Raw genomic sequence first — 144179 nt, forward strand, 5'->3', positions numbered from 1 at the left:
TTGTTATGTCTTTAATTACCATTCCTTTGATATTATTATAATTTTTTTCAAATTCACTCAAAAGTAAATTTAGTATTTCCATTTAATATACTTTTAAGTACTCCCATTTCAACAGCTTCATCTTCAAGAAAAAAACTGTTGTATCCGTATGAAGTGATACATAGATACTTTTCCCAATTTTTTGTTGTAGATTAAAACTGAGCAATAAAATATAAATTCCATTAGCAGATTTTATGTTAAAATTATATCTGAAATGTTTGGATTATTCAGTAATGAAGAAGAAAAATCTTCAAATGATACAATTTTGTCCTTTCTCAAAAATTAATTAAAAATATGTTTACCCATATTGGCTCTTTTTTCGTCCCTGCTTATCCTCTGAAGTGTTGAATTTGCCAATAAGTATTTTGAACAATCAGAAAAAAGCATGGATAAGCATCTTTTTTAATTTAGGATGCCCTGTACAAACTTGAATAACAGTACCTTTTTTTTTTTTTTTTTTTGGTAAATAATGAATCATTGAATGATATCTTCTCGAAAATGTTTCTTTCACACAACACTGCGATCACTTGAAATTTTTAATGTATTTTTGGAAATTTGAATATCAATACTCGTTTGTGCCATAGTACTTGGATTTGCAGGCAAGATGAAGACTTAACATATTTTAGCAGTACATAGAAGTCAATCATTATATTTTTTAACAAATACTAAACAAGTAAGTAAACTTAACTATCGATCTAAAGTTAGAAACGAACAGGTCTCCAAATACACATTTTATGTAATGATTTATAACTTAAGCCAGCATACACAGATCCCTGCAGGAGATTTATTGTGATCAGAGAAAATGCTCACTGGTCACAATCTTATCTAATTTGTCTGGGAGTTTGGTGAGGCAGGACTATGTTGTTGGGATAAATAATCATCCTGTTCTACTGTGGTAACAATGGATGTCCATGATCAAGCTTATTAAATTTTCACTGCATTAGAGTCTTTACTAGATTCTCGATATTATCCTGCACTGGAAGGGCCCACCAGCGGGCGAACGGTAAAGTCGCTGAACACTGGTAGTTCGGTCCGAGGTTCAAATCTCGCGAACGGGCTGGCTGCATGGGCGTTTTCGTGGTTTTCCCCATGTGTAACGTGCCAGTTTCCCTTAGAAAGTCCTCCACGAAGGCATCTCTTCCCATAGGCAGATAGCCCTAGTCTGCTTTGCCATAATTAAATACACACCACACCACCTGTACTGGATGTTCTGTTCCCTAGATACTACTTCTCATCATACGAGTTGTTTACAGTCATCTTTGACTTCATCAGTATGGATTTGAGCCATTGCATAAAGCACAAGAAACTACAAAAGATTTTTTTTTTTTTTTTTCACTGCTGAGATATACCTGCCTAAAAGTAATTTCTTTCTACTCACTTCCATTCATCTAACCCCATCACCAACATTTACATAGGAGATACACTTGTAAATAAACAATGTAAAATGGTATTTAGCAAGGTCAGAAAGTGTAGTTCACCATTTTTATGGAACCCCCATTACTCTTAAATTTTTTCCCACGAATATAGTAAAACATATTTAACAGATCATATTTCATTTGTGCAGATGCTTCAGCACTACTAAAAAATGGTTAGAATTAATGCATCATATTAATCATACCAATAAAATAAATTTATATATAAGCCTAAAAGTTTTTGTTCAAATTCAAAATTAACTCAAAATCTTGCAGGCAGGTGAATAATTGTGTTGTTTTTTATTGCTTCTTCTTAAGTTATTAAAATGTGTAACGTGTATACGAGCCAGTTTTCCTTAGAAAGTCCTACACAAAGGCATCCCTCCCTTTAGGCAGATAGCCCTCATGTGCTTTGCCATAATTGAATAACCCAACCCTAAGTTATTAAACAAAAATTAGTGGCGCTTTTGTTTGCAATAAAATATGAAAATCCACTCAACTTCAGCAATATACATTCATTTTGGTTCCCCCTTTAGTTAAAATTTTTTGAAAAAAATTAATTTTTTCAGTGTTTAACCTTATATAGAGGATTAAATATGTATTTCATGTAACGTGTATAAAAATTTTTACTAATATATAAAGTTATATGAATAGAGCAAGTATTGATCAAAAGAATATTGACTGACATTAAAAACAAAGCACTCAAAGAATTGTAGTAATGGATAGCTTTAAATGAATCTTTTTAAAATTGTAGTTTTGCAGAATTTTATATAATTATGTGTGAAGCATTTTCTAGCATCCTGCTGTAAAATTCGTACAGGATCTGCCAATTCATTTAGAAACTGAAACATTTTTTTTTTTTTTTTCAAACATGTTCTGAATTTCTAAATTTATCTTCAACCCCTTTCAATATTATGCAAAGAAATGTTCACATTTTAAAATGTACATATATGGATAATTATAAGAAATATAAGAGAAAGCGGTAATAAATGATACTGCTCTTTCATTTAAGCCTTAACAACAAAGTCTGCATTTTTCTTCAATCAGTATCTTTAGCCTGTTATATAGATTTCTATTAATAACATATAACTGTAGATTCAGTATGTAATCTTGAAGAAAACTGTAACATAAGTGTACCAATTGCAGGATGCTGACCCTGTAGTGAAGTACATAACTAAATTTAAATCCCTTCCAAGTTTTTAAAATTAATATATGGGTCATGGTAGTTTTCCATGCTTCAAATCCCATTAGTTTTAAGATGTTTGAAAAGCCTTCATTCTTAGCTTTAGTTGCTTCAGTTTTGAAATGCATTGCAGATCAGCATGTATTGTAGGTATACTGCGCAAAAATAAATAAATAAATAATGGGACAGTTCCTATATCTCCCCTTTTACTGGGCCGATTGACGAAATTCAAATTGCGTTTTTCATGTCTCGAAGGCGCGACTTAGGATATATATTAGATTTATATATGGCATTTATCTAACATAGCTATTTTGACACAAAATCGGACTTTTTCTGAAATAACATACCAATTGTTTTCCATATTTCAATTATGCCTAGATATTAAATTTTGTAAAATTTGGTGCGAAATTTGCGGAGAAATTCAAAAATTTATCTTGGCGGAATTTTTTCAGTTTGCGCCAAGAATAATTCACTTGGCGAACTTATTATATGACAACCAATTTTCCTTTCTCTTTATGCTGGAGCGGAAAAAAGGCACCTCGTTCCTACCTTTTTACATTGTGCATGAGCGGAAAAAAAGTTCCATCGTTCTTACTTGTAAATAATTTTAGCAAAATGTCTAAGCCACATTTGATGTTTTATCGCTTTCAACAAATATTCCAAATTTCAAAACTTGCCAATATATAAAATCACGTATATCTTCGGAAATTTTGAATAAAAAACTAATTTTTTGCAGGTATGCTTAGAAATACGTCTACTTTAAGATGACGATAAAAATTTTATAGATTTATAATTCAATTTTTTTTGAAAAATTTATAAAAATTATTTAAAAATAAATCATATAAAAAATGGGTGAATTTTATTTGGAATGAACCTGAATTTTGAAATGTGAAAAGTAGAATCAAATAAGTTTAATAAAATAAAGAGAGATTAATAAATATATACCAAACTCAATTAACATTGAGGAGCTAAAATTTCGAGTGCTAATTTTTAAAAACTACTCGTGCAATTTTTACAAAAACTTGCTAGTTTTTTCATAATTTGAGTTGTAGAACTGAAATATGGGAAAAAATTTGTATGTATTTCAGAAAATGTCTTATTTTATACCTATATTAGAACAATGCTATATATAAATCTAATACATATTCTAAATTGCGCTTTCAAGACATGAAAAACGCAAGTTGAATTTCGTCAATTGGCCCAGTAGAACGAGAAATATAGAACTGTCGTCCCCTTTTTCTGTGCAGTGTACATTTATATATTTTGTGTTTGCATTTTTAAATATGATAAATCTGTCTTAAAATTTTTTTCACCATTTTCCCTTTCTTCATTCAGATGCTATCTATTTACAATATAAAATTATTTAAAAGTTATGTACAGTAATACTTCCTGTAAAGGACAATTGTGTTGGTCCCAGTCCCTTTGAATAGGGACCTCAATGTATTTACCTCTTATTAAGGAACACCAACAAAAATGTTAAGAACAAGCAAAATAAATAAAAATACTCTTTGTTAGAAATTTTTTTAGGTTTCAAAAGCAAGTCTGTGCTCAATGAAAGATAGTTTTGCAACAAGGGAATAATAAAATGAAAACTGAATCCCTCTCTTTTGAAAACTGCTTTTCAGTAGGGAAAGAGGGAACATTGGGAAAAAGCAAGCTGCAATCATCAAAATCCAGTTATTTTTGCCACAGCTGTCAGTAAGGGGGGAGGGGAACAGTGCAAGCAAGTTGTAAGGCAATCCAATAAGAAAAGAAAAAGAGGTAAGATGATGGGACCATCTGCCAAGGCACAGGCATATCAAAATGTGGGTAGATGCAAAATTTCTATTATTCTTAGTCCTTGCTAGGACTGGGGAGCAATAGTGTTGTCTTGTGCTTGTGTTTTATTTTTACATATATTATCTAGCATGGCTTTAAAAAGGGAAAGATTAACACTAAAACAAAACATTGATTTAATTCATGAAGCAGAAATTTGGAATAAGTAAAAACCAAGTTACGTCATGTGCTAAAGTACAGAGAAATAAAAATATTATGTATTACTAATTCAAATGAACATTCCAAGATTTTAAAATCTAGAAAAACTTTGAAGCAGTAGAGTTCAACTGGTTTTTTCTGTAAGAGTAAACAATATGCCTCTAGATGGAGTATTATTGCAAGAAAAGGCAAAAGAAGTTTTGGAAAGTCTGAGACTACAGAACTCCAAAGCATTGAATGGTTGGTTAGACAGAGTTGAGAAAAGGCATTACTTATGACTTCGTGGTGAAGAAAAATCAGTATATACGCAATGTGTAACAGACTGGATAAAAAAGCTAAATTAAATTTTTGAAGGCTATTAGGCTAAAAACATCGAGAATGCAGATGAAATTCCATTCTTTTTTTTTCTAAACTTTGCTTCAAAGGAGAAAAGTGTTTTGGTGATAAAGGTTCCAAGTAATGTCTCACTGTGCTAACTTTGATGTAACACGTAAGGGGTGTTTGAACAGCCACAATTGGAGAAGCTAAAAAACTAAGATGCTTCAAAGACATCGATCGAAAAGTTTCATCAGTCCATTGGCATCGGAATAAAAAGTAATGGATGATGCAATGTATAATATCAGAATGGTTGTTTGCTTTTGATGAAACAATATCTAAAAAATATTAAGATTCTGCTATTTCTTTATAATTTGCCAGTCCACCCACCAAATCTAAAACTGAGTGAAATCAAGTGTGTTCGCCCTCTAATGCAACATCAGTATTACAGCTTTTAAACCAAGGTGTAATTAGAAGCTTTTAAGATACAGGTTTTTATGACATATTCTTTGTCAAGCTGCTTGTAGAAAGTGATCAACTTGCAAAATGTGTCAGTTTATTGAATCACATTGAGTGGATAATAAAATATGTTAAATTTGTACCACAAAGTTGTGTTCGGCACTGTTTTAAGACAGGTAAGAGCAAGTTTTGAAATTCTAGTTTCGAGTGCTCTCATTAAAAATGAATTGTTTGAACTTCTAAAAAATCAGTGGTAGTGGCTAAATGCAAGAATATTTAAGGGATTATCACATCTAGTGACACTCCCTGCTAAATGGGAATTTTCTGAGAAACAAGATTCTGGTAGCATTGGTTTAAACGTGAGGATTCCTGGAAGAAAAAGCTCCGCTGGAAGCAAAGTCCCTCCTAGCTACGGAAACCATGTCCCGGCTACGCGGGATATTTCTTCTTAGAATCTCTTTTGTGTAGAGGAAACATTATGTGGTAGGGACATTATAAATCAATGAAAACTTGTGTAATGAAGCCACTAGTAATGACAAAATATTTTATTTTAATACCTTGGAAAGCAGTGAACCAGACGGAAAGTGTGAACTATACAGATACCTTAAAATATACCATCCAATTCAAAAAATTCATTAATTTTGGTGACAATGAAGGATTTAAGATCATCAGTGACTTAAGTATACATGAGAAAAAAGTGCTTGCAATGCACAAACTTTCAAACAAACCTATGCAATAGATTATTTTCACTAAATTTTTGTAAATACAAAACTCTATTATTTGTTTCATGCATCTTTGCAATAATTAAACTTAAATAAGAATTTTCATTTCTCATTAACTGAATTTCTAATTATATTTTTTTAGTATGTACCCTGTGAAGAAGGGACAAAATACCTAGTTTGACTGCTGTCCTTTATTGGAAGGTACTGCTTCCAATGAAGTACTGCATTTCAAATTTATACCTAGCTGCACTTCATGAATTATGTGTACGTACAAGGTCTGTCCCAAAAGTAATGCACCTTTTATTTATTGAACCGATATGTATAATGACTAAATATTATTCGAAATACATCCCTCCTGCTTTAAAACACTTGTTCCAGTGTGATTTTCATGCTTAATTTGCATCCTGGAAATCTATGACAAGGATGTCCTTTAGTAACCTCGTCGTAGCTGCCTTGATGTTCTCCAGGGTCCCCAAATGCTATCCTTTGAGAATTTTTTAATCTTGGATAATCAAATATCTTTTTTTTAATCTCAAATCAAAAGTCTCCGACAGTGTTTTCTAAAGTTTGAAACAAAACTTTTCACGTATCGCTGCTTGAGATTTTTTTCCATCGATTTCAACCGAGCACTGACACAAGGGTTCACTTAAACAGGCACTGTGACTCTCCAGGAACTCTGAGCCGGCTAGCGCTGGTTGAGCTGTGTTCCCAAGATTCCACCCACCTTTTTTGTGCAAGCAGCAACAGATAGTCGCAGCAGAAAAAAATGAGGTGCAATACATTCGAAACAGACTTTATATATATATATATATATGTATGTGTGTGTTCTATACAGCACCTGAAAATGAAAGCCTGTAATTTTATTTCCTCTTAGTCTTTTAATTTTTAGAAATTTACAAAGTGGCACTTGCTGGTATCTTAAAAATTTATGCGTGCATATTAAAATTACATTTTTAATGAAGAGTAACATGATAAAAAAATATTTTTTAATGAAAAACATTGTTTATGAAAAAATTACCACCATCACATTTATTACAAACTTTAAGGTATTTTAATAAGTAATTTAAATAACTATATATTTCAAACTGAAATATTTAATCGACATGTACATTACTGATTATAACTTAATCCATAATTTGTAAGAATTGAATTAAATTCAAGATTATCTGTTTGTAACATTATGAAATTTTGCAGCACAGTTTCATAAAATGTAATAATATAGTTTCTAAACTTTATAAAGTACCTATACAAACTACAGCATTCAATTTTACTGTCAAATAAAATATTAAATACTGAAAATTTGTAAAACATAAAAGTATTAAGATTGTATTAAAAACTTTTAAAATATAATTTAACAGGCATTTCATTATTAATCATATGGGTTTAGTTTATTTGATTATATCAGTATATCTGCTGTGGAGGAATGTCATCATTTAGGACTTCCTGGCTTGTATTCATGGGCTCATGCCTATCATAAGGGGCAAACACATATACAAGCCAGCCTGTTATTAATAATATTGAATCTTACAGCTAACACCATTACTATAATTAAAGAAAATTTTAATATATTTCATATACTAAAATGTTTGTGACCCATTATTTCAAATTAACACACATCATTTAAAATAGAAAGATATACATTTATCTACATTCTGGCCCTTTTTCAAATTTCACTTTTCTAATATTTTCTGAAATGCAGGAAACTGAGTACCAGTAAAAATATATGAAGCTGAAAAAAACAAAATTAGTTAACAACTAAAAGGGCAAACATGAAATTAAGTAAGACAATGACACAAAATTTCATAAGCAAAAATATGTATTATTCAAAGTTTTTTTACATTCTTCTAATTTGAAAAGTGTTAACTGCAGGCTGTGCACTGAAGCTTATAAGCATCTTCCATTACATTGAATGTATTAAATAATGTCAACTTCCTACCTCCTAAAAAAATACGAGTTTATATTTTTCTGACAACAATGACAGAATTTCAAAATAAATTAGATATTTATTCAAGATCACTGATTTCATTTTTGTTTAATTTATATACATATGGGTATTTTTATGCATATTATAACAAAAGCAATTAACAACAATCGTACGTAAATGAAAAATTCTTACAAGCAGTTTTTTACATGTTTTCAACACAAGTATAAAGAATTATGTAACTTATCATAGCTAAATACATAATTATTATGTGAAACAACTCTGATAAGAGATACATGCTGCATAAAAACTTTAGTTCAAAAAGTAAAATAAACCAGTTCTTTTTTATAACTAAAGATAATTCACTGTAAATATTAAACAGCAGAATAAAACACTTCTAAATCTCAAATATTTTGAACCACAGCCTCAACACTGATGTATTAAATCTTCATATTCTGGTTTTTATACGGTAAAAACAAAAAATTTAATAATTAAAAAATGTTAATATATTACAATATAAATTAAACTATTCTTCTTTGCTTAGAATATGCATTAGATATGTTTCTTAATGCTTACTAAGCCATGTGAAAATTCATAAATACATGTAAATGAAATTTTTATGATGCAGATGGATAAATATACAGCTATGAAATATTTTAGAACTTAATGTAACGACAAAGCAAGATGAATATCACAATGTTACATTTATTTTCAGTACAGTGTTTTGTTCCTGGTATACATGTTTTATATATATATACACACAAATAAATCAAAGTATAGTATAACTATACCATAATTTGTTTTTAACTTCATATTTTTTAAAATTTGATCTCAGAAACAAAAATATTCAAATGGACATTCATACATGAAAACAATGCTATAAAACAAACCTATTTTACAGTAAACATAATAACAAATAAAGTGTTATTTATATGCATTGTCAATAAACTAGTTCAGCACTTCTCAAACTAAACATTAAAAATGGATTAATAACTTAAAAAAATTGTAATATAAGAAATGCCATCCTTTGTACAGTTACTAGTATTTTTTAAACAACACAGTTACATAAATAAGTGAAAAAGATCAAGTGTATCACATTTCTGACATACAAGCTGAAAATTGCATACGTAAATGATATTAAACTGTCACAGAAGCAACTGACAAATATGAATGATGAATACTCTAATGACGCTGAAAGTATTTCATGTTTGTGATTAAGAAACAATATTTTTAGTTAAAAATATTAATTCATTACAAATCATAGAGAAAAAGTATTAAAATGTTTCAAAATACGAAAAGGAGATTTAACATTTTGTTATACTTGGTTATTAGAAATCTTCCTACATTAAAAAGCTGAAAGATAATTTATACAGATTAGTTCACATCAAAATGAAATGACAGCATGATTAAAATCCAATGCGTTATGTTACTTGATACTTTTAAAATAATACAATAATTAATGTCTGGTTCGCATAACCATGAGAAATGTATGCCTTCTTTGTAACGTTATTTAATATGAACATGTATTTCCTGCATTTTTCAGCATAGATATACCTGAAACCAAACACTATTATTAAAACTTTCTTGTTTAACAAAATATTTTATGAAGTACTGAGGAATAATCCTCTCAGTTCTGGCTTAATTTAAGAAAGACACTACAATATACTAGCATACACTGTATACCATATACCTTTAGAAATGACTTTTGACAGACTGAAGTCAAGAAGTAGCAGTGATAGTGATAGAGATAAACAGCTGAACGACCTTCCTAATGCAAAAATAATTTAAGTACTGCATTTTATTTCAAAATATTTTAGTCCATATACTTAATGACAATTTTACATTCTTATATACTCATAATAAAATAACAACTAATGCAGATAACACATCAGGGTAATAAATTGTAACCCTTTTGTTGCAAGCACCTCAGTTACCAAACCACTCTCTTGGAATGCTAACAGAATGTATTGTCTTGTTGTAATGGACAATTTGCACTCCTAACTTTGGGGGGGGGAAAAAAAAAAAATCAAATAAATTACGGTCCAACTGTTCCAATTTTTGAGGAACTCGTGTACTTGTCAGAATTAATTTGAAAACTTTATTATTGTTCCTTGTTATCTGAAGTTTTAAAAATGTTTCGCTAAATTATAAAATATTTGCCAAAGCTAGACAAACTCTTTGAGGAATGAATAAAACCTCTAAAATAATATGGCATATATCCCCCATTTTACTAAAAATAAAAACAAAAGTATTCAGAAACACTGTTTATATAAACTAAACAAGTAACTGTCAGCTGTTTATTTACACTACTCATAATTTTCGATTTGATTCCAAAACAAAACAAAAATATAAAATACTGCAACGGAATGACAGTCAACATTCTCCAGTCTCAATAAATTCCACTATAATATACATAGGTGGCAAAAAGAGATATTAGTTATAGGTTCTAACTAAAAATTTCTATATGCTACACCTGTCCTAAGATTCATATATAGCACACCCAGCTCTGAGATACAGTTGGCAGCTGATGCATATGTAACACACCCATCCTAAAAAGGTTAAAAATGCAAGCTAACAACTTGGCGAATTATAAACAAAAGAAACGCTTCACGCACCCAATGAAACTTAATTCAAAGAGATAATTTTTTTCAGAAAAATAATAATTTGCCCTAGCAAATTCATACTTTTAATGCTAAAAGGTCAAGCTTACAAAAATATGCTTTTAAGCACTTCACTATGAATTTCATACAATATAGATCTGAAAGCAAAATACAATTAATAGTAATACTTTTTAACCATAACACTGTAATTATAGCGATACATGAAATATTAATTTTTATACTGAATAATTATACCAAAATTTTATGCTGAATTAAAATACACAGTCAGAATTTTATTATCCTCCATGGCTTTTACACAATGATAGACTTTACACATTACTTTTCTAAATTTTAGATATTTTTTAAATAACTGACGTATATAAAACAATGGTTTAAATTATTAAAGAATTCATTCATTAATAATTGATGCCTATTTACATTTGTCAATATATTTATTAATATAAAATATATTAAACTGATTTAAAAACATCATGATTATACTTTACATGATCAAACACGAGATAAAAATTTCATTTAAACTAAAAATATATACGAAAATGTAGATTAAAAAATACTATATTTATTTCAGAATATGTTAAGAAAGTGTGAATAAGAATATGCCCAGGGAAAAATGTAAATTCACCAGTAACTTATGTGTGCAGTAATGACATTTAAAAATCATTGTAAAATTGATTTTTAAACTAACTCCAGCAGTTAAACATCTAATGTGAGCACCATGACTTCCTTCTAAGTACTATTAAATTATACACATTTTTTGCTGCACTTTATTTAAACTTATTTCTCAAATTATTCTAACTTAATTAACATACTTCTCAAGGCAAGTTGGAAAAGACATCAGAAACTACAAATTTGAAATTAAATATACCAATTGTTGTACAGAAATCAAACTTTTAATTTCATATTTTTATAACGAGTATATAAGTTTTCCAAATGGAAGTATATGAACCAGGATACTGCATTAAATGTTAGATTTTGTTACCTAACAGTTTTTTTAAATTTAACTTAATCATTAAACGAACACGAATATTTTTGCCAAAACACGAATAATTTTGCCATTTAAAAGCCTTCTGTAAATGGAAGTAAATGACTACAACCAACAACTGCAAAAATAAAGGCCAGGTAAGGTTGTGTGTGTGTATATAATTTTGGTTCTGCCAACTGCAATGAAAAAGGAGATGTTATAGCAGTCCCAAATATAAAATTTCAATGTTCTAGGGCTAATCATGTTTCAGTTATGTGAGATACATACAGAAGTCACAAAACGATCCCCTTTGAATCCACTTTATAATCTGTTATGGAGAAAGCAATCCTTTATTCCGTCCATACGTCACACAAAAGAATTGTCCAAATCAGGGCTTCTTAAACTGTGGGTCGCCAAAACTTTTAGCAGATTTGATATTTCTTTAACTTATTATAATATTTTTACACAATGTATCTGAAAATAGATAAAGATAAGACAATACAGTCAAAGAAAAAAAAAAAAAAAAAAACGTTTTGACGCATTCTTTTTATAATATAAACGTTCATTTTCCTTGCTTTACACGTGATGCTGCCATTCTGTCTGTTACTTATTTAAAATTTTCACATTGTTTGTTCTATGTCTGAAAATTAGAAATTAAAGTTAATGACCTAAAACTGCAATAGTATATTACAGCACAAGTGAAAAAATGGACAGTTTCGCTCATGCATGTGTTAGATTTAGGCAATACTTATGGGGTCTCACAAAATTTTTAAAAATATTATGGGGTCCTGGGGCTTGCGAAAAAATCTGAGTGATAGAAAGGGGTCACAACTGAAAAAAAGTTTAAGAAACCCTGGTCCAAATGAATTAGAGAAAGATCAAAATGGATATTTCTGTTGATATATAATACTCGAAATTTTTCATGATTACTTTACTTCTTAAAGGAAGTAGAAACTTACAAACTGTAATTTGACTGCAGAGTTGGAAATCAAGAAAAAGATCTCCAGTTCAATCTTTGGAAATGGCTAACAGTTTATGCAAAAGTTTCTTTGCACATGAGCTTTGTGATACCTATGGACCGTAGCATCAATCTCAGATTATTTCTGCATTGCAAAGATAGAAGGATTTATTTGTAAATTCAAACACACAGTAAAATATCTTTGTCACCTGCTGATATCAATTTCCACAGCAGAAACTTATCTCCGCCACATCCTTCTACATACCTAAAAGTAGAGAATAAATTGGAACATGAAGCACCTCTTAAAATTCAAAATCAGCAGCAAGATGATCTTTAAAGCAAACACCTCTTCTATGATCACATTTTATAATTCAGGCATAATAAGAACTCTGAAACTGTCCACAAATATATCACAATTTTGGCTTGGTATGTTTAATTCATGATAAAAAGTTGAGATTTTCAGAAAGACTCAGGAAAAAAAAATTGTTTTTTAAATTTATGGTAACCCTTAAAAAGAATTTTAAGATTTTTATTACAGAGAAAATAACTTACTGTATTGTAACAATATTTGCATTACAATAGCTATACTTTCTCAAAAACATAAAAATACAGAGTGCAGATTATTGACAAACTTTTGGAAAATTAGTTTAAAAGCTGAGCTTTTGAACATTGCAAATAAATTTTCTTTTGTATCAGTACTCATGTAACTAATATGAGGGAAATAAAGGTTAAGTCCCATTGGGATTAGACAAAATATAAGTATTGGTGGATAATTTGCAATTTAAGAATCATTGCATTGTTAATGGATTTCAGCTCGACTGCATTTAATATTATTGTTTCTTCTGCAAAATGGGGCAATGCCCCAGATCAAAAGGGAATGACCAACACGAGTCACACTTGGATAGAAAAGTGCTGTACATCTTCTGACTCATTATTCAACCTCCGTTTCATAAAATATTGGGGTTTCCAAAAACTTTATTAAAATATTGCTAGGTTACATTACTGCAATGAAAAATTCCCTTGTGATGTTAAAACCCAAGGAAGAATTTTTGGAACTGAGAGCTTTGAGTGAAGATGGAAAATCCAAAGTAAGTTGAATAATCAATGTAGATGTCACTGTAAACTGCTTTGTAAGATTTTTCAGATAACTGTAAAGCCATAAAACATTGCTAACTTTTGGGAAATCTGTTGACAGCCACATGAAGTGTAATATAGTCCATAAAATATACCTTAAACTCCCACACTGAATCCTTCTCCAAGAATTGTGGTACCACCAGAGAGAATCCTGGGCAGTTTATGACTAAGATAGCTCTACCATGGAAAAGATGTTTCAAGGAGGTCAGGGTGCTGGAATATCTGCTGACTGCTGGTGGATATTAAAGAAAGATGTTTCAGATGTCAAACACAGAAGGAAATCGACAACTTCAGTATTTTAAATAAACTGAATAGTGTCTTTAACACTTAAATTAAATAAAGTTAAAAAATAGATGATGGATAAAAATTATATGCATTTGAACTCAGAGTAGAGTTCTAGTAGGACCAAACATAGAAGGTATTTTTACTCATGTGTCTTCGAAAAGGACAAATCGTTTAACATTAGGCAAATTCTGGGAAAAAAACTAATGAATATGGCATTGCAATGTGTCACCTTTTTGTTGATTTTAAGACTACCTATGATTCAGTAAACAGAAAATATTTAATTGAAGCTCTGAGAGAATTTGTAATACCTGAAAAACTTATAAATTTGGTCACCATTACTCTTACTGAGACAAAACTTAAGGTTAAAATCCAGATTAGAACCTGTTGTTTCAAATGGGCTCAGACAGGGTGATGCACTGGCCTGCTTGCTTTTTAACCTTGCCCTCCAAAAAATCATAAAAGACTCCAACATTAATACTCGTGGAACTATCTTAAACAAGTCTGTTCAGATTTTTGCATTTGTTGACGATACTGACATAGCCGTACGCACGCCCGAGTCACTCAGGCTTTTACATCTCTAGAAACTGCAGCCAGCAAAATTCATCTAGCAATCAACGAAAATAAAAGTAAATACATGCCTAATAACAGCAGCTCTTATTTTGAAATTGGGAATTACAAATTTGAAATTGCTATCAAATTTTTAATGCCTGAGATCTGTAGTAGAGTCACAGATGCTAATCGATGTTTTTTCGGTCTAAAAAAAATACTTGAAGTCTAACTTCACTAGCAGAAAAATGAAGATTTCAATTTACAAAAGCTTAATCAGATCCACTCTTATATACTCTGCTGAGACCTGGGCAATGACAGAAAAAGCTAAAAAGTATCATTTCTGTCTTTGAAAGAAAAATTTTGAGAAGTATTTTTGGTGGCATAAAATGTAACAATATCTGGAGAATTAACTCTGAACTCTATAAATCTTTTAAAGAACTAGATATAGTAAAATATATAAGGATTCAGAGAATTAAATGGGCAGGACACCTGTGAACATGCTTGCTTGAAGTATTTTTGGTGGCATAAAATGTAACAATATCTGGAGAAGAAGAATTAACTCTGAACTCTATAAATCTTTTTAAGAACTAGATATAGTAAAATATATAAGGATTCAGAGAATTAAATGGGCAGGACACCTGTGCAGAATGGATGCAAATCGTGTAACTAAAAGGATCTTCTTGGCCAGACCATTTGGCGCCCCCCAAAAAAGGGAGACCTAAACTTAGTTGGCACGACTGTTTGGAAACAGACTTGAGAATCTTAAAAATAACCAAATGGATGTCCATGGCCAGGGATAGAAGAGCTTGGAATTCGAGTCTGAGAAAGGCAAGGACCCATCTTGAGCTGTTTGGTCGTAGAAGTCTTCTAAAAAATTTTGTTTCGGAATGTAATTTAGCATGAGTCAACTTTTCTGTATTTTATTAGGTTCATTTGTTTAAAAAATTATGGAAAAGATGCCAGATTTATCCAAGTAAGGAGCTACTTTTATAAATGACTACAACAGACTGGCTCATATTACATGAAACGAAAACCATAAAACAGCCAATGCAGCGAGCCTGCTCTGTTGCAGATTCAGACATTCAATATCACAATCCCTTAACTATTGGGAAAGGCTTGGGATATACATTACCAACATGCTTGCTTACCCTCAAGAAGAACTATCAGACGTGGGATGTGTTGTATTGTTATTTATTCTTGTATATTATAATGTATATACAGTTTATTTTTCTAACTAGATAAGTTAAAAATTTTTATTATTTCACATTGTAATGACAAAGCATATCCTTAATATGGATCAAAATTTTAAATATAGGAAACTACACATCACTACATTAATATATTCAACTACATATGTTCTAATGCATAGCCAGTAAATCCATTGATATTTAAATAAAGCTAATTTTCTAATTATCATCTATTTTAATAAAATTCACTACACTCTAATAAAGAAATGATACAGTCGGACAAAGAAAATGTTGGTCCATTATCTACAAGCTTTTTTAACGTTTTTGGAAAATTCAACATCTGCTTACAAAAATTTTGAAGCAGAAATTAAACATACCTATGTGAATTTTTCCATAAAACCAGTAATATAGATATATGCAGTTTAGTTTAAATCAAAATACAAGAAAAGAAAACCAATAGATATTTTACCAGGAACTGAATAAATAACTTTGTGGAGAACTTCATACAAAATGGTTACAAGCAGCATCACATACATATAGGAAACCATATAATATCCATAAAGTTCTAATATTAGGAAACCACCATAAAATATTAATAAAGCCAGCTAGCTCTGATATTAGGAATCAACCTGGACAAAATTTAACACTACTGATTGGTTTTATTCAATTAATCATTAAAACACACCAATACCCATGTCTTTATGGATATGCTGTTTTTATACTTCAGATACATATCCTAATCAGTATATTACACTTTGATGCACTAGTTTAAGTTGTACACACGCAGTGTAAGATAAAACTAAAGGGAGTTACATTTACAGAGTGATATACTTCTACTTCAGCTTAAATTCTGATGCAAAATGATACTGCCAAAAATATTACACAGACTTCTGTATACTGCACATTTTAATAAAAGAAGTCGACCAATATGAAACATTTCAAAGAATCACATGCATGAAACACACAAAAATGATCACATTTCTAGTCATAAAATTTTCAAAAACATCTTTCAACTGATTAAGATTTTGAAAAATACAATGCTCACAGGAAACAACACACAAAGGAAATAATAATATTAAATGACAGAAATATTAATCATTCATTATCAATGAAGAAGGCTGTCTATAAGAGGTACAAATGAACAATGAAAATCAAGAATTCTCATTAATAATTCAAACTGTAGTAATATTATGTAAAATGTTACAGCAATTTGCAATTGTAGTAACATTAGAAAGGATAAAGTACAAATTCGTAAATTTCCCAAATTCTCTTCTCAGCAATTGATTTTTTCAGCTTTCTCCTCAGTAATGAACCTTTAACAGTCTTTCTGTTGCTCCATGTGTGATTATAAGGATGCCAGAAAGGATATAAAAAAGCGTGGACTGAGTCTCACTTTTGTTTGGCATTAAAGCTAGTGGTGGTGATTAGAGTAGGACGATCTGCTCTGGAACTGAAACAAAGAAATTATTCACTTATGAAAGAATTTATTTAGATTCCAGAAAATAGAATACTAGCTTTTTTATAGTTCACAAAAAGTTCTTGCTGGAAGTGTGCCAGGAATAGAGAGCTGCTATTTATTCACTGCTTACACCCAACTGGTGAAAAAAGAACAAAGTTCTTGTAGTAGGAGTGCCAGGAAAGTTCGACTGCCATTTTAGGGAAGAAAAGGATGTTTATCCTCCCATGTTAAGAGAGAGTTTAATTTTTAACATTTCCCAGCTTTTTGAGAAATTTTATTCTATAATTTTATTGTTAGTTCTAAGTAGAAAGGACATTTTAGAGTATCTCAAAACCACAGATAAAAAAAATCTGTTCCATGAGTTAGCATTTGATTGATTTTAATTCTTTCGATCCAACACTTTTTTCCATTATTTCTGCTCTTCGCTTCAATAAGTGGCCCTCAATTGCACTGCTCATTTGATTCTTCCTGCTTTTTGCTCCATCCTTGATAACCGTTCCTGAATCCCCCATTGTTCTGGACCTTTTTCATTAAGTTTATTGTAAGTTAGCAGTGAGTCACAAAAAAGAATCGATTCATTTTAGTGAGCAACCATTCTGAGTCAATCCCATAAAACAGCAATTTCGCCTATCACTACTAGTGATAAACTGCAAATGCTCTTAATCAAGAAAACTGTTAGACCAGGGAATTTCAAATTATTAGTCTGTCAAATACTCAATTCTCTGTGAATGCACTCTGGATAAATGAAGATATTTTTTAAAACATAGTTCCACTCAGAATTTTGCATACGTGAAAAAACATTTAAAAAACCATTAAAATTTGCTAGAAAGGACTATACTGACTATTAAAAATGCTCCATGTCATACAGATGCTGCTATTATGAAATAAAAGCAATTTATCTGCCCACTAATATCATCTTTGCCATACCACTGAAAGATCAATGTGCATGTGAAGTTATGAAAGGATATTACAGGCAGATGGAAAAAAAATCCTAATTTTTTACATTCTAAGCAAAGATTATATTAGCAAAGCACTAAAACCCATTACAATGAAAAATATATGATAAAAAATTACATGTGTGTTCAAGACTATGGAATAGAGGACAGTCTCTCAATCTTTTGATAAAATTACAGAAAGGGAAATGATGTAGGCAACACTAACAGCCAGAATTTAAATAACAATGAATTTGTAGCCATATTTCAATGGATAAAAGGGTACAAAGACATTACTCAAAATGACATTTCAGAAAGGATAAACATAAAAAAGGAAGATCTAAATTTTCAAGTTTTGAGTGATGAAGAAATAATTTATATCATAGATTTGGAGAATCATAAAAACTGCTTGGATGTTCTGACAGTGACGACGAATAACAATGTGAAAATTGGGCAACGACTAATGAAATGGACAGTGTAAAAATATCCATGCTGAGGACTTTGAAATCTTAAGCAAAACTTCAAGATTTCAAGCAACATCGTGATGCTACTCTGTCACTGACCAAAATTATTTTGTTCATGCAGTAGCTGATGGAGTTGCAGGCTTGTGATAAAAAAAAAAGGGGGCAACAGATTTTTCAAAAAATTAAATATGTCATAAAAATGCACACATGAAGTTTGACAAAAATTTAAAATTTTCATAAATTTTGAAGGTGTTTGTTTAACTGAATTTTCTACGAATATCTTTTGTCACAAAATAAAATCTTGTATGGATTATTCATTTAATTGAAGGATACAATTTCTATCTACTAATAAAAGAGTTTAAGTGTTAATATTAGTACTTGGGTACTTATTTTTGGAATTAAAAAAAAGTACCAGCCTTGTTGAGAGAAAAGTTGGCATAATTTCAAATTTAGTCTCTGTTAATCAAATTTTTGATTATCCGAGGTGGTTGTGATTCCAGTTAGCTTGAACAATCAAGGCTCTACTGTATATCAATTAACAGCAATTTACAATACAAAGTTGTTAATAAAACATTAACAGTTATTTTCATACACCAAGTTGCTTCTTTAGTTAAAAAACACCTAAAAATACAAAAGTTTTTCACAAAACTAATTAATAAAGCCATTCAATTGAACTTTCCTTTACTTCAGCAAGCAATTAAATCTGTTTAGTAAAGGCATATCTTCTAAATGAGTGAACTAGTTTTAGTAATAATTGATTATCCTTAATGTGTCATACTGCTCTTCAATATTATGTCACAAAAATCTACATACCATGCAAAAATCCTGTACTGAAGCAACACTAAAAACAAAAACATGGTTCATAGGTAAAATGCATGCATCACTTAAAAAAAAAAAAAAAAAAACTATCCAATAATGAAAAACATTCAGTAGAAAAAATATCATATGTATATAGAGGGTAAGTAGGAAATTTAATTCTGAATAACATTTCTAAGCTATACAGTCAAAAGTCGTTAATTCGGACACCCATAATTCGGAATGATCTATAATCCGGACATCAAAACTAAAAACTTTCTGCGCATGCGCCACGTTGACACATGCGCAGAGGCGTTCACGCGTGCGCGTAAGACCTTTTACGACTGCGCATATGAGTGTGCGCAAGTGCAGAATACGTTTTCGCGTGCGCATTTTATGTATAATGGACGTATAAGCTAAAATTATCTAATTATCTATTTCAGTTAATGTTGATGATTGCGTTGTTCCTTAATTTTCGAAATGCATCCGGCTTATTATTTTTTGCAGACTGTAAGAGCAATTTTATAAAAGTAAGCTTAAACTTTCGATTATAACAAATAGAATTTCCGATATATATTTGTTAGTATGTAAAGGATCTAAAGCGAAAGTATGTTTTGAAATCCGAAATCTGTTTATCAATTTCACGTTGCTCGGTGGCGGGCGCCTAATGAATTGGAATTTGATTTGTCAGCACTATCCTTATCTTCAGCGCAGATGTTTTTATTTTATTTGGCTTATAATTCCTTACCAAACGTAGTATTTCATCTCGATATGCTCCGTCTTTGATATGATTTAAAACAAGTTCCTCGTCATTATAATTCGCTTCCGATAGCGAAGAAAAGTGACAGAGGTTATTGAAAACAAAAAAATTTCGATTGACAAATTAGTCGGTGTTCTTGACACAGCAATTATAGGACTTGAACGGCGGAACTTTGTAAATGAACAAGAAATTATGTCTGTTTAATAGAATTAAATAGAAAGTATAATCACATGAAACGAAGCAAAACTTAAACAACTTACATTGAAAGAAATGTTTAATAAAGTAAACAAATAAATATTAAGCTTTTTCTTTTTGCAAATTTTGATACCCTTTAGGTCATAATTGTTCTTTATTTCATAAATTACGGTTTCACATTTTTAATTTTAGAATTTCTGCATGCCATCTTACGAGATTTAAACTGATGATCTATAATCCGGAAAAATCGATAATCCGGAATCGCCGAAGTCCCGACGAGTCCGGATTAACGACTTTTGACTGTATTAGTATTTTGTAGAGCTAACTGATTTCAAACTTTGCTTCAAGTTTCATGTATGGAAAAAAATTGGATTTTAGCTAAATTCTCGAAAATTTTGTTCCACGACTTTTGAAAAGCATCTTTCAAGTTGGTTTGTCATGGTGAATTCCCTGATGACTTTAATCTTACACCTGCTCAAAAGGATTTAGGTTGAATGAGGTTAATTTGGAGCCTAAGTTTATTAGTGCTACATCTTTGTAATCCAAACAATATGTTAAATTACATTGTTCAGAAGTCCTAACCATCTCCATATTTAAAGTTTCCTATAGATAACTGCAAATAATTTTACAATACTCAAATACTGTAATGGATTTATATACTATCAATAAAACAATAAAAAAACATTAACGGAAGCTACCACTGACTCTCAATTTATTTTAAGGCCTCCTCTGTGCTTAATGACCAGCATAAAGTTTTCAATTCCTACTTTTTTGTTTTGCTTATTTTCCTAGTACACCAGAATAATATCTAGCAGATCCTAATGACCTATTTGTGGTCTGTAGATAAACATCTTTATTCATAGCTTATTTAAATTTGTTTAGACAATCTTGAGGCATTTACTTTTAAACAGACTTGGGAAATTTATGAAGCTACTGCTTGATATGCTTGGATGCCCCTAAACTGATTTTTTAATTATTTATGATTTTGTACATAATGCTTTCTTGGTTTCTTTTAGCTATGTGAGATTTTTATCTGCAGGTTTTTCTTCATTTTTAACAGGGTTGCCACTCAAAGAGGAGAATGAAATTCCCTGACTTTTCCAGTCTATCCCCATAGTGCCCGTTGGCTGCACTGAGAGATAAATTAATAATGGTACCACTTGAAAACACAATTTTTTTTTTTTTTTTTTTTTTTTTTTTTTTTTTTTGCCAATTGCATATGACTTATTATATATATAATCCTGAAAGCATTACTATTATAGCTATAATAGTTGTTTTCTCCACTGAAGATTGAGATTAGAATCTGCCCAATCTGGATTAAAAAATAAGTTTTTTTGCAGACATTTTGCAGCTAAACGAAAGAAAGAAATCTATTTAATGATATTTTTAAATAAATTCAGGTATTTTTATATTTATTTAGCAGCATACATGAGCAAAAATATGTGCATTAAATTTCGTGATAGTATGTCATCATACTGCTAGATTTAATTTCAGAATTATACCAGAGAAATTTGCCTGAAATTTGAAAGTATTATTAACTAATAATAAATAAATTTAGAGGAAAGAAAATTAAATGAAGAAATTATTAATCCTAGTCTTTGCAATGGCCTTGGTACAATTTTATAAAAAAATATGTATTGTTAAGATAAAAAAAAACTTCTTTGCAACAGGAATGGCTCAGTCCCAACGTAGAGGGAAACAGCTGCATATGCATGAAATATCTGTCGCCGAAGTTCGCGTAGTTCGAAGGTTAAGTTTATCAAATCAAGAGTACATAAAACGAATATTTTTTAAAATTTCTTTAAACTTTAAAGGAAAAGAAAATATTTTTTTGCACGAGTAAATTAATTAATAGATTAGTTATTTTCAGCAAAAAAAAGTATGAAACTCCAAGTATAAATTATCACAAAAAAAAAAAAAAAAAAAAAGTCAAAGAACGTTTCTTCTTAACACATGCTCCACAATTTCCTATACACATCGTCGCGAAGGGGGAAATTCTCGCTGTCAGGTTCCGTCGCCAAATCCCTTGGCAAGTTTTCCCCTCCGCTTTCTAGCGGCACTATAGCAAATTCATTTACATTACGTCTATGGAACCTTTCTTTCTTTACATAGACATTCTTACATTAGAACAGAGTACATGGGGACTATTCCAGCCTGCATGGTACCATATATTAGGATTAAACAGATTTTGTTGTATACGAGAATGGGAAGATATTTTCTTTAGTTCAACATGCACTGCACATACGAGTCTTAGGATTCTCGAGGTTCCTGAAAACCAAACTTGCCGGAAACGTGCTTTGCCTTTCTAAAAGTCAATCTGATTGGAGCTGCGAAAATTGGCTCTATGGCAGCCAAAGAACGTCTTTCCGCCAACTGCCCGAATGGCGCTCATCCAATACATAATTCGCCAGCAAAGTGATAGCTTCCAACGTTGGCGCAAAACTCGCTTTTTGGGGGATCGCCGTATGACATTCTCTGATTTTTCCAGATTTTGACTACAATATTTAAATTCCCTGACTTTTTTGGTCAATTTTCGAATTCCCTGACTTTTCCCGGTAGCGTGGTAACCCTGTTTTAAGTTTCATGATCAAATTTCAAATTCCTAGACCAATAAGTATGTTAAGGCTTTAATTTAATTATTGATAAAACTTCCTAACACATGTAAAACTTAATAATACAATTAATATTAATAGTAGCATTTAAATGCAGAGTTCCGCACTATTTTGAAAAACATCTTAGGTGTATATACAATTTTGTGTCATTTACTTTTAAAATATGTTTATTTCTTTGAAACTTATGACCAGTATTTATAATTAATCTTGCTGGTTTGGAAACATGTTTAGTTTTATTAACTCTTCTTGAGCCGCCCAACCGGTATAGTGGTTAGCGTTGCTGACTGCTGTGCCGAAGGACCCAGGTTCAAATTCCGGAGAAGGCATCGATGTTTGTAAATGTATAGTGTCCGTGCAGCACCAGGTCACTATAAGTATGTGGCGAGCCAAAAGTCATCTCTTGAGGTTGCTGGCAGGGGGGGGCAGAACTGAACTAAGTCGCACTGTCACCTGTAAGGCACTCATGGCTGTTTCCAACAACAGGCATAATCTTGTGCTTCTTGCCAAGGGAAAATTTCGTGGGTTAGGGCTCACTATAGGTCAGACAAGTGAGCATTAGTCAACAATAATTCTTTTCGAAAATTCAGATGGATATAACTTACTATGTATGTGTAGATTTTTGCGACTCAATGTATTACAGCTCTAAACATAAACTTGTTATTAATATTATATGATACTTCATGATAACAATGTTCAAGAATAATATTTTTCTACATTTAAAACTAAAGTGAGGCCAGATTACATTTCTTGGAAAAATGGAAGCTAATATAAATAATCTCAGCTAATGTGTTTTCCATAAAATATCTTTTTCTGCTTTTTACAAATTTTAGAAAACAAATATACCTACAAAACAACAAAGATATGGCAAAAATGTATTTTTTCTTCCTACAGTTGGTTTGCAAATTTTTATTTTAGCCATGATCTTTAGTAGAATCTCAGCAACCCCTCACAACCAAGAGAAACACTTAAATTACGAATTCCTGAAGTTGAAATGAAATTCTGATTGCCACTTGAAATTTCTTCTAAGTACGTTAACTAAAAGTAAATAAATATTAATAATAAATTTGCTAATGATGATGGAGATTACTTCAAGGGGCTGATCATTTCAGATACTTTAATCTATGGCCCCCAAAAAGGTAGTGAATTTCTGAATGTCAAAACTGAGAGAAATATTCTGAAAGTTTATAGAAATTAGTATTTTTTCATTCATAAATATACAACACACTTTTCATAAAAATGACATGAGTAATATTTTTCTGCACCAAAAACAACAGCATTTCTTGAAAGAAACTGCCTTTAAAAACACTTCAGATCATTAACACAGAATTTAATACATATAATTAGGGGGAAAACACAAAAAGGTAATTCTTCATACTATGGAACACTAAGTGACTTAAAAAGTCAGTAATTACATAAAGATTAATAATACAAGCAGATAATCACAGAGTTTATTACAGTTTGTGAACCTTTTCTTATCCATACTTCAAAATCAGAATGACAAGAATAAATAAATAGAAGATGAAGGGAAAAAAGATGCATGAATTATAAAAACTTAACTAAAAAGCTTATAAAATATCAATACAACATGGAAAGTACACACAAACAAAATACATTTTATGCATTCCAGGAACATATGATTTGTGCAATAAATATTGAAAAAGCAAATAGAAGATAAATATGACGAGCACATAAAATTTACATTTTTTTTCCTAAACATTATAAGTTAACAAGAAAAAAGTTATTCATCTTGAGTTCTGTGTACACATATAGCCCACCTTCAGTATTAATACTACTTTTCATTCTGAGCTCTTCAAAATTACTGAACAATAAACACATCCTTTTTTACTGTTAACAGATATAATGGTGTTTCATATAAATACACAAATACACAGAATTTTAAAGCTGTTAATTACAAAAAGAAAAAAAAGTCTAGAACACTTCAAGCAAATAAAATTTACAATTTACATTGATCCTTAAAGTCATGGTGAAATCCTTGATAATCAAATAAACCAGCATATACCGTACACCACAATCATAAAATTTGGGATAATTTTAATAAAGCACATAGAAAAAACATTTTTTGATAAATTATTGCTTAAAATTACGTTCTGATATGAATTATAAAATGCAAGAACAGAAATCATGGCCAGGAAAAGTCATCACTTGAAAAACTTGCATTCTTAACTCAAACTTGCACACAAATATACAGACAATTCTGAAATTCATTCCTAACCTTCAACCAAAGAAAACACTGCTCCTTTTGGGAGAAGGCTAATTAATATATCATTCAAATTGTCACAATAAAATATGATTTCATAAGTTATTCAAAAATACTATTTAATCTGGACGATGAATAGGCATTTTTGGAATGAATTCAATAAGTAGTACCTATAAAAGAAAATACTGATTTAGTACTAGCAAAGAAATTACCTGTCATATTTAAATCACAATATACTAACAAAAAGGTATATGAAAATAAAAAAAATATTTTATGCAAAATTCTCAATTGAAAAATGTTTTAAAATAATTTGATAGAAAATAAAGAAATCATAGCTCAGATTTTTAAAAAATTGTGAATTTCTTTTTTATAACTGTTAAAGCAGATTAGCATCAGAACAACTACTCACCATTCTGATAACAAACATGCTGTGTCCAGTTTTAAGAATTTCTTTAATCAATATACCTGAGAAACACAAAGCCAAAAGCATTACCCTGAAGGAATTCTAGAGTTAATTTAATTAGAATGTTCTTTAAGAACTCTTAAAACCAATAGCTTTTGTTCACTCACACAGTAAACAACCCAAAGTGGAAATGAACTCAACTTCTTACTACTACTCATAAATTTTTCCAAAGGACATTAGTCTAATTTACGTTTTGGCACCTACACATAGTACAATTACCTTGGCAAACTTGACTTCGTATTGCAATTTTTATGGTAGTACAATATGATGTACCAACAAAAAAATTATTCAGCCTTTACAGTGCTGTCTGTACACCTCCTGATATGAATGGTTGGACCCTTTATGGATTTTGTGTGGAACCAGATTACATAACAGATATTTGCTTAGAAAAGGATACTTTTGAGGATGATTTTCTGAAAGATAATGGCTTGTGTTTGTGTAACACATAAGGAAAGCCACAAAACTTAATGCTGACAGTCAGCTAAATCACTAAGAATAGAGCCTGGGCTTGGCTTCATGGCTTATTTCATCTACTTGAATAATACTAACAGCAGCAGCTTTTACGATCAGATATCAATTGCTACATCACTAAGGGTGATTTCGATCAACATTTTCCATAGTGAGCTTAAAATAGGATGAAAATAAGTTTTTAGCCCTTTCAAAAAGAAAATATAAACTCTTAAGAGATGTTTCAACACCAACAACACACACAATGATTGGAAAATTATTACTATTAAATGATGGATTCCTTACAGTAAATGTGGTCTGTTGTTAAGCAAGTAACTGCACTGATCACTGAAGATTTGCTTGATTGGTTTACCTCAAAGATTTATACCTTTACTTGCTCAGAAAAGATAGCCAATAAAATCATTAGTAATTTGTGAGCTGTTCTATCAGATTATCCAAATTCTTCTGGTTGATAGTTTCACTTGGATTCAGGTATACAAAGCAAACAGAACAAATAGTCATAATTTTTTTTTCGGACTGCAACAGCTTGAAAGTTTGTTGTTAAAGAACAACAGCTGATAGTCATGTGAGGTAATAACAATACACTCTTAATGAAAGAATTAACCAAAGCTATGCCAACAGATTTTTAACACCTGATGCAATCAAGATACCACTAATATTTTATTACACCCACATTATTAATTAATCTACTGCATCTTAAATTTCCATCCCCTCTCATTTTTACCCAAGTATAATAACTTCCTCATTATGGCACTAGACATTATCTTAAGATCTCTCATCAGAGAAGAGATACAAGGATGATGGTGAGGGAAAAAGGATAAAAACAAACAAAAAAAAGGGGCGACAGATTATTTGAGTAGTCTAGGAATATCCATATCTGTTACCCATACTCTGCCCACCCCCCAAAATGAGCTATTAAGGCCAAACAAAAAGCAACACACTACTCAGTTATATATACATACAAACCTTCTTTCTATGGAAATTCTACTCAGTTTTTGCTACTTTGATATCATCTATCCATGTTCGAATATAAGTGGAATGTAAGAGTCAATCAACCAGAAACACTTAATGCAGTTTTCTAAGGTATGGAATTTCTTGGATTTTGTAAAGCCCATACAAACTCAAATCTGCATTTGTCTGCCCTCTCCCCTCCAGTTAATTGTGCATGTAATCTGTCATAACTAATCCTAACATTTTCAGAAAAGCTGTCAAAAGCTAATCTGCACTTAGGATAAACTAACAAACACTTAAATCTCTGGTCATAATATTTCTATTTTTTTCTTCTTTGCCATCACTACCAGCCTAGCTTTCCTTCCTTTCCATTTCCATAAACACAAATAAGGACTGGCATATGACGTTTTGACTGTGTTCTTACTAACACAATTACATTATTTACACTTACCCTTCATACGATGATTCCACATTTGATCTTTTCTAAGTATCATATTTGAATAATTGCCAGATGTTTTTGCTAAAATAATGCATAGTTTTGTGGTTGTTTGTATTTTGCTGCGCAATGGTACTCGTCTGTTTGGTATTTTTACATATGCTTTTATTTATTTATAATATTTTTATTACAATTCAGGGTTCATACACATTTCTGCACATGGAAATTAAGTACTTTTAAGGACCATTACTGAAAAATATTAAGGACCTATCAGCAAATGCGAGCTGAATAAATTCAATTAAAATTCAATCAACTTATGTCTGAATTCCATTTTTGTAATAACCCTCTAAGAATAAAATAGATCTGTAAGTAGGATGCATTCTTATTAAACATAATTTAATAAACATAACTATAAAACAAATTTGAGAATAAAATCCACTTTATAAAGTTTATTATGTAGCATTAAATATTTTACACGTATAACAGTAGGACATAGTTTGAAGATAGTTTGATATAAGTAATAGTTTGAAAGAAGACTAGGGACTTTTTTTTTAATGTTTTACTAACAGTTAGCTTTACATTGTTTTCTTTTTCTTTTATGTCTCATTTTGCCACATACTTAGTAAATTTTATGTCAAATGCCATAGGTTAAAATAAGATGTAAAAGCACATTTAGCATGATTCAAAACAAAAGACTGGCTGTTGTCGCCGCTCCTGCTTGCCTACAGAGAGACCTGCTAATCAGAACAAACCTGAAAGGCCTGATATAAGCACGGTTGGCAAGTTTTGAAAGTTAGCTAAGCTCTGTCTGACGAGCTAGTGTCGTAGCTTCGTGTAGAGTTCCAGGGATTGTAACTGAGTTAATATACTTTAAGGTTCTAATAATCCACTAAAGCACCAGAGGTGATGAGTTGTTTTGCATTATTTTAAGTCTCACTAGATGCGAAGAATAAGTTTTACATGAATTTTTACAAATTTTGTGTTTTATCTTGTGACCACTGTAATGGTTAAAAGAAAGGCAATAACTCGCTTTAATATGCAGAGATAATTTTTAAAGATAAGCAGTTAGTTATAAGTAATTAAATTAGGTATTAGATAACCTTAGTCATTATGGATTTACTTGGTCACTATTAAATCTTATTTCTTTTTTAATAATATTTGTTAAAAAAGCCCTATTAAAATCACAATCTAATAAAATTTCACAGTTTAAAATACATGTAATTTATGACATTGATTTTTAAACGATATTAGATAATTACACATTAAAAGATACAAACTATTTATATTTTGTAACAACAGCACTCAACAAAATATTTATGCACCTTTTTAATTTGAAGCCTTCCGAGACATTTTGGCTAATTTATATAGATTTCCTTCCCTTTAAGCACATTTTCTAACAATAAGAAATTTGTTTGAGTATGGAAAACAATGTTCTCACTAGTTTAAGCGTGTTTTATCTAACCTATCAACCTCTCCACAATGTACCTATGAGGGTTTTACTTGAGTTGGTAAAAGTTAAATAGTCCAACCCTTCCCCCCAACAGATGTGAAGCAAATTATCGCTATGTCTTAAAGTAACTACAAAGTCAGACAGGTTTAAATGAGCTTCTTATTTAAAAAGAAGTTAGAACATAAAGGCATGTTCTTATGCTAACAAAGTCAATTACAGTTCATAGTGATGTAATTAAACAAGAAGAGTCAAATTCAAGCTAAAAATATAGACCAGTGGTCAAAGACTATACAATTTAATTTCATCTTAAGCTGGCTCAGTAACTCTATCATCATAACAAATTCAAAAGTCGGCAGCGGTTCTGCAAAGACGAGTATTTACGAATTATAAGAGCTGGCAGGAACTACTGCAAGGAACAAGTGGAGGTCAGAAACACATTCTTGTCTTACACCCCAAAAACCTCAATTTAAAAACTGTCTCAGTGATTAGTATTCTGGTGAGAAAATAGAAATGGGAAATTATAGTAAATGCTGAAGCAACAATGATTAAATGCCTTCTTACATAACAACCCCAATTAAAACTACTAACTAAAAACAGCAAATGAATTTCTCAAAATGTTGACTTTTCTAGTATGTTGTAAAGTAAGGTTTAAAACATTTTGGACGAGCTAGTCAGAAATTATGTGAAAGGAAGTGAATCCAGTTTTCATTTTTACAAACTTTTGTATAACGTATCAATTTATTTTAAGCCATTTTAACCAGTTATTACAACTTAATATTGTTTCAAATTAAAAATAATGAATGGAAGCATTCACAATGCTCGAACACAGCATATTTAAAACAGTACAAGACTTTGCTAGGAACCTTTATTAGGAGGAAGCAACTGATTGAAAGCATGTGTTCAAATTATCACATCTGACAGTTATGTTGTGAGAAAAGGTACGTCTTTTGTATGTGTATGTTTGAAAACTTGTTTTTCCGTTCCATAAGTAAAGCAGTTCCCCAGGGGTGTAATTACTCTTTTGCGACAAATCTGAACTACTGCACTTCTCCAAAACCGCGAACTGAATGTACCTACGATGACTTTACTGAATGATCAAAGCCATCCGTTATTGTGAACCATTTTAAGCTTTCCTTTAGAAATACAGAAGGTTACATGTACAGGTTTTTTACGTCTACAGCTACTCTTTTTTAATCACTGTCATTTAACATAAATGTAAAATCACTCAATATCTAGTCATTCCTTCATGTAGCATGTCAAAACAAATTTCTCTTAAGTCATATGTTCATGGTTGAAGTTGCTATGTGTATTTCTTTAATTTATGCTATGGAAGTTATAAACACAGCGATCATCTGCATATGTGAAAATAAAATTATGGTAAAATACTTGATCTCTAATACAAGAGATTAAATTTTAAAAGTCATGTTTTGTCTAAAATAATCATCTCTTGCAAAATCTTTTCCATAATATGTGATGATTTTCTCTAGAGTGACAAGATTTTTTTACTGCTTAGACATATGAATCTTGGGCATAAGGCTCAGATTTCATGATCAGTTCTTGCTGACTAAAGAATGTAGTACTTAGATAAAGAAATTATAATAAGGTTAGCTATTACAGTCAAAAGTCGTTAATCTGGACTCGTCGGGACTTCGGCGATTCCGGATTATCGAATTTTCTGGATTATAGATCATCAGTTTAAATCTGGTAAGATGGCATGCAGAAATTATAAAATTAAAAATATGAAACCATAATTTATGAAATAAAGAACAATTATTATCTAAAGAGTATCAAAATTTACAAAAAAAAAAAAAAAAAAAAAAAAAAAAAAAAAAGCTTAATATTTATTTGTTTACTTTATTAAACATTTCTTTCAATGTAAGTTGTTTAAGTTGCTTCATTTTTTATGTGATAATACTTTCTCTTTAATTCTATTAACAGACATAATTTCTTATTCACTTAAAAAGTTCCGCTGTTCAAGTCCTATAACTGCTGTGTCGAGAATACCGACTAATTTGTCAATCGAAATTTTTTCGTTTTCAATAACCTCTGTGTCACTTTCTTCGCTATTGGAAGCAAATTATAATGATGAGGAATTTGATTTAAATCATATCAAAGACGGAGTACATCGAGATGAAATACTACATTTAGTAAGGAATTATAAGCCAAATAAAATAAAAACAACTGCCCTGAAGATAAGGATAGTGCTGACAGATCAAATTCCAGTTCATTGCGCGCCGCAACGACCCCCCCCCACACGCACGCAGAGCAGCGTGAAATTGATAAACAGATTTCGGAATGGTTAGATAAACAAAGGATATGCCTTTATCCATTTTTTGCATCAATTCCACTTTTCTATTAATGGACTTCGAAATATAATTTCGCTTTGTAGATCCTTTACATATTAGTAAATATATATCAGAAATTCTATTTGACATAATCGAATATACATAATTGCTATTTACATAATTGCTTTCAAGCTTACTTTTATAAAATTGCTCTCACAGTCTGCAAAAAATAATAAGCCGGATCCAATTCGAAGATTAAGGAACAACGCAATCTGCAACATTAACTGAATTAGATAATTTTAGCTTAGCTTATACCGTCCGTTATACATTAAACGTGCATTTGTAAATGTATTTGGCATATGCGCACACGCATATTCGCAGCCGTAAAGGTCTTAAGCGCATGCGTCAACGCGATGCATGCACAGAAAGTTTGTAGCTTTGAGGTTCGGATTATGGGTGTCCGAATTAACAATTTTTGACTGTAAAAGCTTTTATGGTAAATTAAAAATTGGTTCATGAATGCATAACAACAAAACCAAGATATAACATTGTATCAAATATAAAATTGATAATTAACTATTTCAAAATGTGAATAACACGACAACTGGAATTTAAATGAAGGATTTTTTCCTACCAGAATAAATACTAGAACATACCTATAATCATAATACTAAGGTGATTCAAATGAAAAAAAAATATTTATTATGAGGTATAACTGAAGAAATACAGAAGATGTGCAATGCATGTGGGAAAAAAAAGTAAAAAGACATGGACACCTCTCGAGAATAACTGGTTAGGATTATCAAAGAAACTAAATATGAGAATTTTCACTGAAGTTCTTTGGTGACTTTGGTACACAATGGTTTTCAATACTTACGAAATGTTTGTCCTATATCCCCTTTTTTAGCCATCAGAGCACATGAAATTCACTAGGGATGATGTCTAGTGAATAAGATGAATGTGTGAGACATTCATGTTTTATATCTTAGCTTGCTGGAATCATTAAATAGGCAGGCAATATACTGTCCAGCATTGTTATGTGGTAACAATATGTTTGAAGTCAAAAGTTCATCCTTTATTTTTGACTACAAAAGAAATGCTGCTCAACATTACCAGAGCTGTGGAGCTGGTAGGGAAAATGACCGACTCCTGAAATTTTAAATTTAAAGACTCCGACTTCCTCATAAATATATAAACATATACACATGTGCTACAGCTTATTGTTTTTAAACATAAAAAGTAATAAATGCTACAGAAAAAATTGATGGTATAGCAGATTATTTATATTAATCAGTATTTATTATCAAACAGAAAAACTGGCGTTAGTAATTTATAAGAAACAGTATAGCTTTGGAAAGATCTTTGAACTTTCTTCTGTTTGTATATGCATGACTTACTAATGCTTTTAAGATTATAAACATATATTTTTATTATAAATGCTACATATTGAAACACTAGATATTTATGGATTTATTATTATGAAAGATGAAAAACATTTGTATATACATTCATTAACCCGTTCACGACGGGCGTGTCATATATGCATCAGCAGCAAACATTATCTCACGGCTAAGTGTGTCATATTTGAATCGCCATTTTATTCACTCTATTGGCTGGGCGTACCACATTTGACATTTTAGGTAGAATATTTAATTAGTATTTTTTGTTGCCGCTAAGATGTAGCTGTATGTCTGTTATGGTGTAATATATCAAAGGTTAAATATGCTTACCTTCATTCCTATACGATTTTTGTTTTGGGTATTTTGTTTCGGAATGAGAGCGAGATTCGTGGGTGGGTGTTGAACGATGTAATGTCTCTTTAACTGCATCATTTAATAAATATATAAACAAATGCAGGTGTTCTCGATGCTTTTAGGTACTTTTTATTTATATTTTTGTGATATAGTGGAATAGATGTTCTATCAGTAGAGATATTTTTATTGCTCTTAAGACTTTTTCCGGCATTGAGATGAATATTCTGTATCATCAGTGAAACGTATTTTTTTAATGGCAAAAGGAAAGCACTACATGACCATAAAAGAACATACACAAATGCTAAATGAATCAAATTTGCTGAGTAAAATAGCAGCAGATATTTTATTCCTGTGACGTATGCAACGTCGGACTTTGCGTACACCCATGTTTCAAAGAATATCATACACTGTCTCTTTTTTGAAATATTGCTTCCTTTTTGTTGTTTGCACGTTGAATTTTTATGAAAGATACTTTTAATATTTTTTAATTATGTGTTGCGTTACATAAAATCTGTGATTGTTTGGATGATTTTTCACATATATTTATTTGTGAGATAAGGGAAAAATTATATTTGTTGTATCATAAATTATAATACGACATTTAGCTTAAAAGCTTCTCCTGATGCATGCGCTATTCGCATTTATCCGCGCGGTGATGATGATGACGTAACTGTTTATTATGTATGTATGTATATGTATATCATTCTTATTTCTTCGCCCTTTTTCTCTGCTGTACGCAACTATGTTTAAGTTAATCTCTGTCATTAAAAATGTTCATTGATATTACAATCTATTTAGGCTCATTTATTTCTTCAATGGTTATGGGCCCAGGTAAGTCTCAACTGTGCCTAATTAGCAAAATACTTATTTTAAAATGAACATTTTGAAGTTTTCGAGCATTGAACTCTTAAGCCTAATTCAGTGCAAGAACTGTTACGTCTAATCAACGGTAAGAACTGATCAGCGTTCAGTTAAGCCTATTTTTATAGTGCTCAATCTTGTTTTTTTTTTGGGCTGTGAGAGACTGTATTACATTATGTCGCATTTGACTACTATAGAAAAGCTCGGAAAAGATAATTTTGACAGTTGGATATTACAAATAGAAGCAGTATTGATTAAAAACGACCACTGGGATTATGTGACAAGTAAAGCGCTAAAACCTGCTGAAGGAACTGAGGAAGAAAAGAAATGGCTCCAAGATGATCAAAACGCTCGCGCAGATATAATTCTTGCTATTAATCCTAGTGAACTGTGTCATATAAAGCATTGTGTGACATCAAATGCTGTGTGGAATAAACTCAAAGCTGTATATGAATTGAAAGGACCTGCGAGGAAGGCTACATTATTAAAACAGCTTTTATTTAGAAAAATGGTGGAAAACGAAACGATGTCTGAACATTTGAATAATTTCTTCGAAATAGTTGATAAGCTTAAACAAATGGAAATTGACATAGCTGATGATTTATTATCGATTCTTCTGCTCTATAGTATTCCAGAAAATTTTGAAAATTTTAGATGCGCCATCGAATCAAGAGATCAGTTACCTAGTCCCGAATTAGAAGAATGGGAAGCAAGAAAAGGGAAAACGTCTCAAGATTCACAGAATGCATACTATACTGATTATAAAAGACGAAATCAAGAACAGAAGAAAAAGGAAAAATGGAAGGTAACTTCAAAGAAAACTTTTCCTGCTGAAAGAATTTTTCGAAACTTGAAGTGTTCGAAAATTGGGCACAAGGCATCTGAATTCAGAAAGAAAATAGCTGATAGAAAATATGCGCAATCAAATAAGGGAAATTAAGGTTCTATGATGGCTTCTAATTATGAAGAGCAGATTAGTTTAGCAGTAAACAATGCTTATCAGAAGACCTCCTCATGGTGCTTAGATAGTGGCTGTACATCTCACCCGTGCAATGACAGTTTATTTTCAGAATTTCACCCTTGAATGAATTCAACCATAAAGTTAGCAGTTGATAAAACAGCAAAAATTACAGGAATTGGAACTGTCCTTATAACAGTACCTAACGGAAATAAGACAATTAAACTTACGCTCAAAAATGTGTTATGTGTTCCGGAATTAAAATGTAATTTGCTGTCAACATCTAAAGCTACTGCAAATAATCGTCCAGTGATTTTTACAGAACGACATGCTAGAATAATAGAACCAAATGGATCTATACTAGTGCAGGCTATTCGTCATAGTGACCTTTATTATATACATCCAAGCACTGAAACAGCTGCAATAGCACAGGTAAGTGATTTTGTAAAGTGGCATCTTAAATTAGGCCATTTAAATGAGTCTGATTTGAAAAGACTTAAGTCTGATAACATGGTTAGAAATTTAAATTTTAATAACACTGAATCTCTAAAAGACTGCAAAGTCTGTATCCAAGATAAACAAACTGTGCAACCTTTTCAAAAAGAATCAAAATTTCAAAGTGATGAATTACTGAACTTGATTCACTCAGATTTGTGTGGACCTATGAGAGTCCCATCCCATGCTGGTTCGCGTTATTTTGTTACTTTCATAGACGACAAATCACGTTATGTCAAAGTCAGTTTTCTTAAAACTAAAGATGAAATGAAAAGTGCATTCATTAAATACAAAGCTGCAGTCAAAAATCGTCTAGGAAAGAAAATAAAAATCCTTCGGACTGATAACGGTCTCGAATATCGCGGAGAAGAATTTAATAAATATATTCAAGAATGCGGGATTAAACGAGAATTCTCTTCACCAATGACTCCTCAACAGAATTCAAGAGCTGAACGCATGAACCACACTTTAACTGAAATGGCCAGATGTTTGTTACTACAAAGTAATCGCCCCCAATCCTTTTGGGCTGTTTATATTCGTAATCGTTGCCCGAATCAAAGCCTGGGAGTAAACAAAACACCGTATGAGTTATTTTTTGGCATCAAGCCAACTGTATCTCACTTCAAAGTATTCAGACAGAAATGTTTTGTACTTAATAAAAGGTCTAAAGGGAAATTCGATCCTCGATCTGAGGAACATATATTTGTAGGATACTCAAATGAATCAAAAGCATACAGGCTGTGGAATAAAAATTCCAGAAAAATCGTTATAAGCCGAGATGTTAGATTCATTGATGAATTTGAAAACTGTACTAATTATGATAAAGATTTAGAAGTTTTATTTCTCGAAAATATTCCTGATAAAAAGAAGAAAGAACCTCTGAATGTAAAGCAAATATCGGCTGATGAAATAACAGAAGACCCCTCAAATATGGCAGAAGCATCTGCTGAATCATCTGATAATGAAGATTCTGATTCCGAAGAAATACCTGAAATGCAGATTAAAAGGGGGCCAGGTCGTCCAAAGAAAGTCAAGACTGGGAAGCCAGGAAGACCAAAAAAAGAGTACCACAATATAAACATAGAAAAGGAAGAAGCACAAATTGCTGAAGAAGATACATATCCGACATTAGAAGAAGCATTAAATGGAAGTTATGCTGAAGAATGGCATAAGGCTATGCAAAGTGAGTATGAAGCACTTGTTAAAAATGGTGCATGGAAATTAGTAAAGCGACCACAGAACAAAAAGGTAATAGGATGTCGCTGGGTTCTTATAACGAAATATAATGCAGATGGAACAGTTCAAAAGATAAAAGCTCGATTGGTGGATAGAGGTTTTGCACAGGAACCTGGAATTGATTTTAATGAAACCTTTGCTCCAGTAGCCAGAGCAAGTTCTATAAGAACTGTGATTGCACAAGAAGAAATTTTCATGGAAAAAGCTAAAGGTTTTGAAGACCAAAATAATCCTGATTATGTTTATGCCTTGAAAAAGTCTGTTTATGGTTTGAAACAAAGTGGACGACAGTGGTATGAAAAATTAAGACAAAAAAACTCAAAAACTTTGGATTACAACCATTACAATCAGATAAGTGTGTATACAGGATGAAAACATCTCAAGGTGAGTTAATTCTAATTTTATATGTGGATGACTTAATAATAGCAACAAATTTATTGATTTATATGCTGAACTCATATGAATTTCATGTTAAAGATTTAGGCACACTTCATTATTGTCTTGGAATAGAATTTAATCAAGATGTAAATAATAATTCTATTAGTTAATCTCAGCAGAAATATGTTAATTCTATGAAGGTTTAATATGCAAGATGCAAAACCAGTAGCAACTCCTTTAGATCCTATATATGTAAAATTAAGTAAAGAAATGTGTCCTTTTGAAACTGAAAAGGAAGAAATGCACAATGCACCTTATCGCCGTCTAATTGGTTCGCTTACGTATCTTTCTGTGTTTACTAGGCCGGATATTACATATGCCATCAGTCACCTCAGCCAATTTAATAACAATCCTGGAAAATTACACTGGTTGGCTGCAAAGCGCATTCTTCGATACTTAAAAGGAGCAAAAAATTATTGTTTAAAATTTCGAAAGACTGGAAAAGCACTTATTGGATATACCGATGCCAACTGGGCGTCTGATGTTAATACTAGAAAATCGTATACAGGTTACCTATTCAAGTTTGCTGGACGAAAGCAACAAACTGTTGCATTATCAAGTACTGAAGCAGAGTACATCAGTCTTTCAGAAAGTGCCAAAGAAGCAGTTTATTTGCATCGTTTCCTTAAAGAATTAAATTTTACTGCTGATTATCCAACCATTATATATTGTGATAATCAAGGTGCACAGAAGCTTATGAAAAATGGTGTTTATCACTCACGCACTAAACACATAGATATTAGACATCATTTCATTCGTGAAATTTATGAAAGAAATGAAATAGATGTTAAATATGTGCCAACAGAGAAAATGCCTGCTGATGTACTGACAAAAACATTGACTGCTTCAAAACATTCTAAGTGCTGTAAATTAATTGGAATAACTGTAAATGATTAATGTTTATTTTTTTTTCAGCCGCCAAACGTCGAAAGGGGGATTGTTGTATCATAAATTATAATACGACGTTTAGCTTAAGAGAGCTTCTCCTGACGCATGATGATGATGACGTAACTGTTTATTACGTATGTATGTATATGTATATCATTCTTACTTCTTCGCCCTTTTTCTCTGCTGTACGCAACTATGTTTAAGTTAATCTCTGTCAATAAAAATGTTCATTGATATTACAATCTATTTAGGCTCATTTATTTCTTCAATATTATTCTAGAATGAGTATTTTATAAAAGTTTTAAGGAAAATATAATAATAAAGCTTTAAAATTAATTCTGACAATTACCTGAATGCTCTTCTCATAATGTACCAAAAATTAGAACAATTGGATGAAAAATTTAATTTATACGAATTTTTTTTCCAAAGTTAGGCTTAGCAGTGTGAATTGCCGTCCCCACATGACGACACATTAACTGGATAACTTAAAACTTCGGTAACAGAAGTGCCCATCATCGAGTTAATATAAATCTTATTCATTACATTAATACTAATAAACATACATCAACAACTTCTAAACTAACACATCTCTCTGTGTGTATGTAAATATACGACTTATTAGATGTATGTATTATATATGAATTATGTATGAATAAAAAATGAACACTGTCAAAAAGTTTATTTGAGGTTACTTCTAATTCACATAACGATCTTGTAATTAGCAGCAACTGTAGTCATCAGTTGTTGATTATACTACATTTAGTAAGGAATTATAAGCCAAATAAAATAAAAACATCTGCCCTGAAGATAAGGATAGTGCTGACAGATCAACTTCCAATTCATTGCGCACCGTGGCGTTAAAGATAAACAAAGGATATGCCTTTATCCATTTTTTGCAGCAATTCCACTTTTTGTTTAATGGACTTCGAAACATACTTTCGCTTTGTAGATCCTTTACATATTAGTAAATATATATCAGAAATTCTATTTGACATAATCGAAAGTTCAAGCTTACTTTTATAAAATTGCTCTAACAGTCTGCAAAAAATAATAAGCCGAATCCAATTCGAAGATTAAGGAACAATGTGTTGGAAAATATAACTTATTGTAAACCTTTTACTGCATCATCTCTCCTCCTTGCAATGTTTATTTAGTTTAGTTCTTATTTTAATGTAATATAGTAGTTACTTCTACTTCTTTTTCTTGCTGCCACTGTTTGCATTGAGAACGGACTGTTTCAACCTAACCGAGATGCAAAAACCAAACGTGATGTTACGTCATCTGAAAAATCGATTCGTGCCGATAGCTGATTGGTTGCCGTGAGATGACGTCATTCTTACTTCTGCTATAAGTATCTCGCGTCGCTCTGGCTCAACCCTTCTAGTTCCTGCTTTCCTGGCACTTGAGCGAGCGGTTTCCAGCCCCTTCAGAAGGATGCATGCAGTCCGGTGAATAAAGTGCCTTGGTTCCAGTTTGCGGGATGGCTGTTCCTGAATAAAGTTCCTTGGTGCCTGTCCGCGGGATGATTGTTTCGGAATGAGTTCCTTGGTTCATATCCATAAGATGGTTGTTCCAGAATAAAGTTCCTTGGTTCCAGAGGCTACCATGTGAGTGACTGCCGTGGGCGACATCCATGTCTTCAATGAAGGCGGCATTTAAAATACGTGAGCGGCGATTCCTCGTGCAAACAGAGTTAGGCCGGTTTTAAGTGCTTTCAAGAACTTCATTTAAATTTTCAAGCGTTTCATCAACCATTGATCATGGACGTTTTGAATGCGTAGCCAACTTCATTTCAACTTCATTAAAATGTTTAGGACATTTTTGTTTGTATTGAATGCCAGTGTTTTGGAGACCAGGTAAAAATATTATTTGATGAATGATGGTTATATTATATTTTTCCTAAGACTCTGATATTGTTGAAATTTATTTTCTGTGTTTTTATTCTTTATTATATTGTTAATAAATTGGTTAAGTTCAAAACCTTTTATTGTCTTCAATGTCTGCACAACATGATATCTCAGGGAGCTTTTATTGCTACTACTGCTAAATGTTTAATTTTTTTTTCAAACTTTAAACTTTGCTTTAGCATCATTTTGGTTATGGGCTCAGCCCCTGAGTTATTTTTAGTGCAGACTTTTGAAGTTTAAAGCTAATTTAGGACTTAAGAGATTGGGGGGCGGTTTTTGTTAAAATTCAAATATGGCTACTGTTAGTGTCATGCATAATATTGCTAAACTTGAGGCATGTAATTAATTACTTTACATGGTCCAAAGATATGAAATTTGTTTTAAATGAAAAAAATGCATGGCTTTTGGTTAAAGGTATTGAAAAATGTCCTGATTTAAATGATGTTAAGGGTATTACAAAAGAAATTATTGCCGACTATCTAAATAGAAGTCGATTGGCATTATCGTTAATTTATATGAATGTAAGCCCTGAATATAGAAGCTTGATAAATGAAATTGATGACCCGGTAGTTGCATGGAATACGCTTGCCAAATACTTCCAGCCAGATTATCGGTCAAGACATATGTCCCTGTTTTCAGAGTTCTTAAATTGTAAAATTAAGCCAAATGAAAGTATTTGTTTCTTTTCTTCTAGATTAAAAAGCGTAACTGAGCTGATATTAATCGGGCTGTAAGAGACATATATATATATGTTTCCAGTTTCTTAGGTTCCTTCCAGATAAATTTGATCAAGTAGTTCAGAATGTTTTGAGGTGGCCAGATGCAAAGTTCATATTTAAAAATGTTGAACTTGAAATACTAGCAGAGGAAACGCGTCTTGGTTTAAGAGAGATAGATAGGGAAAATTCTAATAAGACTATAGAAGTCCAAAGTACTAACTGTGAACACAAATTTAAGCAGATTAAAGGGCTCAAGTGTTATAAATGTGGCTGTCTAGGTCATATTAAAAAATACTGTAGAATGAGAGGTAATTTTTCCAGATCACCCTCACCTGCTTTTTCTGTTTCCTCCGCTGTATCTAGTAGTAATAAAACATCTCCTAAGTGTAAGAATAAACCCAAGTTGAGTAAAGGTAAAAATAATTTCCATGCTCAGTCCCATTTTATAGCTCAAGCTAATGTTAACAATTTGGAGGAAAATGATGATAGTTGGATATTTGATACTGCTGCATCTCATCATTTTTGTAAAAATCGTGAATTGTTTGATACTTTTTCTCCTGTGAAAAATGAGAATATGCTAGTAGCTATTGATGGGGTAACTTTTCCAATTCATGGGAAGGGTACTGTTAAAATGAAATTTGGGGATACGGTTATTTTGCTTAAAGATGTGTTATACTCACCTGAACTGAGACGAAATTTAATATCTGGACCTAGGGTGGATATCAATGGAGCAAAATTTTATGGTAAAATTGGGCAAATTAAAGTTACTGATGATGAAAATGAAACTTTGTACAAAGCTAAGTTGATAGGAAGTAACTATCATGTATTCCCGAAAATAGTGAAAAAGGGGGCAAATCTGTAAAATTTGAGGCATCCACAGTTCAGCATAACAATAGTGAATTATGGCATGGTCGGTTTGGTCATATAAATTATGGTGCTATTGTCAGGACTAGTAAGAGACATTCAGTTTGAGGTCTTCCTGTGTTAAAGCACTCACCTAATTTGTTTTGTGAACATTGCCAAATCAATAAACAAAGAAGAATCTCCTATAGACCCTTAGAAGGTATTCAAGTAAAGAGGCCGCTTGAAAGGGTTTTCTCTGATGTATGGGGACCTATTAACATTCCAGGTAGGAATAGTGAACGTTATTTTGTTTCCTTCATTGACGAATATTCTCGTTATGTGGTAACGTATCCCATTGTGGAGAAAAGTCAGGTGTTTGAAGTATTTGAAAGGCATATGGCCCGTGCGGAAAGATCTTTGAACCTTAAGTTGAAATACTTTAGGACTGACAATGGGCGAGAATATGATAATGATCAATTCAGGTCATATTGTAATAAAAATGGTGTAAAGCACGGATTTACAGATGTATACACTCCAGAACAGAATGGAGTTTGTGAGAGATTTAATCAGAGAGCTCTCAACAATGTACGTGCAATCTTACATGATAGTGGAATGAGTTCCGAATTTCGGTCAGATGCAGTAATGTATTTTGCATATTCATTTAATAGAATCTGTCATAAGGGCCAAGATAGAACCCCATTCGAATTGTACATGAAGCGGAAACCATCAGTATGTCACCTTAAGGCATTTGGAATGATTGCCTATGTGGGAATTCCAAAGGCTAAAAGGAATTCTAAGCTTGATCCAAAGGCAACGAAGGGCCGATTGATTGGGTAAAGTGTACGAACAAAAGGGTACAAGATTTGGTTGGAAAATGAGCAAAAGGTAGTAGAAACCCTAAATGCTACTTTTAAAGAGTCAATTGGAATGCAGAAAATTGGCAGCGGAGCTGCACTGGGCACCCTTCCTGATTTGGAATCTGAAGGAAGGGTAGAGTTCCAATCTACTCATACTCCAGTTGGCTATTTTCCTGAGATAGAGGAAAGAACCGATACCAATGTACCTTCTTCTACAATTGACACTGATACTCAATCTACATTGAGACAAGTAACTTGGCTTCGTAAACCTGTTCCAAGGCCAGATGGCACTCGTACGGATGTGTATTATTTTGAGAGGGGGTCTAATCAAAGACTATCTATGATCACCAAATGATGTAGAAAGGTATTGCACTGAACATAATATTCAGTATGATCCTACCTTGTTTGATTTCAAGGGAAGCAACATTTATAGTGGTGAAATCGACCCAACTTGTACTCCTTCAACGTCGTATACGCGAGATAGCTGACTAGATGTTTCAATTCCAAACACTTATAACCAGGCAATGAAATCCACAGAAAAGCTTAAATGGATAGAGGCAATGGAAGAGGAAATGGCCAATATGCAAAAGCATAAGGTATGGCATCTTGTTCCACTTCCTAAAGACAAGACTCCACTGGGTTGCAGGTGGATTTTCAACATTAAACGTGACGAATTTGGAAACATTGTTCGTTTTAAAGCTCGCTTAGTGGCTCAGGGTTATCGACAAATTAAATACGATACCTATGATGAAACCTACTCGCCTGTAGTCAACTTTTCAGAGATAAGGCTCTTTTTCTCCCTTTTAGTTGCACACCTTGGATGGGCAAATATACAATGCGACGTAAAAAGTGCCTATCTCTACGCTCCTTTATCAGAGGAAATTTACATGTCCCAACCTCAGGGTTTTGTAGAGTGAGATAAAGAAGCTTTTGTGTGTCGTTTAGATAGAGCCTTGTATGGTTTGCATCAGAGTGGGCGATTATGGTACTACGAGTTGGATAGAACACTATGTAACCTAGGGTTTATCAAGTTTGAGTGGTGCAATTGTGTCTATCGTTTTAAAGATTTTGTCATTCTGTTGGTTTATGTTTATGATATAGTAGTGTTTGGGAAAAGTGAAGTTCAGGCCAAAAGGATATTAAAAGTCCTGAGTTCCCATTTCGATTTGAAAATTTTGGGTAAAACAAGAAAGCTTCTGGGTGTGGAATTTGAATATGAGAACAATAGTGTTTTAATTCATCAGCAATTGTATATAGAAGACATAGTTGATCGATTCAAGTCTTTTAAAATACAAATTACTTCCCTTCCAATAGTTAAAGGTGTGAAATAGTCAAAGTCTCAAAGTCCCAGTACACAAGAAGAAACGACTAAAATGATGAATTATCCTTATAGAAATGTTTTGGGATGTCTCTCGTTTCTTTGCAATCGTACTCATCCGTATATAGCTTATGCTATTAATATATTTTCTCAGTTCCAAAGCAATCCTGGTAAGTTTCACTGGGAAGAATTACTTGAACTTTTAGGGTACGTTTCCAATACCAGACAGCACAAACTTAAACAGGTATGCAAGGAACTGAAGCTCAATATATATTCAGATTCGGATTTTGCTTCAAGCAGGGATGATATGGTGTCTATTGGTGGACAAATAGCTTTCTTGGGAGAATCACCTGTATCTTGGCATACATTTAAAGAAAGGAGAGTGAGTTTGTCTACTATGGAGGCTGAATTTATCTCCATGACTGAATCAGCAAAAGAATTAGTTTGGTTTAGAAATATTTTGGATGAATGCATTCAGTTTAAAATTGCAAGTAACTATGTTTCCAAACCAATATTGTTTGCTGATAACATGGCTGCTATATGTTTTACAAAATCACCTATTGAAAACTCAAGGACAAAACATATAGATGTGAAACTATTTTTCATTCGCGATCTATTGAACAGGGAAATTTTTTATTTAAAATATGTTCCAAGTAAAGATAATCTGGCTGATCCCATGACAAAACCGCTGACTAAGCATAACCTGATAAGATTTTGTGGAACAATTTTCTTATGAAATTTGTTTTTGTGTGTATTTAAATTAAGAGTTTTGTTTATTTGAAAATATGTTATAAGTCATATTATGATGGATATTAGGTAAATGTAAAACTGTATAGTGTAGAATGTTGTATGAGTGACTGGCCTTGGGTAAAAGTATTGAGTGTGTGATCATATATATGTCTTTGTATTGTTCTGTAACATGTTGGACTTTTTGTTATGGTAAATTTTTGAATAATGGGATAAGATGTTCCCAAAGGGAAAATTTTTTCTTAAAAATTTTTGAATTGAATGAAACTGTGATATTTATTTATTCTTGTTTTGAATTTTGTAAAGATACTGGCATTCAGTTTTTATTTCAGGTCGGAGATGATGATGTGGGGGGCATTTGTTGGAAAATATAACTTATTGTAAACCTTTTACTGCATCATCTCTCCTCCTTGAAATGTTTATTTAGTTTATTTCTTATTTTAATGTAATATAGTAATTACTTCTACTTCTTTTTCTTGCTGCCACTGTTTGCATTGAGAACGGACTGTTTCAACCTAATTGAGATGCAAAAACGAATTGTGATGTCATGTCATCTGAAAAACCGATTCGTGCCGATAGCTGATTGGTTGCCGTGAGATGACGTCATTCCTACTTCTGCTATAAGTATCTCGCGTTGCTCTGGCTCAACCCTTCTAGTTCCTGCTTTCCTGGCACTTGAGCGAGCGGTTTCCAGCCCCTTCAGAAGGATGCATGCAGTCCGGTGAATAAAGTGCCTTGGTTCCGGTTTGCGGGATGGCTGTTCCTGAATAAAGTTGCTTGGTGCCTGTCCGCAGGATGATTGTTTCGGAATGAGTTCCTTGGTTCATATCCATAAGATGGTTGTTCCAGAATAAAGTTCCTTGGTTCCAGAGGCTACCATGTGAGTGACTGCCGTGGGCGGCATCCATGTTCTTCAATGAAGGCGGCATTTAAAATACGTGAGCGGCGATTCCTCGTGCAAACGGAGTTAGGCCGGTTTTAAGTGCTTTCAAGAACTTCATTTAAATTTTCAAGTGTTTCATCAACCATTGATCATGGACGTTTTGAATGCGTAGCCAACTTCATTTCAACTTCATTAAAATGTTTAGGACATTTTTGTTTGTATTGAATGCCAGTGTTTTGGAGACCAGGTAAAAATATTATTTGATGAATGATGGTTATATTATATTTTTCCTAAGACTCTGATATTGTTGAAATTTATTTTCTGTGTTTTTATTCTTTATTATATTGTTAATAAATTGGTTAAGTTCAAAACCTTTTATTGTCTTCAATGTCTGCACAACATGATATCTCAGGGAGCTTTTATTGCTACTACTGCTAAATGTTTAATTTTTTTCAAACTTTAAGCTTTGCTTTAGCATCACAATGCAATCTACAACATTAACTGAATTAGATAATTTTAGCTTAGCTTATACCGTCCATTATACATTAAACGCACATTCGTAAACATATTTTGCCCACGCGCACACACGTATTCGTAGCCGTAAAGGTCTTATGCGCATGCGCAGAAAGTTTGTAGCTTTGAAGTCCGGATTATAGATTATTTCGGATTATGGATGTCCGAATTAACGACTTTTGACTGTATTATTTCGGTAATTCTAAATATTTTTAAAATTGGACTAATCCAAGTTTTATTCGAAATCATCTAATGATTCGAAAAGGTTCTTCAGATTGCTGACGAAGTTATTTAAAAGGAAACTGTATTTGATATATTAATCAAGCTAAAATATCATTGCAACTGTCTAGACAACATTCAGTCTAAGACTGATACTATTTTAGAGCAAATTTATATGCATTTTAAATAATAAATAATACAGATAATTTTTCTTTATTATATGTCATTTGCCAACAATATATATCCAAAAACAATTAAATAAACTAAACAAACATACAAAAACTTTCGTGCTTTTTTTCTTTTTAGTATTTTGTTTTTATTATGTAATTACTGCTATTTTTTTTTTTTTTATTCAAATTTGTAACTCCTAGAAAAGTTGTGGGTTACATTTCGGAAACTCAAGATGTTATGCTGTAGGGTATTTTAATAATTTATGTAACAAAATATGGAAGTTTTAACTCATCTCTTCGTTGCTGCTTATTTATTACATTGCATTGAGCAAAGTAATATATAATTATGTAAAGAATGAGCACACAAGAAAATCAAACTTATTAAAATTTTTTCTAATGAAAATCGCATTCATATCAGTATGCATTAAAAGCATTGGATTATTTAAAATGCATTCGAACAAAACTTCAGCAAACCAGTATAAGTGGCGAGTTATGTTCCAAAAAGTAATTAATTCACCATTAATATATTTACTATTAAATTAGTTTGTGTTTTATAAATCCGTATCAAGAATACGCTTATTATAACTTATTAACCGCTTCCCTTACAAATTTTTTTGAAAAAAATTGCAAAAAATCATCACATTTTTACTTCCTTGTACGAAGTAAAAAGGAAGTATTGTAATCACGAAAAGTTTCAGACAGCATATTTCAACGAAAATATCCATTTTGACCGCTATCGAATGCAATTTAATGATGTTTTTGTGTGATATCTGTACGCATGGACAGAATAAAATACTCTGTTCCTTAAAAAAAAAAAAAAAAAAAATTATAAAACTGCTTTAAAATTAATTCTGAAGAGAATTTTTCGTGGCGTCTGTACGAACGTATGTACATACGTGCGCGCGTGCGTATGTACGTATCTCGCATAACTCCAAAACGAGTAGCCTCAGAACGTTGAAATTTTGTATATAGGACTGCTATAACGTGCAGATGTGCACCTCGTATTTTGGTTGCAATCGGCCGCATCAAACGTATATAAATATATTTATATATATATCCACTCTATTACCCGGCTCAGTGATCTCAGTTTCTTTACTCTTATATGTTTGTAAATTGTACATTTTTTGCTTTAAAAATGATTGAATTATGTTGTTTTTATCTTCCGGTTAAGGATTTTATGCCCTTAGTAAATCTTTGTGCAATATTTTTAGAATTATCAGCAACTTTAAAGTTGTTTAATTGCCGCTAAGCCTGTTTTTAATGGCGGCCATTGATGTTTACATTTGAAACAGGAGACTAGTAGATTTGTTGCCAATCTAGAAAAACTTAGCTTCGCAATAACAAATATAATGCATTCATTTATTATTGCCAGTTAAATCATGCTTAATTCTTTCTCGAATTTTTTCGAGGAAATAAGCGTTTGAGATTTACTTCGTAATTTTTAATATAGATATTTTGAGTTTTTATGTATTTTTGCCTTCTCGCGAAGTGAGAACTGAATTAATTAAATGAGAAATACTCAATCGTCTGTGAAAAACTGTTTCTTTTTTGTTTTGTTTGTTTAATTTCTTTTATACACAGTTCTGGCTTTATTATAGTATTTGAATAGAACATGTGGCAACGATTAGATAATTCTTTAAATGATATACATTTTGTGCATTCTGAGTTATAATATGAATGAAATATAATACTGTTAAGTAAACCTAGCACCATAGTGTTGCTATGGTAAACAAAGTGAATTTTAAAGAATGCATTTATTCTATTGTGGTTTATGCGCTGTTGGCGAAGTAGGCGTACTTACGTATTAACGCAACCAGGCCAAAATTCGCATAAATCGCCAAATTTGGCGACCCTACTTACGACAACCCTACGTGTTATACGTAGTTTTTCGTAAAGAAATTATTTTTCTTACTGGTTAGATTGAATGCCCTGAAATACTTTAACTATGGGTATTTGGGATCTGCCTGCGAGTGAAAAAGATGCTGTTGAATTGTTGCAGGGATATGGAATTATACCGAACGAACGTACTTGTAAAAATTCTCATAAAATGAAACTGTATTTTGGAAAGCAAATCTTCTGGAAATGTAACGTGGAAGAGTGCAATCAACATTTGGGTGTGAGAACTGAAAATTGGTTTGAAGGTAGCCGAATTTCATTTGTGACAGTGGTGCGCTTCATTTATTGTTGGTGTAAAGAGTTCAATTAAATTTTGTGCAGAAGAAATGGGAATTGCTGATAAAACTGTTATAGCTTGGAATAATTACAATGGCGAAGACGGTTTCCAATCAGTGCTAAAAGCAATAGCCAAAAGATTTCTGTCGAAAATTAATTCTGCAACTTATTCAAATTCGAAATCGGAAGGGTTTAATTGCTATTTTATATTTTAAAACAAAATAATATAAAAAACTGTATTAAAAATTATCTGTAATTAATAAATGTACATTTTCTTTCTATTCATACTATTTTACTCAAACTTACAAATCGCGCCAACCTGGTTGCGATAATACGTAAGTATCGAAGTAGGTTTAATTCAATCTAATAAGTTTAAATAAAATGCAAGAAAAAATGCATACAATTTAATATTCCATGCAAGGAAGTCGTGGTGTACACATCAGATTTTATTTTATTATTAAATACAACAAAACGAAACAAATCAAAATATGTAGGTTTTAAGTTGAATTTTAAATTTTTTGAAGGTGTAAAAGCATTTATTTTTAATATTAGTTTACTATCCCGAGTTATCTCAGGCAAACGGAAAAAAGTTAAATATTAATCTTTGTATGATAGTTTTTGAAACAAGGGACAACTAAATCCGGTCATAACACTCAGAGGGTTAAAAGATTTCTTTAAGCTGTGTCAAAGAACTATTCAAATGTATACTGATATCTTTCTTCAAGCATCATCTGTATGAGCATTTGAATAAAAATTCACCTTCAAGCTTTTGAACCAGAGTTCTGATACTCTCCAGTTACTTACAAAGATTAGTTTCCCATAATGCTGCCCTCTTTTGAGGGATCTTTTCCTGTATGGAACAACAATCTGTGTGCAACAGGATTCATTTCTTTAAGGGTATATTTACTAAGCAACCATCCAGGAACAAAGAAAAACAGAGGGAAACAATTTCTTTAATATACATTAGGGATTCACTCCCACCAAAACAGATAATTACACTGCTACATAAAGAGGTGTGATACATGCCCCAGCTGTCTTTTCAAGCTACAGTTATTATGACCATTCCGATAACAAAGGATTAGGCTAGGCAGGTAGCCCTTCTTAATAAAGGTGGTTTCTTCTCAAGTGATGGGGGCCACAGCTTCATTTATCACCAAAAATAATCAAATTGTAAATTCAGTTCATTTTTAGATCGCAAATGCATGTCTAAAACAGTTTATTTCTGGAATGCAAGAGTTAAATTGCATACTTAATATATAAACACACGCCAAAGTTAACAAAAGCGCACCTTTAAATTTATAAAACACAATGAAGTAGGTTGAGAGATATAGGCTCCGACTATGAATATAAGGATTTGAAAAAGTAGGTTTTAAAAGATCAGGGGATGCTTGCATTAGGGATTGTTGAGATATTTGTAATCGCATTCTTACTGGTTAAAAGGAAGTATAGCTTTCTGTCACGTCCGAATTATTCTGAAACTTAATCCCATTCTTTATGTTATTTTTGATTGGTTATTTATTGTGTCTTGTTTATGATTTGTTAAACCATGATCTGTTGTAAAGTTATATATATGACCTCTGTAACCGCTTACCTCTGCTTGTACTTAACTCTGCTTGCTTGTATTTCTTTGCATGTAACTCTGCATATCTCAGTAATAAATATTTGTTTTGCGAACCACGGCATTTTCTATGTTTAACAGCAGAGTGTGGTTCTTCAAAAATTAGAATACAATGATAGTTCCCTAATTGAACCTTCTATTTCCAGTGTAATAATTTATCGTTCGCATGATTTTGTTTTGGTGTTCCGTGAATGATGGCTTTTTCCGGAGGTGAAAGGGAAGCTTTTGGTGTTGCGCCATTTGATGGTGTTAATAACTTTACTGTTTGGTGTCGAAGAGTTCAAGCAGTATTTACAGCAAGGGAATTGGATACATTTTTGGAAACAAGCAATTGCGGACACAGTTGCAGATGTTTTGAAATCAAAAAAGGCTTATGCCTTAATACTTGCACTTCTAAGTGATAATGTTATCGCTTCTCTTCAACGTGAAGACACGGCATGTAAAATATGGAAGAAACTACAAACTACGTATAGCGCTAAAGGTGCAGTGAGTCAAATTTTAATGTGTAAACGTCTAGCTACCATAAGGAAATCCAAAGATGTGTCAATGAGACAGCATATTGACAGCATAATGAACTTGGTGAGTAGTCTACGCGTCTCTGGCTCTGAAGTAAGCGACTTTAATATTATAATTTACATTTTAATGTCTTTGCCAAAGGAATATGAAAATGTTAAAGCATCTCTAGAAAATCAACCAAGTGATAATTTGAGTTTAGATTTTGTTACAAGCAGACTTTACAAATATCAAGATTACAAATATCAAAAATATGATTGTGAATCTCTTATGTTTGATTATAAAAGTGAAAATAAGTATTCTAAACCAAATACGGATAACTCTGTTTTTATTAGTGCTCGTAAAGAATTGTTTTGTACTTATTGTAAAAGAAAAGGACAGTCTGTTAAATTTTGTAGGAAAAAGAACTGCATCTGTCATAACTGTGGGAAAACTGGTCATTTCAAAAGTGAAAGTTTTGATAATTCTAAAAAGCAGGCAAATTTAAATAGTAATAAGTATGCATCCCCTGCAATATCTTTTATGGCTGGAAATCTTGTGCATGATCAATTTATTATTGATTCCGGTGCAACTTCTCATATGTCTTCTCACAAGGAATGGTTTACCTCAATTAAGCCTAAGACTGGAACTGTTAAGTGTGTGTCTAAGTCGGCGGTTTTAGAAGTGGAAAGAATTGGTGATATTTGCGGTAAAACTAAGAATGGTGTTGAAATAATGTTAAAAGATGTTCTTTACGTTCCAAAATTAAACGGACAATTAATTTCTGTCAAAAATATTGAAGCAGCAGGTTTGAGCATAATTTTTAAAAATGAAATAGTTTATATTGAAAAACAAAAACAAGCGTTTTAGATTTGGATATTTGGACAACTGCGAACAATATTTTAGTGATTTTTCACCAAACCTATTTACAGCTTTAGCAGTAAAGAATGATGATTTATGGCACAGAGGATTAGGACACTGCTGTGATCAAAAATTAAAACTAATGAATCTTCCTGCAAAAGAATCCTTTTGTGAAGTATGTGTTCATGCCAAACAAAGTGCTTTGCCTATAGGAAAGGGTCCTCGCATAAAAGAATCCAAAGCGCTTATAACTATACACACTGATATATGTAGTCCAATAGAACCTCAAACATTCCATGGGGAAAAGTATTTCATGACTATAATTGATGACTACTCGCGATTTATGGAAATCAGACTGTTTAAAAGAAAAAGTGACATTGCTGATGAACTCAAGCTTTTCTTTAAATTGAATCCAACTGTTACAAATCTACTGTGCTGTGACAATGCCAAAGAATATGCCAGTGGAGAATTGCATGATGTTGCTAAAAGAACAAGTGTAAAAATAGATTCTGCACCTCCCTATACACCTTTTCTAAATGGTGTTGCTGAACGAGCAAATAGAACTGTACTGGAAAAAGCTGGAGCAATGACACTTGAGGCAAAATTACCAAAATTTCTTTGGGGGTGAAGCAGTACGTACGGCTGCGTAAGTAATCGACTCGCAAATAGTTCAATTGACAATCATGTTCCTTATTTTCTGAAGTATGGTGAAAATCCTGATTTAACAAACATTCGTGTATTTGGCTGTGATGCTTATACTCTTGTTCCACAATCACAAAGAAAGAAACTAGATGAAAATCTGTCGGAATGATATTTGTAGGTTATTCCACAATGGGATATCGTTTAATAATTCCAGAAACAAGACGCATCATTGTTTCCAGAAATGTTAAATTTAATGAAGAAAAGAAGAAAGTAGAAAATCAAAAATATATTTCCGATAGTTCTGATTTGAGTGAAAATGACAATGATGACATTAAAAATGAAGACAAATCAATTTCAGATCCTGATAACGGCGAATTAAATGCCACAAATAAGAAGGAGGATCTTCAAGAGAAAGAAAATCTTCAAGAGAAAAGAAACAACCAGTTAGGGAACCTAATCCTGAGATTTACCAAGTAATGTTTGCACAAGACACTCTGACATTTGAAGATATTGTAAATCTACCACAAGTAGAACAAGAACTATGGAAAAGAGCTATGGATGAGGAAATGAAATCTATGGAAGATAACGACGTCTGGGACCTGTAAAGTTTACCCCCTGATAAAAGAGCTATTTCCTGCAAATGGGTTCTACGTAAAAAACGAGATGGAACTTACAAAGCCAGGCTTGTTGCTCGTGGCTTTATGCAAAAAGAAGGCATAAATTACACAGAAACGTTTTCTCCAGTAATTAGTATGTGCTCTTTACGTTTAATCCTGGTAATTATCAATAATGAAGGTTTGCAAACTTTTACTTTAGATGTCAAGACAGCTTTCTTGAACGGTAAGTTAGATGATATCATCTACATGGACCAACCAAAAGGATATGATGATGATATGAGTGGTAAGAAATGTAAACTTAAAAAAAGTTTATATGGTCTTAAACACTCTCCTCGACAATGGTATCAGAAATTTCTTAATTTTGTCATTAAATTAGATTTTAAGCAATTGGACTCTGAACCATGTATTTTTATAAGAAATATAAATTGTAAGAAAGTAATTATGGCTCTTTATGTAGATGACTTATTAATTGCAGGTTCGGATGTAAAAGAAATAAATATTATAATATCATTGTTGTCTAGTGAATTTCAAAATCTGAAAGGGTCTCAGAATTTTTAGGCATTAGACTGAAATTTGAGTCTCGTTGTTTATATTTAGATCAGAAACCATATTTTGGAAAATTACTTGATAAATTTAAAATGTCTGATTGTAAAACAGCCCAAACTCCCATTGAACCAAAATCTACAGCAGCTGATTTTCAGAAAGGAAATGCATTTCATGGCCCATACAAAGAATTAATTGGATCTTTACTTTACTTGGCATATATTACAAGGCCAGATATTTTATTTGCAGTAAATTGCTTAAGCCAACTGCAGGAGCATCCTACTGATATTGCCTGGTGTGCTCTAAAAAGAATTCTTAGGTTCTTGAAAAACCCCTTAAATTTAAAATTGATATACAAAAAGGGTGATTACGAAAGGGCAAACTTGTGTTTGTATGTACATGCAGATGGAGGGGGGGAGATACTCAAGATACAAAATCAATTACTGGTTATTTTATAATGTTTTCAAACTGTCCTATTATGTGGTACTGTTACAAGCAAAAGAGTATTGCAATTTCATCAACAGAAGCTGAAATAATTGCTTTATGTAAAGGTATTCAAGATGTTTTATGGATAAAAAATGTAGTAAACGAAATTTCCAGTGTTAAGAATGTTTATATTTTTGAGGATAACCAGTCATGTATTAAAAGTATTGTTAATGAAAACTCTTCAGGTAGGTTGAAACATATAGATATAAAATTAAAGTTCACTTGTAAGATTATTAAGGAAAATAATATTCGAATTGAATATGTACAATCAGGTTTACAAATTGCAGATATGTTAACTAAGACTTTGTCCAAAACAAAATTCTATTAACTGTTATCGTTGAGCTGTTTAAAAATTGTGTAATTCTTTTATGTATTGTATAATGTGCGATTAAGGGGGAGTGTTGAGATATTTGTAATCGCATTCTTACTGGTTGAAAGGAAGTATAGCTTTCTGTCACGTCCGATACATTCATTAGCTTTCGGTCAGGTCCGAATTATTCTGAAACTTAATCCCATTCTTTGTTATTTTTGATTGGTTATTTATTGTGTGTTGTTTATGATTTGTTAAACCATGATCTGTTGTAAAGTTATATATATGACCTCTGTAATCGCTTATCTCTGCTTGTACTTAACTCTGCTTGCTTGGATTTCTTTGCATGTAACTCTGCATATCTCAGTAATAAATATTTGTTTTGTGAACCACGGCATTTTCTATGTTTAACAGAGATGAAATTACTAATAACGTAACTAGCTACTAAACTAAACTCAGTGGTGCAACAACCCTAGACAGCCAAGGCCTGCACTGCCCAGAAATCTGCTTTCTTGACCATGGGCCCCGGGGTGCATAAGCATATGCCCTGAACAAGTGGTTTGCCTGAAGCAGGATCCCCCGATGTTAAGTCCCCAAGTGAACTTGGTACTCATTTTATCAAGCCACTCAAGGGATGAAAGGCTGAGTCAACCTTGCCCAGTCCGGAGTTTGAACCCCGGATCTGTGGTGCTGCTGCGCAATGAGCTAGCCATTGCGCCACTGTGCTTCTAATGCATCTAGCAGTAAAACTAAAAATTACAAATCACATGTATGAAAGTATAAAAACAGACTCGCCTGTCTCTGCATAAATCCCCACCGGGGGTTGACTCAGGCGAACGCCTGGTTAGGATCTGTACCTAGGCAGTCTCAACCACAGGGGGGGGGGGCATAACTTCACAGAAGGCCTGAGGGCTCTCGGGATAGAGTAAGGCTCGGCAGGGACCGTACTGGTACTGCCTTGTCTGCCCTTGCTCTGTGGGGTCGCAACATTGTGGACTGATCAAGGGCGGGGCAGCACTTAATTCCGACGCGCCTATTACACCGCATTAGGACGGAAGCTGTCCCGTTCCATCAGCGTTGTCTCTGCATGAAATTATTACTTGTCATATTTATTCTAAAACATGCATGATTCATTTTAGTTTGTTTTATACCTTCTACAGTAGTATTATTCTAGAACAACTTTATAAAATTAAAAATCAAATTATCAAAATCAAGAATTAAAAATTTAATGCCACATAGTAATTACTGTCAAATAAAAGAGGATAGTATACTCAAATAACTAATGACTATCATGATGATATAAATAATGGGACAAGCAACCTCAGTGGGTCTCATTGATCTGTTATTTGAATAACTCATCATTTGGATGGATTTGGTATTTCCAAATTTTGTGTGTTTGTGCAGCAGCCTAAAGGAAACTTATGAAATTTCATTATTTTTGTTCATTTCCCCACAACCCCTAACACGGACTGATATACAGTTGCAAGCAGTTTTCAAGTTAAAATTTTTACCTTTGTGACCAAAAACCCAATAAAACACTCAGAAAGAGGTCTAGTAATTATAAAAATAAACCAGAGTATTCGATAATTAAGTGCATTATATGTATTAATTAACAAATTTGAACAGGTTCAGCAGCTGATGACAAAGACAATTCAAATTAAAGACAGCAAGGGTACTGAAAATCGTCATCAAAAACGAGAATGGAAGAACTGGTATCAGTGCAACACTTGGTAAAATAACTTGATGTCAGTCTAGCCACAGTATGCAGAACAGCCCTCAAAGATCTTGACATTTTCCCCTACAAAATCCAGTTTAGGCAACCTCTTGGGCAAATGCAGTAAGGAAAATATTGAATTTTGCCAACATCCTGTGCCAAATGATTGACACTGGTTTCAACCCTGGTGATATTATTTTTTCCAATGAAGCTGATTTCTTGTTAGACAAATATGGCCATTGATTAAAATTATTGGATTTGGGACAGTCAGAAGCACGACAGTCATTGCCCAGCCTCTTTATTCACATAAAGTCACTATTTGTATGACGATGATTTGTATGTTGATGGCATCTTGACTCTGTTCTTTTCTTTAATACCAAACAGTCAATTCAGAATGCTACTTCACTTAAAACTGAGGTTCACTCCTGATGTCAACTCTGAACACTGGATCAAGGACACGCAGTTTCAAAAGGAAGAAGTTCTTCCACATTAAACATACAATGTACTGGACATTTTAACAGGGTTGCCACTCAAACAGAAGAATGAAATTCCCTGACTTTTCCAGGTTTTCCAGGTGTGTTTCAAGAAAATTCCAATCTATCCGCGTAATGTACGTTGGGTGTGCTAAGAGGTAAATTAATTATGGTATTACTTGTATTGTGTAGCAAATTCACTTAATTATTCAATAAATCCCAGAGGACATTTATTCTTAATTATTCTTGGTATACTTTGTTTGATAATTTTGTTTAGTTTTTCACTTAAGAAACTTGATAAAATTTAAGATATATATATTGGATAACAAATGTATGTTTTATTTAATTATTACTCATGATCATCACCAGTTCAACACGAGGCTAATCCGGTCCTTATAAATCACAATGCAATGCTAAATAGTTAGGTTAGATTTTAGGTAAATTTAATTTGCGTGAGGTATGTTCTTAAAAGGCACCTTAACACTTGAAAACACAAATATAATTATAATAGTTGTTGTTTTCTCCACTGAAGATTGAGATTAGAATCCTCCCAATCTGGAATAAAGTAAGGCTTTTTTTTTGCAGACATTCTGCAGCTAAACAAAAGAAAGAAATCTATTTTAATAAACTGAGGTATTTTATATTTATTTCGCAGCATACATAAGGAAAAAATATGTGCATTAAATTTCGTGATGGTATGTCATCATACTGCTATAATTAATTTCAGGATTATGCCAGAGAAAATTTCCTGAAATTTGGAAATATTATTTACTAATAATAAATAAATTTAGAGGGAAGAAGCAACATTAAATTATATGAATAACATAAAAATAATTACTTAAAAATTGAATTAGAATAATCAACGATATTTTAGCGAATATAGTTATATTACATGGCTAGCCTAGATGACTGATTACTATTTTTTTTATTTTACTGCAAAATGGCAAGGCATTTATTTAAAAAAAAAAAAAAAAAAAAAAAAAGGTTTAAAAAGATTTTGCGGTAAAATTCTAGTATACGGTAAGGCTTTGGCACGATTTTGAAAATTGTCGCCAAGACCAAAATGACCCGTTTACTGCGCATCAAGATGTCGCCAAATCCCATTATTATTCTAACCAAAGAACGTCTATGTAAAGAAGAAAAGGTTCCATACAAGTAAATGCTATTACGCCGCTAGAATGCGGAGGGAAAATTTGCCAGGGGATTTGGCGACGGAACCTGGCGGCCAGAATTTCCCTCTCCGCGATGTGTACAGGAAATTGAGAAACGTGTGTTAAGAAGAAACGCTCTTTGACAAAAAGAAAACTACGAATATCCGTTTTTAAATTATTGCAAAAAATCCAAGAAGAAACGTTTTATCAAAGGACGTTTCTTCTTGGATTTTTCGCAATAATTTTAAAAACGGATTTTCGTAGTTTTTTTTTTCCCTGAAAATAACTAATGCATGAATTAATTTACTTGCGCCAAAAAATATTTTCTTTTCCTTTAGAGTTTAACCACTTGCGCTAAGACTAAACTTCACGGTCGCGGTGCCGTGCGCTACAATATAACAAGCGGTAAAGTGTCTCATTTACGCCGCTCCGCATCTGAGAGTGCAATCCAGAGCTGTAACTTGAGAAATAAACAATCCTGTTGTTAGGCGACGTGTGCACCACGTTATTTTCATTTTTGCGATAAATGCTTATCGACGTGCACGTCGCTCGCGGTTTGAGACAAAAGCAGCTTGACGTGCGTGGCACGTCTTTTTAGCGCAAGTGGTTAAAGAAATTTTAAACGATATTCATTTTATGAACTCTTGATAACGTGACCTTCGAACTTCGACACCGGTTTCGAGCTTTGGCAACAAATATATCAGACATGCACAGCTGTTTTCCCTCTATGATGGAACGGAGCCACAGCCACGTCTGTTGCAGAGAGGTTTTCCTTCTTTACAATACATATTCTTTGATTCTAACCTCCATGGTACCGTATACTAGGATTAAACCCATTTTGTTTTATACGAGAACGGGTACATTCTTTAGTTTATGCACTGCACATGCGATTCTCGAGAATATTGGAAACCAAAAGTTGCGGGAAAGTGGCTTTGCCTTTCTAAAAGACAATCAAATTGGAGCTGCGAAAATTGGCTCTATGCCAGTTACCCGAATGACACTCACGTGATACATAATTCGCCAAAAAAGTTACCTCTTCCGACGTCGGCGCAAAAATCGCTTTTTTTGGCGGGATCGTTGTATGAACTTCCCTGACTTTTCCAGATTTTGACAAAAATACTTAAATTCCCTGACTTTTCCCTGAATATTTTGGTCAATTTTCGAATTCCCTGACTTTTCCCGGTTCTCCCGGTAGCGTGGCAACCCTGTTTTAATGAATTACCATTTAGTGTCACAATGGTAATTTGGTAAAGATGAACATTTCAAATCCTGAAGTTCATGAAAAACACAAAGACATCAGTAAGTTCAAAATTTGAGACCTTGCGAATCAACATCAAGACTGTTTATACTGATAAAAATAAAATTCTGCAAGCAAAGATGAATTCTATGAAACGTAATGGATAAGAATGGAGTAAAAGAAAGTGAAATATGCATAACCTTGCTAAAAATTTTCAGCATCTGTTATTCAACAGCACAAAAAGTAACAAAATCAAGTTTAAAAAAAACTGCTACACAAATGATGATGTCTCCCTCAAACTCAGAAATTGGGTTAGCCCTCGAAGAAAAGAACAGTTTAATGAATTAAAGAAAAATGCAGCAGCATTTATGAGGAATAGATATATTTAATTTAAACTTGCAGAATGCCTTGAAGGAAAGAAATTTAACAAAACCAAAAGAGAATGACATTACAGAGGACTACCATGAATCAAATCTTGAGCTCTAAAATATGATTAAAAGTTAAGAAAACAGTCAGCAAATAATTGATTAATTAAAGAAAAATGAACTTAATTTGAAAGGAAATGTAACAAATTAGACCTCAGAGTGAAGCTTCAATTTTATTTCTCGAATAAAAAAATTAATTTCATGTTTTAAATAGAAAACCTGTTTCAAAAGAACTATGTAAGATACTGGAGAGAAAATGGAAAATGGCAGTATTAGCTGTGGAAAGAAGGGAGGCTGATGAATTAGTAAAAAGTAATTCTAATACAAAGTCTGAAACTGAAGAATTATAAGCACCTAATGAATTGCTCAAATAAAATGATGAAATTCTGGGAGGAGGGAAATCAATGACATGTCAAAGTTTTTAAGAATGCAGAAAAATCTTAGAACTTGTTAAGAAGTCTCCTACTATAATTTCTTTGCATCCTAAATGTTACTGGCAGGAAGGAATAATATAGATCTGGAATCACATGATTTTACTTTTGTCTGGATTGGCAATAAGCAAACAAGTAATAATGATGGCTCCAATTATGATCTTGTTTGTTCTTAGCTCAGACAATGTAATAAAATGCAGATAAAGGTTCATTACCTTAATGATAATTTTACTGAACTACCAACAACACTGCCCATATTACTATCAAATCCTTTATTTTTTTATCTTGTAGCAAAACTAAATCTCTGGATTCTAAACATTGGATTCTAAAAAGAAATCCAGTACAAAAAGTGTTGTGACAAAAAATGCAATAATATGCAAAGTGAACATTTATAATTACAATGTGAATTTAATTAATGTGTGATGATGTAATTAATGTGTAATTTAATCTATACAATGTGAATTTTCGTCCTTCTAACAAATGTTTGACATATTTAATGGAAAAATAAATTGCAAGAAGTTTGGAATCATGTGTACTGTAATTTTGCTAATTGATCACCCATAGTTCATAGAATAAAATCTGATTGGCTTCCAACTAACATTTTCAAATTATTGTAAAACTGAACCTACTGCCCAATCCAAAGCACCTGTGCACAATGAAAAGAGTAATTCTGGGTCTGGCTGAAACAGAAGGGCAACATTTGCTAAATCTTCCTTACATTTCTCAAATTGCTGAATGGCCTCATCCATCCACGTTATTTTCCAAGTATCACTTTTCTTCGCGCCTTTTAAATAGTCATGTAAAATAGCTTGAGCACGAGCGGCATTTTTCAAAAAAATGATGGTAGAAATTAACTGAGAAAAGTTCATATTTGATGAATAGTGTCCTGCAATTTAACATTAAGAATAGCTTACAGGAAGAGGTTTTGATCCCTCAGATATAATTAGAAATCCTAAAAATTCCAATTCGTTAACTCCAAAAACAGATTTAGAAATATTAATTCTCAATCCAGAGTTTTTCCATATTTCATACACTATATTGAAATTCCTGTTTTGTTATTAGTCATCACTTAGAATCCAATTGTCTAGCTTTGGTATAAACAGGTTGTCCTGTTGTAATAATGCTCAACATTATACTCAAATGCTGACAGTGATAAATTTGGTTTTGCTTCATTTGGGTATTGTAAGAAATTAGCATATTTAGAATTTGTATCTAAGGTACTAATAGAATTATCAAAAACCGAGAATTTCTGTTCCATTCGCTGCGTATAATTTAAAATCACCTGTTTAATTATGACGAGTTGCAGGAATGAGACTAACATCAGTACAGCACCTGAATCTATTAACAACTGCAGTCCTGTGGTTTTGTCCTTCACAAATAAACAAAACTTGTGGCTGTCACTGATATCAGCAACAGCAGTAGCCACTAATCCTGTTGCAATAGGGAGTTTTATGACTTCTCTTGCCAAGCACATGGAAAATAGCATTTGTCAGGTCAACAACGATTGCCAAATTTAAAATGAAAATATTATACATATTTACCTTTTGTATTAAATTGCTTTCATGAACAGCTATGACTTTGAGACTCAATATTTAGATATGATGATCAATACTTAGATATCATAACCGAGATGTATTCTGGTTATATCTAAGTATGGTTCTAGAGCAATCATTTATTTCCACTTTGTCAATTTTCTGTTTTAAGGCTTGCAAATAAAGCATCATTAATACTAATGTTTGGTGAAACAGCATAAATTTCTTTTACAGATTTCATGTCATGAATTTTGTCAGCCATCGTAGCCAATTTGTCTCAATTTTTGTCACTTATGACAAAAATATTTCTTATAAAATTAGGCAATTTATCCAGCCATAAAGATTTTAACATTTCTTCCAGAAAAATCTGTAGCTAGACTTTTCATTTCCTTTTCTTCCATGTTTATATGAAACTGGACTTTCACTTGGTGAAACCAAAGGTTCGGTTTTTCTTGCCAAAATGGTGGGGTTTTTAATGCTTATTCACTTTGGCATACATTAATGTACAGTCAAAAGTCGTTAATTCGGACCTCAAAGCTAAAAACTTTCTGCGCATGCGCCGCGTTGGCACATGCGCACAGGCGTTTTATGCGTGCGCGTAAGACCTTGACTACTGCGCATATGCGTGTGCACAAGTGCAGAATACGTTTTCGCCTGCGCATTTAATGTATAACGGACGGTGTAAGCTAAAATTATCTAATTATCTATTTCAGTTAATATTAATGATTGTGTTGTTCCTTAATTTTTGAATTGGATCCGGCATATTATTTTTTGCAGACTGTAAGAGCAATACTATAAAAGTAAGCTTGAACTTTCGATTATATCAAATAGAATTTTCGATGCTGGAGCTCCCAAATGATCTACAAAACGAAAGCATGTTTCGATGTCCATCAAACAAAAAGTGGAATTGCTGCAAAAAATGTATAAAGACATGAAGAAGGTGACAGAGAGGTTAGTGAAAACGAAAAAATTTTGATTGACAAGTTAGTCGGTATTCTCGGCACAGCAATTACGGGACTTGAACAGCGGAACTTCGTAACTGAACACTGAACAAGAAATTATGTCTGTTTATAGAATTAAAGAGAAAGTATTATCACATAAAACGAAGCAACTTAAACAACTTACATTGAAAGAAATGTTTAATAAAGTAAACAAATAAATATTAAGCTTTTTTTTTTTTTTTTTTTGTAAATTTTGATACCCTTTAGATCATAATTGTTCTTTATTTCATAAATTACGGTTTCATATTTTTAATTTTAGAATTTCTGCATGCCATCTTACGAGATTTAAACTGATGATCTACAATCCGGAAAAATCGATAATCCGGAATCGCTGAAGTCCCGACAAGTTCGGATTAACGACTTTTGACTGTAGTTGCTTCTGTTATTAAATAAGCAAGTCGAATGTGACGGATCACCAGTTTGTTTGTTCTTAGCTGAGACAATGTAATCAAATGCAGATAAAGATTTACTACCTTGATTGTATTTACTGAATTACAAACAACCCTACCATATTAATATCAAATCCTTTATTTCTCAACTCTAGTACTTACATTTACACATTTTATGTCATTACAATATCAAGACACTGCATTCAACTATTTTAGGGGGCTTATAGCTTTTAGGATCTAAGTACCATCTTTAAAAATAAAACCTCAACAATTTCATGTTAATTTTTAACACTGAAGTATGAAATACATCAGAACTACAATATGTGTATTTCCTAAATCTTAACGAATTATCACTTAAGTGAATTTTATTTTGACATACACTTAAGTTTTAAATTGTAAAGTTTCACATATCAGAATTCTTTTTATTACATATTTTGAAAAGTGTTATAGATTGACAGCAAATTGAAAGAACTAGCACATACACTACCTGACATTGAAAATGCAACACCAAGGAGTGGCCTGAAAAGTATGCAAATTTGAGGGTAGATGCACGTCACCAAGTTATGCAAATGATGTTGAGTGGCAAGCAGTAGTGCACTCGCCAGCCACTTCTACCTCCATGCTATAGCATGTTCAAGACACTCTGAATGTTCCCATATAGACTAGAACCATTTGCCATCGATTGGTGGCTAGCCTGCACTCGTGGTGTACGTTAAAACTACCACACCCAATATCATAGACAGCAATGTCTGCAATGGTGCCGGGCTCAAGTGATGTAGACGATGAAATGGCACAGGGTTGTGTTCTCAGATCAGTCACACTTCTGTTTCTCTAACAACAGCCACCATAAATGAGAGTGACAGTGACGTGGAAACAGATCCAATCTGGCAGCAATTGTGGAATGCCCCACCGCGTGACATCATTATTTGGGACACAAGTGCGTATGATTCCAGAACATCTCTAGTTCATATTTTGGGCACTATGACAGCAATAAAACGTGGATGATATGCTGCAGCCGGTGACACTCCCCTACCTTCAGAGAGTGCCCAATGCCTTTTATCTGCAGGATAACATCTGGCCACACACTGCTCGCATCAGCCAATGTGCTGTGCAAGGTGTACAGATGTTTCCCTGGCCACTTTTCTCTCCTGATCTCTCACCAATCGAACATATTTGGGATGCAATTTGATCACCATTTGCACACTGCCATTGCTGCATTCAGAAGACGAACTGTGAATGGTTGACAGAGAATGGAGAGCCATTCCTCAGGATGCCAGCCGTAGTCTCACTGACTCTGTACCTAGATGTGTTGCTTCAAATATCGCCGTCCAAGGTGGTCCTACAACCTCCTTAGCCAACGTTGTTCTTGCACTGTATTATGCATATAATTTCAAAATAAAGATAAATTATTGTTTGCTACTGTCTCTCTCTGTTTGCTGAGTTTCATCCCTTTCTGGCCACTCCTTAGTGCTGCATTTTCAATGTCGAGTAGTTCAAAGGCTATTTAGGTGATTTTTGAACCACTGCCAGTTAGAAAAATCTAAAGAAATATACATAGAAAAAATTAACTGATATTTGTTACATTACTGAAGTAATTCCACAGCCAACTTCTGGTACCAGTATTACAGTGAGTAGTACTGTGTAAGTGAATCCTTAAAATGTGCTCTTGATGATGTTCATCCCCACCAAAACAAGTTGTCAATCCAATAAACCATGCCATTGCAATAAAGCACGACCTTCTGCAGTTTTCGATTAGTTTGCATCATATTTAGAATGTTGCAGCAAACCTTAAATAACACAAAAATTTGCAAATGAAGAGCAAACAATGAATGCCATTTGAGGAAAAATTGAAGTGGAAATGCTGATAGGCACTGTGGATTTTTCATTATATTTGAAACAGAACTTTTTTGCATAAATTATTAGAAGTATGAATAGCAACTACAGTGTTCAGTAACCTACAGGACAATGACAGACAAATCCTGTCATAAAAACACAATTTAACTTATAATACGAATGAGCATAGTGCAGCACCATAGATGAATTTTTTCAATGATTAACTCTCTCAGTACACTTTCAGCAAAATTTCTTCTCTAGTAACTAGTAATTCTGTTACTAGATCTCTCAGTAAACTTTCATTTTGCAATTTACTTTTATGTGAAACTTAAGCGTACACATAAAATGTATTAACTACAAAAAATTTAGAAAAATACATTATATATATATATAACTGTACGCAGAAACTGTATTAGCAAAAACTATTGGTCAACAGCAGACTTTTATTTAGTAAGTTTTGAAGAGTTAAAAATTATGTGTAGATTTCGAATTGCATAGAATGCATCCCTAAACATCATGTACTTTAACAGTTTACAGTACACACAAAATGCATATTTTATAAAGTACTATTATACCAAATTACTTTCAAGGCAAGATGTAATACCTAAATAGGAAACTTACGTATTCCATCATACTATTAGAATCACACCACTGCTTGTTTAACCTCCAGTGCAACCCCAGCTATAAATAAGAAGTAGCTTTTATACACACATGATACAATTAAATTATTCATCTGAAATTCAAAAAGATAAAATATACAATTTTGAATACACAACAAAATTTCATAAAAGAACACAATATTTAAATCTGTATGTAACTAAATACAAAACAGCAGCTTAAAAAATTATTTCTGATCACCATACCTCCCAACCTCTAAAGATAAAAATTCAGAAGATTTCTCCAAAATTCAGAAGAACACGAAGAATTAATATCATGCTTTGATACTAAAAAAATAACAATTTATACAAACAGAAAAAAAATTGTACTTACATTAGTAAATCTCAATTAAGTAGTAACTAAAAAATTTATTAGGAAACATAAAACAAGAACTTAATGTTACACAAAAAAATTATTGCAATGAATTTAGAGTGCATTTTTTGGCTTTAGCCAAAAATTCTTTGGAAAATTTCCTGTCATAACAATTAGTTTCCTCATAACATTTAGCAATTAAAATGTTTTCTAGTTTTTGGTGAAACTGAAAAACGAAACATAGTTTTGTTTCTCTTCACAACACTGAAAATCTAAAGAAATATACATAGAAAAAATTAACTGATATTTGTTACATTACTGAAGTAATTCCACAGCCAACTTCTGGTACCAGTATTACAGTGAGTAGTACTGTGTAAGTGAATCCTTAAAATGTGCTCTTGATGATGTTCATCCCCACCAAAACAAGTTGTCAATCCAATAAACCATGCCATTGCAATAAAGCACGACCTTCTGCAGTTTTCGATTAGTTTGCATCATATTTAGAATGTTGCAGCAAACCTTAAATAACACAAAAATTTGCAAATGAAGAGCAAACAATGAATGCCATTTGAGGAAAAATTGAACTCGCACTCAGCATTACTGTGTGGAATTACGAGAATAGCACATAAAACTCTTGCTAGTCTATCATATTTTGGTGTTCCATCAGCTCTTTTTATTCGTTTTAAGGTACCAACGAGGACATCAAGTCTATCTTCTCCAGAACAGGCTAAGTCTTCAAACTGTGCAGCAGAAAATTGGTTCTGTAGTTCACCTAAAGCATCATTATGGCATTCATTTTCTTTAATTGTTAACAAAAATGGAAATTTATCAATAAAAAGACTAATCTTTTCAAAAGATGAATTTTCAATTTGTTTCAAATTTGCCTTTTCAGCATTTAAAAGAAATTCATTTTGCGAAGGAAACTTCCTTACAATGTAATCACAGGCTGAGGAAAAGTACTTTCTAACACACTGAAAAAATTCTTTTTTCTCATGATCTTTCAAAGAATTTACAAGTTCTCTGGTTTGATTTCCAATTATAAGATCATTGTCATCCTTTTGATTTGCCAAACTATTATAGGCAACACAAATCAACACACTGTTTTTCACAACGGACGGTTTTACAAACTTAGTATAAAGTTCTTTCAAAAGATTATTAAGAATTTGGATAAGCAGGGGAGATTTTGGCAAAGCTGATTGTAGAAGGGTATTTACACTTTCAAAAATCTTAATGGTACTTAACACAAAACTACAATATGCTTTGTTCAAATCCGAAGAAAGAAGGTAGAAAATCCTTTCCTCCCGGCTAATAGAAGACTGTTTCTTCTTCCCTTCAACTTCTTTAACAAAGTTGACCTTTGAGGAGTCTTCTAAGCATTTTCTTTTTAAAGGGTTTGATTCTGTGTGTTGGCTTTTCCCTTTTAAAGCATTTTGATTAGAAGCAAAGTTGGTTTTCGGAATCTCATATGCCGACAAATTTGATGGGATCTGTGGTTTCGTTTTGGTCTCTTCGTGGAAATATTTTAGCAATGCATCTCACTGTTCAATAAACCTTCCTAGCGCTCTGCCTAAGGATAACCATCTCGTGCATACATGTTTCAGAATTTTGCACATGTTGCAAAATGCATAGTTATTTCCTTTGAAGGATTCTTTAATTGTTGGAAATTCGGCTTTGTAGGCAGGCCGAAAATATTGAGAATACGGTTTTTTTGAACTGATTTCGTAACAACGACGTATTAAGAAAATTCGTAGCACGTGCAAACAAAAAAAAAAAAAAAAAAAAAAAACAGAATGTGACAATCCACGCTCGCTGAGTAATTCCCTTGCTGCTGAAGCGAACGCGAAAAAAATAATCTGGCGCCCACAAAGAAAAGAGTGGGAGAAACAAGTTCAGCGCATTGAATTGGGAGAAACCGCAGGTTACTGAATTTGAAGTAGTTGATAATTGGCGGTAAAACTTGATGCAATTGCCGAAAATCGCTGAATTGGTGAAAAATTCTAAAATTTCGACAAAAATCACTAAAAACACTTGAAAAAGGAAAAAAAAAATCGTAAAAAATGGATTACGATCGTAAAATCGTAAAGACAAACGCATTTTCGTAAAAATTAAGAAAAATTCGTAAAAGTTGGCAGGTATGGATCACTGATAACCGAATTTCGGTCTTTTTTCCCTCCAAAAGAATATCTTTATTCCCTGAAACTTTTGGAGTTTAAGCTCTAAAAAACAGTACAAAACTTTAAAATTCACCCACAGTTAATTTAGAACATTATTTGCATAAATTATAAACTATTTCTCGTTCAGAGCTCTTTTTTTTTTTTTTTTTTTGTATGCCTATTAAACTATGTTTCTACAGTAATAACACTGCATGTGAATATTATTAACATTTTTTAATATTTGAAAACCTTTAGCATTTGAGATTACCTGCAGTTGTTGTTAGTTTCATGGCACATAACCTTCAAAGTTATAATGCGCCAGACAGATGGTGGAACTTTTCAATTTAGAATATAGACAAACAGAGATAAAATCAGTATTAGCGATTACTTTTATAAAAATGCTTACAGCATGCCGAACATTACAAAACTAAAGAATGTTACATACCAATAAATTACAAAGGTATATCATTGAACGAAAGGGACAAAATATCAACCCTGAACTATTCTTCCCCTCCCTTCCTTCTTCTTAATTGACCTTTCAAGAAAAGATGAAAAGTAGCAGTGAACATCTAAAAATATCTCAAATTTTGAAATTAAATATCACAGTCAATTTAAGATTTTACGTTTTACAAAACCAATTTTTCAAATTTTAAAATGCATAACATAAATATCTGCCTCATTTCAAATAATTCTGTAGCAGGAAGTACATAAATATGACCAATGACTGTGAAAATAATAGCTGCATATGGGCTTTTGTGGACAAAGTGCATTTCTGATGTATTTTTAAAATTTAATTTTCTGAGAATGGATGGGATTCTACCAAAAACTACATTTTTAGGGATTGCCTCAAAATATATAGTTTTAAAGTTTCAACAAAAGGAAATTAAAGTTTCAGGAGTTTGTCAATTTTGAAGACTTTTGCTCTGAAAAGATTCATACAACATAAAAATTATCAAATCACATTTTTAAAATAATCAAAGCATCTTTCTCATTCTTGAAACATTTTACATTTATAAATAAATTTAATTAACTTAAAAAAATAATTTATTATCACTCTAGTTCAAGCAGAGAATGGGAAAATAAGTTAAACATATTTCACACCACACACACACCAAAAAATAAATAAATAAATAAATAAATAAACATCTCATAAAGAAATACTGAAGTAATAATAATGTCAAGATTATTTTTGATTCACGTTGTCATTATTATTCTTTAAGTGGAAGAATTATTACTAGAAGATACAACAAAGATGATCAATCATTTAAAAGTAAAATTAATATGAATATGACACTGTTCTGATAATTAACTATTATTAAAACAATAAAGAATGATAGAAAATTACTTACTTTGTGATAAAGGTGATTATTTTCCCATTCCAGAACTTTAACTATAGAATGACGAGTCTGACAAAAAAGGAAAAAAAAAAAAAAAAAAAAAGAAATCAAAATGAAGTTTGATAAAAAAATTAATTCAGTTAAAAAAATCATAATTAACATACAACAGACAGCTTACCCTTCTGCTTAAGCATATTACAGGCCATAGGGAACAGCCTAGGGTACAGCAGCAACATAAACAACCACAGAAAAGCCACTTGACATTTACAGGAAGTGTTTTTCTCAAGACACAATTCACTCGTGTAATCGTTGCCTTGTATTCTTCAGGAGCAACCTAAAATATAAAAAACAAGAGAGGCTGAAAATTAATCAGGTCAAATAAAAAGGCTTAAACAAATTTATAATACTTAAAACACCTGTTTCATGCCACGAATCCCTAAAAAATTTTAATGTGTTCTTGCACCCCCTGAAGCAGTTCCTTTAAAAAAACTGAAAACAAAGGTGTGGAATAAAATTTTAATAATAAACAAAACATGAAAATATGGAAAAAAAGAAAATACAGCAAAAATTAACATTTGCATGTACTTTTAAAAAGAAAATGACTTGTTTCTATTTACAGGATCCGAGTTTTCAAATCGTGGAACTATGTTGCTAATACGAATTCACATATCTGCTTCTGCACCCAAACAATTTCTGAATTTTGTTTTGAGTGACAAAATGGCATTAAACCCATACTCACAGAAGTACGTTGTTGTAAACTGGATGAGCACAGTGCCTTTTCATCAAGTTTTGGAAATATATTCATTACTGAACACCAATATTGTTCTAAAATATTGCTTTCAAACTGCATTTGAAGACCACGGTTTGTGTGCAGTTCTATGAGATCTTCCTTCAGTTTTTCACCATTAAATAGCTTATGTAAATTTCTTACTAAGGCCCAATTACAGATATATACCATTATGATGATTTAAAATGTCTGGCATATATAAAGACCTTACGTTGGATGTAATCTTGATGGAAAGTACAGCTGTATAGTTTATCACCTGACATATTACCCAAATTGAAAGAGTATGGATTTATAATACATGTTTCTGAAGTTTTCAGTTATCCTCCTTAAATATATCCAACAAACGGTTTTGATGATATTTTCAAATGATCAACAATTTCTTCACATAACCTTGGTATTACAGACTTATTCTTATCAGCCATTTCTTCTACTTAAGCTAGCTTTGTGTAGCAACGATTTTTGTGCCAAAAATCACTGACTAAAATCGCTCCGACTCAAAGCCAAAATAACAAGACAAAGAATCGCACAAACTCGGTATTCATGTATACATCGAACTATTTTCCCTTAAAAAAACATCAGAGAATTGCACAAACTTGGCATTGCGCACTCCCTTGACTTTATCCATGTACACATCGAACTATATTCATTTAAAAAGTCAAAGAAGCAACCAACAAAAAAATATATAGTCTCAATAAACTACACTTTAAATCAAACAATAAAATAGCATAAAAAAGGAAATTCATCTTTGCACTACACAAAGGAAATATCTACTTAACTTATTTATGAATTAACATGTCTTCAAACAAAATTTCTTAACAGCATTCAAAAACTTCCTAGATCTCTTCAGTTTTCCACACAATTCCAAGTCTTCATCTACCCTTTCATAATCAGAAAAGTAACATTATCACATTTAATTTTTTTTAAACCAGGTAAAGCTGTATCAATATCGTCATATTCTTCAATATGATAGTTCTCTTCGGCGAGCTTTAATTTGGCATGACAAAAGCAATTACTAATTATGCTTTCTTTAACAGCATCCTATGTGGCGTATAGCATCATTTAAAGATCTCAGCAGAGTAATGTCATAGTTTTCATCACAATCTAAAGAGAAAATTATTTGCTGTAAAAGTCTCTTACAATAATTTGCTTTAAAAATCTGAATGATTCCTCGATCCATTGGTTGTAGCTTCGCAGTTGTGTTTGGTGGCAAATATCCAACCTGTATTGAACTCAGTTATGGAAGATTACTGCAGCAGGTTGCATTATCTACAAATAAGAGAATCTTATATGCTTTTGCCTTGAAAACTTCTTATCTATTCCTTTTAACCAGTTACTGAAGATATCTCATGTCATCCATGCTTTTGTATTGGATATGTAATCAATTGGCAGTGTTCGAATTACTTTAAAACACAGTGGATTCTTGGACTTCCCAATGACTAATAATGTAAGCTTTTCGTTTCCATCCATATTAGCACAAACTAAAGCTGTAATCGTCTGTTTACTGCTTTTACCTCCTATGCAAATGTAGGATCCAGCCGTGGCCGGTGTTGGAGTCTTGCCCACAATTAACTCAGATTAATCTTCTTATTTACTTACAACACACAACATAAATTACATACACTTTACACAAGTAGAAATAAGTAAATTGATAGAATTGCTTAAATTTATAAAATTACCACACTCAGCATACTAAGCACTTGGCCTTTCCCGCCAAAAGCCAGTCTCCAACTTACCCTTTCTCTCGCCTAGAGGACGCTATCTATTTTCGGTGTTACAGTTTTGGAGGACCAGACACTACAGCAAGTATCCACTTTAAAACGCAATGTCTTGTTTGGCAAAAGTTTATTAAAAAAAAAAAAATGCACTTCCGTCTGCATTAAAAATATCTTTCAGCAGGTAAGTAGAGAAGAGCTCTAGCAGTTTCCTACCAAAATTAGTGCATATGTCTTCGTTTACGTCAGGGCTTTGGCTGCATACAGATTGATAAGAAATAATGTGCCTTGACTTAAATTGAGGAAGCCATCCATCATTGCATTTAAAATCTTCAATACCCATTCGACTTGCCAATTCATTAGCCTTCGTCTGCAGTAGGGGTCCATTCATCGGAAAATTTCGAGATCTAGCCTCATGGAACCATAGCAGTAGAGTTTTTTCTAAATCTTCTTGGGATGCATTTCTGTGTTTCCTTGTTTTTCAAATAAGTTGACAAGGTATTTCTTTTAATTCCATAGTCAGCTGTTAACTTGATTTACATTCCCCATTCTCTACTTGCTTTAAAATTTCTACCTTTTTCTCCAATGTTAAGAGTTTTGTACTTTCCACATATAAACATCTTGAATTTTTACACGTTCACACCACACACTGAGAAAAAAAAATAGAACACATTAACTCGTCTGAACTGCAGGCATAATTGACACAGTTCTCTAGAATCTGTAATAAAGACTGGGGTTAGTATATATTTTAGGGTGCCCCTTGGATTATCGCAAAGTTGTTGTTTCATTTATGGTAACCTGAGTAGTTGAATGTTATGGTAACCCTATTATGACAGGATTGGTTGTGTAATTGCAGTGAATTTGACTGATGGTAAAATAATTGTAAGGGGTTATTTCTGCATTGGATGTCAGTTAGGAAGTACATTGCTTATTTTGTGCTGTACATCATGAAACGGCTGTATGTGACGAGATTAATCTGAAGTTTCTGTACAATTTGGAACGAAAGGGAAAAAAAGAATTAACTGACTGGTGTGTAAATCAAGAGGAAATGAGTATGATCAAACATAAAGATCGTTCAGCTGGATCTGAATGGGTTTGTCGCAAGAAAAGTTCATGCAAGAAATGCCATCAATAATCCGGCACTACAGAAGATATTTTTTACTCTTATTTTTGTGAATTTATGTGGTGACGGCAGTATGCATATTCTAGTTCAGATAATTTTAGAAAGTTTTTGGATGCTGTTTAGGAATTTTGTGTGCTACAGACTGAAGGCACAGAAATTTCTAAATATGGTTTCAATATTTCCTTTTTGTAGTGCATATGTGGGATAATATGTATTTTCCCTATGTTATTTCATTGTGTGATTTAAAATTCAGTTTTTGAGCTTCGACTGGATATAAATTTTGGTCATGAGTAACTTTGATTAAACATTATATGATGTCATAATTCTCCTGATTTTTTTAAAAGTGAAAATAGATTGATGTGTACATGGACAAATTCAAGGGAGCATGCAATGCCGAGTTTGTGCAATTCTCTGATGTTATTTTAAGTGAAAATAGATCGATGTGTACATGGACTCTGAGTTTGTGCAATTCTTTGACTTTTTATTTTGATTTTGTGTAGTGGCCATCTTGAAATTGTGCCTTGCTAGCTAATCACCAAAAATAGTTAATTTTCACCAAGGGGCACAGTGAAATATATTTTTACGAAGACTGGTTTTTCTGAAATTCTAAGGAAAGTTATAACAAATAAAAAATTATTCTCCCCCTACCTAACCCATTCATAAAGAGTTTTGAACAAATCCAAGGAAACAGGTTAGGCCAGGCAGCTTTGTCTGTTAAGCACCAATAAGAGGTCAATAGTAGGACAATAGCCACTAATGTTTAGTGAAAATGCAATAGTCCAAAAATACAGGCTTGTGCCTATTTACGCAGAAAAGAAATACAGATATTCTGACACACAAAATAAATAAAAATTAGCATGTTTCCTACATTAAATGAGGAAAAAGAAGTTTTTTGTCAAATTTTTAGTTCGATTTAACCAAAGTGATAAAAATTTGATTTGAATTAATGAGATATTTTTAACATTAATTCAATGTGAGTTTTGGAGGGCCTTTGGATTAGTTCAAATTAATAAGCATCCACTTTATATCTGAAAATAATATTCAAAGTAGATCAATATATTATAGATTCTCTACGTAAAGACATTTAACCCTTTGCGGCACAGTGTGTCTGGTCTGGACTCACCTAAAAATTTCCTTCTGTATGCACATAAAAATTGAATGAAAAATGATTTATAGGTTACTCTCAACCTTCTTTATTTATAGTAGAAGGCAGCTCAACACAAACCAGTCCATATATTTTAGCCATGTTTAGTTTTTAAGACCCTCATTTTTCAAAGAAATCTTCCACATTTTTTTTAGGGTATAAAAGGAATTGTTTGAAAAGAAATTTCTATGTTATTTTTTTTTTGGCTGTATGCTAATCTCCTTATTCTATATTAGTTTTCAATTTTTACCTTGAAATCTTGCCTAAAATCAAATGGCGAACCCTAGTGTGTCCAGATCGGGCTCACTGATAATCTAGGACAACTGAGAGTCTGTATTCTTTGTTTCTCCGCATTTCATTGGTCAGTTCATTGACAACAATGCTCATTTCAGCACTCTTTTCGAAGCTCTATTCAATCAGTGTGCCACTTTGGGCACACCCACAGAATTAAAACGATAAGTGCTATCGTCACAAAATTTTACTTCTGTACTCCTCTAGGCCTAATTAGACTGCCTACCTTTTTTTAACCAAAACTCTGACTTTAAAAGGTAGTGGGCCGGAAACGGTTAACCCTCTGACTGCTCAATTTGTGGACCGAAAACGCCCTCCCCCCTTTTTTTTGTGCATATTTTAAATCTATATATATTGAAGAATTGAAAATATTTCTTTCTAGAAAATATTTTTTATATAAATTTTTATCATAAGAAACTTAGTTGCCAGGAAAACCAATTTCAGATGTTATCACCAAAAAAAAATCTTTTTTAAAATAAATTTCAATCGAATTACGGTTAATTTCTATTTATTGCATACTACAAAAAAGTAAAATGTATAAAATTTAAGAAAATATAAAGCGCTGAAGGAAAAATACCTTAGATTTGCAGTTTTGTATGATAGAGTTCAAAACAGGGTTCAAGGCAAAGTCCAACTTCACAGAGTTTGCACCAGATTCACTAAATCTAATTAATAATTCAATAATTTAATTAAATAATTAAGATAATCGCTGAACGTTTTCTAGCAGCCATTTCTGCAAGAAAAAAGCGGCAAAAAGTGAAGTTTGAGCGCTAATACCACGTGCCTTCAAATGCCGCAATTTAGTGGACAACAAATGATATCTGTTGGCCAAAACGTAAACTAAACGCCTAATACTGTATATAATTCTTTTCAATGGTTAAACGGGGGAAAAAACGGGATGCAGTCCTCAATAAAGGAAGAAAAACATATGTCCGCGGAAATCGCGGGATAAGCAAATTTTGCTACATTTGAGTTGCCCGTGGAAATCGCGGGATGATTAGCCAGAGGGTTAAATGAAAAGTATTGTATTTTTTATTAAAAAATATTAACATAAAATTAATGTAATTTTCTCATTAATAGCACTAACTAGTGTTCTAGGTATCACCTAATTTCATCTTATATTTAGTGACAGGTGTGTGCTTGCATTTTTTCTTTTAAACAAATTGTAAAATTTTCTAGTTCTACTGCAGCTGCATGTCGCTTAAATTTGTTTTTGTTGCTACATACATCAGGAAAGATTTTTCAGTTAAATACATTGTTCCAAATGGCACTAAAATGTTTATAGCTGTGCGAAAAACTTTTAGGTGTTCTGCATGAATCTACGAACAAAAATTAAGGAGCTCCTCTTGCTTAAATTTAGTTTCTAATACTCAATCTATTGATATGTCTGAAGCTGTTTTCTTTCCTTAACTAGCAAACCTTCTGATTTATTATAATACTCAAACAGATTTTTTTAAAAATCCAGTCATACTTTAGTCCCCCCTTTCTAGGCAATATCCTTTCATGGTTTTTTTTCGATTGAAAAAAGTGCTCCATTGTATAATTTTTAACACAGTTTTCTCAATCCAATTCAATTTCTATTAGAAAACTGTTTAGTAAATATTGCACGTCATTCGCTTTGACATATGATGACCACATGTTATGTTTTAAAAACTAATCTATAAACATGTATCTTTGCATTTTTTAGTTTATAAACATTAATCAACTAGTATGGGTACTGTATAATTTTCATTTTTTAACTCATGGGTTAGAGTAGACTTTAAGGTACCCCTTGTATTATGGCGAAGTTGTTGTTTCATTTATGGTAGCCTGAGTAGTTGAATGTTATAGAAACCTTATTGTAATGTAATCGGGTGCATGATTCTGATAAATTTTGAATCATGGGATGTTTTGTAAGCGCTTTTATGGTGTGTGTTGGTTTTATTGTTTATGTAGTAGAATGGCTGAATGTAGTAAGATTAATTTGAAGTTTCTGTACGATTTAGAACAAAAGAGGAAAAGAGCGTTAATTGACTGGTGTGTAAATGAAGGTTTACTTAATAGCCATTATAAGTGTCCTGTATGTAGGAAGGATATGCATCTAGTTGAGCGTAAAAACTGTTGAGATGGATTTGAATGGGTTTAAGAAATGGGTAGGAAGAAAGGTTCAGATGTGGCGCCGCTGATATACGGATTCAAGTTCAGATAATTTTAGGAAGTTTTTGGATGCTGTTAAGGAATTTTGTGTGCCACAGACTAAAGACGAAAGAACTTCTAAATAGGGTAATTGTATATTTGCTTTTTGTAGTGCTTAAATGTATAACATGTTTTTCCTTTTTTATGTTATTTTATTGTTTGGTTTAAAATTTAGTTTATTCAGATTATGTATATTTTGTTTGCCTATATTGTAGAATAGGGTGCTCCTTTGACTTTTTAAAAGGGGAGTCATCACCTTTACACATTCAAAAAATCGAATTTTATTTTTTTGCATTTTTAGGAGGTTTAGACATTTCTGAGTCTGTTAAAACAAACCACTTTATGATAGTCGAATTAGAACCCTCAAAATTATGAAATAAAAAAATTGTTCTGAAGTCAACATTGTCAGATCGGCCATTTAAATTATCACCTGACGTTTGTTTACATTTGTACCTGCAGCTGTTTATGAATGTTCACACTTAGATTGCTTTAATTTTTACTGTTAACTCCACGTTTATGATTTTAAAATGTTCTTCTATGAACAGGATTCGTACAACTCAACTTTTAAAGCATGTATTTGAGTGTTTTGTTTACTATTTACGTGCTGAAACAGTGCTTGTCCTTTGATTTTCTTATCGCGCTATCATTCATTTTACTTGTCCAAAATTAATACAGTTTCTGACATTATAATTTATAAATATCGATGATAAACAAAACAAGCGAAAGTCTGGATGTAGACCTAACAAATATAAGTTCAGTGGAAACCAGTTTACTAAAAAGTTCTCTTCTCAAAAACGACTCAGTGCTTCCAGTAAAAAATTAGATAATTCTCCGATTATGCAGAATGATACAGATTTTACAGGTTATTTACTTATTGATAAAAGTATTGTTTTCAGAATGATAGAAGACTCTGTGGTATGCAAAATTTGTGGTGGAAAGGTTATCATATCATCAAATATTATAGGCGGACTGTCTGTAAAAATTAGAATTTCTTGTGATTTTTGTGGTGAACTGTCATTAACACGAAACTCAACAATGCTAGGAAAACAAAAAAAATTGGCAGAAATAAATTCCAGATTTATTTATGCTATGCGTGCTCTGGGTCAAGGACTATTAGGGGCAAAAACATTTTGTGGAATAATGGATTTGTCTCCACCTATTACACTGAAAGCTTATAACTCAGTGAATAAACACATAAAAGATGCTTCTTTTATTGTAGCTAAAAAAAGCATGTCTTCTGCTGTCAAAGAAGAAATTAAATATAATAATTATAATTCGAATTTGACTGCCAGTGGAGATAGTACCTGGAAGACCCGTGGCCATACTTCTTTAGTTGGAGTGTGTACAGTGATAGGAGCATCGTGTGGAAAAGTGATTGATGTTGAAGTTCTTTCATCATTTTGCAAAGGTTGCAATTATTCAAAAGGTGCGAGATCTGGAGAAGAGTATGAAAAGTGGCAGGCAGAACATTCCAGTAAATGTCAAAAAAAACCACAGTGGTTCTGCAGCAATGATGGAGGTTATTGGAATGCAGCGAATTTTTCATCGTTCCAGTGTTATACATAATGTGCAATATACACAGTATATTAGTGATGGTGATGCGAAAACATTCAGTGCTATTCAACAATCAGAACCTTATGGCAGAGATATAGCAATTGGTAAAATTGAATGTGTCGGACACATTCAGAAAAGAATGGGCACTAGATTACGAAAACGAAAGCAAGAAATGGAGGGGAAGAAACTAAGTGATGGTAAGACTCTCAGTGGGAAAGGTGACCTTACGGAGGACATAATAAACCAGTTGACAATTTATTATGGAAATGCTATTAGGAAACATTGCAATTCGGTAAAAAATATGCAAAAGGCAGTGTGGGTAATTTTTTATCAAAAACGTTCAACAGACATGGAACCTATTCATAATTTTTGCCCAACAGGAGAGGATTCATGGTGTAAATATCAAAGAGCGAGTGCAGTTGGAAATCTAAAATCCTATAAACATAAAAATTCAATTCCACCACCTGTAATAGATGAAATCAAAGATATATTTAAAGACCTTAGCATGCCAGCATTGCTAAAAAAGTGCTTAGGAGGACACACACAGAATCCGAATGAATCGCTGAATGCTTTAATTTGGAAATTGTGTCCTAAAAATTCTGGGTGTGGTTATAATATTGTCAAAACAGCGGTGAATGAGGCAGTAATTATATACAACGATGGTCAAGCTGGGAGATTACAAACTATGAATGCGCTTGGATACAGAATTGGTGATAATGCAATCAAGTTTGCAGCAAACACTGATCAGCGTCGTATTCAATCAGCCAAAATAAAGGCAGAGATGTCTACAATAGATGCTCGCAGAGCAAGGAAAAGAGCCAAACTGGCTGCAGTAATAGTTGCTGAAGAACAGGAAGGAATGGTATATGCAGCTGGACAATTTTAAACTGTTTTAATGTTACTTGAAATAATATATACTGATAATTTTGAAACTTTAAACTTTAAAACCGTTTTTCTCAAAATGGTGATTTTCATACTTGCGCGCACTCTTTAAAAAAATCTATTACAGTCAAAAGTCGTTAATTCGGACACCCATAATCCGGACCTCAAAGCTAAAAACTTTCTGCGCATGCGCCGCGTTGACACATGCGCATAAGACCTTTTACGTCTGCGCATATGTGTGTGCGCAAGTGCAGAATACGTTTCTGCGTGCGCGTTTTATGTAAAACGGAAGGAATAAGCTAAAATTATCTAATTATCTATTTCAGTTAATGTTGATGATTGTGTCGTTCCTTAATTTTTGAATTGGATCCGGCATATTATTTTTTGCAGACTGTAAGAGCAATACTATAAAAGTAAGCTTGAACTTTCGATTATATCAAATAGAATTTTCGATGCTGGAGCTCCCAAACGATCTACAAAACGAAAGTATGTTTCGATGTCCATCAAACAAAAAGTGGAATTGCTGCAAAAAATGGATAAAGACATGAAGAAGGTGACAGAGAGGTTAGTGAAAACGAAAAAATTTTGATTGACAAGTTAGTCGGTATTCTCGGCACAGCAATTACGGGACTTGAACAGCGGAACTTCGTAACTGAACAAGAAATTATGTCTGTTTATAGAATTAAAGAGAAAGTATTATCACATAAAACGAAGCAACTTAAACAACTTACACTGAAAGAAATGTTTAATAAAGTAAACAAATAAATATTAAGCTTTTTTTTTTTTTTTTTGTAAATTTTGATACCCTTTAGATCATAATTGTTCTTTATTTCATAAATTACGGTTTCATATTTTTAATTTTAGAATTTCTGCATGCCATCTTACGAGATTTAAACTGATGATCTATAATCCGGAAAAATCGATAATCCGGAATCGCCGAAGTCCCGACGAGTCCGGATTAACGACTTTTGACTGTATAGATAAGCATTTAAAAATTTCAGGGTAAGTACATGATGGTATTATTCAAAAACTGCACCTATCCTTTTCTTTGAAAAAATTATTTTTTATATGCTATTGCTGTTTTTTAAGATTTCATTGTGATTACATTAATTTTCTTTGATATTTTAGAATTTAATTAGGTGAAGAATTATACCTAATGACTTTTCATCACAAAATTGTAAAAATTGTTACTGTAGTTAAATTTGGATTACTGCAAGTTTGCAGGCAGTGCTTTGGTACAGATTTGAAATTTTCAGAAACTACATGTTGTTTCTTCTGTATAAAACAAATTCTTACATACTAATAGTAAAATAAATGAAGGAATATAATCATCTATGTATACAGATGTATCTTTGAAAATTTCATACATTTATGATTCAAACAATCTAACATTGAAACTCAAACATCAGCCAAAATTCTCACTTTTTGCGTTGCGTAAAGGTGATGACTCCCCTAAGTGAAATTATATTGATGTGTACATGGACAAAGTGAAGGGAGTGTGCAATGCAAGATTGTGCAAATTCGTGAATTTTTTTTTACAGTGAAAATAGGCCAACATGTACATGGATAAGGTCAAGGGAGTGCACAATGCCATTTTTGTGCAATTCGGAGATTTTAAAAGTGAAGATTTAAATGAAAATAAGTTGATGTGTACATGGATACCGAGTTTGTGCAATTCTTCATGTTGTTATTTTGGCTTTGTGTTTTGGCGCAAAAATTGCCGCTGTGCAAGCCAAAATTATAAGTCAAAGAATTGCCCAAACTCGGTATCCATGTACTGCCAAAAATCGCCAAGGGGTACCCTAAAATAGACTTTTACCGACTCATGAGATCTCGGAGTCCCTTGCAACATAGTTTGAATACCACTGATCTAGCATAATGAATACTAGAACTGTAAACATTATAACAAATACTCTCTATAAAAGAAAGAATTCACTCCTGAAATACAAGCAGATATTCCACTTACCAAATTCACAGAAATATAAAATCTGGACTGGAATAACCATTAACCTGGCATTACTCGAGCGAAAAAAACAAATGGGACTGCTCGCACTAGGTATGACATACCCAGGGCGGTTTCTTCCCCCCTTTTAACATTAAATCTGCACAAAATATAAAACAACAAAAACAGAGTAGAGAAAACATACTTTTAAATATATATTAAAAATTTTACCCTTAATTCGCACATTTCCGGCAAATGATGCCATGTGTTCCATGCATATATTTTTTTCTTTTTTACATTTTTCACAAACAAACTTAGTTTTTCTGTCTTTTTTTGGCCTCGCATACAGTACATCTTTTATAGGTCATCTTTACCTTCTTAGCAGGGGTTGTACCGGTCTCATTGCTGCCCAGTTTTACTTTCAGACTTTGTGGAAGCATTGCTTGATGACTCTTACAATCTCAGTCTCCTATCAGTTGAAATGGCGATGTTTTCAGAAATGAACGTCGGGTTCGATGCCCAGTAGGCGGTTTCTTTGTTGATAGCAAAATTATCCATGCATTTATTGCAGCAATGTTCAACATGGAATAAAAAATAGCCATAGGTGAACGACTTGTTTTTTTAGCTGTTGAATACATTGCAGCCATTTCATCCATAACATCGACAACACCTTTAGCACATTTATATTTTTTGGGCTGTATAAGAAAGAATAGTTGTTTCTTTCTGAAACCCAGCTGCCCCCCTTTAATCGAGCCAATAAAAATATTAGTACCTTACACTAGTTTCTTTATCAAATCAGAAGATAAAAGTAAGTTCCAAGCTTCCAGGGGAGAAGCGACATTTTTGAAATGCATGTGTTTCCAGTGATATTTCTAGCAGAAATTCTAACATTTCCAAGAATTTCACTTTACTCCACTTTGTTAAATTATCCTTTCCTATAATATAGTCGTTTTAATTTGAATCAGAAAGATCGTTTTCTAAATCAGACTCTATTTCAGTTGAAGATTTATGTTCACTGTAAATTTCTTCTGCATCCGGCACTTTACCGGAAAATTCATTACCTTCTTCAAGACTTTCTTCACCTGAAGTAAAAATATCAAGTAAATTTCTTAAATGTCACATTTCTTCATTATAATTTAGAAAACACGCCATAATCAGAGAGCGATTTCAGTGCGTCTAACAGTACTCAGAATTGTAACAGGAATGCTAGTGCTGGGTGAGACATAACCCGGAGTCGCCATTTGAAGATACCTATTTTTAGAACTCTTTCCCCTATTCTTCCTTTCCAAGGTTATAACCTTGGGGGCAGCTACAAGAAGAATCACCCATTTTTTAAAAAAGGTTGGAGAGAAACAGTGAAAATATAGTAGGGTGTTTGTATGACATACCCAATGCGATCAAACCCGGGTTAAGCAGTATAAGCACAAGCTTAGGACATCAAGTAATGGGGGCACCATGGAAAAGTACTTAAGTATTCAGGAAATGGAGCATAAAGAATTTCCGAGTTTTGTCACAAAATGTATGCCGCAGCTAAACCAAAACTGAGAGAGAGAAGGAATGAAGGAAAAACTGCATAAACATATTGTTGCGTTTTGCCTTTTCTGACACCAGTTGTTATGTTATTTTCTGCCTTCACGTTCAGACGGGGTTCGTGTGGATTTGGAGTGAATAACGACGACACTTGATGAAGTATCAAAATACACTTTATTTGCCAGTATTGTCAGGACAGCTCCAAAACATGTTTTACAGTTGTCGATGAACTACTATAAACACGCTGACACGATCTGCGACACAGCGTTCAGATTATCATGCTCTCACAGAGGAGACAGCTTCACTGTAAAGCACCAGAGTACAGCTCCCGACTCTGCTCGGTCGTTCCCGGAACTCCACGTACTCTCAAGACTCTCCACGCTACAACTCGCGAAGCACTCGACGACACACAGAGCACAGCTCCAGACTCTTCGGTTCAGTCGTTCCCGGAGCTCAACACACTCTCTCGACAATACACTAAGAGACTCCTTCAGTGAACTCGATGACCCACTCGGCACTCGTTGCCCGGCTGTCAACTCGATCGACTCTGTCGCTAGACGAGACAGCAACTCGATACTGACTAGATGAGGCACACTCACTTGCCCTCTCGATCAAGCGCACTCACTACTGACTGCAGACCAGCAGGGTTTATATAGCTTTCGGCCTGCATTCGAGAACGTTCTGGGCGAAACTGGTAAGAATTCGCTCCAGAAGGTTCTCCATCCATCCATGGTATATCGCCAATTTTGTCACCAACTGGGCAATTTCTCGCCAAATGCGGCAAACCTGCCTTCCCATGCCCTTTTATGGCAACCTTAAACTGCTTTGCAGGGAAGCCATCTTACCGCACCTGTACATTTTGTAACAATATGTTACAGTACAGGAATCTTTTTTAAGCAGTTACAGCCTCTAAAAGTCTTAATCTGGTGCTGTATAGATTATATTAAGTGGGGGTGTAGTTAGTTATCCTGCAATGAAAATATGTGCAATGCTAAGATTCATCACTAGGTTTTTATACTAATATGGACACCAAAACATCATTCGCAACAAGGATGAAGAGTCACGATGTTTCATTTTAATTTACACAATACAAAGTCCGTAATCCTGACGTCCATTATCCGGAATGGTCTATAATAGCTACAAACTTATGCACGCGCGTAAAGTCTTTACCCATGTGCGCTTCCGATAGAAAGTGACAGACAGGTTATTGAAAACGAAAAAATTTCGATTGACAAGTTAGTCGGTATTCTTGGCACAGCAATTACAGGATTTGAACAGTGGAACTTTCGTAACTGAACAACAAATTATGTCTGTTTATAGAATTAAAGAGAAAGTATTAGCACAAAAAACAAAGCAACTTAAACAACTTACATTGAAAGAAATGTTTAATAAGGTAAACAAATAAATATTAAGCATTTTTTTTTTTTTTTTTTTTTTTTTTTTTGTAAATTTTGATACCCTTTAGATCATAATTGCTCTTTATTTCATAAATTACGGTTTCATATTTTTAATTGTATAATTTCTGCATGCCATCTTACCAGATTTAAATTGATGATCTATAATCCGGAAAAGCCCCTAAACCGGAATCGCCAAAGTCCAGACGGATTCTAGACTTTGTACTGTATAATAATAAGAATTTAGAAGAATGAAACAAATAACTTAGTTTTAAAATATCAAAATAAAAAGGATGCAAAATTCAAACCGTCTCTGCATTATAGCAAACTGAATTTTAAACAGAGTTCCATGTGGGGATGGTGACCTGAGACAAAATACAAAAGGAAAAAAACTGACGCATAATGACGCATGACTTAGTGATAAACTGAATACTTGGATTTTCTCAGCTGTTCTCATGTGACAATGAAACTTTCCAAACTCCTGGTTTTAAATATGACATATTATAGAAATTACTGCCTTAACCTCTTTTCGTTCGTAACGCGTCTAGTACGTTCAAGTGAAACTTCCGTAGGGTGGCCGTAACACACCTCAAGCGTTCTTCCATATTTTAAAACTTTTAAATGTTTAAAACGCTTTCTAAATGTTTACTTGTTTGAGTTTTTATTTTTGTTTGTTCTAATACCTCCTAGAGGGTAGCACTAATCAGGCATTCTATTTCTAATTGAATTTGCCCCGGGTTTTATGAATATACGTGCCATTTTACATAAGATACAAGACAGTGACAGATGGCTTCAACATCTACTCAGCAGAAAAAGAGAAAAAATGAGGTTGTGAATTGGAAAGAAGGATATACGTTTGATGAGTACAGTCCATAATAACTCGATGATTGATGTTGGAACTCGGAAAAGAACTGTAAAAAAAACCCATAATTGTAAAAGATTACGACAACAAAATGCGAGAAGTTGACCGCCTGGATCAGATGTTATCAAATTAATCTGCTGTTAGAAATAAGCAGATATTATTATTTTACCATTATGCTTTATTTCCTTATAAATTTATTTAATATTCATTGACATTCATCCACTACGAAAGTCATGTATGGAAAGTTATGATGTACAGAGAAAACAATATTACACGCTACAAAAAACAGACAGCCGCTGGGGGGGGGGGGAATTTTCATGGATAGGAGATGACGGCGAAAGGGTTAAAGAATATGCCCATCAGTGATGATTAACTCCTTCATGACAGCATGTCGCCGAACTAAAATTCCTTTGCAGACTAGTGTATCATACATGCATTACACCCATGTCGCTAGCAGCCAGATGATGCATTGGTGCATCACGGCTTGCAGTGATCTTCCAGATAGGTGTGGCATATATGCATGCGCAAACATGCACGTTCTTTTAGTTTTTTTTAATCACTAGATGGCACTCCAAGTCACTCTTAGCTTATTTGAACATATACATTGTTGACCTTGTGTCCATAAAGAACTTGGTAATAGTTGATATATTTTATTACTTTTTACGTATGTTTAGATATAGATTTAAGTAAGTTTTTACAACATTTCATCAAGATAAGTCAAATATTTTATTTTGCATTTAGATTTTAATAAAAAAAATTTTAGAATATCTTGATATTCTGTATTTATAATTATGTTACTGTTACGATACCATTAAAAAATTAAACAATTGATTGAAAAAATATGTTTAATGAATTTTTTTAAAGTTAGGCTTAGCGACACGAAATATCCTGTCTGGTACTACTGCAACAACCCACCATCTCCAAGGTGACTTGTGTTAAGCAACGTTACAACGCATCAGAGAATTAGCTGCTGATGCATATATATATACCCGTCCTGAAGGTGTTAATACCAATGTTTAGTTACATTCTCATAAATACTGATCAGTTTTAGAGATGGTTGCCATGAGAAGTTACCAAAATGCACAATGATTGCAACATAAGGTCCCAATAATCAATTACTAATACTGCAAAACAAAACATGCTTATTCTGAAATGAGAAAAATTTTGGTTTATTTAACTCAATCTCCATTTCATACTCAAATTGCTTTACTTTATTTTATGCCTTTTATTATCTTTATACAATATTCCACAAATTTACCCATCCACCATCTCTGAAACTATGGATGGTCATTTCAGATAACATTCATTAGGAGATAACTTTCCTTTATTAAAATATTTTCCTGCATAAATCTTCCATGTTTTTATATAAGTTTTCAAAAGTGAGTCATTTAAAATTCTATATATTACTTCATTTCACAATTCATTTTTCTATGTTCAAAATGCAGCTTGTACAAAAATTTGAAAATCCTTTCACAAACCATTTACTTTGTGGACGTTGCAAATTCCCTAGACCATATACCTGGAACCTATGATTATGGGATTAGTCAAGAAGTTTCTGATCTCAAAATATTACCTCTATAAAATAATGTGCAACAATTACAAAATTTACATTGACAGCCAAAACAAAATCTAGGACTGGGGTTTTCATCCGCAAAGAACCTGTTGGCGCCGTTGCAGTTTTACTCACCAACGGTTGATCGACGCCGAGGATGTCCAGTTATCAGATATTAAAACACATGGAAGTAAGCCACGTAAACGTGATATTTAGTGCAAATAATCAAAATAATGAAAGAATGAGTAATATAAATTCAAGTTAGCAAAAAATTATATTAAGCATATGAAAGTGACAATTCAAAATTAACCAGTTAATCTGATATACAAAAATAAATTTGTATTAAATTCAAGTTAGCACAAAAAACAATATATAAAGCCTAGCGGAAGTAAAACAATCATGTTATAATGAGCTTTGTAATAATGACCTTTTTTCTTGACAAAGTTATCTATTAATGGAAAAAATAGTAAAATTCAGATCTGTCTTTGAATATCTTTCAATAATATAAAATTCCAAAATATTCCTGTTTTTAACAGTGCAATTTCTAAAGAAATTGTGAAAGTATAAAATCAAAAAGTCAATTTTATAATTAATATCTTCATTGCATAATTTCAAAGTATTTTCAAAACTATGATTGAAAATCAGTTATCAACACATTAATGAAATTAATAGATATTCTCATTTAAAAAAAAAGTTAATTGCAATTATCTGATTACATAAGTTTGTTTAGTAAAAAATTATATTCTGCTCCGACTTTTTTTTTTTACTTTATATATATGTAGTATCCGTAAGTGCAACACAGCCACCAGAGGGCCTCGCTGATGAGCCAGCAGTGAGAGCGAGGTGAAAGAGGAGTATGACATAGACAGAGAGTCTTTAATATCTCATGCGAAGTTGGTAAGATGTCTCCACGAGGTGGTGGTAAATTGAACTGGATAATACGACAGCAAGTACAAGTAGGCACTAAGCTGCTAAAGATTACATATATATAAGAATGGTAATATAAGATTGGTAAAACCTATCCAGAATCCTGTTTGTATCAAACAGCACTGTGACTCGATTTAACGTAGCTTCTTCTGTTATTTTATTAAATGTTCTGTGGTGTGGAAAACGTTGGACTTGTTAATTGACCCTAGCTAAGCATCTTTAACTCCCCTACCACAGAAAATCTGGAGGCTCTGACCGGAATAATTCAGAGAAGGTACTGTGAAAACTTTGCTTTATTTCTTTTTTCAAGATAGTGATACTTCTGTTTCGTTTTTAAAATGAATTTCTTAAATAATTTAAAGAAAAGTGAGTTAATAATAATTGTGGAATAAATCGGAGAGACTGTTCCAGAAAATGCTAAAAAAGCTGACATTAAAAAAATTATCCAAAATTCTGATGCTTTCAAAACGAACGTTGACTTTGTTCGTGGTGTCGTCAAATCGATTGCCGAGGATCGGACGCCTACAACAAGTAATGCACACTATCTGTTAGAGATTGAACATCTTAAATTAGCTCAAATTGAGAAGCAGATTGAGCAAGAAAATTTCAAATCACAATCATTATTGGATGATGGAAGAAATGTGCAGACTAGTGTTGAAGATATCATTAAAAGCGTCAAAACACTAACTATTGCTGTACCCCAGAAACCGGAAGCTCTGCGTTTGTTTTTTCAGTCATTTGAGAAAGCTTTTATTACTAAAAGCATACCAGTGGAGTTAAAATCAGAAGTGTTGATTAATTTATTAGGTGTAATAATGTTTTAACGTATGTTTCTGAACAAGAGATTGCGGATTATGATAAATTAAAAACTCTAATCTTGAAAGAATTTCAGTCGACACCGCGTGAATGTTTGAACAATTTTAAATACGCTCAGAGACATTCATCTGAATCGCATGTTCAGTTTGCGTCTCGACTCAGTGCAACTTTCAATTATTATTTAAGAGAGGTAGATGACTTTAAGAAATTGTGTGATCTTATTGTATCTGATAAGTTGTATGAAACTCTGGATTTTAAAACAAAGGAACATATTAGTGTTCGGGAGGGCCAAAGTTGATTCCAACCAAATCAACTGGGAAAAGAATGTGATTTATTTTATTCATCCAGAGGTAAATCTTTAGGCTGATACCACTAACACTCCAATTGAAACTCCTGAAAATAAAAAGCTTAATTTTTCCAAAAACAATTTTAGGAAAGCTCAGAGCAATTTCAAGGATTCAGGGAAGCTTGAAAATAATAATAGTAGTAAAACAGAACGTATTTGCTATGTATGTGGGAGCAAAGGGGAATTATTTCACTTTGCGAGAAATTGTCCCAAATGGTTAGAAAAGGAGGAAAGTTTGTCTCCAAAAAAGGTACCTGGGGTTAAAGATTTTATCGGATAATGCTGCTAGAAATAAGTTAGAATTTATTGAACTGTTGATTGATGGTAAGAAAATAAAATGTTTAATAGATTCTGGAAGTGAATTGATAGTTGTAAAGAAATCTCTTTTGCCGAATAAAATATCAAGTGGATGTATAGAGCTCAAAAGTTCATTTGATCACGTGGTTAAAGCGGAAACGGTTAAGTTTATTTTTTCTTTACGCGAAAGCAAAAAACAAAAAGAGATAGAAGCAGCAATAATTCATGACCTAATTACAGAATGCGTTATGCCGCCTTCTTGTCTAGCTAACATCTGTTGTGAGGGAGTGATGATTATGCAATATGAAAATGATTCCATCTCTTCAGAAAGTAATTTTTTGTCTTTTATTTCTGCAGCCATTGAGGGTGACAGCGAAACAGATTTATCATACCTTACGGATAAAGGACTACGCAATACTGTTTCCACTCTTATTAATAAGTATAAATCGCTAGAAAAGCCGCGCAGTACAGACTTAAAAATGAAAGTAATAGTGAAAGATGAAATCCCAGTTTCTCAGCATTCGAGGAGAATTCCTTTTGTTGATCAAAACATTGTTGATGCCCAAATAGATGAATGGTAAAAGGATGGAATTATAAAGCCATCGTGTTTAGAATATGCTTCGCCAATTGTTTTGTGCAGAAAAAAATTGTGGATAGATATGAATTTGTGTTGACTTCAGGCAATTAAATAAAAAAAATAGTTAAAGATTCTTTTCCCATGGCACAAGTCAAAGAGGTTTAGATCGTTTGGGGAAAGCAAAGGTTTTTTCCACATTAGACTTAAAAAATGGTTTTTTTTTCATGTTCAGGTGGAGGAAAACTGCACTAAATTTTTGGCATTTATTACTCATGCAGGCTTGTACGAATTCCTAAGAGCACCTTTTGGTTTGTGCACGTCTCCTAGTGTGTTCCACAGATTTATTTATAATGTGTTTAGAGATTTAATTCGGGATGACACTGTTGTTACTTACATGGACGATTTTATTATTCCAGCATGAAACGAGAAAGAAGGTTTAGAAAAAATGAAACGTGTTTTAGAAGTAGCCAAAGAATGGATTGGAGATATAATTTTAATAATTTTAAGAAATGCCAATATTTGAAAAGAAAAATAGAATTTCTCGGGTATGTTATTGAGGATGGTACAATTTGCCCCTCTACTGAAAAAACCAGGGCTGTTCAAAATTTTCTGGAACCCAAAAACCTTACGCAGATTCACAGTTTCTTGGGTCTTACTGGGTATTTTAGGAAATTTATTGCCAACTCTTCAAAAATAGCCAAACCACTAAATGATCTTCGTAATGAAGCAGAATTCAAATTTGGGCCTGAACATTTAACAAATTAAAAGAACTTTTATCGACAAGTCCGGTTCTTCATATTTTTAAACAAGGAGCACCATTAGAATTGCATACAGACGCAAACACTCATGGTTTCGGCGCTGCATTGCTACAAAAGTCAGACGATGGACAGTTACACCCAATTTACTTCATGAGTAAAAAACTAGCATCCAACAAGAGAAACTATCTAGTTATAAGCTTGAAGTTTTAGCTATAGTAGAAGCTCTAAAGAAATTCAGGAATTATCTTTTAGGATCTAAGGTTAGAATAATTACCGACTGCGACACATTCCAGAAGACTATGTTTAAGAAAGATCTAACTCCTAAAGTGGCGAGATGGGCATTACTTCTAGAAGAATTTGACTACGAAATTGTTCACAGATCTGGGCAACAAATGAAGCATGTGGATTCGTTGAGTAGAAACACTGTCATGATGGTTACTTGTTCTCAGGAAGAAGTTACAGCCAAACTTGCAGCTGCGCAAAGAAGTGATGAGCGTCTCCAGTTGCTAAAATCCTTAGTCGAGCAAGGACTAAAAGATTTCCTAGTGAAAAATGGGGTATTATACAAATTGAACAATAGTCGCGAGCTACTTGTAGTACCCGAAGCATTAGAGCTAGAAATCATACGTAGTATCCACAAGGGACATTTCGCAGTGTCTAAAACGGAAGATCTGCTGAAAATCGACTTTTATATTCCTAATCTTAGAAAATGAATTGAACAAGTTATTTCTAATTGTGTAGAATGTATTTTGGGTGACAGAAAACGAGGTAAGGGCAAAGGGTTGCTGAATCCCATACCAAAAGATAGTATCCCTTTGAGCACTTTTCATATCGATTTTATAGGACCATTACTTTCGACAAATAAGAACTACAATCATATCTTAACCGTGGTTGATGCATTCACAAAGTTCGTGTGGCTCTATCCAGTAAAGTCTACAGCAACTCAAGAGGCACTGCAGAAGCTGAAACTGCAACAATCAACTTTCGATAATCCTTTGAGAATTATAAGTGATAAAGGTGCGGAGTTTACCTCTAAAGATTTTGAAGATTACTGTAATCAAGAGAAAATCCAGCACATATTTACAACTACAGGAATTCCTAGAAGAAATGGACAAGTGGAAAGAATTCATCTCACTCTGATTCCAGTCCTATCCAAATTATCCATAAATGATCCAATCAAGTGGTACAAATATGTTGGAGATGTACAACTGATCTTTAACAGCAGAAGAGCAGAAGCACAAAGAGTTCTCCATTTGAGCTTCTCACTGGTGTTAAAATGAGAAATCGAGAAGACTTAAAGATTATGGAAATTCTCGAAGAAGAAGAAAGAAATATTATGATAAAAGATCAAGAAGGTATGAGAGAGGAAGCAAGGAAAAACATTCTAAAAATTCAGGAAGAGAATAGAAAAACATACAACAAGAAGAGAAAAGAGGCACAGGCATACAATGTGAATGACCTAGTTGCCATACAAAGAACGCAGTATGGAGGTGGTCTAAAGTTAAGGCCAAAGTTCTTTGGTCCATATCGTGTAACAGCGAGGAAAGGTAAAGATCACTACCAGGTGGAAAAGTGGGACACCATGAAGGACCTGGATGTACCACTACAGCAGCTGATCACATGAAGGCATGGACTGCTACTATATAGGACTATGCATGGTTCTTTCGCACTTCTTTCTTTTTTCTTTTTTTTCTTTTGTTTTAAAATTTATTTTCAGGTGCTGCCTTGATGTTCTTGTGCCGCTGATCCGTGTTTTCGAGGGCAAAAACCAGGTCAGGATCGCCGAGTTGTAGTATCCATAAGTGCAACACAGCCACCAGAGGGCCTCACCGATGTGCCAGCAGAGAGAGCGAAGTGAAAGAGGAGTATGACATAGACAGAGTCTTCTATCCCACACGAAGGTGGTTAAATAATGAACTGTATGTTTCCACGAGGAGGTGGTAAATTGAACTGCATAATACGACAGCAAGTGCAAGTAGGTACTAAGCTGCTATGTTATAAGATTGGTAAAAACCTATCTAGAATCCTGTTTGTATCAAACGGCACTGTGACTCGATTTAATGTACCTTCTTCTGTTATTTTATTAAATGTTCTGTGGTGTGGAAAACGTTAAACTTGTTAATTGACCCTAGCTAAGCATCTTCAACTCCCCTACCACATATATGTTCAAATATTGCACAAAAAAAAAAAAAAAAAAAATCACTTTAAATTTGGCATAGTCATTTTTATTAAGACTTACTTTCTTGCTTCTCACAACTACACTTTCTTGCATGTGACTCATAACATGAATTAAGGAACATATTTATTATTCAGTGCTTTGCAACTAACTGATATGCAGTTCATCAGCAGCCAAACAGTAGCGACAGAAGTCTGGTAGCTTGGTTGGCCAAGCAAATAAGCTAGTTACATGATTGTTTTCATGGTATTCCAAATACGTAACATGGATTCAAACCAGTTACCCTCAGAAAGACCTCCTTGAAGGCATCCTTCCTCTTGGGCAAATATCTCTCCCATGCTCTGCCATAAGTTAAACAAACCAAAACCAACTGATGTATGCTGCTAAAAATTTTATTTAAAGTAATCAAAAGTTAACTACATGTTGTATGGTAGGATTGCTTTCTGAAGTACCAAGGTAGGGAATACTTAATCTGTTCTTTTTTTTTTTTTTTTTTAAGTGTTTAATCATGGTATTATTCATTACATATACTTTCTATAATTCTTAGAGAATACTAATATTTCTATTATAAATGTCTTTTTCATTTTTAAGTGTTTTGGTTGTTGATGTTCTCAAAATTGTACCTGATAATTAGTATAATAGGTATAAATACAAGACGCATAAAATAGATCAGGGGTGGCCAAACTTTATGTCAGTAAGAGCCACAGCTAGATTTCCCAAAAGCCAAAATTTCACATTTATATCATTCTAAAAGTGGTGAAGTAGGTTTCAAATAACAAGAAATGTCTGATTCCAAACAATCATTCAATGACAGTCTTATTTCAATAAGAGCCATGTACCTGTAATAAGTTAATGAATGCACGATTTTTAATACATCCATTTTACATAAACAATTTTTCAATTTGAATGCAAACAGCTTAAAACATTTTATGTTGAAACAACTGCCTATCTTTTTCATAATATATTTGACAGTCCAATAATCTTCAAGAGTACTGAAATTCTCTTCAGTAGCATTGTTAATAAAACTAGAATATTGTACATTTTTTATTTTTTAAAAGTCATTTGTACTTGGATTCATTACACAACTAGTGGCTTGCTAAGTTTGATGACCCTGTGGATCTATAAAACTATTCTGTCATCTTAGAGAATCAATAATAGTTTTTATTTCAATTTAATCATCCATTGCATGTAACAACTGCCATCTTTTCAAAGGTTATTGTTGGAAAAAAATTAACAATATATTATCTGGTTAAAATTTTAAGCCATAAATATTGTTTTATTCTGATTATTTTAGATGACTGAAAATAAAAACATTAATTAATTATTTAAAATTCATATTTTAGCGGCCCACGAAATCAAAATATTTTAGGGGTTGAAAACTCAAGAATCTGCGTGCTTAACGGTTACCAATTATCATTCACCCCCTCCAGCCACATTTTCTTCGCCGAACTAACATCTGTCACCGAAAACTTACTTAACCTTTTGAAGATGGGATGGCCATTATAGTGGCCAAAGAGTGCTCTGTTTGAAAGGACGGGGGTTGTCCACTTTAGTGGCCATGTCTTTTTCCCTCATTTTCCAGGCTGAAAGAGTGGGGTGAAATGTCAAATTTGACATCCCTGGAGTTTTAACCACTTATCTGTTTCAAAGCTCTTTGTGTTAAGAATCCGGTTTTTCCAAATTTTTCTCTTTTAGTTCTTGTAGCTACATAGCTAGAGAATTCGCAATAACTGCATTTGCAAATTGTAAACAGAGCATTGACTTTAGAATATTGCATATTTTCGCAAGTTTCTTAGGAATTATTTTGACATTTTTCTAGCAATATGTCGAAAAGGAAAAAGAGGTCTTACTGAAGAAGAAATATGAAAACTTCTTCAAGAGCTTGATGATGAAATATATACACATACATATATCTGTATGTTTATACACATATGCATAAATCCACACGCAAACACAAATATATAAATGCATATGTGTGCCTGTGTGTGTACATGTACGTGTCCATATATACGTTATTTCCATTTAAGGGTACGCATGCTTTCTGCTATAGCTGCACTTATACCATATTATATCAGTGTAGACACACATACTACATGGATATGTAGGTATACATTTCCATAAACAAATATAAATTCCCACGTATTTGTACACATGTGCAAGCACTTTTCCTTACATTCTTATCAGTTCATTCTTAACAGTTCTGTCTGTCTTTATTTCCATATATATCTGTTTATGCTGAAGTGACCTTCACACGTGGAAGTTTACTGTGATGATACTGTTATTCAGACAAATCACAAGAACATAAATATAAATTTTGTGTCAAAGAATCAACAGTAGTTTTACAATTTCAGTCTGAAATTTGTAAATTGTAAATACACTAAAACTAGTCAATCAGTTTGAAAGGTCATCTCTAGCCATTAGATTCCAGATGTACTGATGTACTGTTATTTTAAAAGGTACCTCCATATCAGTGTCTCGATTCCACGGTCAAATAATTTTGAAGTAAGATGTTCAAAATGGATTAGAGTAACATTTGTGAAATTTTACTGTCCGTTGAGCTCCAAGAATACAAACAGGATGTAAAAGCTCTCAAATAATGTACAAATCATTGTTCTAAGACAACACATGTTCCCCATCTGAATTTCTGAACCTTTTATGTGATTGAATGCCTTTGTCATTTATTAGACATATATCTCAGCAACTACGTTCAAGGACAAATTCCTGGGGGCATACCTTGGCACTCAGTTATGAAATAGTTTCGATATGACAGCATAATAACCAAGGTGTTAATGAAACCAATGAATAGCTGCCAAATTTTCAATAAAAAAGAGAAAAACAGTTAATTCAACTGTGTCAGTACAGATTTCACATGACCTGACAATGAAGATTTTTTGAGTAACTGCAAGTAAAAATACTCGCTAATACATCATAGAATTTAAATTCCGCCATATAAAATATGTCGACATGGTTGATGTCAAAGTTGCTACAAAGACAGTCTGGAGTTGAAACGAACTGGTTTAAACAACAGAGGAAATAGAAAAATTCACATGGGATGACGATTTCAAACAGGAGAGAATTTTGCTCACCGGGCAGCTGAAATTATCTGGAAATGTCTTTTAAGGTGCTAAATTATGTAGCATAATATAGAATAACATAATACAGTATTGAAGACAACAACTAATTATCATGTAACTTTTGTCCCATAGTTTTTGCAGACACTATGCATAACAAACAATTTTGAATTGAATTATCTTCAATTTGAAAAACTCTTTGCACTAAGAAATTACCTAAATTTTGATACCTTGAGTGAACACGTTCCCTTAGTGAGGCTGGGAATTTAGTTTTAGACAAATGGAAAAAAAAGACAAATAGAATTTACGTTATGAATTATGGGTTTGCATACTAAATAATTTGACATTTTTACTGACTTAGATTCATTCTATTATTAATACTTGAAATACATCACTTACTAATTTTCAATAAACAGTATAAAATAGTACATGATTAAATAATCTTTTTTTTTTTTTTTTTTTTTTTTTTTTTTCCAAATTTTTAAAACTAAAATATTCTAAAAAACAGTTTTTGAGTGCCTGTTTTATTATGCCTTTATTTTGGAAAAGAACTGAATTTTAATGACTAGCACTTATGTAGCACATTGCAGTACTAAGAGTCTACAATAAAATAAAATTATTTTTAATTAAACCAGTTATATTCTAATTTGCTGAAAGTTTCCTCCTTAAATAGTATGTTATCAAGCCGATTTTGAACAAATATATAAAATTAAAATTTCATTATGCCTATAGATCATAATTTTAACAGTTCCACTGAACTTTAATTTTTAATCATTTCTATAACTTTAAGCGCTTAATTTTAATTATTCCCTGTATGGAAGAAAGTTAAAAGATATAGCTATATTTGGTAATATATACCAAAAAAAAATTTTTAATTATAAAGACATTTAACAGTAAAAAAAAAAAAAAAGACTGAGATGAAGACTGGTTCAAATTTTAAATTGTCCAAGGAAATAATCAAATAGTTGAAATATTTTTTTGACATAAGATTAATATAAAGATACAATAGAAATAATTATCTTAAACACTTAACTGACACTTAGTTCTGCAGTGTAATTTAAAATTCAAACCAAAATTTTATAAAAATGAAAGTAACGTTCTATAATATAAAAAATGGCATTTTCTTCCATAGAGGTTTACACATTTCCCAGTAGTCTCAATCCGGAACAACTGTAATATGAAATTTTCCCTCAGTGATGAAAAGCATCTTGAAATCTTTGTTGCAAATAGGAGGTGATTTCTTAAAGGGGGGAAAGCATTCAGGGTTAATCTTTGGATTATGGTAACTTCGGGGGTTTTTGGCAAAAATGTGGCGACCAACCCTGCTACATCAACCTGCTAGTTTTGTTTTGGACGCCATTTTGTTTTCACGAAGTGTTTTTTTTTTTTTTACTCAACATTTTTTCCAACAATCTGCTAGCCGAATTATGCTTATACCAAAACTTTTATGGAACAAAAATGCTTAATCATGACGAAGATTAGGTGTGAAATTGGGAGAAAGTGCAGAATCACCCACTGCTTGCCGCGTTTTTAACAATTGCACATATACGGTATCATCCATGTACACGTCGACCTATTTTCACTTAGAAAAACATCCCAGAATTGCACAAAAATGGCATTGCACACACTCTTGACTTTATCCATGTACACTGCTAAAGTCCTAGCTAGTAACTTTTATAGCCTTACCAAAATGTCGCCAAACTACCCATTACCATATTCCAAAGATTAGCCACATTCAGTTCAAGATTCCCTGTCCTTTCAAGGCTTTTACTCCTACCAAAGCCCCGGCCTCAAAAGGTTAATTACACGAAAATATTTCTATCTATTCATTGTTAAAAGTCCACAAAAAATAACGTGAAAATCCGAAAATATAATAATAAGTAAGTGAAGAATAATTTAAATTTGCAAATGCGAACAATGAGGGTGCTAAGTTGGCGATGTTTACATTTACCAGGTTCTTTGTGAAAGTGCTTTCTATGACTGTTCTGCATAATCTGTCAAGTTACTTTATACTAGGGTAACTCTAGTGCACATCTGGCATTTTTTTATTATTTCATTCATAGATCTAGCATTTTTCATTATTTAAAGACTACAGTCTGAACTATGCACCAAGGATTACTTGGAGTTAAACTAGATTTAAAACACTTAATTCTGCTGTTAATAAACGGCTAATCAGTTTTTGGAACAGCTTTAGTATTGGTCCTTTTGGCGATTTTTTTATTTGGCGACAAACTTCGGTCGCCAAGGTAGACCCGGTTTTGAAGATCGGAAAAAAATGGCGGATTGTCAAGAAAACCCGATCTAGACTAAATAACAATCCTAAAAAATAAGCTCTTAATCAGAATAAACAGTCTTTCTCTAATTTTCAATATTTCTAGTACTGCTATGATAAATTCTTGAAACACTACTGTAAATGAATTTATGACAATTATGGGTACTTTTCCGTTTTGCCGGCGCAAACGATAAAGTCGCCAATAATGGTTTAACTGATGCCAGACGGAATATCTTCGCTGGTAACCTTTTACGCCTCAGTTTCAAAACAAGTTGAAGCCATTTCTTATCAGATTGTTTCTTTGAATACTGGCATACAATAATATAGAATTTTTACACGATATTTAAATTTTATCCCCTAAGACAATTCACGGTAATTAAGTCAATTAGAACGCAATTACACCGCTCATCCGAAGGCGAAATCAAGTGTTAAATTCATCAATTCTAATGAGAATGCACTAGCGAAGCAAAGCACTGCGGTTTTACATAATTTCTGAGTAAGCTATTCGTACGAATTGAAATAATTCTTGCATTTAAACTTGTATTCCAAATTAAGATTTAACTTGAAATTAATGTAGATAATTACTGAGCGAATTATATTTTAGTAGCGTAGTTTACGTGAGATGAGATCACTTGGGGTCACGTGATACGAACCGGCGAATCAGGATTTTGAACCATGAAATCATAGTAAATTCTTAAATTAATGTCTTTTTACAAATTTATAGTCTTTATTTATTGGCTTTTAACAAAATTTTAAACCATATTAAAATGTTTATGCCTTCAAAATAAAAAAAAAAATTCTTAGAGTTAACATTTTTTATGTGTATACTGTATGTTGTCGCCAACAGTCTGCTTGGCGAGATTTGCGCCGGCGAAACGGAAAAGTACCCAATTATGTTATGAGTAATGAAATTTACAAAATGCTTTTATTTAATAAATTTAAAAGATTTATAAAATTTAATTAAAAATGTTGTTTTTTAATTACAAAATATAATGTATTAAACATTAATATTTTAAGTAGTTCATATTTATGTTTTATTATATTAGTACTTAGCTAATATTTTAAATTTACAAAAGGTTAATTTTTATGTTTATGAATAATGAAATTTACAAAAGGTTAATAAATGCATTTCAAACTAGTATATGTTACTTTAGTTTCTTAGATTCTGTTATTAAAAGAAAATAAAAAAAATATTTCTAGTACTTTGTACTAGTGAAGGAAACCAAATTCAATTATAATGGGCAAGTTTTGTACCAGTGTTAGAAATATTTTTTATGATTAAATATTGTAAATGGTAAAAATATAAAGAAATGTGTATTTTTTAATCCCTCAATTTATTACAAGTAATTTATGATTATAATTTAAAAGCTAAAATTAAATTATCATAATGAGTAAATTTTGTACCAATGGTAATAATACAACAATCATCGTAAATGATGATTTCTGTGAAAAATTCGAACGGTCATTGGAATCCACTAGTGGTGGAATGATAGCCACTGAACAGTGGTAGTTCAGGCTGGCTATATGGGAGTTTTAGTAGTTTTCCGTAGATGTAATGTGAATCTGAGCCAATTTCTCTTAAAAAGTACTTTATGAAGGCATCCTTCTTCTGCTAGCCAGCATATGTATTTATTTTCTATTCATAATTCTCTCTTATTTTCTTATTTCTTAATTCTAAATCTTACTTCTGAAGAGAAGAAGTGTTGCATCTATAGGTCAAAAAATATGGTCAATATGTTTGCAAAATCCTGTCAGTTTTGGAAAGCATTTAAATAAACTAAATAGTTCGTATGTGATGCAAACAAAAATGCATTACACTATTTCATGTACTGAATAATTAATCAGGGAACAAAGTATATTGTAACGTTCCTTTATTTTGTAACCAGAGTTATTTTATTCTTGGGATCTTTACTGTCAATTTCCTCCATCCGTTTTCTCACCAGAATCCAAATGAAGTTTTTATTTTGTAAAACAAACTGTGTTTTGCCTTTTGAGGCCACATTAATAGATTGTAGATAAGAAAAGATTTGTAGTCTTCAGCCTTGCATTATAATTGCTGATAGTTGAATTCCATGCCAGTTAAGTTTTTAACCAACTTTGCATTAAATTGATTTGTGCAGCCTTTGGGCTACAAATTTATTTGAATTTAAATTTTACATTTGAACTTAATTGTTATCATAAGTTATCTTGCCACAAGTGGTTGACCGAGTCGTAAGTACAAAGTGTGCCTTCTGTTCTGTACATCTAAACTTTATAATAGAATAAAAGTATATCTTAATTTAATAAGAATATATCTAAACTTTATGATAATAACATTTAAAGACATTGAAATCAGTATCAAGTCAAGTGCTTGCCATGTAGTCAAATTTTTATATATAAATTGTACTCTTACTTTTATTATAGAGTTTTTATTACAAAAATTCAGATTTCTGTTAGATAAAATGTTTAAGTAATTTAGAAAATTTGCATAAAATTTAAAATAAAAAGTCGACTGTTATGTCAACATGCTATTAATGAAAGTAATAATATTCAGTGAAGGTTATTCATATACAGCTGTTAGGTTGTAAGATTTACAAAATTTGAGAACTCTAAATTATAAGCAATATATTCCATAATCTAAGCAACATTATATTTTTTATAGTCAGACAAATTATGAAAATGTTATAAAAGCAATAATGAAACCTAATTTGAACCTATGAATTCATGCAATTACACATCCCTATAGTTCTAATATGAGGTATACAAGTATTTTTAGACCATGGTAATTTTGATCTCCTTAGCAAAGGAAACACCAAGAGTTTACCTCATGCTACTGAAAATGTGTTTTTTTTTTCCTTGGGGAGGGGGGTGGCATTTATAATAATATGCAGAGTTGACATATGAAAAAATATCAAGACTCGTGTGATGTAATATTAAAAGCACCAGTTTTAGCTATCAAAAATTTGGCTTTTTAAAAAATATTTTAAATGTTGTGCTTTCCTAACACAAAAGTAACTTTAAGAAAAACACACAATTTATCCCTCCTGCCATCAAAGCTCTGATACCTATCAAATTCGTTAAAGTTACATGGACAGAAATGGCGGCATGTTTGAAGCTCAGTATTTAGGGTTACCAAGGTTATCATAATTTTTCATTTATCGCTCCAAAATATCGCCAAACAAATTTCTCGCCAAAAAGGACTAATACTAAAGCTGTGCCCAGTTTTTTTTATTTGTATTTATTTTAAATCAACTGTATATTAATTGACTATAATACAACACAAAATACCATATTTAATGTATAATATAATGACTCTGAAATTAAAATAAAATGCAAAACTTACTCTGCCCGATAAAGAAGAGGGAAATTCGGTATCAAAACGATTACTCAGTCCAAACCTAAAAACACAATTGAAAAATTTCAACATTTTTGTACATTTAGAAAACAAGACAATCACTGACAAACAAATCAGAAGCTTCTTAAGTTTTTTTCGGAAACCGAATGATAAATTATAGAATGACAACGCTTGACTTTACATATGCAAAAGATATTAAATTTTATATAATATGCATTTAATGGGTATCACAGATTTCACTAATAATACTTCATTATTAACGGTTTTGTTTCATTCATAAAAGAGAAAGTAACACCACACTTAATTAATACTTTTGTATTAGAAATTGGAAAGTGGAATCCAGTATTTCAATATTTGTGACAACTTATCATAATTTAAATCGAGATATTGCTCAATGGCTTCATCTGAATTTTCACTCAGTTTCAAATGATCTTCCGTAGGACAGAAGTACAAATTTAGAGGCGAACAAATTGCCGAAAAACTAAAAAAATTTCAAACTGTTTACTAACACAGTCATGTTTCCAGCTCCTCGAACAACTACAGGTTCAATTAAAAAATCATCTATATAACGTTCTTCCTCCACATCTTCTTCATATATAGCATCAAATTCGGCCATAATTTAAACATTTATGATACTCGTACATAATTTTTCAATTTAATTTTAAAAAACATCATGCCAATCCTCTGCACACAGTACGATAACGGCGAAGTACATCTATTGTTTTCATTGAAAATAGAAATAGGTTGAGATGTGCATTGCCTAGTTTTACGGTCACGCATTTGTGATTTCTCAAGATCAAAATTGGGGACAAAATGATTTCAAATATCTCCTACAAACTGGAAAAAAAAAAAAAAAAACATTTTAGATGATAAATTTTGTTCATTAATTAATAATCTTTTTATTAATTTTAATTCCTCTTATATTTTATTCTTTTTATTTTTCTTGAGTTTTTATTTGTGAGAAAAAAAAAAACAAGCAAGTCATGTGATTACCCAAAATTTCCACTACCTGCATTTTGTATTAACAAGAAACTCCGTAAAAAGAATTAAATTGTCTTAGCTTTTTTCTACCTGAAATTAATAGGGAACAATTTGTCGTCCAAACATATTTGCAACCTTGTAGTTGAAAGTAAAATAAAAAAATAAATAAATAAATAAAACCGAAATCAGAACTACGAATCTGAACAGTCTCTTTATATATAGTGAGCCCACTATCAAAGTATCTCTTTTAAATATGCCTTTAAAAATAATAAAATATTTCGCCTACCTGGGTAGAGCCAATGCCAACTAGATATCTAGTCCTGTTGCCTAGTCTGGACACCGTCGAGATGGAAGAACGGGTCGTTTTTAGCGATCTACTCGACAGAGAGCGAGTCTGGTGTCATCGTCTCGATCATTACAGAGATCGACGCGTCGGAAATTTTTCCGTCAGCTGGATAGCTGCCGTTTAAGTTTCTGACTGTCGTTTTAGACATAAATGAGGACGGCGGATAGTTTCTGGAAGTGTACTTAATGGATATTTTAATTTCTTAAGATTTGTGAAAAACTCTAATATTTCACTATAGAAATAACTCATTTGATGCTGACGATTCTAGATTATTTATGTATTCTACAGTAGCAATTCCTTAATTAAATTTTAGTGAAAATAATATATTTGGTGTTTTCCTATTTCACATATAAAGAAGGAGTGCATACTTTTAATTTAAAATTTTAATTTTTCAACTAATGTATATATCAATGTACTTAATTTCATGTTTGGATGAGTAATTTATAAATTTTGCAATTTTATGTTTTAAATTATAATGTATTTTCCTCTACTTTTATTTTAATTTGTAGTGTATAAAAATTTAATACATTAACACGTGCATTAAAGAATATGCAGTATATAATTCAAATTATTCACATCCTAAATTCAACATTTACATTAAATTGCTTTGGGTTAAAAAATTATTTAAGTAGTTTTAACTGTACTGATATGAATGTCGGTTTCCAAAATCTCCTGTATAAAACAAGTTAAATTCCTGTATAATTTTCGGTTAAATTCTTGTAAATATTATAATGCAAGATTTATAATTAGTTATCAGTTTTTAATGTGGTCTGCTTTAAGATATTACATCAGTTTTGTATTTTTATTCAGATCTTAAAGTGCTTGGTTTTGGTTTTATGTAATTACGGCAAAGCCTCGAGGGCTATATGCCTAAAGTGAGGGTTGCCTTCGAGGAGGACTTTCTAAAGGAAACTAGCTCGTATACACGTAACACATGGGGAAAACCACGAAAACACCCATGCACCCAGCCCGTTCGCGGGATTCCAACCTTGCACAGAACTTCCCATGTTCAGGGATCTTACCACTCGGCCGCTTGTAGGATCGGTTTAAAAGGGTATAAATAAGAATACACTGGTGTGTAAAAATTAAGGACGAGACGGTTTTTTTCAATATAACTTTGTACAAAAGCTTTCCAAATCAACACATTTAATACCGTGAGAACCCCAATACGTAAGGACATCAGTAATGTAAGCAACACATTACTCATGTCCTTACGTAAAAGAGAAATCAGAGGGATAAAAAGAAGCTTTATTGAAAAAGTAGCATGGAGCGCAATGCAACTGAAGGCCGGAACATCCCTGTGATGGGTGTCCAGCAAGAAACATCCGGTCTTTAATAGGGGATATGATCTCCCCTGACTGCTAGGCAGGTTTCCCAGCGTCTGCCCATGCTGAGAATGAGGGTGTCAATGAGTTGTTGAGGCATTGCTGCCCATTCGTCTTGTAGCGCCAATCGAAGCTCCGGAATCGTTACTGGTAGTAAGGTACGAGCTGCCAAGCGTTTGCCTAGAAAATCCCATACATGCTCGATGGGATTGAGATCCGGAGATCGTGCCGGCCAATCCATACGTTCAATATCCTCACTCTCTAAGAGCTGTTCGGCAGCTACTGTGCGATGACATGGTGCATTATCGTTCATGAAAAGGAACTGCGGACCCATAGCGCCTCTAAAATGACGCACATATGGAAGAAGAATCTCGTTACAATAACGAGTCCCGTTGACTGAACCTGCGTCGAAGATGTGAAGGTCTGTACAGTCGGTCACAAAAGTATTCGAACACCGGTACCCATTCAGAAAATTTACTTTTCCGTTGAGAAACAAAATTGTCTCCAGAGTCCATCTTGGTTCGATAGAAAAAAAAAACAAAAGGATGGCTCATGTCCAAAATTGGCTAGGTGCATGAAACAAAATACAACATGACCTATCTGGGTGAGATGGGAAACAAAATGGCTGCTCACGTGATCCATTATTGCGCTCATAGAAAACGCAAAGTGTGGCTGCGGCTCGTCTTGGTTCGCGAAGAGTGAAAACCCAAAACGGTCTGTAGTGTCTATCTTTGTTGGATGAGAAAACAAAAGGATGGCTCATGTCCAATTTATTTAGGTGTGGGAAAAAATATAACGTGACCTATCTGGATGAGATGTCTCCAGCGATCCAGTATGGACTTTTTCCCCATCTGCAATAGGTGACATCTATAAACAATTTTATTGAAATCTCCTCGAAATATAAGAAACAGCTAGCTCGTGAAATTGTAAGGTATTCCCAAAAAATTCCACTTCTTAAAGAAGGAAAAACATCCTAGATGCAGATGAGGTAGAGAGAGAAAAAGCATGTTGCACTATGGAGAGCCCGCACGCTTCTGAACAGAAAACGTGGAATGCTTTTATAGAAAAGAGTTAAAAGTGAAAGTAAAAGCCGATTGCAAATTTTTCACTTGGTTGCCGACTGGGAAAAAATTTTCAGAGCTCAGAAAAAAAATTCTGAGATGTAATTAAAAAAAAAAACTTTTTGTTAATTTTTATCATGTCTTCTAGACATGATAAAAATGAACCCTACCCCCTTTTTGTGTGGGAATGTTGTCTCACTGTTTCTAAAAATAGACCATGACTCATTCTAGGAATTATATGTTTTAGAAAGGATGAGTCATGGTCTTTGGGTTTCTCCATTCCAAAGTAAACAAAGTGAAGACATCAAATTAATAAAAAAAAGGAAGAGTTTTTCTTTTTTTTTTTTCAGTTCTGGAAATATTTTTCCCATTCAACAGCCAAGAAATATTTCCAGCCAATACAATTTCATTTTTACTTTCACTTTCAATTCATTTCTTATATCTATAAGAACATTTCATGTTTCTGTTCAGATCAGTGTGGGTTGTTCAAGACGCAGCAACTCTACTCCATCCCACAACCAGGAAAAAAACAGCCCACTCAATCGCTGAAATGGATTAAAAATAAATTCTTTCATACATTTTTAAACCTCAAGAGTGTTAGCTGTCATGGAAAGAGCCTTTTCTTCCCCTGAGCTCTAAGAAAATGTTTCCCAGCAGACTCAATCGCTGAAATGGATTAAAAATAAATTCTTTCATACATTTTTAAACCTCAAGAGTGTTAGCTGTCATGGAAAGAGCCTTTTTTTCCCCTGAGCTCTAAGAAAATGTTTCCCAGCAGACTCAATCGCTGAAATGGATTAAAAATAAATTCTTTAATACATTTTTAAACCTCAAGAGTGTTAGCTGTCATGGAAAGAGCCTTTTTTTCCCCTGAGCTCTAAGAAAATGTTTCCCAGCAGACTCAATCAATGAAATGGATTAAAAATAAATTCTTTCATACATTTTTAAATCTTAAGCGTGTTAGCTGTCATGGAAAGAGCCTTTTTTTCCCCTGAGCTCTAAGAAAATGTTTCCCAGCAGACTCATGCGCTGAAATGGATTAAAAATAAATTTTTTCATACATTTTTAAAGCTTAAGCGTGTTAGCTGTCATGGAAAGAGCCTTTTTTCCCCTGAGCTATCAGAAAATGTTTCCCAGCAGACTCAATCGCTGAAATGGATTAAAAATAAATTCTTTCATACATTTTTAAAGCTTAAGCGTGTTAGCTGTCATGGAAAGAGCCCTTTTTTTCCCCTGAGCTCAAAGAAAATGTTTCCCAGCAGACTCAATCGCTGAAATGGATTAAAAATAAATTCGTTCATACATTTTTAAAGCTCAAGAGTGTTAGGTATCATGGAAAGAGCTTTTTCTTTTCACAGCCGACTCAATCGCTGAAATGGATTAAAAATAAATTGTTTCATACATTTTTAAAGCTCAAGCGTGTTAGGTGTCATGGAAAGAGCCTTTTTTCCCCAGAGCTCTAAGAAAATGTTTCCCAGCCCACTCAATCGCTGAAATGGATTAAAAATAAATTCGTTCCTATATTTTTAAAGCTCAAGAGTGTTAGGTATCATGGAAAGAGCTTTTTCTTTTCACAGCCCACTCAATCACTGAAATCGATTAAAAACAAATTCTTTCATACATTTTTAAAGCTCAAGAGTGTTAGGTTTAATGGAAAGAGCTTTTTCTTTTCACAGCCCACTCAATCGCTGAAATCGATTAAAAATAAATTCTTTCATACATTTTTAAAGCTTAAGCGTGTTAGCTGTCATGGAAAGAGCCTTTTTTCCCCTGAGCTCTGAGAAAATGTTTCCCAGCAGACTCAATCGCTGAAATGGATTAAAAATAATTTCTTTCATACATTTTTAAACCTCAAGAGTGTTAGTTCTCATGGAAAGAGCGTTTTTTTCCCCTGAGTTCTAAGAAAATGTTTCCCAGTCCACTCAATCGCTGATATGGATTAAAAACCAATTCTTTCATATATTTTTAAAGCTCAAGCGTGTTAGCTGTCATGGAAAGGGCCTTTTTTTTTTACCCCAGCCCACTCAATCGCTGAAATGGATTAAAAATAACTTCTTTCATACATTTTTAAAGCTCAAGAGTGTTAGCTGTCATAGAAACTGAAATTTATGTCATGGTTTGTGTCTCACACGTCGTCAACGGTATGGTTTGAAGTGAAAATTGAAAACCCGGTATGAAAAATCTCTTTAAGTTCACTTTAGAAGAAGCTGTGGGATAGAGAGATTTCGTCATGGAAAAATGTCTTTCAATGTCCGTCATGGAAAAATGTCTTTCAATATCATGACATCTCCTTTCAAATAGGATTGAAGGATTTTTCTTAAACTATGTTGAAATCTTTTTGCATCCAAACCACGGATGGGAAATTCTGATTCATGGATGGATCATCCAATTTCGCTAGAACCTGATAAACGGTTGCTGATGAAATCCAAACGAGGGGTCCTAGCTTTTCAAAAGGGAAACATTTTCCCCTAAACAGAAGAATGATTTCTATTCTGTGAGACATTAAAAAGTGGAAAGAAACTTGTGTTCACAGAAGCTCTTTCTAGAAGAATGTTCCTGGGCCAGATGAGATAGAGAAAGAGAAAAAGCATGTTGCACCTTGGATAGCCCGCACGGTTCTGAACAGAAAACGTGGAATACTTTTATAGAAAAGCGATGAAAGTGAAAGTAAAAGCCAAATCGTCTTGGCTGGAAAATTTTCACTTGGTTGACGACTGGGAAAAAATTTTCAGAGCTCAGAAAAAAATTCTGTGATGTAAAAAAAAAAAAAAAAAAAAAAAAAAAAACTTTGTGTTAATTTTTATCATGTCTTCTAGACATGATAAAAATTAACCCTACCCACTTTTGTGTGGGAATGTTGTCTCACTGTTTCTAAAAATAGACCATAACTCATTCTAGGAATTATATGTTTTAGAAAGGATGAGTCATAGTCTTTGGGTTTCTCCATTCCAAAGTAAACAAAGTGAAGACATCAAATTAATAGAAAAAAAGGAAGAGTTTTTTTTTTTTTTTTTCCAGCTCTGGAAATATTTTTCCCATTCGACAGCCAAGAAATATTTCCAGCCAATACAATTTCATTTTTACTTTCACTTTCAGTTCATTTCTTATATCTATAAAAACATTTCATATTTCTGTTCAGATCAGTGTGGGTTGTTCAAGATGCAGCAACTCTACTCCATCCCACAACCAGGAAAAAAAGATGTTCTTTCATGAGGAATTCTTTTGGCTTTCGAAAACAACGATGACATGATGATTGTAATATATTTCTGTTCTCATGTCCGATGCTTGAACTCAGAATTATTTCCAGAGATCTGAGAATTTTTTCTAGTCACTCGATGACCCAAATTTCGTATATTTATTTAAGCCACTCGAGTTTCGACTTCCCATCTGTGTGTGCTGTGCATTCAACCTGCAGACACACATTCCCTGAGCTCTAAGAAAATTTTCCGAGCCCACTCAATCGCTGAAATGGATTAAAAATAAATTGTTTCATACATTTTTAAAGCTCAAGCGTGTTAGGTGTCATGGAAAGAGCCTTGTTTTTCCCTGAGCTCTAAGAAAATGTTTCCCAGCCCCCTCAATCGCTGAAATGGATTAAAAATAAATTCGTTCATACACTTTTAAAGCTCAAGAGTGTTAGGTATCATGGAAAGAGCTTTTTCTTTTCACAGCCCACTCAATCACTGAAATCGATTAAAAACAAATTCTTTCATACATTTTTAAAGCTCAAGAGTGTTAGGTGTAATGGAAAGAGCTTTTTCTTTTCACAGCCCACTCAATCGCTGAAATCGATTAAAAATAAATTCTTTCATACATTTTTAAAGCTCAAGCGTGTTAGCTGTTATGGAAAGAGCCTTTTTTTCCCCAGCCCACTCAATCGTGTTAGCTGTTATGGAAAGAGCCTTTTTTTCCCCCAGCCCACTCAATCGCTGAAATGGATTAAAAATAAATTCTTTCATACATGTTTAAAGCTCAAGCGTGTTAGCTGTCATGGAAAGAGCCTTTTTTTCCCAGCCCACTCAATCGCTGAAACGGATCAAAAATAAATTCTTTCATACATTTGTTTAAACCTCAAGACTCTTAGCTGTCATGGAAACTGAAATTTATGCCACGGTTTGTGTGTCACACGTCGTCAACGGTATGATTTGAGGTGAAAATTGAAAACCCGGTATGAAAAATCTCTTTAACTTCACTTTAGAAGAAGGTGTGGGATAGAGAGATTTCGTCATGGGAAAATATCTTTCATGTCCGTCGATGAAATCCAAACGAGGGGTCCTAGCTTTTCAAATGGGAAACATTTTCCCCTAAACGGAGGAATGATTTCTATTCTGTGAGACGTCAAAAATTGCAAAAAAGCTTGTGTTCACAGAAGCTCTTTCTAGAAGAGTGGTCCTGGGTCCAGATGAGGTAGAGAGAGAAAAATCATGCTGCACCTTGGACAGCCCGCACAGTTCTGAACAGAAAACGTAGAATACTTTTATAGAAAAGTGTTGAAAGTGAAAGTAAAAGGCCAATCGTCTTGGCTGGAGAATTTTCACTTGGTTGCCGGCTGGGAAAAATTTTTCAGAGCTCAGAAAAAAAAAATTTGAGATGTAAAAAAAAAAAAAAAAAACTTTTTGTTAATTTTTATCATGTCTTCTAGACATGATAAAAATTAACCCTACCCCCTTTTGTGTGGGAATGTTGTCTCACTATTTCTAAAAATAGACCATGACTCATTCTAGGAATTATATGTGTAAGAAAGGATGAGTCATGGTCTTTGGGTTTCTCCATTCCAAAGTAAACAAAGTGAAGACATCAAATTAATAGAAAAAAAGGAAGAGGTTTTTTTTTTTAGCTCTGGAAAATTGTTTCCCATTCGACAGCCAAGAAATATTTCCAGCCAATATGATTTCATTTTTACTTTCACTTTCAGTTAATTTCTTATATCTATAAAAATATTCCACATTTCTGTTCAGATCAGTGTGGGTTGTTGACGATGCAACATCTCTACCTCATCTCACAACCAGGAAGAAAAGATGTTGTTTCATGAGGAATTGTTTTGTCTTTCGAAAACCACGATGGCGTGATGATTGTAATATATTTCTGTTCTAATCCGTGGGGTTTGTGGAAAATACATTCTCGGTACGCAATCCCTCACCCAGGAAGAACAGAAAATCTTTTAAAAGGAATACTTTGGCCTGACTTTTGAAAAAAAACAATGATCACAGGGCTGTTGGGATAAGATTGAGAACCCATGATGATGTTGTGCGATGGGGCTAATCTTTTTTAGTTAAACGGATCTTCTTCTAAACATTCAAGGTATGATTGTTTCCCTAGATGAAAGAAAACAATACTTTTTTTCTTTTTTACAAGAAAAGTATCCTCAATAATGTTACTGAAAAGATTAAAGAGATATTTTGTCATAGAACTATTGGACCGCTCGTCTATAGTAATGTTGCACCTCTGACAGCCCGCACGGTTCTGAACAGAAAACGTGGAATACTTATATAGAAAAGAGTTGAAAGTGAAAGTAAATCGCGTTGGCTGGAAACATTTCTGTTGGCTGTCGACTGGGAAAAAAATTCTCAGAGCTCAGAAAAAAATTCTGAAATGAAAAAAAAAAAAATCTTTTTGTTAATTTTTATCATGTCTTCTAGACATGATAAAAATTAACTCTATCCCCTTTTGTCTGGGAATGTTGTCTCACCCTTTCTAAAAATAGACCATGTATACCAATATACTACAAACGGACTTGAACGCGTGTTCTCAGTATGTAGCTATACAAATTTGAAGGTAAAATTAAAAAAAAAGACATCTTTTTGGGGAAAAGGGAGTAAATTTGTATAGGAATATACTACAAACGGAATTTAAGGCCTGTTTTCAGTATATAGCTATACAAATTGGAAGGTAAAAAAAAAATAAAAAAAAGACATCTTTTTTTTCGGAGGAGGGAAGGCAGTGAATTTGTATAGGAATATACTACAAACGGACTTTAAAGCCTGTTTTCAGCATATAGCTATACAAATTGGAAGGTAAAAAAAAATAAAAAAAAAGACATCTTTTTTTTTTCGGGGGGGAAGGCAGTGAATTTGTATAGGAATATACTACAAACGGACTTTAAAGCCTGTTTTCAGCATATAGCTATACAAATTGGAAGGTAAAAAAAATAAAAAAAAAGACATCTTTTTTTTCGGGGGGGGAAGGCAGTGAATTTGTATAGGAATATACTACAAACGGTTTTTAAAGCCTGTTTTCAGCATATATTCATACAAATTGGAAGGTAAAAAAAAATAAAAAAAAGACATCTTTTTTTTTTCGGGAAATTAAGTGAATTTGTATAGGAATATACTACAAACTGACTTTAATGCCTGTTTTCAGTATATAGCTATACAAATTGGAAGGTAAAAAAAATAAAAAAAAGATATCTTTTTTGGGGGAAAAGGAGTGAATTTGTATAGAAATATACTACAAGAACATCAATAAAAGAACATCATGGGTCCAAGAATTGAAAGTGAAAGTCCAAAAACGAAATGTTAACGACTGGGAAGAAAATTTTCAAAGCTGAAAAAAGATTTAAAAAAAAAAAAAACTTCCTTTTTCTTTCTTAATTTGATGTCTTCATTCTTTTGACCTTGTAGAAATAAAAAAAGTGAAGACATCAAATTAAGAAAGAAAAAAGGAAGGGTTTTTTTTTTTTTTTAATGTGTTAAAATTTTTCCAGAGCTCTGAGAATTTTTCCCAGTCGGTTTCTAGAAGCAACTCGTTAATGTATTTAAACCACTTGCGTTTCAGTTTCAGATCAGTCTGTGCTGTGCACTCAACGTGCATACACGCTTCTCACTCTCCTGGGAAGAGCTTCTGTGAAGGTATGTGAACATTTTTTTCTTACTCTTTTGTATTTCATAGATTACAAATATTTATTGAGTCACCCATTTTATAGAAATGTATTCTTATTTCCTTTCAATACTTTGAGGTAGGGTAATATTTTCCCCCGTGCTACTGTTTTTGCTTTTCAAGGCTAGAAATGTTTTACTCAATAGCTGTTTTTATAGAAAACATGCTATTATTTCGTATACTGATATATTTTGTGAAACTTTAACAAATCCTTTTCAACAAAGCAAGATCATGTGATCCACAGCTGGCTAGACCCGTCAATGTAATCGGATCACGATTGTTCCATCATATACTGATATATTTTGTGAAACTTTAACAAATTCCTTTCAAGAAGCCAAGATCTCGTGATCCACAGCTGGCTAGACACGTCAGTGTAATCGGATCACGATTGTTCCATCCTATACTGATATATTTTGTGAAACTTTAACAAATTCCTTTCAAGAAGCCAAGATCTCGTGATCCACAGCTGGCTAGACTCGTCAGTGTAATTGGATCACGATTATTCCATCCTATACTGATATATTTTGTGAAACTTTAACAAATTTCTTTCAAGAAGCCAAGATCTCGTGATCCACAGCTGACTCCATTAGTCAGGAAAAACGGATCACGATTTTATCAATCGTATACTGATATATTTTGTGAAACTTTAACAAATCCCTTTCAACTGGGCAAGATCTCGTGATCCATAGCTGGCTAGAGCAGTCAGGATCAACGGATCACGATGGTTCCCTCGTATACTGATATATTTTGTGAAACTTTAACAAGGCAAGATCTCGTGATCCACAGCTGGCTAGACTAGTCAGGATCAACGGATCACGATTTTATCAATCGTATACTGATATATTTTGTGAAATTTTAACAAATGACTTTCAAGAAGGCAAGATCTCGTGATCCAGAACTGACTCAATCAGTCAGGATTAACGGATCACGATTGTTCCATTCTATACTGATATATTTTGTGAAACTTCTTTAACAAATGACTTTCAAGAAGGCAAGATCTCGTGATCCAGAGCTGACTCAATCAGTCAGGATTAACGGATCACGATTGTTCCATTGTATACTGCTATAGTTTGTGAAACTTCTTTAACAAATGACTTTCAAGAAGGCAAGATCTCGTGATCCAGAGCTGACTCAATCAGTCAGGATTAACGGATCACGATTGTTCCATTGTATACTGCTATATTTTGTGAAATTTCTTTAACAAATGACTTTCAAGAAGGCAAGATTTCGTGATCCACAGCTGACTAGACTTGTCAGAATTAACGGATCACGATAGTTCCATTGTATACTGATATATTTTGTGGAACTTTAACAAATTGTTTTCAACAAGGCAAGATCCTGTGATCCACAGCTGACTCCATCAGTCAGGATAACGGATCATGATTTTTTTCAATCGTATACTGATATATATTTTGTATATTTTGTGAAACTTTAACAAATCCTTTTCAACAAGGCAAAAGATCCCATGATCCACAGCTGACTCCATCAGTCAGAATAACGGATCATGATGGTTCCATCGTATACTGATATATATTTTGTGAAACGTTAAAAATGACTTTCAAGAAGGCAAGATCATGTGATTCAATAGAATTGTTCAATCGTATACCTGGCATATTCTGATAAAACAACAGAATGATCCAATTTTGAATACGATCCGAATATGTTTTTATAAAATCCATTTCATATTTTGTTAAACGTGAACGACTGACTTTCAAGCTGGCTGCATGGGTGTTTTTTTCGTGGTTTTTCCCCATGTGTAACGTGAATACGAGCCAGTTTCCCTTCCAAAGTCCTCCACGAAGGCATTTCTTAAGGCAAATAGCCCTCAAATGCTTTACCGTCCTCCGAATAGACTTGACCTCTCTCCAACTTCCACGGTGTCATTTGAACGATCGAGTCGGCTGTTGGAAAAAAATGTCTGACAGCTGAAAACAATATCTCCACACACCTTCACAAAACCTATTTCCAGGAGGAAGAAGCGTGTATTCAGCTCCAGTGCACAGCACAGACTGATTTAAAGCTGAAACGCGAGTGGTTTAAATAGATGAGAACCCTCTATAGAAATAATTTGAATATATCTGGTTTTGTGAATCAAGCCGACTGGGAAAAAAATTCTGAGATGTAAAAAAAAAAAAATCTTTTTGTTAATTTTTATCATGTCTTCTAGACATGATAAAAATTAACTCCCTTCTCTTTTTGTCTGGGAATGTTGTCTCACTCTTTCTAAAAATAGACAATGACTCATTCTTTCTAAAGAATAGTATTCCAAGAAAAGATTGGATGAGTCATGGTCTATTTTTAGAAAGTGGGAGACAACATTCCCATACAAAAGGGGGGTGAGTTAATTTTTTATCATGTCTAGAAGACATGATAAAAATTAACAAAAAGTTTTTTTTTTTTTTTTTTTTTTTTCATCTCAGAATTTTTTTTCTGAGCTCTGGAAATATTTTCCCAGCCGATCTCATTTCGTTTTTCAACTTTCACTTTCAACTCTTCTCTTTTCTATAAAAGTATTTCGAGTTTCTGTTCAGAACACTGTGGGCTGCTGAAAAGGCAACACGTCTCCCTCTCTACATTAATTGGGAATCCAAGATGTTCTAAAGAAGAATTCTTTGAGAATCTCTTAACCTTTCTGAACTTTAGACGAGCTAGCTGGATATTTCTTCATTTCTTTTTCAAGTATGGGTTCAAAGAATTCTTTTAAATAGTTGCAAGTAAGACGTTGTATTATTTTCTGTTGATCATGAATCTATTAAAAAATTTCAATGCCTAATTTTAGGGCTACCTATACCCGGCATGATTCATATGTTTTACTCTACGTTTTAGATAAGACCCTCTCTTAAAAACATGATTTTCCTATTCAAAGTTGAAATGAGTTTCCAAAAGCATGATCCTTTTAAAAAAAACATGTGTGTTTGTGTAGGTGTGGTGGGACGGATAGCTTTCTTTCTACGAGATAGTCATCTCCACGAGATGTGTTTTGGATATCTTCTCCAGTCTGTCTCTTTGCCCAATCTCATGATATTCTTTAAGAATTTCTTAGCCATTTGTCAAAGAAGGGGACTATAATTGAAGAATTTATGAATTTGGGAACATGTCACCATGGCAAATCTAAAATCTTGGCACTGGATACTGGAAAGCCCCGCTCTGATTATAATTCTAAGTTCTAGCATGGGACATTTTTTAGATCAATAAGCTAAACTATTTTTCTAGTCTCATATTCTCTCGTGACTAGGGTTCTAGATTTGGGTAGAGAGAGACATGTTGCCTCATCAACAGCCCGCACTGTTCTGAACAGAAACGTGGAATGCTTTTATAGAAAAGTGAAGAGTTGAAAGTGAAAGTCGAAAAACGAAATGGGATCGGCTAGGAAAAATTTCTCAGAGCTCAGAAAAAAATTTTGAAATGTAAAAATAAGAAATAAAAAAAAAACAATCTTTTTGTTAATTTTTATCATGTCTTCTAGACATGATAAAAATTAACTCCCTTCTCTTTTTGTCTGGGAATGTTGTCTCCCACTTTCTAAAAATAGACCATGACTCATCCTTTCTAAATAATAGAATTCCGAGAAAAGATTGGGTTCTGGTCTATTTTTAGAAACGGTAAGACAACATTCCCAGATAAAAGGGGGGATGAGTTAATTTTTATCATGTCTAGAAGACATGATAAAAATTAACAAAAAGTTTTTTTTTTTTTTTTTTTTTTTACATCTCAGAATTTTTTTCTGAGCTCTGAAAATATTTTCCCAGCCGATCTCATTTCGTTTTTCGACTTTCACTTTCAACTCTTCTCTTTTCTATAAAAGTATTTCGAGTTTCTGTTCAGAACACTGTGGGCTGTTGAAAAGGCAACACATCTCCCTCTCTACATTAATCGGGAATCCAAGATGTTCTTAAGAAGAATTCTTTGAGAATATCTTAACCTTTCTGAACTTTAGACGAGCTAGCTGGATGTTTCTTCATTTCTTTTTCAAGTATAGGTTCAAAGGATTCTTTTAAATAGTTGCAAGTAGGACGTTGTATTATTTTCTGTTGATCATGAATCTATTAAAAAATTTCAATGCCTAGATTTAGGGCTACCTATACCCGGCATGATTCATATGTTTTACTCTACGTTTTAGATAAGACCCTCTCTTAAAAACACGATTTTCCTATTCAAAGTTGAAATGAGTTTCTAAAAGCATGATTCTTTTAAAAAAACATGTGTGATTGTGTAGGTGTGGTGGGACGGTTAGATTTCTTCTCTTACGAGATAGTCATCTCCACCCTCTCGTGGTCGCTGAAATCTCGTGATGGCTCAAGTGAAAAGGGTTCGTTTATTTTGACTCACAACCACGTTATATTTTTTTGGATATCTCGTCCAACGGTTCGTGGAACTCTTTTCCCTGAAATCAGGTATGTTTAGCAGTGCACGCCCTCTGAAGTGAAGCTCGGAATACTTTGACAAATCCTGTCGAGTGGATTATGAAACCATTTTTAAAGGACCTCAGAGAAACACCCATGAAGACGATACCAACGTGTCGTTTTTCAGAAAGCATGAAGGTGGTTCATGGTGAGAGATGAGATGGTAAAATAGTTTTTTTCTTAGAAAGTTGAAAAAATGGAGAGTAGTAAGACACAGTCTCTTTTTTTCGAAACTGAGTAGGAGGGTCATTTTGAGATGAGCTGGAAAATATTTTCTGAGAGATTTGAAAAAAAAATTTTAAAAATAAAAAAATAGATATATTATCTAATATATATATTATATAATATATATTATAAATACTTTTTGTTCATTTTTATCATGTCTTCAGACATAATAAAAATGAACGACATCTCTCTTTTTTCTTTGAAACCTCTTTCAACCTATCTCGTCCTGTTTCTCAAGTAACATTTCTTTCCTGAAAAGCTAATTTCTTTAGAAACCTAAGACAACTCTTTTCCTGAAAAGCTAATTTCTTTAGACCCGTAAGACAACAGGTAGAGACATCCTTCGAACCAAAAAGAGAGTAGAGATCCTTTTGAATAATGTCGAATAGACAAAAGACGAGTAGCCATTTCAGTTCTATGCTTTTTCCTAGGGACGATCCACGAAAGGGTCCTCTTTTGTTCACGAAGCGTGGTTCACCCATGAATTAAACACGTAGGCTCGAAACTTTCTAACATCTCTACCTCCACGGTGCAGTTTGAAAGGAAGGTGACCCACCCATCACCCCAGCTATGAAATGAAATGTCAAAACAGTGCACACGTCCTAGAATGAGAACCCTTGTAGAGATTTGGGGGCTCTACAGCACAGACTCAACAGAAACAAAACCATAAAAACTTTCATAGATCCCAGAGAGTGGATGCTTAAAAATAAGGTGATGTCTCGTCGATCAAATCAGCTGGAAATAAATGTCTAAGAGCTGTGAAGAATGGATGGCCTACCTTCACAAAAGCTCTTTCTAGGAGGGAAAAGTATGTATCCAAGCAGAATACACAGCACAGACTGATGTTAAGTCGAAACTGGAGTGATTTCAATACACAAGTATGAATTCGTTCTAATAACCCTTTAGATAGGTCTCATTTGACTCATCGAGTCGAGGGGAAAAATATTTCTATGACGTGTTGCCTTTCCAACAGCCCACACTGTTCTGAACTGAAACGTAGAATGCTTTTATAGATAAGAGAAGAATTGAAAGTGAAAGTAAAAAAACGAAATCGCATCAGCTGGGAAAATTTCTGAGCCGGGAAAAAATTGTGAGATTGCAAAAAAAAAAAAAAAAAATCTCTTCCTTTTTCTTTATTAATTTTATTAATTTGATGTCTTCACTTTTTGACTTTCTACAAGGTCAAAAGAGTGAAGACATCAAATTAATAAAGAAAAAGGAAGAGTTTTTTTTTTTTTTAATCTCATAATTTTTCCTTAGCTCTGAAAAATTTTTCCCAGCCGATCCCATTTTGCTTTTTGACTTTCACTTTCAATTCTTCTCTTTTCTATAAAAGTATTCCACGTTTTTTTTTCAGAACAGTGTGGGCTGTTTAAAAGTAACATGTCTCCCTCTCTCTTTACCCAAATCTGGAACCCATGATGACCTTAAGAAGAATTCTTTAAGAATCTCTTACGATTCCTGAACCTTAGAGAAGCTGAATGTTTCTTTTTCGTATTTCGAAACTATTAATGGATCAAAGAAGAAGATTTCAATGGAATGACTTCATCGTTCTAGGATAGAATATTTTTCGAAATCTCTTCCTACTTTCGTCTACACAGAAATGCTTTCAACGAAAGTTAGGTCCTCTTTTACATTTCCTTTTTAAATAGTTATTCAAAGGAATTTTCGTTCTGCTGATTCAGGTTTCCCGCGCTTCACGCTACCCATCCTCACCCATTCCTAAAGGATCTCAGAGAAAATTGAAAGGGAGATCGCGAAAAAGAAATACCCTCCAGTGAACACAGTTCCAACGACAGTGGATAGATTTTTTTCGGTCCTTCCAGAGATATCCCCGGTGACCAATAGGTTGTTCAGCCACATGGGTGTCACGAAAAGGCACACCATGCCTGTTTCCCTCCCTAAAATGTTTCTTTGGAAAAGGGAAAGTTTTTTTCTCACCCCTTTGGAGATTCCTTTTCCGAATCGATACCCAAACCCATCGGCCAGAAAAATAAATTTTTTAAGAACCTTTCTAGTCTTGAAACCCAATATAAGATACGTATTCATCGTAATATTTTTAATAAATTATGCATACATGTATTTTAAGAGGTTATTTATTGTTTCTTACAATGCTTCGTGAATCTTACGTAAAGTAGCTTGGAAGAACCGTATTATTATTTCTTTCTTCTAACCTCTTACAACTATATTGTTTAAAGTTTCTAAGAAATTTCTAATACATTGTGTATTTAGCTAAAGCCTGTGACAAGATGAGTTTAACTCCCCAAAACAATTTATATATAGGCAGTTTGAGTTAGCTGGATCCGTGGAAATAATTAGATAATATTTATGTCACGTAAATATTTGCTAACACGTGTTTCGTTTCCTTCTTATCATGCTATTTCAACCATTTTGTTTAGCAATGATCCATCTCAAATAAAAAGGATTTGACAAGACACAAATAGTATTTAAAAGATTGATGAAATAACACTAAAGTCTCATGTTGTTGGAATCACTTAAGAAATTTAGAGTTTACAGACTAGTTCATCCAATTTGTTAACAATATTAGAATGAATACGTATATTTGTAATATATTTCAGAAACGGCAAGTTCTTAAAAAAATTTATTTTTCTGGCCGATGGGTTTGGGTATCGATTCGGAAAAGGAATCTCCAAAGGGGTGGGAAAAAAACTTTCCCTTTTCCGAAGAAACATTTTAGGGAGGGAAACAGGCATGGTGTGCCTTTTCGTGACACCCATGTGGCTGAACAACCTATCGGTCACCGGGGATATCTCTGGAAGGACCGAAAAAATCTATCCACTGTCGTTGGAACTGTGTTCACTGGAGGGTATTTCTTTTTCGCGATCTCCCTTTCAATTTTCTCTGAGATCCTTTAGGAATGGGTGAGGATGGGTAGCGTGAAGCGCGGGAAACCTGAATCAGCAGAACGAAAATTCCTTTGAACAACTATTTAAAAAGGAAATGTAAAAGAGGACCTAACTTTCGTTGAAAGCATTTCTGTGTAGACGAAAGTAGGAAGAGATTTCGAAAAATATTCTATCCTAGAACGATGAAGTCATTCCATTGAAATCTCCTTCTTTGATCCATCAATAGCTTCGAAATACGAAAAAGAAACATTCAGCTTCTCTAAGGTTCAGGAATCGTAAGAGATTCTTAAAGAATTCTTCTTAAGGTCATCATGGGTTCCAGATTTGGGTAAAGACAGAGGGAGACATGTTACTTTTCAACAGCCCACACTGTTCTGAACAAAAACGTGGAATACTTTTATAGAAAAGAGAAGAATTGAAAGTGAAAGTCAAAAAGCAAAATGGGATCGGCTGGGAAAAATTTTTCAGAGCTAAGGAAAAATTATGAGATTAAAAAAAAAAAAAAAAAAAAAAAAAAAAAAAAAAAAAAAAAACCTCTACCTTTTTTTTTATTAATTTGATGTCTTCACTCTTTTGACCTTGTAGAAAGTCAGAAAGTGAAGACATCAAATTAATAAAATTAATAAAGAAAAAGGAAGAGATTTTTTTTTCCAATCTCAGAATTTTTTCCCGGCTCAGAAATTTTCCCAGCTGATGCGATTTCGTTTTTTTACTTTCACTTTCAATTCTTCTCTTATCTATAAAAGCATTCTACGTTTCAGTTCAGAACAGTGTGGGCTGTTGGAAAGGCAACACGTCATAGAAATATTTTTCCCCTCGACTCGATGAGTCAAATGAGACCTATCTAAAGGGTTATTAGAACGAATTCATATTGTGTATTAAAATCACTCCAGTTTCGACTTAACATCAGTCTGTGCTGTGTATTCTGCTTGGATACATACTTTTCCCTCCTAGAAAGAGCTTTTGTGAAGGTAGGCCATCCATTCTTCACAGCTCTTAGACATTTATTTCCAGCTGATTTGATCGACGAGACATCACCTTATTTTTAAGCATCCACTCTCTGGGATCTATGAAAGTTTTTATGGTTTTGTTTCTGTTGAGTCTGTGCTGTAGAGCCCCCAAATGTCTACAAGGGTTCTCATTCTAGGACGTGTGCACTGTTTTGACATTTCATTTCATAGCTGGGGTGATGGGTGGGTCACCTTCCTTTCAAACTGCACCGTGGAGGTAGAGATGTTAGGAAGTTTCGAGCCTACGTGTTTAATTCATGGGTGAACCACGCTTCGTGAACAAAAGAGGACCCTTTCGTGGATCGTCCCTAGGAAAAAGCATAGAACTGAAATGGCTACTCGTCTGTTGTCTATTCGACATTATTCAAAAGGATCTCTACTCTCTTTTTGGTTCGAAGGATGTCTCTACCTGTTGTCTTACGTGTCTAAAGAAATTAGCTTTTCAGGAAAAGAGTTGTGTTAGGTTTCTAAAGAAATTAGCTTTTCAGGAAAGAAATGTTACTTGAGAAACAGGACGAGATAGGTTGAAAGAGGTTTCAAAGAAAAAAGAGAGATGTCGTTCATTTTTATTATGTCTGAAGACATGTTAAAAATGAACAAAAAGTATTTATAATATATATTATATAATATATATATTATATAATATATATATTATATAATATATATATTTTTTTATTTTTAAAATTTTTTTTTCAAATCTCTCAGAAAATATTTTCCAGCTCATCTCAAAATGACCCTCCTACTCAGTTTCGAAAAAAAGAGACTGTGTCTTACTACTCTCCATTTTTTCAACTTTCTAAGAAAAAAACTATTTTACCATCTCATCTCTCACCATGAACCACCTTCATGCTTTCTGAAAAACGACACGTTGGTATCGTCTTCATGGGTGTTTCTCTGAGGTCCTTTAAAAATGGTTTCATAATCCACTCGACAGGATTTGTCAAAGTATTCCGAGCTTCACTTCAGAGGGCGTGCACTGCTAAACATACCTGATTTCAGGGAAAAGAGTTCCACGAGTCGTTGGAGGAGATATCCAAAAAAATATAACGTGGTTGTGAGTCAAAATAAACGAACCCTTTTCACTTGAGCCATCACGAGATTTCAACGACCACGAGAGGGTGGAGATGACTATCTCGTAAAAGAAGAAATCTAACCGTCCCACCACACCTACACAAACACACATGTTTTTTTTAAAAGAATCATGCTTTTAGAAACTCATTTCAACTTTGAATAGGAAAATCGTGTTTTTAAGAGAGGGTCTTATCTAAAACGTAGAGTAAAACATATGAATCATGCCGGGTATAGATAGCCCTAAAACTAGGCATTGAAATTTTTTAATAGATTCATGATCAACAGAAAATAATACAACGTCTTACTTGCAACTATTTAAAAGAATCCTTTGAACCTATACTTGAAAAAGAAATGAAGAAACATCCAGCTAGCTCGTCTAAAGTTCAGAAAGGTTAAGAGATTCTCAAAGAATTCTTCTTAAGAACATCTTGGATTCCCGATTAATGTAGAGAGGGAGATGTGTTGCCTTTTCAACAGCCCACAGTGTTCTGAACAGAAACTCGAAATACTTTTATAGAAAAGAGAAGAGTTGAAAGTGAAAGTCGAAAAACGAAATGAGATCGGCTGGGAAAATATTTTCAGAGCTCAGAATAAAATTCTGAGATGTAAAAAAAAAAAAAAAAAAAAAAAAAACTTTTTGTTAATTTTTATCATGTCTTCTAGACATGATAAAAATTAACTCATCCCCCCTTTTATCTGGGAATGTTGTCTTACCGTTTCTAAAAATAGACCAGAACCCAATCTTTTCTCGGAATTCTATTATTTAGAAAGGATGAGTCATGGTCTATTTTTAGAAAGTGGGAGACAACATTCCCAGACAAAAAGAGAAGGGAGTTAATTTTTATCATGTCTAGAAGACATGATAAAAATTAACAAAAAGATTTTTTTTTTTTTTACATCTCAAATTTTTTTCTGAGCTCTGAGAAATTTTTCCTAGCCGATCCCATTTCGTTTTTCGACTTTCACTTTCAAGTCTTCACTTTTCTATAAAAGCATTCCGCGTTTCTGTTCTCAATCTTATCCCAACAGCCCTGTGATCATTGTTTTTTTTCAAAAGTCAGGCCAAAGTATTCCTTTTAAAACATTTTCTGTTCTTCCTGGGTGGGGGATTGCGTACCGAGAATGTATTTTCCACAAACCCCACGGATTAGAACAGAAATATATTACAATCATCACGCCATCGTCGTTTTCGAAAGACAAAGCAATTCCTCATGAAACATCTTTTCTTCCTGGTTGTGAGATAAGGTAGAGATGTTGCATCGTCAACAACCCACACTGATCTGAACAGAAATGTGGAATGTTTTTATAGATATAAGAAATTAACTGAAAGTGAAAGTAAAAATGAAATCATATTGGCTGGAAATATTTCTTGGCTGTCGAATGGGAAAAAATTTTCCATAGCTAAAAAAAAAAAAAAAAAACCTCTTCTTTTTTTTCTATTAATTTGATGTCTTCACTTTGTTTACTTTGGAATGGAGAAACCCAAAGACCATGACTCATCCTTTCTTACACATATAATTCCTAGAATGAGTCATGGTCTATTTTTAGAAACAGTGAGACAACATTCCCACACAAAAGGGGGTAGGGTTAATTTTTATCATGTCTTATTAACATTTTTAATGTTTTTAATTTTTTAATTTTAATTTTAATAACATTTTTAATAAAAAATTAACATTTTTATCATATCTTAAGACATGATAAAAATTAACAAAAAAGTTTTTTTTTTTTTTTTTTTTTTTTTTTTTTTTTTTTTTTTTTTTACATCTCAAATTTTTTTTCTGAGCTCTGAAAAATTTTTCCCAGCCGGCAACCAAGTGAAAATTCTCCAGCCAAGACGATTGGCCTTTTACTTTCACTTTCAACACTTTTCTATAAAAGTATTCTAAGTTTTCTGTTCAGAACTGTGCGGGCTGTCCAAGGTGCAGCATGCTTTTTCTCTCTCTACCTCATCTGGACCCAGGACCACACTTCTAGAAAGAGCTTCTGTGAACACAAGCTTTTTTCCAATTTTTGAGGTCTCACAGAATAGAAATCATTCCTCCGTTTAGGGGAAAATGTTTCCCATTTGAAAAGCTAGGACCCCTCGTTTGGATTTCATCGACGAACATGAAAGATATTTTCCCATGACGAAATCTCTCTATCCCACACCTTCTTCTAAAGTGAAGTTAAAGAGATTTTTCATACCGGGTTTTCAATTTTCACCTCAAATCATACCGTTGACGACGTGTGACACAGAAACCGTGACATAAATTTCAGTTTCCATGACAGCTAAGAGTCTTGAGGTTTAAACAAATGTATAAAAGAATTTATTTTTGATCCGTTTCAGCGAATGAGTGGGCTGGGAAAAAAAGGCTCTTTCCATGAGAGCTAACACGCTTGAGCTTTAAACATGTATGAAAGAATTTATTTTTAATCCATTTCAGCGATTGAGTGGGCTGGGGGAAAAAAAGGCTCTTTCCATAACAGCTAACACGATTGAGAGGGCTGGGGAAAAAAAGGCTCTTTCCATAACAGCTAACACGCTTGAGCTTTAAAAATGTATGAAAGAATTTATTTTTAATCGATTTCAGCGATTGAGTGGGCTGTGAAAAGAAAAAGCTCTTTCCATTACACCTAACACTCTTGAGCTTTAAAAATGTATGAAAGAATTTGTTTTTAATCGATTTCAGTGATTGAGTGGGCTGTGAAAAGAAAAAGCTCTTTCCATGATACCTAACACTCTTGAGCTTTAAAAATGTATGAACGAATTTATTTTTAATCCATTTCAGCGATTGAGGGGGCTGGGAAACATTTTCTTAGAGCTCAGGTAAAAACAAGGCTCTTTCCATGACACCTAACACGCTTGAGCTTTAAAAATGTATGAAACAATTTATTTTTAATCCATTTCAGCGATTGAGTGGGCTCGGAAAATTTTCTTAGAGCTCAGGGAATGTGTGTCTGCAGGTTGAATGCACAGCACACACAGATGGGAAGTCGAAACTCGAGTGGCTTAAATAAATATACGAAATTTGGGTCATCGAGTGACTAGAAAAAATTCTCAGATCTCTGGAAATAATTCTGAGTTCAAGCATCGGACATGAGAACAGAAATATATTACAATCATCATGTCATCGTTGTTTTCGAAAGCCAAAAGAATTCCTCATGAAAGAACATCTTTTTTTCCTGGTTGTGGGATGGAGTAGATTTGCTGCATCTTGAACAACCCACACTGATCTGAACAGAAATATGAAATGTTTTTATAGATATAAGAAATGAACTGAAAGTGAAAGTAAAAATGAAATTGTATTGGCTGGAAATATTTCTTGGCTGTCGAATGGGAAAAATATTTCCAGAGCTGAAAAAAAAAAAAAACTCTTCCTTTTTTTCTATTAATTTGATGTCTTCACTTTGTTTACTTTGGAATGGAGAAACCCAAAGACTATGACTCATCCTTTCTAAAACATATAATTCCTAGAATGAGTTATGGTCTATTTTTAGAAACAGTGAGACAACATTCCCACACAAAAGGGGGTAGGGTTAATTTTTATCATGTCTAGAAGACATGATAAAAATTAACAAAAAGGTGGTTTTTTTTTTTTTTTTTTTTTTTTTTTTTTTTACATCTCAGAATTTTTTTCTGAGCTCTGAAAATTTTTTCCCAGTCGGCAACCAAGTGAAAATTTTCCAGCCAAGACGATTTGGCTTTTACTTTCACTTTCATCGCTTTTCTATAAAAGTATTCCACGTTTTCTGTTCAGAACCGTGCGGGCTATCCAAGGTGCAACATGCTTTTTCTCTTTCTCTATCTCATCTGGACCCAGGAACATTCTTCTAGAAAGAGCTTCTGTGAACACAAGTTTCTTTCCACTTTTTAATGTCTCACAGAATAGAAATCATTCTTCTGTTTAGGGGAAAATGTTTCCCTTTTGAAAAGCTAGGACCCCTCGTTTGGATTTCATCAGCAACCGTTTATCAGGTTCTAGCGAAATTGGATGATCCATCCATGAATCAGAATTTCCCATCCGTGGTTTGGATGCAAAAAGATTTCAACATAGTTTAAGAAAAATCCTTCAATCCTATTTGAAAGGAGATGTCATGATATTGAAAGACATTTTTCCATGACGGACATTGAAAGACATTTTTCCATGACGAAATCTCTCTATCCCACAGCTTCTTCTAAAGTGAACTTAAAGAGATTTTTCATACCGGGTTTTCAATTTTCACTTCAAACCATACCGTTGACGACGTGTGAGACACAAACCATGACATAAATTTCAGTTTCTATGACAGCTAACACTCTTGAGCTTTAAAAATGTATGAAAGAAGTTATTTTTAATCCATTTCAGCGATTGAGTGGGCTGGGGTAAAAAAAAAGGCCCTTTCCATGACAGCTAACACGCTTGAGCTTTAAAAATATATGAAAGAATTTGTTTTTAATCCATTTCAGCGATTGAGTGGACTGGGAAACATTTTCTTAAAGCTCAGGGGAAAAAAGGCTCTTTCCATGAGAACTAACACTCTTGAGTTTTAAAAATGTATGAAAGAATTTATTTTTAATCCATTTCAGCGATTGAGTCTGCTGGGAAACATTTTCTCAGAGCTCAGGGGAAAAAAGGCTCTTTCCATGACAGCTAACACGCTTAAGCTTTAAAAATGTATGAAAGAATTTATTTTTAATCCATTTCAGCGATTGAGTCTGCTGGGAAACATTTTCTCAGAGCTCAGGGGAAAAAAGGCTCTTTCCATGACAGCTAACACGCTTAAGCTTTAAAAATGTATGAAAGAATTTATTTTTAATCCATTTCAGCGATTGAGTCTGCTGGGAAACATTTTCTTAGAGCTCAGGGGAAAAAAAGGCTCTTTCCATGACAGCTAACACGCTTAAGCTTTAAAAATGTATGAAAGAATTTATTTTTAATCCATTTCAGCGATTGAGTCTGCTGGGAAACATTTTCTTAGAGCTCAGGGGAAAAAAAGGCTCTTTCCATGACAGCTAACACTCTTGAGGTTTAAAAATGAATGAAAGAATTTATTTTTAATCCATTTCAGCGATTGAGTCTGCTGGGAAACATTTTCTTAGAGCTCAGGGGAAAAAAAGGCTCTTTCCATGACAGCTAACACTCTTGAGGTTTAAAAATGTATGAAAGAATTTATTTTTAATCCATTTCAGCGATTGAGTCTGCTGGGAAACATTTTCTTAGAGCTCAGGGGAAAAAAAGGCTCTTTCCATGACAGCTAACACTCTTGAGGTTTAAAAATGTATGAAAGAATTTATTTTTAATCCATTTCAGCGATTGAGTGGGCTGTTTTTTCCTGGTTGTGGGATGGAGTAGAGTTGCTGCGTCTTGAACAACCCACACTGATCTGAACAGAAACATGAAATGTTCTTATAGATATAAGAAATGAATTGAAAGTGAAAGTAAAAATGAAATTGTATTGGCTGGAAATATTTCTTGGCTGTTGAATGGGAAAAATATTTCCAGAACTGAAAAAAAAAAAAAAAAAAAAAAAAAAAAAAAAAAAAAAACTCTTCCTTTTTTTATTAATTTGATGTCTTCACTTTGTTTACTTTGGAATGGAGAAACCCAAAGACCATGACTCATCCTTTCTAAAACATATAATTCCTAGAATGAGTCATGGTCTATTTTTAGAAACAGTGAGACAACATTCCCACACAAAAAGGGGGTAGGGTTAATTTTTATCATGTCTAGAAGACATGATAAAAATTAACAAAAAGGTGGTTTTTTTTTTACATCTCAGAATTTTTTTTCTGAGCTCTGAAAATTTTTTCCCAGTCGACAACCAAGTTAAAAATTTGCAATCGGCTTTTACTTTCACTTTCAACTCTTTTCTATAAAAGCATTCCACGTTTTCTGTTCAGAAGCGTGCGGGCTCTCCATAGTGCAACATGCTTTTTCTCTCTCTACCTCATCTGCATCTAGGATGTTTTTCCTTCTTCAAGAAGTGGAATTTTTTGGGAATACCTTACAATTTCACGAGCTAGCTGTTTCTTATATTTCGAGGAGATTTCAATAAAATTGTTTATAGATGTCACCTATTGCAGATGGGGAAAAAGTCTATACTGGATCGCTGGAGACATCTCATCCAGATAGGTCACGTTATATTTTTTCCCACACCTAAATAAATTGGACATGAGCCATCCTTTTGTTTTCTCATCCAACAAAGATAGACACTACAGACCGTTTTGGGTTTTCACTCTTCGCGAACCAAGACGAGCCGGAGCCACACTTTGCGTTTTCTATGAGCGCAATAATGGATCACGTGAGCAGCCATTTTGTTTCCCATCTCACCCAGATAGGTCATGTTGTATTTTGTTTCATGCACCTAGCCAATTTTGGACATGAGCCATCCTTTTGTTTTTTTTTTCTATCGAACCAAGATGGACTCTGGAGACAATTTTGTTTCTCAACGGAAAAGTAAATTTTCTCAATGGGTACCGGTGTTCGAATACTTTTGTGACCGACTGTACGACTACCAAGCATGATGCCTCCCCAAACGAGAACACCGCAACCTCCATACCTGTCCCTTTCAATGATGTTCGAGGGATGATTGCGGCTTCCCCGCTCTCTCCAGATGAGTATGCGATGAGAATCGCTACTCAGACTGAATCTGCTCTCATCTGTAAAGAGTACTCGTCTCCATTCATTGTCTCTCCAATTCCGATGTTCCCGGCACCAATGAGAACGCCTTCTCCGGTGGGCACGCGTTAGAGGTACACACCGTACAGGGCGTCGTGCAAACAGACCACCACCGTGCAGTCTTCTGGCCACAGTAAAACGCGATATCGGTCGTCCAGTCGCCTGTGTCGTGTGTCTAGCGATTTCTCCCGCTGTCTGCCGCCTGGTTCTTCTGGCCTGTAAGGCATTATACCGGTCATCTGCGGGTGTGGTTCCTCGTGGACGACCACTACTAAACCCCCGGATAGCTGTTCCTGTAGTTTGAAATTGTCTCCAAAGTCGTGAAACGATGCTGTGAGCAATTCCGAACTCTGCAGCCACACTTGTCACACTGCGGCCTTCCTCCAACTTCCCAATGATTCGACCTCTGGTAAAAGCATCCAGATTTCGTCTAACAGATTGATTATTCGCCATTTCTCGCTGAGGCAGCAACTCGGTGTGATTTTAACTGCTATACGGCGTGCAATCTCTTTGCCAGAAATACTGATCTTGCACCGACAACATGCTTTATACTACTCAGACACTCCCCCATTACGTCTACCTGCATATCTGCGCATGTGCTACCGTACATCACCTTACTTAATCTCCTGATTGGTCTTTCTGTCCGCTCTGCCTCTTCGTTCAGCTGATATGCTAATTTTTCGACTTCGTCCTTAATTTTTGGACACCAGTGTATGTACTGCAATTTCTTTCACTGCATCTGATAATATATTTATCATACAGTTATATATATATATATATATATTTAAAACAGATTTTGCGTGCCTTAACCTTCTATGCTTCTGGAAGTTACCAATGATATGTTGGTAATGAGGCCCATGCAGCCAGTCTGTTCGCTGGATTCGAACCTCGGACCTTCAGAGATTTTACTGCTTGGCCACTAGTGGGATCGATATAAAAAGGGCATAAATAGGAATGTGTACTGCAATTTCCTTTCACTGCATATGTTAATATATTTATAATACATTTAGTTACTTATTTATTTAAAACAGATTTTGTATGTCTTAAATTTTTATGCTTTTGGAATTTACGAGAAATATTTTTGTAATGAAGCCCATGCAGCAAGCCCGATCGCGGGATTCGAACCTCGGTCCGAACTATCAGTGTTCAGAGATTTTACCGCTCGGCCGTTAGTGGGATCAATTTAAAAAGGGTATAAATAGAAACATGTACTGCAATTTCTTTCACTGCATATGCTGATATATTTATAATACAGTTATATATGTATATAGTTATTTATTTAAAAAAGGTTTTGTACGCCTTAAATTTTTATGCTTTTGGAAGTTACCAGAAATATGTTGGTAATGAGAAATATATTAGTAATGACAGATATATTGATATATTGGTTATTAGAGATATGTTGGTAATGCAGCCAGACCGTTCGCGATATTCGGACCTCGGACTGAACTACCAGTGTTCAGCGATTTTACCTCACGGTCGCTGGTGAAATCGATTTAAAAAGGGTACAAATAGGAATATGTACTACAATTTCCTTTCACTGCATATGTTGATATATTTATAATATAGTTATATATATATATATATATATATAGTTATTTATTTATTCAAAACAAGTTTTGTTTGCCTTAAATTGTTTTGCATCTGGAAGTTACCAGAGATATATTGTTAATGACAGATATATTGGGCTGAGAAATAAATGTCAAGTTGGTGCATTTGAGAAGTTATATATGCTATTTGTTCTGGTATTTTCACCAAATAGATAAATTTACGTAGTTTTCAACAAAACAAAATCAAATTACGATTCAGTCGAAAGTTTGGATTTTCTGGTGTCATCAGGGCTGTAGGATGGTACCCACGTATCTATAATTGCACCTACTGACACGGAAGAATGCCAGAGTTCATTTATATAAACAGAAAAATCTTTCCATTATCTTAATATGCAGCTGTTATGCAATTTTCCCTTCCATTTTATATAATATATATATGTTTATGTGTGTGCATTTATATGCAAGATGATATGTTTTGTGATTTAACCTATAGTTATTTAATTCTTTTTATTTTCCTTCCCATTACTTTTGTTAAAAATTTCTTCTATTTCTACTCACTAGTAAATCGTCTTTTAATGCATCAATCCAAAGTTTTCTGCTTATTGGTATTTTCGATACATGGTATATTTGTAGCTACGTGATAAGTATAATTCCTGAATAAATAAAATTATTGATACAATCATTAGCTGCTAAAATTTTAAAAAAATTTTGATTCAAATTCAATAGGAATATTAAACACGCGTACACGATGCTATATTTTAATGATTTGATTTAGGACACTGTTACATAACCTTTTAAGACAAAAAATATTTTAACCATAAAACTGTTAACAAATAGTTTACAAACATGCAACCTTTTAGAAAATTTCCATTTTGCAAAAGATCATACGTAAAATTGCGAGCTGCTGCGATCACCGAGGCAAGTCTGCACATTGACAGAGCTCTGTAGAAAAGTGTAAAACATTCCTTTCCCCTTAGTGATTATCAATTAAATTACTTTCAAATAGTGTGTTTTCTACAAAACCTACACGTTTTCTAAAGATTTTCGGCTCCGATGTAGATGAGAATGAAGCAGCGGACATGTGAGCATATACTACGAAAGCATGGAATTTTAAGATAAGTACCCTTCTTTCATCTAAACTAAATCAAATTTCTATAAATAAGTGTCTTTAAATAAAAAAATTTAAATTTTTCAGCAGTTTTTAGCATTAAAAAATACTTGAAATTGCTCATTGCTAGTGGCTTCCTTTGTGTTTACAATTCTAAACAGACGCCAACATTATCAGTTCACGTCTGTCAGCACTTACAAAGGCCCCACACCTTATCTTGTTTTCAGGAATCTCCTGAGAGGGAAAATTAGGGATTTGGGAAATCGCGCTACTTCCCTCTCGGATCTTCTGGTTTCTTTTTTTTTTTTTTTTTTTTTTAGATTGTTTAAATATATTTTCGCCTTTAAATAATATTATACCTTACCGATTTTTTCTCATACTGTTCCTTGCTGCCTGTTAAATGTCCATATGTAAGGGATGGATTATTCTTCACTGCCTTAAATAAATTCTTAGAACTATGAGCTTATATAAATAACAGTGTGCCTCATTGTGTTATACTAGCATTAATTAACTAGTAATAAATTATTGTTCGGTGTCTGAAAGAGTATTGCTTGGCAGCATTGTTTTACGCCAAGCAGAGTTTGGCTTTAGTGTAACCCTAAAGTTATTTCGTTTTTGCTTTATTAGTATGAATGATTTCTGACTTTATGTAAGAGCATATGGTTGCTCGCTCTTAGCTAAGTTACATAGGTAACTATAAGCACATGCGTGTGCTAGTATTCAATAATGTTGTTTTTGTTAAAATACGAGTAAAATTGTTATTGTTAATATTACAGTCCACTTACTGAAGTTAAGTATCATTAAATAAGTTCGAGCTATCTACGGCAAGAACAGTTTGGTCTCACGTTAGCCGGAGAAGAAAATGGCTACTAATATTGTTTCATTGAATCGCCAACGCGGCGTAGTGAAAACGAAACTCAGAGCTTTGATAAAATTCCTTGATGAGTATAAAATGGAGGAGAATAAACTCAACCATGATGTTATGAAGACTAAATTGGATTCTTTGTTGGAATTAAAATCTCGGGTTAAACAACTCATAGTGGAATATACCATTTTGCCAGAGGAAATTGACTTGAAGGATAATCTAAGCATTACACAAGAATTGGAAGAAAGCATCGAAGAGTTCGAAGTAAGATTTAGAATTTTTCTTTCTAATTGTGAAACAAATAATACAGATAAATTTGAAACCAAAACTGTTTCTAAATCAAATTTTAAACTGCTTGATTTACCTCTTCCTCAATTTTATGGTAAATATGAAGATTTTAAAAATTTTAAAGTGCAATTTATGTCTATGATTGGTAAGAATAATAATTTAAATGATACTGAGAAACTGTTTTATTTGAAAGCATCACTTAAAGGTGAAGCAAAAATGTTAGAATCATGTCAGGATACATTTGAGTCGCTATTTTCTGCACTTGAAAGCAGATATGAAAACAAAAGGGCAGTAGTTGATGCCTTTATCAATAATTTGTTGAACTTTGAAAAAATAAATGACTCACCTTCTCAGTTGAGATCACTGGTAGATAATGTTAAAAGATGTTTGAGATCTTTAAGTGTATTAGAATTTGATAGAAATAATTTATCTGATGTTTTGATATTAAATATTTTATTGCATAAATTAGATAGAGAATCTAGAAAAGCATTTGAACTAAACGTAAAATCAAATGAAATTCCCAAACTTGATAAATTTTTAGAATTTCTCGAAGAAAGAATTCGCATTCTTGAAGAAATAAACAAAGTTAGTTTTCCTAAGCAGAGCTATGCTACTAAAGTATCAAATCAATTAAGTCGCTCTAGAAATTCAAAATCCTTGGTAAATAAAACAAACCCTTTTCGAAAGCGTATTATGTGTAAAGAACCACACCCAATTTATCATTGTTCGAAATTTAAGAGTATTTCTGTTTCTGAGCGGTATGATTTTGTTAAAGAATATAAATTATGCATTAAATGCCTTTCTCCATCACACGTATTATCGCAGTGTAAGGCTAAATTTAGCTGTTATGTCTGTAAGAAAGACACACATCATTCGCTGTTACATAAAATTGACGAAAAACAAAATGAATCATCGAAAGAAAATGAATTGACCTTGAACCTTTCGTCAGTGAATGGGAAAGAGGATTGCCCCTCTCCCCCCCACACAACTTTGATGGCAGCTGCAAATAAATCTAAATTTGTGTTAATAAATACAGCGATTGTTTATCTTCGCGATGTTTACGATGAACGAATTCCTTTCAGAGCCGTGCTTGATTCAGCTTCGACTTCTAATTTTTGTACTGTAGGTGAACTCATTAGGAATAAAAAAAGAACGAGCATTTATTCCAGTTTAGTGGAATAGGCAACACTACTTTGAATGTTAATTCACAAATAAAGACGCGTTTATCGAACTTAGAAAAAGAAAATGAATGGGAGATAGATTTATTAGTTGTTCCCAAAATAACTGACATGACACCATCGAAATCTATTGATATTTCGAAATTAAATATTCCGAAAGGAATAAAGTTAGCTGATGATGAATTTTTCAAGGCAAAGAAGGTAGATTTATTATTAGGTGCGGAATTATTTTTTGAATTTTTAAAAACAGATAAAATACGTTTAGAAGATAATGAGTTACTTCTTCAAAACAGCCTGGAAGCATTAGAATTCCAAATGTAAAAAATTATGACTAAAATTATTGTTTTTTGTCAACAGAGATTAATTCGTTAAATAACTTAGTAAAGTCATTCTGGGAAGTTGAAGAAGTAAATGAAACTAAATCTACAGTTAATTCTGAATTAAATTATTGCAACGAACTTTTTAAAAACTCATTTTACCGGCATGCGGATGGAAGATATGTGGTTAAAATGCCGATCAAGCCAGATATTGGTGAAAACATACAATTAGGGGATTCAAAGGAAATCGCTGAAAAAGGAAACGTTTGTCGAGTGATTCTGTAATGAAAGAACTTTATGTTTCATTTTTAAGGGAATATGAATCATTAAATCATATGGAGAGGACGGAAGACTATTCTGAAACTGAAGGAGGATATTTTCTTCCTCATCATGGCGTGCTGAAACCTGATAGTAAAACAACAAAGTTACGCGTTGTGTTCGACGCGAGTGCCAAAACTACTAACGGTTGTTCATTGAACGACATATTATGTAAAGGTGGAATGATTCTAGAGGAACTTTTTTCCATTATGATACGGTTTGGAAAGCATATTTATGCATTTACTGCCGATATTGAGAAGATGTTTCGACAAATTGAAATATTGCCATCGCAGACCAAATATCAGAAAATACTTTGGAAGGAAGATGAAGATAAGCCTATAGAAATATACAGACTCAAAACGGTAACTTATGGCACAGCATGCGCTCCATATTTGGCACAAAGGACTCTTCAACAGTTAGCGAAGGATGAAGAAAAGGATTTTCCTGTAGCATCGAAAGGGGTCTTGGAAGATTTCTATGTAGACGACTGTCTTACTGGATCTTCGAATTTGATGGAATGCATTCAGCACCAGAAAGAGACAGAATTGCTCCAAAGAGGAGGAATGAAGCTACACAAGTGGTGTACTAGTTTTGATTCTCAGAACTCTGATTTACAGAATTTTTCATTTGATTGTAATAGTAATACAACTGTGAAGACGTTAGGTATGTTGTGGAATAATAAGAAGGATACATTGCAATATAAAGTTACTGTTAATGAGAAGCCTGATGTTACGAAGAGAGATGTTTTATCTCAAATAGCGAGATTATATGATCCTTTAGGCCTACTCGGTCCTATTATTAGCAAGGCAAAGATATTCATGCAAGCACTTTGGTTGCTTAAGCTAGACTGGGCGGAACAGTTACCACCACATCTTGCCAATGAATGGAATGTGCTTATTAAAACTCTTCAGAGTATAGAAAATATACAAGTACCTCGTTGCATTTTAAAAGAGACCTTTTCAATGCTCATTTTACAGGGATTTGCGGATGCCTCCGAGAAGGCATTTGGGGCAGTGATATATCTTCAAAGCATTACAAGCCCTGGTGAATATTGTAGTAAACTTCTTTGTAGCAAATCTCGTGTAGCACCAATCAAGACTATGACTATTCCTAGATTAGAACTATCAGCATGTCTACTCCTGTCCAAACTTATGCAAAAGGTTTTAGAAGCTTTGAAACTCAAAATTGATGACGTTAAGCTCTGGTCAGATTCAAGCATTGCTTTAGCCTGGATCAATACATCACCGCATCTTTTGAAAGCCTTTGTGAGTAATAGAGTCTCACAAATTCAACAACTTACTTCTAACTATCAGTGGGACATGTGTCTTCAGAAATGAACCCAGTCGACATCATTTCCAGAGGATCAACTGCTATAACTCTTGGATCTAACAAGCTGTGGTGGAAAGGTCCTGATATTTTAAACAAGGACAATTTTCAAGATAAAAATGGACTTAGTGATGAGCTTTATTCTTCAGAACTGAAACCAGTTACGACTTCCTTGTTGACTTTAAAAACTGATTCATTCTTTGAGGACTTCCTAAAAATAACTAATGATTTCTTGAAACTAATACGAATTCTTAGTTTACTTTTCAGATTTATTTACAACTGTAGGAACACAAGCGAGAAACGAACAGGTAGTATTAGTATAGATGAAATGGAGCTGTCAAGGAATACACTCCTTAAATATATCCAAGGTAGGTATTTTGCAGATGAAATTTGTTTGTTGCAGAAAGGTCTACAGATAACATCAAGGAGTAAGTTAAAATATTTTGATCCCTTCTTAGATGAAAAAGGTCTGTTAAGGGTAGGTGGTAGGATAAAGAATTCTAATTTAAGTTATAGTCAAAGACATCCCATTATTTTGTCTGCCAAGAATAAGTTAACTGAACTTATATTTATTTATTTTCATGAAAAGGATTTTCATAATGGTCCACAATCACTATTAAATTCTATTAGACAAATTTATTGGCCCATTAATGGCAGGAATATAGCTAGAAAGATAGTCCAAAGCTGCATAATTTGCTTTAAGGCAAAACCAATAATTTCTCAACAACTAATGGGAGAATTACCTAAAGAGAGAATTAATATTAACTTTACATTTAATTGTTGTGCTATTGATTACTGCGGCCCATTTTTGATAAAGTACAATGGCCAACGCAAGGGTAACTATCATAAGATATATGTTAGTATTTTTGTTTGTATGGTGACAAAAGCAATTCATCTAGAGATTGTCAATGACTTAACCACAGAAGCATTCATTGCTTGTCTGAAGAGGTTCTTTGCCCGACGAGGTAAACCAAAAAAAATATTTAGTGACAATGCAAAAAACTTTGTTAGTGCAAATACAGAAATAAAAAAATTAATGAGTATTTTTCTAAAGCAGAATGGAACTTTAGCTACTTTTCTAGCCGAGGAAGGTATACAATGGAAGTTTATACCCCCAAGAGCACCAAATTTTAATGGTCTATCTGAAGCAGGAGTAAAATCCTTTAAATTTCATTTTAAACGAAAAGTAGGAAATTCAGTATTAACCTACGAAGAATTTTTGACAATAACAGTTCAAGTAGAGGGAATCTTAAATTCTCGCCCTCTTACACCGTTAACTTCTAATATTGATGATTTAAATGTTTTGACCCCTGGTCATTTCCTTATAGGTCGACCGATCAATTCAATAACTAAACCCAATTTAACAGAAGTAGATAATAACAGACTTAGTTTATGGCAAAAAACTACAAAAATGGTACAAAATATATGGAAGAACTGGACTAATAATTACTTGAGCACTTTGATTCAAAGAAATAAATGGACGACTGCTAAACAAAATATTAAAATAGGGGATATGGTAGTGATTAAGGAAGAAAATCTTCCTACCTGCAAATGGTTGTTAGGGAGAATTGTAGATGTGTTTTATGGGAAGGACAACCTTGTGCGAGTTGTCTCTGTCAAAACCAAAAATGGTATTTATAAACGAGCAGTTACTAAAATTGCTGTACTGCCAATTGAGAAATAATGTACGAATTTTTATGTTTATTTGAAGGTTTGAATTGTAATCTATCATATTTGTTCTTTTCACATTGTAATTACTTGTATTATAATTTGTGCATTAATTTACATTGTATCATTTTGTATTGCATGAACATTTATTACTTTTTTGAATTTTACTTATTGTATTGAAATTATTATTTCAACGCCGTGCGGGATGTTCGGTGTCTGAAAGAGTATTGCTTGGCAGCATTGTTTTACGCCAAGCAGAGTTTGGCTTTAGTGTAACCCTAAAGTTATTTCGTTTTTGCTTTATTAGTATGAATGATTTCTGACTTGATGTAAGAGCATATGGTTGCTCGCTCTTAGCTAAGTTACATAGGTAACTATAAGCACATGCGTGTGCTAGTATTCAATAATGTTGTTTTTGTTAAAATAAAATTGTTATTGTTAATATTACAGTCCACTTACTGAAGTTAAGTATCATTAAATAAGTTCGAGCTATCTACGGCAAGAACAATTATGATAGTAAACTAATTAATCTTGTAATAAATTATAATAGTTAAATTAATAAATACTATGTTTAATTTGTGTTTTTAATACATATACTCAGTAATTAACACACACACACACATATATATATATATATATATATATTTTGGTGTGTGCGGTTGTGGTCTTGTATTGTATATGGTTCTATGTTGTTTGTCTGCTGCTGTATTTTGGGAAATGTGTGAAAATATTGGGAACGAAAATAGCATAAGTTACCTTAGTTAAATTAATATATACTTTTGTTGATATATCAGGATGCAAGCATACATATTGCTTTGTATTCCATGCTAAATACCTTGATACGAAGCATTTTAACACCGTCAATATTTCCCCCCCCCAGTAACACATCTATTCACCATTACCAAACACACTCACCACACACACACACACACCTGTGAGACACTATTTATTGTAAATAAAGACAAATTCTTCTCCTTCTATCTACACTCATGGACACAATCGTATTTTAGGATATTTTCTACTTCTTTTCCTTTTCTTTCTATAGGCCTTTTTTTCCTCTATTGTTTTTGGGCCATTTATTTTAAATTTTATTTTGTCCGATCTTTTCTTCCTGGCATTTTGAACTCGTACAAAATGTACGAAGTTCCTTTTTATTCTGCTAAAATACGAAATTGCCCCCCTTTCTATATACCTTTCCTTCGCACCCATGCTTGATTTTTCGCCCATCGGTGCAGAAAGACTTAGCGGGTGCAAAACAAGACATCCGTCTACTTTGTCTGTCTGTCTGTCATACAAAAAATTATGCTTACGCTCTTCACATATCTGCAGTTTTGTGTAAAATATCCATTGACTCTTCCCATTTCTTTTTTCTGTGCTCTTTACTAAATGTTTTATCAAGTTTATCACTTAACAGCTGCAGAGTTTTTCGAAAAATTTCACCATTTACTCCAACTTATTGGTAATTTTTTTTTGATACCGCCATCTTCATTGAAAAGCACGTGCGAAGCAGCACTTTTGACAACAAACTACCCCCCTTTCCCTGAGCCTCGAGCAATGTAGAGGTGAGACAGACTGGTTGCTATGCAATAAACGTCACTTCCGCACGGAATCTCCACTTCATTTTCTTCCGACGAAATTTGAAGGGATCAGACTCGCTCTCCCGTTTGCTGTCGAGTGGAAAGAGAATCCCCACTGGTTTTCCGATATCGATCTCGACAAGTGTCCATACTGGCCGATGCTATTCGCACCACCGGTGCGATTAGACCCTTAAGCTATCCGCACCAACATTAACGACGCATGCGCATTGAGTTGTCAAAGGCGGGTTTCTATCTTGGCGTAGTTTATCATTTTTTAAGCGTTCGCGACTTTCAAAAGTTTAGAAAGGAAAATGGGTTCCTTTTATTAAAGTATATGTAAAAAGGGCAGATTTTTATGTTCGCAATGTTTATCCTTTTTCTGAACAGTTTGAATAGTTTAAATGACTGATTTGAAGTGGGGGGGGGTCAAAATCGTGTTGACAGTTTTTGTACTTCTTAGAATACATTTAGCTTTAAAGATGTCGTTTGCTCGATAAAGCCTTTAATTCATTCCTCTTTGAAAAATTTCGTCCGATAAAAAATACTAAAAATTAGAGAGCGGCTTTCTGTGTAAAAAATTTAGACATGAAATAAGTTAAAAGCGATTATATGAACTATTAAATGAATTATTCTGTATGCCTGCTTATTTTTTTTTTATGGAAATACTTGGCATTTTCAGGACACAAAAAGTGCTTCAAAGAAATTTGAAATATTAGTACAAACACATTAATCAATTAAACTGAAAAAAATAATGGGATGCAATTTAAAAGACAGAAATAATTTAATGTAAGAGATTTAGATTTAAAAATTTTCGCACAAAAATGGTTTATCAGATTTTGTAAGGTTTTATCTCATAAATAACTTTGATTTTGAAATATGGCATTTGAACCTATGATCCTGTGTGGATACTGAAAAAGTGATGAATATATAAGAATATTATCATTTTCAGTAAGTTTTCTTATTGAATAATGAATTCTGAGTCATATGCTATAAGAATAGGGTCTAAGTTTGCATAAAAATTCCTCTGTTAAATAAAAGAATTTAAGTAATTTCTGTAGCCTTTTTTCAATACACTAAAGATTTTTTTAACTAATTACTCGTCCTCGCTTGCAATTAGAACCATCATTAAATCCCTATTTTATCGAATCATTTCCTGAACATTATCATGTATATAGATTGACCTCGTCTTTGTAACTGATAATTATTACTTGCAAATGATTCTCTTGCTTGTGAACTATTAACAACCCTTTCTATTGCTGAGTTAGGTTTAACAACCTTCTCTCTCACTACCGCCTGCCTTACGGAAATCGGCGTAAAATGCTGGTACCTGGGCTGCTTGTGCGCATGCGCGAACGTAGATTATGTGAATAGCCTGTTAGCTATTCGCACCGTCGGTGCGATACGCCACTGCGGTCCACACTAGACCCCATAAAGAAGAGTACGACGGGTCTACAAGCTACGTCACAAACAGGCTGCCAATGACTGCTGAGCTACCCGAATGCACAAACCTTTAGGATATTTTAGAAACCTTGCATAACATCCTTTCACTTTGATTTACCACCTTCGAGTTGAATCAACAAAGTTCAAAAATTCAACAGACCAGTCTCCTCGGTGTCTTGATTATTCTACTGTACCTCGACGTCTGAGGAGGTACTGGAGATGAATGTATCACACTCACACTATGCCCACACATATTCAAAATGATAGGATATCATTTTCAATAACATGAGTGTGTAAATCGTTTGGACTGGACTAACGAGGTGACCAAGGTCGACTTTTGACGACTCTCACATGGCCGTCCCTACATGGATACAGTTCTTCAGTCACTGCAAGCGACCAATTAAAATCCTAGCTTATATCACTATATGTTAAGGAACAAAGATACAAGTTATAACATCAACAGGAAAATGTATTTGTAAAATTTGATTATAATTAAATCCTTTTTCTTCACATTTGGAAGGAAAGTACATGGAACCGTCATATTTTTCTGCGTATTTTCCGAATTACCTATAAAAGAATTAATACTTACGCTTAAAAAGTAATCCCAGGAATCTTTTTAGAAGTTCTCTTCCTACATCTATATGCGACCCATGCTTCAAAAATTTAAAAAAAAAAAAAAAAAACTTTGATAAGTCTTCCTTGCACGAGTCACAGGCATATTCACAAAGCCTACAGACAATTTCGCTACTGGCTGCTCTCATTGGAGGAAACATCTGCTTGGCGGTCATATTTGGAATGGCGAGTTATCTCCCTGTAGGCGTGGTAATTAACGCCAAACAAACGGAAACAGCGTTTATTTCATTCAATATTTTTTTAAGTTTATAAATGAAAGCTTAGAGGAATTGTGTGGAATATATCTTAAATAACCTACTGATCTTATTAATAGTTTATTTGTATTTGAATTTAAACTTTTAAAAGTACGTAATTGTTTTACAAGAAAAGGTGTTTATATCGAGACAGCATATGCACTTTTTCGTTATTTCACTTAGGAAGAGTCTGTTGTGTAAATTTTCATAGCGCATTAATTTATACAAATAAAGAAATATTAAAAAATTAACCAAATGAAAACATTCAGTAAACATTTAAGGGTGTCGGATACCTATTCTTTTTACGAGTAAGTATAACTAAAATTATATTTTATTCCATTATGCGCTATATCTATTGAAACGCTTTTCGGGGTCTTGAATCGTAATCTTGCTTACTGGTACCTACTACAAAGAGTACAAACCAGTATATAAAAATAAGAAAAATTAGCATTAACAAAAATAGAGAAACTAAAGGCGTTTAATTTTTAACACCGTACCCGAAGGCGAAAAGACAAATAATGACAAAGTCATTCAAGTTAAAATAAAAATAAATCCGTACAGAGTAGAGTTTATAAAAGCTACGAGCGGGGATAGAACCGGCGACCTAGAAGTCTGTGAATTATTCTCCCGCTCGTTACCACTGGGCTGCGGTTTCTCCGGTGGGTTAAGGCTCGTTTCCACTACTGCGTACGAACGCGTTGCGTCAATTGAAGACACGCCTACGGCATCCGTACAAGCGTTTCCACTGCTGCGTATGCGTAAAATATTTTCATTTTCCGCCGCTAGGTGTCACTGTAATATTTTGGCGCAAGCAGTTCGCAAGTTACGACGCTGAACATCTGAATTTTCCCCGCTTAAGCGAGTATTGTTTGTTTTGGATTTGATATGGAATTTTAGATAAGTAAGGTTATAATGCATATTATGAACATCACGAATTCCATAGAAGCTGAACTAAATTAAAAAAAAATTGTTTTTCTAGAAGCCTTAAATATTATGAAATAATATATATATTATTAAAACTAAAATGTACTGTTAGTGAAAAAGTAAACAAATAAATAACATAAAATAAAAAAGTTAAAGGGATTAAAAAATAGTTGGTACTTTAAAAGTACAGAGCAACTGTAAGGAAAGGTTCACAATATTTAAGCAAAATTTGCTATGCTTGTATACCGCTGACTTCAGGGTCATAGCTGGATAATTTATTAGAAATCTCGTTTCTTTTAAAATGCACTATGGGCAGTTATATTTTATACATAATCCATAAAATATTATTTTTAATTTAAACATTTTTAATTCATATCTCTTTTTATACAAGAAGTTATAAAAATAAGATTTTTCTCTTTATATATACACACATTAGGTAAAGAAAATGGAAATATTTAATTAATTAATTCCTGCGCTTCTGCAGGAGAGGACTGAATTTAAAAGCAATTATTATAGTAATTTTTGGTTAAAAAATGTTTAGGGCATTAATACTGTCTCATGTTAATTGGAATGAAAGTTTAGAGTCGTAAACATCCCAAAGTCTGAGCACATGTATATACATTCACATAAAAGTGAAACGAATATATATATATATATATATCTGCAGGGTTTCAAAATAAATTAAATTTAAATAATTCTCTTGCGCCATTGCTGCAAGGAATGAAATTTGAATTTAACAAACATTTTCTATTCGTAAAAATTAAAAGTTAATTAAATTTAAATGAAATTTAATGCAAACAAATAAAGGATTAATTATTGATGCGAACTAATATACAATATCATTTAAATTCTGAGAGCATATGTAAATCTAGTGCAACTATCAAAATCCATGAATAAATATATAATTCCAAAAATTTATTTATCCTATTATTCAGTTATTCATTTTTATAAGTTTTTTAGGATTAAATCTATCCTATTATTCATTTATGCATTTTTATATTTTTTTAGGATTAATAAGCTATCCTATTATTCACTTATGCATTTTTATAATTTTTTTAGGATTAATAATCTATCCCATTATTCACTTATGCATTTTTATAAATTTTTTAAGGATTAATAAATTTTTGGAATTATATATTTATTCATGGATTTTGATACTTGCACAGCAATAATTAATCATTTCTTTGTTTGCATTAAATTTCATTTAAATTTAATTAAGTTTAAATTTGCTTTTTACGAATAGAGAATGTTTGTTAAATTCAAATATATATGTACAGGATATGCTTTAAATTAGTATTATATAATTTTCAAACTTTTTTGCGGGAAAAATTTAAATAAATAAGAGCATAAATAAAACAATATATTTAATGCATATAATAATAGAAATAAATTATAAAACACGAATATAGATCAAATTGGAATAAAAAGGTAAGAAAGTTGCAGACATGGTGCAAAAAGCGTATGGGATTCGAACTCACGACTCCAAAAAGTGAACATCGTTACCATCAGCTTTACCACTAAGCTAGGATTACACGTAAGTCGTATGCATATTTTGGGTTATATACATCATCAAGTAAATCAATTCTTAAAACTTAAGTTTTTTGGTCCTATTTCACTTTGCTATTGTCTGAAAAATTCACCAGAGTTTGTTCTTCAGCTTCTAGTACATTTTTTCGAAAAATCATTATCTTTTAAAGTGGCGTTCCGATTGAAGTTAAACGGGCTGCTAAAAATATATTTCATGTGCTTACAAATATATTTTATCCAAAAAGATATATTTATAAAGGGAAATACAAATTTAACATACTCTTCAATGAACTGGAGTATTTAAAAGGATATCAAATTTAATTTATAATTCACGTTTTTAGTTTTTACCTGTTTCAAAAGAAAAAAATAGCAAATCTTTTAATCATATCTAATTTGCTATAGCAGTTTGATATAGTAACACATTCATTTTCATTAAAGCTAAATGAGTATGCAGAACTAAAAAATGATTATCAGAACAAATTTTGCTATTTCATGGACTTGGAATGATAATTTTTGCCGCTGATTTTCTTGAATGAACAAGTACTGTAGTTGCAGTTATCTTGTTTTTCTTATCATTTTAAACTAAATTCAGCTGATTGCTGTCATTTTCAGCACGCAGATTTCTCGCTATAATGTTAATTCAGAAATAAGTATTTTTTAGCAAAACATTCTTTCCCTATTAGCGAGCGTTCATCGCTACTTCCGCCGCCATTAATTTTTAGTCACTGCACCTGATTGCTCCTTTTTCACCACGTGACCCCAACGCAACCGCAGACATACGGATAGAAGTTTGTTGAACTCCATCCGTATGTCATCCGTCACCGCACACCGACCGGATTGCAGATGTCAATCAAAGTGAATTCGCTCGCTGATTGGAGAAACGCATACGCACCGCAACGCATACGCAGTAGTGGAAACGGGCCTTTATGCTCACATTTTGGTACACGACGCTCAAAGACGATGAACCAAAAGTCGCCAAGCACTAGATTCTGTAACCCTACCTCTTTTAACCAATCGGAGCAAACAGCAGAAGAAACGGTCTGTAGGCTTTGTGAATAAGCGAGTCACAGTGGTTGGCCAAATATGGCCGCCGAGCATCCACATTTTGAGTTGAACTTTTTCTACTCCACGTAACCTCGTTCTTTCTTTCCCTACCAATAATTTCCTGCAAATAACCGAATGTCTGGATTAACGTGATGACAGTAGTGTTTTTTAATTCTTGTTTTTATGGTTTTTAACCTCTGAACCTGTAATACAAATTTATATATCGCTGACCTGTTGCATTAATAGTTACATAAATATTGTATTTGAAATTTAGACTAATATTTTGTTGAGTCATTATAGAGATATGTAGTTTGACCCTTTAAAAATTGAATTGTTGGAGCTTCATCAGAAATTGTTGGGAAGTTATGGAACTAAGCTTCATTGAATGATAGTATAAGAAGTAGTTTTCAGTTTTTAAGCTGTTAATAAAAACAATCGGAATGAAAGATTTTTTCATTTCTTATGTTCATTTATCAGCTGTTTACATCATGCACTTTGCGCTGTCAGCAGCATTTTTAACGATAGCACTGGGAATGCCTATTGTTAATGTATAAGTTAGAAGCGTTAGGAATGTTTTTAGAATTTTTTTATTGTATCATCCTGTGTTTAAACTTCTGAGCTCCATAAATTAAATTTCTCTCAGAATAAATCCATATATATATATATATATATATATATATATAATATCAAATGCATGTGTAATGTTTGGTAATTTTATTTATTGCTTTATGAATAACATTCAACACATAGGTTGTGCGTGCTTTGCTTTCTTTCCTTTTTCTCGCCCACTTCAGGTTTTTTTTCTCGGAAGGGGGGGGGACCAGTGTGAACAATTTTAAGACTCAAATGTTTTGAGTTTTATCAGAAATTTTCCTTATGTCTGTCTTACTAGCTTATGATAGAATTTAGAGTTACAGAAATATTTGAAACATTGTGTATCTGTCTGTGTATATGTTTATATATATATATTGATATGTACTCAGATGGCACACATGCAACTGTATACATATATTGATATATACGCATATACTGTATACATATATTTATATTTTTTACTGTGATTAATTTAAGGTAGATGTAAACTTCAGGATAAAGCCATTTAATCGATATCTGTTGTGTATGTATAACTTTTAACATATAAATTTAGAGGTTTGTTATATTTTCATTAGTGTTAAATAATATGTAGTTTTTTTTTTTTTGTTTTTTTTTAGTTTGTTAGATGTATCAGTTGATGAAGTTGCATTTTTAGTTTTTTACTAAAGTGCATCAATTTCTTTAAGTTTTGAATTTGTATTTTTCATGCTTTAAATTCTACAAAATTGTTTGTACTTGTTACGTCATTTCATGATAAAATTTTTTGGTGTTTGCATGTGCTAGTTTTGCATTTTGTTTTCGAAAAGATCTGTAATGCTTATTTCTGATTGTTTTATTTGATTAAAATGTGTTTTATCAGAAGATATG

General features: G+C 33.0%; 2 protein-coding genes across 5 annotated transcripts in view; one reads left to right on the plus strand and one right to left on the minus strand.

Moving 5' to 3' along the window:
• Positions 1–5850: 5850 nt before the first annotated feature.
• LOC118179996 (cysteine-rich hydrophobic domain-containing protein 2) lies at positions 5851–100701 on the minus strand. Of its 4 annotated transcripts, none has more exons than XM_085809400.1 (6): positions 100432–100701; positions 99911–99965; positions 68579–68734; positions 68413–68469; positions 64563–64622; positions 5851–7833 (listed from the first exon to the last, which is right to left on the minus strand). In XM_085809400.1, exons 1-6 carry the CDS (start codon positions 100536–100538, stop codon positions 7783–7785), a joined length of 486 nt encoding a protein of 161 aa, XP_085665526.1. In that variant the 5' UTR covers positions 100539–100701; the 3' UTR covers positions 5851–7782. The 4 variants fall into 4 exon arrangements, with proteins under 4 accessions (XP_085665526.1, XP_085665525.1, XP_035205042.1 ...); XM_085809399.1 differs by lacking the exon at positions 5851–7833 and adding an exon at positions 7903–25325 and having other exon boundaries at positions 100432–100700; XM_035349151.2 differs by lacking the exon at positions 5851–7833 and adding an exon at positions 49120–49327.
• Positions 100702–142720: 42019 nt separating this feature from the next.
• Positions 142721–144179, plus strand: part of LOC146992933 (ETS-related transcription factor Elf-2-like) — a 13656-nt gene continuing 12197 nt past the window's right edge. The window contains exon 1 of the mRNA XM_085810080.1: positions 142721–142876. The gene's annotated coding sequence lies outside the window, so the exon portion shown is untranslated. The remainder of the gene's footprint in view (positions 142877–144179) is intronic.

The sequence above is a fragment of the Stegodyphus dumicola genome, chromosome X2 (genome assembly GCF_044657685.1).
Source record: "Stegodyphus dumicola isolate Sdum_Otavi_A_Nest chromosome X2, ASM4465768v1".
Lineage (NCBI taxonomy): Eukaryota > Metazoa > Arthropoda > Arachnida > Araneae > Eresidae > Stegodyphus > Stegodyphus dumicola.

What these genes read in the sequence shown, in the direction of transcription:
- LOC118179996 (XM_035349151.2), bottom strand. Translation starts at nt 100,538, where the DNA reads ATGGCCGAATTTGATGCTATATATGAAGAAGATGTGGAGGAAGAACGT. An exon ending in GGAGCTGGAAACATGACTGT is followed by an intron (nt 99,966 to 100,431) that starts GTTAGTAAACAG and finishes TTGTGTTTTTAG; the next exon opens with GTTTGGACTGAGTAATCGTT. An exon ending in CTAATAGTATGATGGAATAC is followed by an intron (nt 49,328 to 64,562) that starts GTAAGTTTCCTA and finishes TGATAAATGAAG; the next exon opens with CTGTGGCCCCCATCACTTGA.